Source organism: Rhinolophus ferrumequinum, chromosome 23, assembly GCF_004115265.2.
Source record: "Rhinolophus ferrumequinum isolate MPI-CBG mRhiFer1 chromosome 23, mRhiFer1_v1.p, whole genome shotgun sequence".
Lineage (NCBI taxonomy): Eukaryota > Metazoa > Chordata > Mammalia > Chiroptera > Rhinolophidae > Rhinolophus > Rhinolophus ferrumequinum.
In genome coordinates this window covers 21479628-21600126 of record NC_046306.1, presented here as the reverse complement: position 1 = coordinate 21600126, position 120499 = coordinate 21479628, and the positions used below count along the sequence as shown (strand labels likewise).

General features: G+C 45.1%; 3 protein-coding genes, 1 long non-coding RNA gene and 1 other non-coding gene across 6 annotated transcripts; 2 read left to right on the top strand and 3 right to left on the bottom strand.

The window, feature by feature from the left end:
* Nucleotides 1–5133: 5133 nt before the first annotated feature.
* Nucleotides 5134–21622, top strand: LOC117016113 (vomeromodulin-like). The gene is made up of 15 exons (XM_033095208.1): nt 5134–5196; nt 7267–7524; nt 10056–10518; nt 10841–10942; nt 12082–12237; nt 13175–13253; nt 13616–13673; nt 14419–14489; nt 15799–15936; nt 16803–16925; nt 17233–17300; nt 17589–17619; nt 19257–19317; nt 20079–20158; nt 21433–21622. The coding sequence occupies exons 2-15, from the start codon at nt 7281–7283 to the stop codon at nt 21454–21456; spliced, it is 1698 nt and encodes a 565-aa protein (XP_032951099.1). The 5' UTR covers nt 5134–5196; nt 7267–7280; the 3' UTR covers nt 21457–21622.
* A 14201-nt stretch (nt 21623–35823) lies between these two features.
* On the top strand, nt 35824–37669 carry LOC117016114 (uncharacterized). The gene is made up of 3 exons (XR_004421831.1): nt 35824–35968; nt 36291–36392; nt 37533–37669. It is a non-coding gene; the product is annotated as an uncharacterized LOC117016114 (long non-coding RNA).
* Nucleotides 37670–50690: 13021 nt separating this feature from the next.
* Nucleotides 50691–50794, bottom strand: LOC117016358 (U6 spliceosomal RNA). The gene has a single exon (XR_004421883.1). It is a non-coding gene; the product is annotated as a U6 spliceosomal RNA (small nuclear RNA).
* Nucleotides 50795–51461: 667 nt separating this feature from the next.
* CDK5RAP1 (CDK5 regulatory subunit associated protein 1) lies at nt 51462–79602 on the bottom strand. 2 transcript variants are annotated; one of them, XM_033095119.1, is made up of 15 exons: nt 79473–79597; nt 78358–78475; nt 76635–76965; nt 74540–74643; nt 74006–74040; nt 72864–72964; nt 70766–70976; nt 69201–69321; nt 65098–65328; nt 64761–64858; nt 63759–63814; nt 62552–62682; nt 60060–60209; nt 56669–56809; nt 51462–51720 (listed from the first exon to the last, which is right to left on the bottom strand). In XM_033095119.1, the coding sequence occupies exons 3-15, from the start codon at nt 76942–76944 to the stop codon at nt 51640–51642; spliced, it is 1770 nt and encodes a 589-aa protein (XP_032951010.1). In that variant the 5' UTR covers nt 76945–76965; nt 78358–78475; nt 79473–79597; the 3' UTR covers nt 51462–51639. The 2 variants fall into 2 exon arrangements, with proteins under 2 accessions (XP_032951010.1, XP_032951009.1); XM_033095118.1 differs by lacking the exon at nt 78358–78475 and having other exon boundaries at nt 79473–79602.
* A 5549-nt stretch (nt 79603–85151) lies between these two features.
* SNTA1 (syntrophin alpha 1) lies at nt 85152–108435 on the bottom strand. Its single transcript, XM_033095213.1, has 8 exons — nt 107986–108435; nt 104955–105140; nt 92320–92524; nt 89260–89467; nt 88978–89108; nt 86785–86981; nt 85858–86045; nt 85152–85774 (listed from the first exon to the last, which is right to left on the bottom strand). Exons 1-8 carry the CDS (start codon nt 108293–108295, stop codon nt 85682–85684), a joined length of 1518 nt encoding a protein of 505 aa, XP_032951104.1. The 5' UTR covers nt 108296–108435; the 3' UTR covers nt 85152–85681.
* Between the last annotated feature and the right edge of the window lie 12064 nt (nt 108436–120499).

Below are 120499 nucleotides of genomic sequence, written 5' to 3'. Positions count from 1 at the left end.
AGCCTCCAGGATGTTGGGGCCTTATCACTGAAGGCCCTTCCTGTTTGGACACTGCCATGACTGCCATTGTCTCTCTGGCCTCCCTGATGCCAGCAGGTTCAGGACAGATAATAGGCCCCTGTTTCCAGACTCCAGGCCTGGCCCAGCACACAGAGCCCTTCAGTTACACAAGGGACCTTGCGGGAAGGGATGCGGGGGCATTTCGGGAAAAGGCATTACCCAACTTCAGGGTCTAAACAGACATAAGAACAGCTTACAGCCTGGACAGGCAGCCCAGAAGGAGCTTCTATCTACAAGACACGGGCTAGGCCAAGAGAGACACGGAGGGACCAGGATGAGACCCTGCACGAGACATTTACACCACGGTCAGCGAACACTTACTGGGCAGCTCCTGAGCTCTAGGCCCTGTGCTGCAGCTCCCCAGGCATCTCCGACACCCAGCCATACGTGGTCTGAGTCCCCACTCACCACATTCCATCACTTTTCTAAATCTTGTTCAATTTGGGTGTGAACCCCCACTCACAAGGAAGATGAGAAAGTCGATCACCATCTTGTCTGGGGTAGGGTCATACAAGAATCTTTTGGGGGGCTCCTGAGGAGCCTGGAAGATGGGCAGAACTTATGATCTTGGGTCCCATCTGGTGCCAATGAAGGGATCTCTGTCCCAGCCCACATGATCCTGTCAGAGGGGAGCGGCTCCACGAGCAGCCCCCATACCGGCCAAGTGGGAGCACTTCCCCAAATAGCCACGACCATGGCTCCTGGCTTCTAACTACCCACAACCTCTGGGACTTCCTGGAGGTCAGTGAATAAATAATCACAGAGAGCCTCACAGGCCAGGATGAAAACAGAAACGTGTTATTCTGTGTGCAATGGGGACTCTTGAGTATAAGCGAGAGAGTGACGGGATCTGAATTATGTAATAAAATTTTAAGAGAAAAGAGACTGTGCCAGAGCTACAAAGCTATAGACCCCCAGAGATTTGGGGGATGGGCAGGATCCAACATCTGCTTTATCAGGGGAAGTCAGGGAATTTATCCCTGAGGTATCCAAACTGACCAGTCCGAGGGAGCCAAACCTCTGCCCAATGCCATTCTGAAAAGGGGTAGAGACAGGAGAAAAAAGGCCTAAACATGGAGGGAACTCCCTGCCTCACGTGTGGTTGTCACCTTACACACTCAGACCGCTGTCTTATAGATTCTCATAACCCCCATAAGAAGAAGCAGGCAAGAAACTGTTAGCCTATATCACAGACAGAGAAACTGAGACGCAGAGGAATTGGCCTTTCCGTTATGCATTCATTCACTTGTTCAACGTTTATGGCGCAGTAAGTGGAGACAAGGAAGTATGTGCCCTAGCCCTTGACATTCTCCCCGACAAGTCGAAGAAGAAGACAAATAGCACGTCCCAGGTCACGGCTTCAGGCACATCTGGGCTAGAACCCCAGCCCGGCCACTTTTGTACGGGAGCAACTTAACCGCTCTGAGCCACAGTTTCTTCACCGCTACGTGGGGATGTGGGTGGTGATGCTTATGCTGCCGCTGACGACGATGATGGTGGCTGTCGTGAGGGTGAAAGGCATTTTCTGGGTACTTATTAGCAGGGGTTTGGTAGTTGTGGCCACAGCCGTATGACTCAAGGTTCAGTATGATTTCCATGACATGACCCTTCTCTCCATCTCAGGCAAAGTGAGTTCTCCTCCATGTGAAACTCAAGCTGCCTGAATCAATACGCAAATGCCTCCACGGTCACACTGGCAGCAACACACGGAGCCCTTTGTTGTAGTTCCAGAAGACGACACCCACCGGCAGCTACTGGAGGAAAAAGTAGGCAAAGGGGCTCCAAGGGAAAGTAGCAAAAACAGGTGCCCACCAGCCACCTGCCACTCTGGGAGTGAGTGAAAAGCTCCTCTTGGCACAGACATGCTCCACGTTGATGTACAAAGCAGAGACCACAGGCCAAACAAACACTGGACGTTGACACCCGTGGGCCAATGGGGTGGAAAAAGGAACAGAGCCGAAACACACAAATATGCAAACGTTGTTAAACACTTAGCCTTTGAAAGCTCTTATGCATTTGTGACAAGGCCTGTTCGTATGTATAGTTATAGGAAAATGTGTCAAAATTCTATCTCCCCCGTGGAAAATAAAAACTTCAGAGTGAGGTTAAAATGTCTCTATATCTGCTTTCCTTCTGGTACAAGCCAAGGTAAAGGATCGTTTAGGGTAAAGAAACATAACCCAAAACTCCATATTGTCCTGTTGTAAACCAGGTGTAAATGATTGCCAAAATATAGGTGCACAGTATTGATAGGGAAATGGCACAATCTGAGAGAGAGGTGGAAAACGCTGAAGCACCTGATGAAATAGGAAGTAATGGTGATGGTGATGATGATAGTAAATGATGGACAACTCACATATGCCAAAAATATGCTGATGGCTTGACACATTCCATCCCATTGAATCGTCATGTAACCCTATGACACGTACAATATGATCCCCACTGTATGGCTGAGGAAACTAAGCCACGAAAAACTTGGGTAATGTCACATGGCCACACACTGAATGAACCAGGATTCACACCCACGTCTGTCTGGACCAAAACCCCGAGCTCAGAAACTATCCCTTCTTCTAAAACACTGATTCTTCACTTTTGATAAAACACAAGGTTCACTGGAATTTTGTGAAAGATATGCACCCTCAGTAATGAAAATTAACCCATATTTTACACACAACTCCAGAGCATGAAGGCACAGATTTCCTGCAGGAGGTCCATGTGAACTCCCATTACTGGCCAAGATCTGAGATTGGTTACACCAGAGAAGGAAACTGAGGCAGGAGTGCTGAACATGACAGCTGAGTTCCAGAAAACTAGATAGACACAAACAAGCATATACACAAATAAAAGTACAAATGTGTACACGCATGTGTGTATGTCACTAAAGAAACACCTATGAAAGGGCAAAATCCTGGTGTTTCCGTCACCAGGATACCCACAACTCACTCACGGGGGCTCATGTGACATCTTCACACAGAGGCCATTAGGAATCACGACCTGCCTTATCACCTGCAACTGTGATCCCAGCTGAGCCTTGGCCAGCATTCAAAGGGCCCTCTCTTTCAAGAGTCGGCAGGTCAAATCACATAGGGCATGAGAACAAGCTAGCCATATTGCTCAGCCTGCTAAGCCACCCTCTGAGAAACCACCTGAGTGGGTCCTGGATTAACAGAATTCAATGGCTGCCCCACCTCCTGAAGTTGAAGGAAAGAGACAGACAAAAACCCGGAAGCTGGAAGGGGCCATCAAAGTCTGCATCCCGGATATGGACCTTCCCTACTTTTCCAGTTAGGTTCATTCTTTGGGTCCAGAGAAACCATTAGCGGCACTTAAATCAAGGTCCACACCCACTAATGGGTGTTACAATTTCACCTAAATAATGACTTAATTTTCTTCAAATGTCCAAGAAAAACAAAGCCCAAGAAAACTGGGTTTGTCTTCGACTTATCACCAGGTGTAAAAATCTCAGTTCAGCCCTCAGAGAAAAGGTCAACTGTCATTTATTCCATGCATCCGACATGGCAGCAAAGCCCTTTGGCAGCTGGAACTGTACTTGAGTTCACAGCAGGAGAACCGCACTGGGTTGGAGAGAGCTAGGCAGCTTACATGCTGAGCCTCCTGAAGGCGGGGTCCCACCATATCTCCCTCACGTCGGGTGAGCAGAAGCAGCATGACCACCCTCTTAGTAAAAACCATCTCCTTCTCCCACACTCCTGCTTTGTAAAGCTGTGAGAACACCACACAGCAAGATCATGACAGGCGTATAAAATCATAAAACTTCCAGCGCTAGGAACTGAACAGATGACTTCGGAATATCCTGGTCTTAAATAGGGGAAAGCCTGAGGCCCAGAGAATAGGCTCTAGAATTTGGGGAGCCATTCAATAAGTGACAGCTGAGAGAAAGTCTGGTATAGAGATTGAAATTTCTAAAATACAAATTAAAAAGATGGCACACATGTGAAACCAAGTCTCATTCCACAGGCAATCAGGAATAAGAAAGAGGGCTGAGCACACTTTCTAACAACCATGATTAAAACACCCAGGCATGGGGCTGGCCCGGTGGCTCAGACTGTTAGAGCTTCATGCTCCAAACTCCAAAGGCTGCCAGTTCGATTCCCACATGGGCCAGTAGGCTCTCAACCACAAGGTTGCCAGTTCGATTCCTCGACTCCCGCAAGGGATGGTGGGCTGTGCCCCTTGCAACTAGCAAGGCAAATGGACCTGGAGCTGAGCTGCGCCCTCCACAAGTAAGACTGAAAGTTCAACAACTTGAAGCTGAAGGGCATCCTACACAACTAAGATTGAAAGGACAACAACTTGACTTGGAAAAAAGTCCTGGAAGTACACACTGTTCCTCAATAATGTCCTGTTCCCATTCCCCAATAATCCCCAATAAAGTCTTTAAAAAAACAAAACAAAAAAACCCAGACCTGCATTCGTGCTCTCGCCCATTTGACACTGTACTTTCCAATCCTCCTGCACTTCCCTCTATCACTTGACTCCTGAATCTGTGCATGTTTGGATACTTCATATCACACGCATCTGATATAAAATGTCACTTCAAAGAGAGGACATCCCTAAACACCTGTCCAAAGGGACTCCATGCTTCTCTCTCACCCCACCTTAGTGTTACTCATCAGTGCAGAATGCCCACTATGAACAGGGCACAGCGCTGGCACCTTAAAAGGCTCTCAGAGGCTTGGCACCTGCAGCCTCACAGTGGCACCTGCAGCCTCACAGTGGCACCTGCAGCCTCACAGATTCTGCTCCTCTGCCATTCACAGCACTCACATGGCTCAAAGATAACAGGCCTGTACAGGTTTAAGATACGGAGAGGACAGACACGTGCCCTGGCTTCCCCCCTATGGAAAATTCCAGGCACCCTGAACGTCTCTCAGAAAGACACTGAACAAATGTCACAGCCATTAGCAGGTGCTGACCTTGGAAACCAGCCTGTGTCACACCACCTTTATCAGCACACTTGAATGCGTCCCTTCAGGTCTGATCACTTTCCTTAGAGACACTGGTCTATAAAAGTGGGACGCAGCTTGCACTCTGACAGTTCCGAGGAAGAGCAGGAAGAGAGGCAGCTTCCAAAAAGATTCGCCCGTCAACACAGACCCATCGACACTGCACAAGGTAAGAACTCGCTGAAGCAAACTCACAAAAGAACAGGTCGAAATGCGGAGCTCAAAACAAGCATAGGACAGTTCATCAAGGGACGGAAAATTAGGGTTTTGCCTTTAGAATCGCTTCACACATGCACCTCCCCTGTTGAAACGCACAGCACGCTGCCAGAGCACAATAAGTGTTACAATTGCCAGTTACGCAACTGCTTTTATAAATAGAAAACGAACATTTGTAGCTTGGATTCTCCAAGGGCCCCAACAAGATAATGTCTAACGATATTGCCATCAAATCAGTCACAGGCACAGAGGCAGAGAGAGCACATTAGTTTTCCTCACAGGACACTTACATGTCATCTGAGACACTAAATGCAATTTCTCACAGATGAGGGTAACAGAAGAAAAATAATAGAAATGTGATGATTTTCTTTTCATAAAGCCTAATATATTCAGTTTATTCAGTGTGAAGAATTGTCATTGGTTTCCGATTTTGTTCTTCCCAACATTTCTGCAATGGTGGCTCCTCTCATGGTCTTGGTAAATGGCAGGCAGCTGATCTGGACAGTGCCCACCGACCCATGGCAAGAACAAAGGCCGACAAGCCTGCTTTTATAAAACTCGTCTGGGGAAGATGGGCAAACAGAGAGGAACTCCAGAGTTCACTTGCTTCACTGAGGGAAAATGCTCTAAGACACAACGCTCCATGTTACCCAAAATGTTAGAGACAGAAAGACTTAGAGAATCGTGAAAAGGGAGGAACCTGACAGCAGAAAAGGAAGTGCTCTCCACTGAGTCACACAGCTGAGCTCAGAGTCAAAGGGGGCCTTCCTGCCTGGGTATGAACCCAGCTCTCTGCCTGCTTGCTGGGGCTGAGGCTCCTCAGCTGCAAAGGGGCTAATGATATTATGTAGGGCTTGGGTCTGCCGGGAGGAGTGTATGAGAGGTCGCACAGGGAAGTACACTAACCAGTACGAACACTGACCAGCGCTCCAGAAGTAGCCATGTGTGGAAACTTCCCGACTCACAGAATAGAGCTGAGACTTACACAATTTACACAATCACATCAGCTATGGCTTCTCGGCCGCAGCCAACAGGAAGAGGCCATGTGGCCTCTGGTCAGGTGGACCATCCAGTGCACTGCATACAGACAGGGCCACAGAACGGGGTGACCTGGTCAATTCAATCATTGACTCCACACACAGGGTGTCCGCTTTGCACCGACTATTAATACAGTAGTGGAAACGATTGATGCCGGTCGGACCAGGCCAGCGCTCCCCCGGAATCTGAGAACGGGCCTAAAAGGACAGAGTAGCCCTGAGACGGTCATGCCCACAGGGAAATTACTCTGACCTCTGCACACTGACTTAAAATGCCAGGCAGCCCAATGACCAAAGGGGTGGAGGATGCCAGGCCTGAGCCTGGGTGATCAGATGGTAGCCCCGACCAGGCAAAACTACCAGCGGGGGGCTCAACAACGGGCACAGATGAGCACCACTGCAGCTCTGTACCCCGAGTTTCACCACCTCAACGTGAGGACCCATAGGCCATTCCTCCCAGGGTTGTGCAGAACTTAAAGCAGCTGATATACTCCACAAAGGGACTGGCACGGGGTAAGCTCACGCCAACAAGGGCACTGCTATATATGAGCTGGCCAGAAGCAGGCAGAGACCTTGACCACCACAGGACACCTAACAATGGTAGTTGGATCGTTCAAATCTCTCCAATTCCCCAGATGGTGACTCACACCGCTCCAAGGATGTTGAGTCAGGAATTCTGGCAGGCAGATGGGACCCTACAGGTAAGGCCTACAGTCAGCGCATGGCCTGCACTCAAAGGGTGCCACCAGCCCACAGACACCTTTATGCAAAGGTGAAAAAGAGGTGAAACACAGGTCCTTCCTCCAGACTTTGACTACCATGCTCTGTAACCTTGTCTCATGAATACGCTATGCAGGCCAGAATATCTGCAATGAGAATGGCACCCTCCTTCAAACCTAGGATCTTGTATGTACATCCAATAGAGACCTACTGGCAGCCCTACAGTCCATTTGAAATGTGGTGTCTGACGAAGCCCTCCTTTGCAGATATCGGTGCCGAGATGCGAACCTTCTGGGCCCTGGCCACCATACTGGCCCTCCAGGTGGAAGCACTTGACCTGCTGAACACTCCTCCAGTGCTGGAACAACTTCCTGTTGGTAAACTACCAGTCAGACGCAGAAATGTCTACAACCACCCAGTAGTTCGAAGAGCCCCCCGTGCCACAGAAAACCTACCTCAGCCTCAAAAGAGCGGTTGTTACCCTATGGCAAGATACTTCATGTCTGGTGACAAACTCCGTGACTGTAAGTAAGAACTGTTTCCCCTGTACACCTTTGACTTCCCACCTCCTCACACTTGCTTCTCATTGCCAAAGTCAAGGCTAGATCTGCTTTCTGAACAAGTGGTTCTCAAAGAGGAGTTGGTATTGGAATCACCTCGGGAGCTAGTTAACAAACCAGCTGCCTGGGCCCCACTCCCACACATTCCGGTGCAGCAGGACCACAAAGCACCAGAAAACCCGGTCTCTAGTAATAGCCAAGACGATGCTGAGGCTGCTTGTCCACGGACCACACATTGGGTACGCTGGTCAAAGCAACCCCGCAGAAGGGAGCTCGCGGGTCCAGCAACCTCTCTGCTTACTTGCCTTTCATGTGTCTCTTATCACCGGTCCACTGTGCCAGGAGACCGCACGGCGTCTCACTTTAGGCACCTGTGAGTGTCTGGGCCCCGAGCTCATCCCAGACACCCACGGGTGCTTAAAGCATCAACCTGGTGGACCAGGAGCCACAGAATAATAAATCCAAGTCCACCTCTAACCCTCTTGATCAGATTCGTGCTGTCCAAGCTCCCTTCTCAGTCCTTCCCTGAGTCTCAGCTTCCTCCTCAAGGAGATCTGGAATTCTGTCCTCCACCATCTCCCAGGCCTAAGGGCAGAGGAGTTAGGTCTTGTAAGTCTTGGCAGAGAAGTGACTCCCTATGGGCAACAAAAAGGGAACAGACCCATCAGCAAACAAAGGCCAGCAGGAAAGGCCTCAGAGCTCCCCTTAAAGTCATTCTGCAGCCATGGCCTAGGTCTGCCTCCAGGATGACAGGACAGGTGACAGAGGGTCACTCGGCGCCTGCCTAGTGACCACACTGCCCAGCCCCACAGCACACCCACCACGTTTAACCTCTTCTGGAACATGTGTTCCACTCTTCTATCCATCCCGCCTATTACAAAACACTTCAAATATACAGAGAAGTTCAGACACTGGTACTACAGACAGCTGTGTACCCATCAAGCAGTGATTTGGTGGTGGTGGCAGTTTATTTCATCGTCAGACATAAAAACCGAAAACATATCTACAGCAAACACCTTTGTACCGAACATCTAGAATAAAAACTAATACCCAGCCATGGGGCTGAAGGCCCCTAGACTCCTACAGCGCTGCATATCCCTTCCCCTTCCTCTCTGCCTCGCCTCCAGAGGACGCCTCTGGCCTGAGTGTTTCTCCCTTGCCATTTATTTCTATTTTATGACATGGCCACTCCTTTCTAAAAGGTGGCCTGTTTACATTCTCTCTCATACTTTTATGTTTCATCCACATTGTAATGAGAAGTGTGTGTCCATTTGTTTTCACTGTGATAGTCAACCTGATGAATCCTGCATGATTTCCACATCTATCAGTGTTCTGCCTGCCCAGCTGCGTGCTACTCTGAGCAGTGCTGACTCAACACTCTTGTGCGGGTCTCCAGGTTCACATGTGCAACAGATTCCCTGGGGCATAAGCCAGGGAGGGGGGTGCGTCCTCACCGCCCTCCACAGCAAAGGCTCCCAGCGCACAGAGTCCTGCATGGGGAGAAGCAGCAAGGCTCCAAAAGTGGTGACTCAACAGCTCAACAGGGGCTGGAACTAGCGGACTTTTCCTCCTGCTGCTCTCCTGGGCCAGGGATGTTGTCCACGGTCCAATTCACTTCTCGGCTGAGGCAGCCAAGGTGGACCACCATCCACAGGTGACAGCTCTTCTTCTGAGCTCCTCCCTCAGGACGTCAAGAGCGCCATGATAGGCTAGGACCCTGTGACGGCACAGCTCTGCTACCTGGCCTTCAGCCTCCTTCCCGCCCCCATCCCCATCTTCTGGGGTTCCACTTCTCTGGACTTGCTTCTCTCCAGTGTGGGGTAAAGCCCTGCTGAGCACCTTCTGTACCCGGATGATAACACTGCTGCAGGAACACAAGAGCTGATGTAGTTCTAGTAGAGGCCACTTGTCAAAGGTGACCAGTCCTCCCAAGGACCCACGAGGGGAAAATGAGGCCAGAGAAGGGAAGGGACTGGCACAGAATCAAACGGACAGAGAACACGAAAGCCCAGATATGTCAGCTCCTCCACCATATCCAGCAGCTGCCTTCTGCCCTGCTCTGCACTTAAAACGCCAATCGCTCTCTTCCTCCTGACCAATGAGCTATGCTGCAGGGCCTGTCACACACCCCTGGACAGGTGCAGAGGCTCAGACTCACCCTTCAAAGGGCACGGTCTAGACTATATTATATTCTCAGCTACTGGGCTCAAAAGCTAACCGAGGTCCTTTCATTCCATGCCCAAGTCACATACTCAACACCAGGCTGGTCAGGGAGATGTAAATAAGGGTTAACTCTTAACAGGGGACAGGTATGTTTCTGTAAAGCCAGGCTGTCTTCAGCGTTGACAAAAGCAGGGATTCCTATTTTCAGGAGGCACGATATACAGTGCCTATTGGCTCCACAATTCCACGGTGCCGGCTCTCCAGCTGGGAAGGTTCCTCTGGCTGGACCAGCTGGGCAGCTACCCAAGGAACGTGTCTCTTGTACTTTTCAGATCTAAATGCCACCGTGCCCCCACAGATCGAGAAGATGCTAATGTGTGCAGAGGTGGATCTGGCCGGTCTGCTTGGGACAGTGCTGGAGACAGTGACCGACTTGGACCTGCTGTCTTTGTTAGACATCACTTCCTCCCTCGATATCCTCGGCGATGGTGGCCTTGGTGGTGTCCTGAGCAAGGGGAGTAGCAGCAAGTCCTCAAAGGAAGCCACTGGTGTCAGTAACCTGCTACCCCAGGGCCAAGGGATCCTGAACAGCATAACATCCAATGGTGGACAGGGCCCTGACGACAACGCTTCTCGTGGCTCCAGTCTCCTCCAGCCCCTGAGCGCCGTGGGCAAGAAAGTCGGCGAGCTCGTAGAGTCCACCAAGGGCGTGCTGGAGAGTGTGGTGCCAGCTGGCACCACGGATGGGCTCTTAGGCGGGCTGGGAAATATTGATCTGAACGATCTCCTGATAGGGTAAGTGCTTCCTGACCCTAAGGTTTGGCATCAGAGAAAGCTGTTGCTGGGGAGCGCCAAAGTTCAACCGCCCACAATCGCATGCAAAGGGACCACCGTGTTTTCACAAAGTAGTATTCCAGCTCTGTGCTGAAACGCTGCCCTTTCGGGGGAAATGGGAACAAGACTTCTTGAGTTTAAAGAACTGGGCGGGTAAAGGGACTGGGGAGTCCAGGAGATGGATGGGTTGGGAGGTTGGTAATTGGCTGCTTCAGAGGCATTTCTCTGCTGCCCAGGCTGTTTCCTTGAGCCAGGACTGACCCTGGATGCTGTCACTTTGCAGATTAGAGGTTCAAAAAGCAACTGTGCAGAACATGAAGTTGACCATGACCGGTGATGGGATCCTCATCCACGCCACGACTACCGCCTTCGTAGCTGGAAAAGGGTGAGCCTGTCTCCAAATCAGTCACCTGTGTGGGCCTGGACCAGGCCCTTAATATCCAGTGACCCGTGCCAGGCAGAGACAAGACAGAGTAAGGCAGGATGTGTCAGGATGGCCAAATTAGGCAGCAGGCACAGATGCCCTTCTCCTCCAGCCCAGAGGAACAGGCGGGACAATGACTCATCCACAAACCGTGTAAGCAAAGCCAGAAAGCCAGATTCCATGAAATATGCACATTATACACATGGCCCGTGGAGAGAGAAACCACACAGAATGCATCTTGTACTGTGGGCACTGGTGTTACGGGAAATGAACCTTCCCAATAATCTGGACCCTCCGAGGAGAATCAGCCCACTCTTTACAAACACTGTCCTGGGCAGTGGAGGGAGGCAGAGATGAGTAACTGCCCTCAGGAAGCCACAAATTTAAGCACGCATGCATGCACACGTTCATTCATCCACCTAACAGGTAGTTAGTGAAAACCACCCATGGCCGAGCTCCACCAGGGGCTTCCCTCAGACAGTCTGAACGCCCTGAAGCCTCCTGACAGCCTCCTCAGGAGAGCAGTCCTGTCTCAAGACTGAGAACTCAGATGAGACTAGCAAACCGGTTAGAAGCCTTACTCAGAGTCACACAGCTGAAATACAGCAGGGATAGGACTTGAATCCAGGCATTTTGCCTCCAGAGCCCATGTTTGTGACCAGTACAATCAGCAGCGTCACAAAGAGACTTTGTCCTCTGCAGAACATCCAACCTTAACAAGGCCATGCTCTGGCAAACGGGGGGTTTTCTTATGCTATCACACCCACAACAGACAGCTGGAGGTCCTGGGCACAAAGGTGAACCTGTAATGGGCATGTAGTTCTCGTCGACCTGGTGCCACCAACAAAAGACAACTTCCTCTGAAGCCTGGTCAGGAGAGTGAGTTTCCAATGTGTATGGAATTCCTCCCTCCCATGAGCCAGGCTCTGAATCCACCAGGGCACCATCAACCTTGGGGCACGCTCACTGGAAAGCACCACGCTTTCCCTCTCTCCAATAACCTGGACAGATACCTGAGGCTGACTCACAAAGTACCTATCGCACTGGCGAGCAACCTCTTGCAGCCAGGTCTGGTTTCACCTGTATCTTGCTCTCCACAGCCTGCTAGGAGCTGTACTCAGCATACTGGGATTTCAAGTGAATTCGGATGTGACTCTGAAAATTGGAATTTCCACAAACAACGCCCAATGCGTCAACCTCCAAGTCCAGGACAAGGACATCAGGGTCAAGGAAGTGAACCTCCAACTGGTGAAGGCGTACGTGAGACCATTCTTCTCGTTTTCTGCATCAGCTTGCCTGTGTGCCAGAATGTCCCCACTGGTACACAGGGATACCCTCCGAGATGAGCGCAGCCAACCCAGTGGTCTGAATGATCAAGAAACTGAGGCCCAGGGAGGGGTCTCTGCTTGGGAACGGCCCAGTGTGTTTCAGAACAGCCTTCCTTCGCCTGTCTGCATGCTGCTCGCTAAGCATACTTTTGTATTTTGTTCTAGGTTTTTGCATAAGCAATATGCATTCCCCAGGATCAAAATTCAAAAGATACAAAAAGCCGTAGACTGAGTCTCCCTCCCACCCATGTACACCAGCTGGCTTATTATTCTCCCTGGAAGTAACCAATGAATCTAGTCCCTTCGGTTGGTTTCTAGAGATATTACTTGCATATGCATATGCAAATTTGCATGTACGAATACACATACAGAAACGGGCGGATATATGTACTCTTGTCTGCAGTCCTATTATTTCACATAGAAAAAATTGCTTGGTATCTGTTGCATCAGTATGTAAATAGCTTCTTCTTATTTTAAAGCTGCCCAATACTGCATTATGAAGAAGTAGTACAAGTTATTTAATAGTCCTTATCAAAGAATAGTATTTTGTCCAATTATTGACTTTTGTGCCCTACTTCGATTAGGAAGGTCCCAGACAAGTCTGATGACCAAAGTGCATGGTATCTGAAGGGTAAATTCCTCCGTGTGGGGTTGCTGGGTCAGATGCCTGCGTTAGTCATTTTCCCAGGTATCCTTGCATCTTCCTTAATGACTAAAACTGAAGGTGAAAGGCGTCAGGTGTTTAAAAAATTTAAGCAGCAGGACATCACTGAAGCTGTATCATCAATGGATGGGTTATTGTCAATGTCTGGGCAAAATCCGGAAATGCAAGAATAACACGGCTCTCCACACGATTCTTCCCCAGGGTCACAGATGCTTTGCCTCTCTCTCTGCCCTTAGATGACATCGTTTCTGAAGTGTTGACGGTTGACATGAATGAGAATGTAAGTCACAGGACGGGCGGGGGCGGGGGGTGCACCACCACAGAAGTCGACATATCTTTGGGGGGAGGAGAGGAAGAAGCCCTTTCCTCAGATAGGGCCTGACGCTGGGAGAGACCTGGGAAGGAGACTTCAGCCTTCAGAAGTCCGGAAACTAGGGGAAGCAGCAGCCCCTCTGAGCCGAAAGACACCAGCAGCAGGATAGCAGAATGCCTCAGGCTGGCGGGAGGGAGGAGAGGAGTTCTGCTAAAATGAAGGCCGGGAAATAGGACGGGGAGAAGGGAAGGAGCACAGGGAAGGAGAAGAGGAGGTGGATGGGCCCGCTGCCATTTCCTCCGCAAAGCTAACTCGTGCTTAATTCACAGATAAAAAAATCAAAATCATGTGACATTGATCTCAGTGATTTCAACGAATGCAAGAGCTGTGAGTACAAACACCGCGCCCTCGGGGGCTGCCCAGGTCAATGGAGGGAGATAGTTACGCCTCCTTTGGGACCCGTTGGGTGACACACAGAAGAGGATGGGGCTTGAGCTGCAACACTGTGCACCTCCAAGTGCCCAACAAACTCCCCTCGCCACACTCAGGGCAGAAAATGTGCCAACTCACCTGCCTCTCCAAATCACTGTGACTCATTATGCAGGACCTCACAGGACAAAGCCCCTTAGGAGTTCGGTGGTAACTCCCAGTGCCAACTGTTTTACAAAGTGCACACGTGCGTGGATCCTGAGCAAGGAGGAGTCCCAGGTCCTCTCACCAGGGAGGTGGAGAAGCAGAAATTCCCTCCAATGTCCCCAAACATATCCGGGAGACAGGGATGATAGGCCTTGGTGGGACAGCCACCGTGAGGGCCAGAGCAGGAGATTGGTGACATCTCCCAAGTCCCAGAGTAGAAGAAACAGAGCCTGGCCAGCAAGGCTTTTCCTACCCCTGGATGTTCTGGCACATCAGGGACAGAGCTGAGTCCTCATGTCACCCTCCTAGCAGCCTTCTCACAGATGCATGAAAAGAAGCCAGTGTGGCACCAGCTTTCTGCCTGGGATGGAGGGAAAGAGAGGGGGCCACACTGGTCCTCCCTTTGGAGGGCAGAGCGGGCAGAGAACCCAGGGCACAACACCCATCAGGAGTCTGTAGGGATCGCTTCATGCTCTCCCTCTCTTCTCACCTGCAGCTACTGGCTTGTTCAAGTACCACATTAAAAGTTTCCGGACATCTGCACAAGGTCTTTCAATCCTCTATTGCGTAAGTGCTCATTATTCTTATGACAAAATTCTGTCAGAAGCCAGAGAACCTCCCCGAACTCACAAAATAGAGTCAATTACATGACAAACCAGCCTTCCTCCCTTCTCAGATCCCAAGGCTGGGGTGACTCTCCCAGGCTTCCACCCCAACACCTGAGCACCTGCCATGTTTTCCCTTCCATTTAAGTCCAATTTACAATCCTGAGAAGCTTTCCAACAACGACAACCACTTTTTGACCAGTAGGATGTGGCCAACACAGGTCTAGACATTCGATGGAAAATACGCAAGAAAACAAACAGGACTACCTCACTCCTCCCATCCATCCCAGCCCCCAGGGAATGCAAAACGTAGGCCATGATGAGTACTGAAGAAATGGAAGGTTTTGGGACGCACTTAATAAGTCCCACTTGCGGGAATCCATCTGCACAAACATCCTAAGTGCACGTATATTTAAGGACAAAGAAACACAGGTGTTAACACTGAGAAAAGGGAGGGGAAAAAAGGAAGGAACAAAAAGAAAATAACTCACCCAAGCACGAGATCATTAGAAATTTTTCAAAAATTGCAATGGTATATAGAAATGCTTATGAAAGTGCTATTGACTTTTTTAAGTAAAATAAAAGTGATATTAGGTATGACAACAAAAAAGGAGAAATATCAGTGAGGATGAACGTGAAAAACAAATAGCAGGAGACCTCCCCAGCCTCTGTGGTGGGGGACTGTGGGTAGTCATGGGGTTTGTGGAGACCGGAGAGCAGAAGCCCCCTGTGAAGGAGGAAGCACTGCTCCTTCTTCCTCTGATTAGCCGCGATCCAGTGAGGCTCAGGTCCCCAGTCTGCTGACTTCTCAAGAGACGCCACAAATCCTCATTTTTCAGGGGAATCCCCCAACTTAAGTGTTGCTTCAAGTAAGGTGTGTATGTGTATGCATTTGTGTGTACAAATGAACTCATAGTTCCCACCTTTTTAAACAAGTTCTCCCAACCTGGAAGGACCTCCCGGTCAAGCTCAAGGGCCATCTTGTCCATGAAACCTTTTCATAGATATTCTGGCCTCCATTGAATAATTGTTCTTCCTTCCCATGCATTTTACCCTCTGCTTATAAAATTCAAACTCCACATGGCAGGAAATTTGAAAAGTTCAGAGAAGTGTGAATCCGTCTTCCCTTCTTCATAGACATAGACGCTCATCCACTGCAGCGCTCACACGGGGCCACCTCAGTGCGCAGCGTCTCAGCCGGGCCTCCAAAGGCACTGAACTCGATGTTAGCGTCACATGCTGACAGGATTTTTCTATTTTTCTCCCCCTAGGCCTTTTTTAAGGAAACAGTCCCGATGCCTGGAAGACCCCTTCCTCCAATTCCTAAAAATGCCAACGTCTCCATAACTCTATCCCGCACGATGGTCAGGGCAGTCGTCATTCACAGCGCCAAGCAGAGCTCCATCCAGGTAAGTGTCCTCCCGTGGGCCCTGGGACCACGCTCCTCCTTGCTTTAGCCTAGTCTGTCAACCTCGAAGAGTGACAAGCAGAAATGCAAGTGGGTCCCGGAACATTCTTCCAGAGACAAATGTGAGGAAACGGGATACACATTTTTGTTTACTGGCCATGTGTGTAGGTCCATGTTTCCATCGGGGAAAGCAGAGAACAAGGGCATCGGAGGACAAGTGTCTTCTGACTGCCTTCTAGGTGCCAGGTACAAGCCAGTTGTCTTTACATAATTAATGACATTTCATCCTCACAACAGATGTGGGAAGTAGGGATTCTTATTCCCATTTTACAGATGACCAAACGGAGACAAGCAACTTACCAACAGTCACACAGCATGAGCAAGGGACTGGGTTTTTCTACTGTGAGGTATTCATTTGTTCCCAGTAGTAGCAGGTATAGTAGCAGTAGTTATAACAACATAATAATCACTGAGTACTGTGTGCCAGGCTCTGTGTCGAGCAATGTACAATGTTTCCTTAACAGAGTGTCCCAAAATGGTTAATCAAGTACAGAGCTGTCTGCCACTAGAGGATAGAAAGAAACGGGCTTTAAATTGGATGAGAATAGAAAAGTAAAAGTTTACCTGTTATATGCACCACTGTCCTTCGGAGCAAGGAAATGAGATAAACAGCAAGGTCTGGAATTAGACCTTGTCTGTGTGGTTCTATCAGCCATGCCAGCACCCAGCTAGGGGAACAGCCCATACTGCAGGATCAAGAAATATTTGAATAAATGAATTGAATGATGTGTGGATATCTCATAATGCAACATTGTGCAGTCCTTCATCCTCTCCTCTCCACACTAAACGATGATTTCTTTATAACAGATGAATAACCTGGATGTACAATTCGCCAGAATAGTCTACTCCAGCCAGCCAGACAACAAAGTCCAAAACACTTATTGGGTTAACGTGACTAAGGATGGGGAGAGCTTTGCCACAGGAAAAACGGTGAGGTCTGAGTAACAAACAAATCAGGGTTTAGTTGGGAGGAGGAACTAGTAGGATCAAAGGTTACGTGGGGAAAAGTGTGTTCGATAAGGGGGAGCTACTACCACAACCCTGAGGGACGAAGTCCTGGGTGACCCTAAGACAAGGGACACCAACCAGGCTGGTGGACTCAGCCGCCAGGGGAGAAGAGATAAACAGGGTGTCTAGTTCTGATCTGTGACCTGTTGGTCATATCACACTGTGAGACATGCACCGAGTAGCCTGGTCAACGTGTTGTTTTTAACTCGTTTGTTTTCTATTACTGCAGAATATAATCATCTCCTATACGTGCAAGATTTTAAAAGGCAAACTGCAAACAGACATCAAGATTGAGAGGTACTGTCTGTACTACAAACTCCTCTTGACAGCTGTCAGTATAGAACCTGATTAAGTCACATGAGAAGATAATGAACAAAGGCCCTTGGGAAACACTTGGATAGTTACAGGGAACTCAGAACAAAGCTTTACGTACACACTGCACTCACCTTAACGTTGCTCTTTCTCTGTTTGACATTTTATAAGTGACTTTAATAAGTAACTGAGCTAATACCTAAACTCTATTTTAGAATCAGTTAACATTTTTCATTTGAAAATAATTTTTCCTTGTACTTTCCTTCCCGACAGCTTTGAACACAGCATGACACCCCCTGACGCTGTAAGTTGATTAGATTTTCAAAACTATTTATTTATGATACGCGAGAAGTTATTTTAAACCGAAACACTCAGCGACACAGTGCCTCTGGAAAGGAAAAGGTCACACAGACTAGACTAGATCACAGACGCAATGTGGCACAGACCTGCAAGCGCCAAACCTAGGCCCTCTCGGGGAACTCCTAAAAGCAGATCCCCAAGCCCATGGCTGCAGTCCCACATTCAGTCAATAACCTGAACGAAGGCCTGAAGTCTGTGTTTTCCTAATGCCATGGCTGATTCTGATGGACCAGGAAGTCTTGGGGACCAGAAAGGGTAAAAAGATGATCCAGACTCTAGTCTTGCCTCAGCTCATGGGAGTCGCTCACCTCCATACCCGTCTCCCACGGCCTCACCGTCCCCATCAGAGGTTTTCAACCCGCATTCTACGGAGCAAGCACATGGGTCACCAGAGGAGAACCTGGGAGATAGGGAAGTGGGGAGCGGGAGGGTAGCATGCAGGGACCTGACTCCAGGCACAGAGCTGGAAACTCACAGAAGGGTCACCAACCAGCCCCACATGGAACCTGTGACATTGCACATGCTCATACCTTCATCCTGCAAACATTTAGTGAGTACCCCTGTGTGCCTGGCTCTAAAAATATAACTCCCTGACTCCAGGAGTGACCCTCTAGTTTAAGTGGAGAGACAGAGATTAAAACAATAAATAAGCTAAATCGGTAAGAGATTGATTGACACGTTGGTGGGGGCAGACGGTGGGCAGCCAGAGGTGAACAACCTCATGACTGGATGAACTGTCTGTGTCCCGTTTGTCAGCCCGGAGATAAGGGAGAGTCAGTCAAGAGGCAGAATGTGGGAGTCACTGCAAACCGAGAGTTCCTTCACCTCATCTTTACCAGGGAGCTATGGGACATGCCAGGCTCTGTGCAGCGGAAGGAACACAGAAGGCCTGGTCTCTGACCTCCTGTAACTAACTACCCGACAGGGACACAGACACGTACGCAAACAGCTGTCAACTGAAGAAGACAGAGTAGAGGAGGACCACCTGGGAGGAAAAGTGGGTTCACTGAGAAAATGTTGCGTGCACTCAGCCTCGAAGGAGGCGCAGGAGTTTCCCGCAGACCCAAAGTGTGCACCAGGGGGAAGGGACAGATGTGAGAAGGGTAGTCGGCAGCATGGAATCAGAGGCCTGATGAGGGGAGGAATGCAAAGGAAGGAAGGAAACAGAGCACCGGCAGGGAGGACCACATCCAGGAGGAACGTGGATGGGACACCACGGAGGACGCATTCAGCAACATCAACCCCCCACCCGTTACTGAGTTCTGTGTTGTCCTGACAGTGTGCCGCTGTGTAGCTGTGCCGACAAGTGTCTGAAACGTAACCAGTACCCGATAAACCTCTGTTGGGAGCCACTTAAGGAACTCAAACCTGCTGAAGGCCCTTTGAAAATCTCCAAAGAATCAGAGGCCTGAGAGATAGGCTGAGATCCACCTCCCTATATAACCTTGTCCAGTAACAGACTTCTTCCACTAGAAAAAAACCCCCCGTATCCAAAGGCACCAAGTCTGCTTCCCCTGACGTGAGGACTAGCTGGGGGACTAGGAGATATACTGATGAAAATGTTCCTCCCATGTCTTCTAGATTGATGAGGTGCAAGAGGTGATGTCTGCAGTTGTGAAGAAATTCCTGTCTAACATTATTGGTATGTGGCATTAGTAATGTGAACGCCTAGAAGAGTCAGTGTCACAAGAAATGTACAGGGGTGTGAAGCCACACCGCAGAATGTGTCATGGCAGCGAGCACAGTATCATCTGATCACCGTCTGGATCAAGAAACCACTTCTTTGTTTTCAGATAGGGACGTCCATCTTGAGATGGCAAAACCTGAAAACCAAGTCAAAATGTCTGTTCTACAGGTCCAAATGAAATCCAGCCCCGTAGGTATTTTTAGAACAAGGGCATCATGCCACTTAGAGGAGAGGCGGACCACGGTCACCTAGTCATGCAGATACCTAGGGAAATTCAAAAGCCTGAGGTCATAACCCTTAGGACCATCAAGAGATGACAGTGCCAAATGCCATCTTTATCTATGATGACCTCTAATGGGGTTCCATATTGTGCAAATGGTACCAAAACAGCAGAGCCTACTTCTTCTGGTTTTAATGGAGTGAGGGCAGACACAAGCATATCTGTTGGCATCGATTCTTTGTGCACAGAATACCCACCAGGTTTCCAGTTAGTTCTGGGGTCTCTTCTGATCCTTGCAAACTCACCCTCACACACACACAAAAGACTGAGAGAGACAATGCCTTAATTCAAGTATCTCCACTGAATGGGCAGAGGGAGTCTCCCCTAGAGCTATACGCTGCCCCAGAGATCCCTCTGGTTGACTGTAGCTAACACAACCCAGCCCCGTCATTGTTTCCTTCAACTTATATCATAAGATGACTCTTTTTCATTTCAGAATTTTTCAATCAAGTGAATATTCCACCGGGAGTAACCTCAAGTTCTCTAAATAATGCCGAGGTTAAACTGCTTAAATCGGTAAGAGAGAAATACAAATATTTCCCTTTTGCACTAAAACCCACACTGCACTTCGATCTTCAGAATACTAAATGGGGCCAGCTCCCTGGCTCCCGGCGGCCCTAACAGCTCCACCCCATGTCCCTACTCTTTCCTGGGCAGACACACTACGTACTGTCCCTTTCAACACCATACAACTCCTAACACTGACACACTCTTGGTCATATATAACCAAATAATCTGTCTACTGTCTCCAGGAGAGCTCTCAGACTTCTTTAAATATGCCTCAATCATTTCTTTGGAAACATCTCCACTCTCTGGACTCCACCACTTTGGACTCATCCACAGTGTTGCTTTATGTCTGCTGGAACCTCTCGTTCTCTGCCACTCTGACACGAATATCCCCCTTCTTCCCATCTACCTAACCTATACCCAAAGGAAATGTGAAAGAGAACTTGCTTCCTGATAAACAGTTAAAAGGATGGGATTTTTATATTAATTTTTCACCAGGAAAATGATGAGGATGAAGCTAGGGATGATAAATAAGAGTAAAGAAGTTTAAAATCTCTATCACCCTTAAATGGCCCATTCTTGATAAACATGCTTAATGAGTACATTTGACCAGGCAAATATCAACTTCCTTCATGTTGGCTCAAACCTCAGAAGTGGTACATTCCCGTTTTTACTTAACCCCAAATCTATCTGTGGCCAGATCAAGTACTAGAGCGGAGACTGTGATAAAATCAGCGTTTCATTCAGTGTTGGTTTTCTACCTCCTGCTCTTACACTCCATAGCTCTGAGTGGCCTTGGACAGGTCACTTAGCCTCCCCAAGTCAGCCTGAGTCAAGAGATTGGATCAGATGAATGCCACCTGTCTTTCAGCTACAGGTGACAGAAAGTATAACACAACCGGATTAGGAAACAACAACAACATTGTATGGAGGTACTGAACATCCAGACAAGGTGTTAGGTTCGGCAGTGGCTTGATTCAAGGCCCAATGATGACACCAGAATCCGTCTCTTGCCTCTACACTTCTCGGTGGGATCTATTTTGGCTGTACATGGAGGCCCCAATCACTAGGGGCTTGACCATCCATTTCTTTCTGGAACTGCTCAAATGACAATCACCCAGGAGTAAACCCTGGGGCTCCCACTGGCCTGACTGGTTCCACGTCCCCATCCTTGATGCAAGCGCTCTGGTCAGGGAGATGGAGTGCACCGGCTGGCTCGGTCTGTGCCTGCAGCCAGCTTATGTGCTTAAGAGTGTAATTAGTTATGTTTTATCTCCCCACAGAATGAACTGCAGGCAGCAAAATAAACCCAGCACACGTGATGCCAGAGAACTTTCAGGATGACAGCACTCCGAAACTTCTCTGAAAAAATACTGAGCCAAGGACATCCTTATGATTAAGGAGCCAAGTAGAATAGTGCTCTGAACATGCCAACTGTCCTTTGGAATTTCACCAACGTTATTTTGAATTAACAAAGGCACGAAAAGCGAGACTAGGGACTTTTGGCATTCTGTAATCATCTCTTTAATAATGAACCTATTTTCATGCAGCAAATGACTCAGTTGTCTTCAATTCCTACAAATAAGAGTTTGGTCGTATGTTTATGATTAGTAAAAGCACTACATATTAGATATAAAAATTAGTAATATGAATGATGAGGCAACAAAACCCAAGATTAATTTATCTAGTGCACTAAGGGACAATCATGACAATGATTAAGACTTCCCTTCCCATATCTCTGCCCTCCCCTCTCCGACTCCAAATGATTTCTTTTCCTAATGGCCCAACATGAAAATCACAAGGGGCTAGAATCCAACATCCCCGTCATCACATTAAACATCGAGAGGCACTGGCCAGTGCTAAAAGCTGGATGGAACAGAGCGGGTCAGAGCCTGGTAGTACCATAAACGCTGTGCCCATGTCTCAGGATTCTGCTCAGTGCACGAAGCAATGCACAAAATAACACATATTGTACAATTCATCTTACATAAAATATCGAGAATAGCTAAATCCATAGAAACAGAATGCCATACAAAGTGGTGATTGTCAGGAGTAAGGAGGAGAAATTGCTTAATAGGTATGGGGTTTTATTCGGAGTGATGGAAGGAAATATTTTGGAACAAGGTAGATGTGGTGCTGGCACAATATTCTGGATGCACTAAATGCCTCTACATCATTCCGTTGACAATGGTTAAGGACAGTGGTTTATGTTATGTAAATTTCAACTTCACTTGAAAAACAAAACCCCTTCCAACCAACAGTAGCAACAAGTATAACTAGCACCTGGAAATTGGTTTCTGATACCACTCTTCATAAAAGTAATCAGAACACTGTGGGAAAATGGATAATTCTAAAGCTGGAGTGGAAATAGAAAAGATCCATAGAGCATCTCATAGTTACTGAAAATAACAGGTTCAGAGTTTGCTAAGGGGTTCTGGGAGGCGGCAAGGCAGTCTGGAAATATGTAGAGGAGGGGTTTTTCCTCTCTGGCAGTTCCCGTTTTCCCCTGGCCCCTCAGAGAGATATTGGGAATTCAGCGTTCAGTGACTCAGAGAAGGGAGGTTCCTCAGAACATGGAGAAAGAGCCTGAGTTTCAAAAGTCTAGGCCCTGAGAGGATGGGTGTAGAAAGGACACATGGAAAATCTGCACACATAGGAAAAGTTCCCTCATCGAGAGGGAGGAAGGAAGCAGGAAAAAGAAGTGTTGGGGTCCATAAGAAAGGGGGGACCACTGAGCCCAGAGATATTTGGGAGGCCCTGAATACAGAACAAAGGGGCCAAGGGAAGCAGAAAACCCCAAGAGGGGAGCTGGGCCCGGATGGGTGATTATAAGACAGACACACCTCAGAGCCGCCCTGGCCCTGAAAGGTGTGTGGCAGGCAACAGAGTGATTTTCGTGTGCATGAGCAGTGACACCAAGGAAAAGAGTCAGGAGACCCCTCCTCAACTATGTCCCTGTCCCATGTGGCCTGGACACAGCAGGGCAGTGAGCCGAAAAAGGCTGGGCACCAGAAGGCTTTGAAGTCAGAAATGTAAACAGCTCCACAGTTGCCAATCATGGAGAGATGGCAAAGCAGACAGATTCTCCCTCCTATACCAGGGCACCTGCCAAAGCCACTTAGGCCTGGCCCCAGAAAATGGCCAATGAGGAGAAACTTTGGATCGTAATAAAATCCCCACCACAGGCAGGATGGAGGCTCAGAATGCTTTCTGTCTTGGGAGTGTACTCGTGGTCGGCTCTCCCAATAAACCCCGCTGGCCTCTGGAAACCAGAGGAGTCGTGCGTGCGTGAGTCCCTCCTGGAGGCCAGTTCTCCACCGTGCAACACCAACCATGGAGGGACCCTCAGGGTCTGGTGCACCGTCCCTGTCCTGTAGTAGGAGGTTGAAGCCCAGAGCAAACCACGCTGTGGGTTCTTCACTTGACTCTGGATCTGTTTTACAAATACGAACCACAAGCCCAGCCTTGAAGGAAAAAAGTCCCTAATAGGCAGCCCCCAAGATGACTGGGCTAGAGGGCAAGACCGCCCTGCACTTTGGCCTTGCAAAATCTCCTGGTCCTAGGTGTATATATAAGATCACCTACGATAAGTGGAAGCTGGGAGACACTTTCGCAGGGGAGAGTTGAATCCTGCCCCAAGCCCAGAATCTCCCCACCTGTGTGGGAGCACAATGCCTGGCACACATGAGTACCAGATAGTGAAATGCAGTCTTCCTCAGGACCTTGAAGAAAGCTGAGCAGGCCTTGGCTTACTCCTCAGACCTGTCCAGGCATGAGAGAGCCTCTGTCTCCAGCCATGGAAGCCCCTCATTCTCCTTCCATGACTTTAACAGGTACAACTCCCTTTACAGTCTGAAGGCACCCACACTCATTATGCCAGTAGACCGTCGCAGTAACATTGGGTGGTGCCTGATAGGGTGTGCGATTACCCCCATTTGCCAGGTGGGGTAGCCATCACCAGCTTCTGATGCTGGAAGTCACTCTCCCTACCCTCCACCCAATGGGCTCTCAGGGCCCACATGCCACCCTCAGGCCTCTAAGCTCAGCTGGGGAGCAAACAGCCCAAAACAACTCTCCCACTCACCTGCTCTGGTGGCCTAAAGTCTTCCCCACTGGCGTCACTGCTGAAGGTGGTCTTAAGGAAATACACCTTTTAAGAAGCGGTTTTCAAATTTTTCAAGGCCAATGTTCCACTTCTTCAAATAAAAGCTTACAAACAAACCTGATACATAAAACAGATGACCAGAGAGCTGCTCTGAGTAGAATGAGGCTGGGAGCTGGAGTTCTACCTTCTGACCCCCAAAGCAAGCACCTCTGAGGAACCTCTGTGCTCCATGAACTTAAGGCATTGAGTTATCTAAGAGGGTACCCCAGCATGTGAGCCATCAGGAACCAAGGAGCAGTCAACATCACTCATCATCAGAGAAATGCAAATTAAAACCACATGAGAATGGCCATCATCAATAAATCAACAAACAACAAGTGCTGGGGAGGATGTAGAGAAAAGGGAGCCCTCTGTGCATTGTTCGTGGGATTGCAAATCCACGCAGCCACATGCTGTATGGAAAACAGCATAGAGATTCCTCAAAAAATTAAAACGAACTACATTACGACCCAGCAATTCCACTTCTGGGTATTTATCCAAGGAAAAACAAAACACTAATTGGAGGAAGATATATGCATCCCTATGTTCACTGCAACATTATTTACAATAGCCAAAATGGAGGCAACCTAAGCGTCCATCAATAGACAATTGGATAAAGAAGATGTAGTACATACCGCGGGTGCCAAAAAAATGTATACAAGTACAAATGGACGCTTTAGTCAATGTTGCTCAAGCAGTAGTTCGCTGTAATCAGAGTGTCTGGATGCTCATGGTAACCATTTTGAGCACCTTTTGTAATTGAAGAAGTCAAACATGACTTGTATTCATCTTTTGTTATTGGTATATATTATTACAATTTTAAGAGTTATAAGTTACAATCTTTAAGTTTTTAGTTAATAGTTAAAATTTTAAGGTTTCCTTGCTTAAAATGTATATACATTTATATATATATATATATATATATATAGTGGAATATTACTCAGCCATGAAAAAGAATGAAATATTACTATTTGCAACAACATGAATGGACCTACAGAGTATTATGCTAAATGCACTAAGTCAGACAAATGCCATATGATTTCACTTAGATGTACAATCTACGAAACAAAATAAACAAACAAAACAGATACAAACTCATAGATCCAGAGAATGAACTGATGGTTGCCAGATGGGAGAGGGGTTGGGGGCTGGGTGAAAAATGTGAAGGGATTAAGTACAAATTGGCAGTTACAAACAGTCATGGGGATGTAAAGTACAGTATAGAGAATATAGCCAATATTGTAATAAATATTTATAGTGCCAGGTGGATACTAGACTTACCGAGGGGAACACGTTGTAAGTTATATAAATTTCTAACCACTATGCTGTACACCTGAAACTAATATATGAGGTTGATCAAAAAATACGGTGAATGGTTAAATTTTAAAAATGTATTATAGTAAAAGATTGCCATGAATCCCTCTCAAAACACTCCCCATTGCTTCCAATACACTTATCTCATCGTTCTTGCCTCATGGCTGCCTCGATGTCCTGAATCGATTCAAAACCTTTCATGGTCATTTTGACTTTGGGGAAGAGCCAGAAGTCACATGGTGCCAGATCCGGTGAATAAGGTGGATGAGGACACACCGTAAAGTTTTTATTTGACAGAAATTGCCACACGAGAAGCAATGTGTGACATGGAGCATTGTCATGATGGAGGATGAAATAACGACGCTCAGGAAAGAGGACTTCCAGAACTGCTTCAGAATGTGGCAAGAACGATGGAATAAGTGTGTTTGAAACGCAGGGGAGTATTTTGAGAGGGGTTCATGGCAATGTGTCTTTTGCTGTAATAAATTTTTTTAATTTAAACATTCACCATACTTTTTAATCACACCTTGTAATATTGAATGTCAACTGTAATTGAAAAATTTTTAAAAAAAAAAAAAAAAAAGAACCAAGGAGCAGAGTGCTGAGGGAAGTGAACATTGGACGGATGTGTTTTGACAACTGCGATAATAACCTAAAGAATGGGGAGTAATTCATTAGAAGAAAGACAGGGGCCAGAAGGGAGAACATAGAAGGCTCTCACTCCTCCGACCCATGAAAAGGCACCACCATCCCTCAGCTAGTGGCCCGGCCCAAACCGTGGAAGGTGTCTGATTTCTCCACGCCTAGTCCAAAGCCTAGACTGATGTGTCGTCCTACTTTCTAAATCACTATCAAATCCACCAGTAAGTCTCTCTGCTTCCACTCTGCCCTCCACATCACAGCCAGAATGGGCTTTTCCAAACATAAATCAAATCAACACTTCCTGATTAAAACCCTCCAATGGCTTCCCATCCAACTCAGAAAGAAACCCATAGTCTTCGCCACAGCCCACAGGCTCTACCTGACCTGACCAGGGCCTGGGCCTCCAGCCTCCTCTCCCTCCCACCCTCATCCCTGCTCTCTCCCTCCCGCTCCCTGTTCAGTCACGCTGGCCTGACGAGTTATTCAAACACACCACAGCTTTTCCCTACTACAGACAGCAGGTGTGAACAAGCCTATCCCTCTCCATTTTCCCCTGACCATGTAGTTTCCTCTCATCCTTTAAGTTAACGTAGAGATCCCCTCATCTAAAAGGTGCTCCATTACTCCCATCTCAACTCTTCATTTCTTTCAAATCACATAGCACAACTTATTATTTTATTGAACAGACAGTTTACTCGTGTGTCTGTCTCTCTGACTACAAGTCATGAGGGAAGAGACCATGGCTCATTGATGCATTCTTGGTACATGGCACATTGTACGTGCTTAACAAATAAGTGAAGGATGGATGGATGGATGGATGGATGGATGGATGGATGGATGGATGGAAGGGTGGTCACATGTCACTCCTATTGTTGGACAAACCTCTTCTAGGGGATGCCTTAAAACAAACAAAACCTAGTTTGAGATGTTCCATGAAGTCAATCTGTTTTCTTTCTAAAGTAAATCTGTAATTCAGATATTTCACTAATGGACGCTTATATTCCCCTACAAAAAATACAAATGCCTGAGGTTAGCGAGAGCAAGCCAGATCTCACACAAATCAGGAACCTTGAAAATATTCATATTCTGTGAAATACATATGATAATTTCCTACTCTGGAGATTTCCCAAAGAAATAATCAGACTGCAGACAAAGACCGAAGGAAACACTGGTGGCCACAGCATTGGTTTTATGGTGAAAATCTGGGAACAAGCGAAATAGCCAACAATAGAGGATTTTTATTTTTTTATACAAATTCTTTCTGAGAAATATCACACAGCTATCAAAATCATGCTTTTACGGAGCATTTGGTGGAGGAAAAAAGCTCACAAAAAAATCAGGAAACAAAATTATTTAGAATATGATCACAGATACATGGGATAAGTTCATTCAAATGTTGGCTGTAATTGTCACAAGCACAGAAGTAGGATAATAAATGAGTTTTATTTTCTTCTTAATATCTTTCTGCTAAATATCTTTCCAAACTTGATGGTGAACATGATTGACTCCTACCATTAGGGGGGAAAATGTTCCCATTCATTCAAAAAAATATGTATCTAGCACCTACTGCGTGCCACGTGAGCAAAAGAAAGCAATAATGGTTTCTGCCCTCATTAAGCATCTGAGGGAAATGATATTAAACAAATCAGCCAACAAAATAATATGACTACAAATTCCACTAAAGGCCAAGAAAAAAATCAGAGAGAAGACTGGGAAAGAGCCAAATACAGAGGAAGCCTGATTTAGACGAGGTGCTAGGGAGGGCCTCTCAGAGGAGACGATAGTTGAGCTATGCTTTCTCCTAAAACATTGATTCTTCACGTTTGATAAAACACAAGGCTCATTGGAATTTCATGAAAGATGTCTACCCAAGAAATGAAAATTAACCCATATTTTACACACAGCTCCAGAGCATTAAGGCACAGATTTCCTGCAGGAAGTCCATGTGAACTCCCATTACTGCCAAAGATCTGAGATTGGTTACACCAGCCAAGGAAACTAAGGCAGGAGTGCTGAACATGACAGCTGAGTTCCAGAATACTACATAGACACAGACAAGCATATACACAAAAAAGTACAAATGTGTACACACGTGTGTGTATGTCACTAAAGAAACAGCTATGAAAGGGCAAAATCTTGGTGTTTCTGTCACCAGGATACCCACGACTCATGCATATGGGCCCATTGTGACATCTTCACACAGAGGCCATTAAGAATCACGACCTGTGGGCCAGCCCGGTAGCTAAGGCGGTTGGAGCTCCATGCTCCTAACTCCAAAGGCTGCAGGTTCAATTCCCACATGGGCCAGTGGGCTCTCCACCACAAGGTTGCCAGTTGAATTCCTCGAGTCCCCCAAGGGATGGTGGGCTCCGCCCCTTGCAACTAAGATTGAACATGGCACCTTGAGCTGAGCTGCCTCCCGGATGTCACAGTTGGTTGGAACGTGGGCTCTCAACCATAAGGTTGCCAGTTCGACTCCCTCAAGGGATGGTGGGCTGCACCCCCTGCAACTAGCAACGGCAACTGGACCTGGAGCTGAGCTGCGCCCTCCACAACTAAGACTGAAAGGACAACAACTGGACTTGGAAAAAAGTTCTGGAAGTACACACTGTTCCCCAAAAAAGTCTTGTTCCCCTTCCCCAATAAAAAAGAAAAAGAAAAAAGAATCACGACCTGCCTTATCACCTGCAACTGTGATCCCAGCCAAGCGTTGGCCAGCCTTCAAAGGGCCCTCTCTTTCAAGAGTCGGCAGGTCAAATCACTTAGGGCATGAGAACAAGCTAGCCATATTGCTCAGCCTGCTAAGCCACCCTCTGAGAAACTACCTGAGTGGGTCCTGGATTAACAGAATTCAATGGCTGCCCCACCTCCTGAAGTTGAAGGAAAGAGACAGACAAAAAAACCCGGAAGCTGGAAGGGGCCATCAAAGTCTGCATCCCGGATATGGACCTTCCCTACTTTTCCAGTTAGGTTCATTCTTTGGGCCCAGAGAAACCAATAGCGACACTTAAATCAAGGTCCACTCCCACTAATGAGTGGCACAATTTCACCTAAATAATGACTCAATTTTCCTCAAATGTCCAAGAAAAACAAGGCCCAAAAAAACTGGGTTTGTCTTCGACTTATCACCATTTGTAAAAATCTCAGTTCAGCCCTCAGAGAAAAGGTCAACTGTCATTTATTCCATGCATCCGACATGGCAGCAAAGCCCTTTGGCAGCTGGAACTGTACTTGAGTTCACAGCATGAGAACCGCACTGGGTTGGAGAGAGCCAGGCAGCTTACATGCTGAGCCTCCTGAAGGCAGGGTCCCACCATATCTCCCTCATGTCAGGTGAGCAGAAGCAGCATGACCACCCTCTTAGTAAAAATCATCTCCTTCTCCCACACTCCTGCTTTGTAAAGCTGTGAGAACACCACACAGCAAGATCATGACAGGCGTATAAAATCATAAAACTTCCAGCGCTAGGAACTGAACAGATGACTTCGGAATATCCTGGTCTTAAATAGGGGAAAGCCTGAGGCCCAGAGAATAGGCTCTAGAATTTGGGGAGCCATTCAATAAGTAACAGATGACAGGAGGTCTGGCTTAGAGATTGGTTTTCTAAAATATAAAAAAAACAGCACACATATGAAACTAAGTCGCGTTCCACAGGCAAGCAGGGATATGAAAGAGGGCTGAGCACACTTTCTAACAACCATGATAAAAACCCCCAGGCCTGCATTCGTGCTCTCACCCACTTGACACTGTACTTTCCAATCCTCCTGCACTTCCCTCCATCACTTGACTCCTGAATCTGTGCATGTTTGGATACTTCATATCACACGCATCTGATATAAAATGTCACTTCACAGAGAGGACATCCCTAAACACCTGTCCAAAGGGACTCCATGCTTCTCTCTCACCCCACCTTAGTGTTACTCATCAGTGCAGAATGCCCACTATGAACAGAGCACAGCGCTGGCACCTTAAAAGGCTCTCAGAGGCTTGGCACCTGCAGCCTCACAGATTCTGCTCCTCTGCCATTCACAGCACTCACATGGCTCAAAGATAACAGGCCTGTACAGGTTTAAGATACGGAGGGGACAGACACGTGCCCTGGCTGTCCCCCGTGGAAAATTCCAGGCACCCTGAACGTCTCTCAGAAAGACACTGAACAAATGTCACAGCCATTAGCAGGTGCTGACCTTGGAAACCAGCCTGTGTCACACCACCTTTATCAGCACACTTGAATGCGTCCCTTCAGGTCTGATCACTTTCCTTAGAGACACTGGTCTATAAAAGGGGGACGCAGCTTGCCCTCTGACAGTTCCGAGGAAGAGCAGGAAGAGAGGCAGCTTCCGAAAAGATTCGCCCGTCAACAGCGACCCATCGACACTGCACAAGGTAAGAACTCGCTGAAGCAAACTCACAAAAGAACAGGTCGAAATGCGGAGCTCAAAACAAGCATAGGACAGTTCATCAAGGGACGGAAAATTAGGGTTTTGCCTTTAGAATCGCTTCACACATGCACCTCCCCTGTTGAAACGCACAGCACGCTGCCGAGCACAATAAGTGTTACAATTGCCAGTTACGCAACTGCTTTTATAAATAGAAAACGAACATTTGTAGCTTGGATTCTCCAAGGGCCCCAACAAGATAATGTCTAACGATATTGCCATCAAATCAGTCACAGGCACAGAGGCAGAGAGAGCACTTTAGTTTTCCTCACAGGACACTTACATGTCATCTGAGACACTAAATGCAATTTCTCACAGATGAGGGTAACAGAAGAAAAATAATAGAAATGTGATGATTTTCTTTTCATAAAGCCTAATATATTCAGTTTATTCGATGTGAAGAATTGTCATTGGTTTCCGATTTTGTTCTTCCCAACATTTCTGCAATGGTGACTCCTCTCATGGTCTTGGTAAATGGCAGGCAGCTGATCTGGAGGTCAGTGCCCACCGACCCATGGCAAGAACAAAGGCCGACAAGCCTGCTTTTATAAAACTTGTCTGGGGAAGATGGGCAAACAGAGAGGAACTCCAGAGTCCACTTGCTTCACTGAGGGAAAATGCTCTAAGACACAACGCTCCATGTTACCCAAAACGTTAGAGACAGAAAGACTTAGAGAATCGTGAAAAGGGAGGAACCTGACAGCAGAAAAGGAAGTGCTCTCCACTGAGTCACACAGCTGAGCGCAGAGTCAAAGGGGGCCTTCCTGCCTGGGTATGAACCCAGCTCTCTGCCTGCTTGCTGGGGCTGAGGCTCCTCAGCTGCAAAGGGGCTAATGATATTATGTAGGGCTTGGGTCTGCCGGGAGGAGTGTATGAGAGGTCGCACAGGGAAGTACACTAACCAGTACGAACACTGACCAGCGCTCCAGAAGTAGCCATGTGTGGAAACTTCCCGACTCACAGAATAGAGCTGAGACTTACACAATTTACACAATCACATCAGCTATGGCTTCTCGGCCGCAGCCAACAGGAAGAGGCCATGTGGCCTCTGGTCAGGTGGACCATCCAGTGCACTGCACACAGAAAGGGCCACAGAACGGGGTGACCTGGTCAATTCAATCATTGACTCCACACACGGTGTCCGCTTTGCACCGACTATTAATACAGTAGTGAAAATGATCGATGCCGGTTGGACCAGGCCAGCGCTCTCCCGGAAACTGAGAACGGGCCTAAAAGGACAGAGTAGCCCTGAGACGGTCACGCCCACAGGGAAATTACTCTGACCTCTGCATACTGAATTAAAATGCCAGGCAGCCCAATGATCAAAGGGGTGGAGGATGCCAGGCCTGAGCCTGGGTGATCAGATGGTAGCCTTGACCAGGCAAAACTACCAGCGGGGGGCTCAACAACGGGCACAGATGAGCACCACTGCAGCTCTGTACCCTGAGTTTCACCACCTGAAACTGAGGACCCATAGACCTTTCCTCCCAGGGTTGTGCAGAACTTAAAGCAGCTGATATACTCCACAAAGGGACTGGCACGGGGTAAGCTCACGCCAACAAGGGCACTGCTATATATGAGCTGGCCAGAAGCAGGCAGAGACCATGACCACCACAGGACACCTAACAATGGTAGTTGGATCGTTCAAATCTCTCCGATTCCCCAGATGGTGACTCACACCGCTCCAAGGATGTTGAGTCAGGAATTCTGGCAGGCAGATGGGACCCTACAGGTAAGGCCTACAGCCAGCGCATGGCCTGCACTCAAAGGGTGCCACCAGCCCACAGACACCTTTATGCAAAGGTGAAAAAGAGGTGAAACACAGGTCCTTCCTCCAGACTTTGACTACCACGCTCTGTAACCTTGTCTCATGAATACGCTATGCAGACCAGAATATCTGCAATGAGAATGGCACCCTCCTTCAAACCTAGGATCTTGTATGTACATCCAATACAGACCTACTGGCAGCCCTACGGTCCATTTGAAATGTGGTGTCTGACAAAGCCCTCCTTTGCAGATATTGGTGCCGAGATGTGAACCCTCTGGGCCCTGGCCACCATACTGGCCCTCCAGGTGGAAGCGCTTGACCTGCTGAACCCTCCTCCGGTGATGGCTGGATATCTTCCTGTCTTACTACCCCCTCCAATACCCAAAAGAATTTCCACACATACACCGATTAGAAAATACTCCCCACCTTCAAAACGTACACCTGGGACTTCTCCCACGGCAAGATACTTCACGTCTGGTGACAAACTCCGTGACTGTAAGTAAGAACTGTTTCACCTGTGCACCTTTGACTTCCCACCTCCTCACACTTGCTTCTCATTGCCAAAGTCAAGGCTAGATCTGCTTTCTGAACAAGTGGTTCTCAAAGAGGAGTTGATATTGTAATCCCCTCGGGAGCTAGTTAACAAACCAGCTGCCTGGGCCCCACTCCCACACATTCCGGTGCAGCAGGACCACAAAGCACCAGAAAACCCGGTCTCTAATAATAGCCAAGACGATGCTGAGGCTGCTTGTCCACGGACCACACATTGGGTACGCTGGTCAAAGCAACCCCGCAGAAGGGAGCTCGCGGGTCCAGCAACCTCTCTGCTTACTTGCCTTTCATGTGTCTCTTATCACCGGTCCACTGTGCCAGGAGACCGCACGGCGTCTCACTTTAGGCACCTGTGAGTGTCTGGGCCCCGAGCTCATCCCAGACACCCACGGGTGCTTAAAGCATCAACCTGGTGGACCAGGAGCCACAGAATAATAAATCCAAGTCCACCTCTAACCCTCTTGATCAGATTCGTGCTGTCCAAGCTCCCTTCTCAGTCCTTCCCTGAGTCTCAGCTTCCTCCTCAAGGAGATCTGGAATTCTGTCCTCCACCATCTCCCAGGCCTAAGGGCAGAGGAGTCAGGTCTTGTAAGTCTTGGCAGAGAAGTGACTCCCTATGGGCAACAAAAAGGGAACAGACCCATCAGCAAACAAAGGCCAGCAGGAAAGGCCTCAGAGCTCCCCTTAAAGTCATTCTGCAGCCATGGCCTAGGTCTGCCTCCAGGATGACAGGACAGGTGACAGAGGGTCACTCGGCGCCTGCCTAGTGACCACACTGCCCAGCCCCACAGCACACCCACCACGTTTAACCTCTTCTGGAACATGTGTTCCACTTTTCTATCCATCCCGCCTATTACAAAACACTTCAAATATACAGAGAAGTTCAACACTGGTACTACAGACAGCTGTGTACCCATCAAGCAGTGATTTGGTGGTGGTGGCAGTTTATTTCATCGTCAGACATAAAAACAGAAAACATATCTACAGCAAACACCTTTGTACCGAACATCTAGAATAAAAACTAATACCCAGCCATGGGGCTGAAGGTCCCTAGATTCCTACAGCGCTGCAAATCCCTTCCCCTTCCTCTCTGCCTCGCCTCCAGAGGACGCCTCTGCCTGAGTATTTCTCCTTTGCCATTTATTTCTATTTTATGACATGGCCACTCCTTTCTAAAAGGTGGCCTGTTTACATTCTCTCTCATACTTTTATGTTTCACCCACATTGTAATGAGAAGTGTGTGTCCATTTGTTTTCACTGTGATAGTCAACCTGATGAATCCTGCATGATTTCCACATCTATCAGTGTTCTGCCTGCCCAGCTGCGTGCTACTCTGAGCAGTGCTGACTCAACACTCTTGTGCGGGTCTCCAGGTTCACATGTGCAACAGATTCCCTGGGGCATAAGCCAGGGAGGGGGGTGCGTCCTCACCGCCCTCCACAGCAAAGGCTCCCAGCGCACAGAATCCTGCATGGGAAGAAGCAGCAAGGCTCCAAAAGTGGTGACTCAACAGCTCAACAGGGGCTGGAACTAGCGGACTTTTCCTCCTGCTGCTCTACTGGGCCAGGGATGTTGTCCACGGTCCAATTCACTTCTCGGCTGAGGCAGCCAAGGTGGACCACCATCCACAGGTGACAGCTCTTCTTCTGAGCTCTTCCCTCAGGACATCAAGAGCACAATGACAGGATAGGACCCTGTGATGGCACAGCTCTGCTACCTGGCCTTCAGCCTCCTTCCTGCCCCCACGCCCATCTTCCGGGGTTCCACTTCTCTGGACTTGCTTCTCTCCAGTGTGGGGTAAAGCCCTGCTGAGCACCTTCTGTACCCGGATGATAACACTGCTGCAGGAGCACAAGAGCTGATGTAGTTCTAGTAGAGGCCATTTGTCAAAGGTGACCAGTCCTCCCAAGGACCCACGAGGGGAAAATGAGGCCACAGAAGGGAAGGGACTGGCCCAGAATCAAACGGACAGAGAACACGAAAGTCCAGATATGTCAGCTCCTCCACCATATCCAGCAGCTGCCTTCTGCCCTGCTCTGCACTTAAAACGCCAATCGCTCTCTTCCTCCTGACCAATGAGCTATGCTGCAGGGCCTGTCACACACCCCTGGACAGGTGCAGAGGCTCAGACTCACCCTTCAAAGGGCACGGTCTAGACTATATTATATTCTCAGCTACTGGGCTCAAAAGCTAACCGAGGTCCTTTCATTCCATGCCCAAGTCACATACTCAAAACCAGGCTGGTCAGGGAGGTGTAAATAAGGGTTAACTCTTAACAGGGGACAGGTATATTTCTGTAAAGCCAGCCAGGCTGTCTTCAGCGTTGACAAAAGCAGGGATTCCTATTTTCAGGAGGCACGATATACAGTGCCTATTGGCCCCACAATTCCACGGTGCCGGCTCTCCAGCTGGGAAGGTTCCTCTGGCTGGACCAGCTGGGCAGCTACCCAAGGAACGTGTCTCTTGTACTTTTCAGATCTAAATGCCACCGTGCCCCCGCAGATCGAGAAGATGCTAATGTGTGCAGAGGTGGATCTGGCCGGTCTGCTTGGGACAGTGCTGGAGACAGTGACTGACTTGGACCTGCTGTCTTTGTTAGACATCACTTCCTCCCTCGATATCCTCGGTGGTGGTGGCCTTGGCAGTGTCCTGGGCAAGGGGAGTAGCAGCAAGTCCTCAAAGTCCCCACTGTCACTACTCTCGGAAGCCACTGGTGTCAGTAACCTGCTACCCCAGGGCCAAGGGATCCTGAACAGCATAACATCCAACGGTGGACAGGGCCCTGACGACAATGCTTCTGGTGGCTCCAGTCTCCTCCAGCCCCTGAGCGCCGTGGGCAACAAAGTCGGCGAGCTCGTAGAGTCCACCAAGGGCGTGCTGGAGAGTGTGGTGCCAGCTGGCACCACGGATGGGCTCTTAGGCGGGCTGGGAAATATTGATCTGAACGATCTCCTGATAGGGTAAGTGCTTCCTGACCCTAAGGTTTGGCATCAGAGAAAGCTGCTGCTGGGGAGCGCCAAAGTTCAACCGCCCACAATCGCATGCAAAGGGACCACCGTGTTTTCACAAAGCAGTATTCCAGCTCTGTGCTGAAACGCTGCCCTTTCGGGGGAAATGGGAACAAGACTTCTTGAGTTTAAAGAACTGGGCGGGTAAAGGGACTGGGGAGTCCAGGAGATGGATGGGTTGGGAGGTTGGTAATTGGCTGCTTCAGAGGCATTTCTCTGCTGCCCAGGCTGTTTCCTTGAGCCAGGACTGACCCTGGATGCTGTCACTTTGCAGATTAGAGGTTCAAAAAGCAACTGTGCAGAACATGAAGTTGACCATGACCGGTGATGGGATCCTCATCCAAGCCACGACTACCGCCTTCGTAGCTGGAAAAGGGTGAGCCTGTCTCCAAATCAGTCACCTGTGTGGGCCTGGACCAGGCCCTTAATATCCAGTGACCCGTGCCAGGCAGAGACAAGACAGAGTAAGGCAGGATGTGTCAGGATGGCCAAATTAGGCAGCAGGCACAGATGCCCTTCTCCTCCAGCCCAGAGGAACAGGCGGGACAATGACTCATCCACAAACTGTGTAAGCAAAGCCAGAAAGCCAGATTCCATGAAATATGCACATTATACACATGGCCCGTGGAGAGAAAAACCACACAGAATGCATCTTGTACTGTGGGCACTGGTGTTACGGGAAATGAACCTTCCCAATAATCTGGACCCTCCGAGGAGAATCAGCCCACTCTTTACAAACACTGTCCTGGGCAGTGGAGGGAGGCAGAGATGAGTAACTGCCCTCAGGAAGCCACAAATTTAAGCACGCATGCATGCACACGTTCATTCATCCACCTAACAGGTAGTTAGTGAAAACCACCCATGGCCGAGCTCCACCAGGGGCTTCCCTCAGACAGTCTGAACGCCCTGAAGCCTCCTGACAGCCTCCTCAGGAGAGCAGTCCTGTCTCAAGACTGAGAACTCAGATGAGACTAGCAAACCGGTTAGAAGCCTTACTCAGAGTCACACAGCTGAAATACGGCAGGAATAGGACTTGAATCCAGGCATTTTGCCTCCAGAGCCCATGTTTGTGACCAGTACAATCAGCAGCGTCACAAAGAGACTTTGTCCTCTGCAGAACATCCAACCTTAACAAGGCCATGCTCTGGCAAACGGGGGGTTTTCTTATGCTATCACACCCACAACAGACAGCTGGAGGTCCTGGGCACAAAGGTGAACCTGTAATGGGCATGTAGTTCTCGTCGACCTGGTGCCACCAACAAAAGACAACTTCCTCTGAAGCCTGGTCAGGAGAGTGAGTTTCCAATGTGTATGGAATTCCTCCCTCCCATGAGCCAGGCTCTGAATCCAACCAGGGCACCATCAACCTTGGGGCACGCTCACTGGAAAGCACCCCGCTTTCCCTCTCTCCAATAACCTGGACAGATACCTGAGGCTGACTCACAAAGTACCTATCGCACTGGCGAGCAACCTCTTGCAGCCAGGTCTGGTTTCACCTGTATCTTGCTCTCCACAGCCTGCTAGGAGCTGTACTCAGCATACTGGGATTTCAAGTGAATTCGGATGTGACTCTGAAAATTGGAATTTCCACAAACAACGCCCAATGCGTCAACCTCCAAGTCCAGGACAAGGACATCAGGGTCAAGGAAGTGAACCTCCTTTTGGTGAAGACGTACGTGAGACCATTCTTCTCGCTTTCTGCATCAGCTTGCCTGTGTGCCAGAATGTCCCCACTGGTACACAGGGATACCCTCCGAGATGAGCGCAGCCAACCCAGTGGTCTGAATGATCAAGAAACTGAGGCCCAGAGAGGGGTCTCTGCTTGGGAACGGCCCAGTGTGTTTCAGAACAGCCTTCCTTCGCCTGTCTGCATGCTGCTCGCTAAGCATACTTTTGTACTTTGTCCTAGGTTGTTGCATAAGCAATATGCATTCCCCAGGATCAAAATTCAAAAGATACAAAAACCCATAGAGTGAGTCTCCCTCCCACCCATGTACACCAGCTGGCTAATTATCCCTGGAAGCAACCAATGAATCTAGGCCCTTTGGTTAGCTTCCAGAGATCTTGTTTGCATATGCAACAAATTTTCGTGTACATATACGCACACATAAATAGGCAGATATTATATAGACATATCTGCACTCTGATGGTTTCACATAAAAAAATTGCTTGGAATTTGTTGCATCAGTATGTAAATAGCTGCTTCTTATTTTAAATCTGCCCAATACTGCATTATGAAGATGTAGTACAAGTTATTTAATAGTCGTTATCAAAGAATAGTATTTTGTCCAATTATTAACTTTTGTGCCCCACTTCAATTAGGAAGGTCCCAGACAAGTCTGATGACCAAAGTGCACGGTATCTGAAGGGTAAATTCCTCCGTGTGGGGTTGCTGGGTCAGATGCCTGCGTTAGTCATTTTCCCAGGTATCCTTGCATCTTCCTTAATGACTAAAACTAAAAGTGAAAGGCGTCAGGTGTTTATAAAATTTAAGCAGCAGGACATCACTGAAGCTGTATCATCAATGGATCGGTTATTGTCAATGTCTGGGCAAAATCCGGAAATGCAAGAATAACACGGCTCTCCACACGATTCTTCCCCAGGGTCACAGATGCTTTGCCTCTCTCTCTGCGTTTAGATGACATCGTTTCTGAAGTGTTGACGGTTGACATGAATGAGAATGTAAGTCACGGGATGGGCGGGGGCGGGGGTGCACCACCACAGAAGTCGACAAATCTTTGGGGGGAGGAGAGGAAGAAGCCCGTTCTTCAGATAGGGCCTGACGCTGGGAGAGACCTGGGAAGGAGACTTCAGCCTTCAGAAGTCCGGAAACTAGGGGAAGCAGCAGCCCCTCTGAGCCTAAAGACACCAGCAGCAGGATAGCAGAATGCCTCAGGCTGGCGGGAGGGAGGAGAGGAGTTCTGCTAAAATGAAGGCCGGGAAATAGGACGGGGAGAAGGGAAGGAGCACAGGGAAGGAGAAGAGGAGGTGGATGGGCCCGCTGCCATTTCCTCCGCAAAGCTAACTCGTGCTTAATTCACAGATAAAACAATCAAAATCATGTGACATTGATCTCAGTGATTTCAACGAATGCAAGAGCTGTGAGTACAAACACCGCGCCCTCGGGGGCTGCCCAGGTCAATGGAGGGAGATAGTTACGCCTCCTTTGGGACCTGTTGGGTGACACACAGAAGAGGATGGGGCTTGAGCTGCAACACCGTGCACCTCCGCGCACCCAACAAACTCCCCTCGCCACACTCAGGGCAGAAAATGTGCCAACTCACCTGCCTCTCCAAATCACTGTGACTCATTATGCAGGACCTCACAGGACAGAGCCCCTTAGGAGTTCGGTGGTAACTCCCAGTGCCAACTGTTTTACAAAGTGCACACGTGCGTGGAGCCTGAGCAAGGAGCAGTCCCAGGTCCTCTCACCAGGGAGGTGGAGAAGCAGAAATTCCCTCCAATGTCCCCAAACATATCCGGGAGACAGGGATGATAGGCCTTGGTGGGACAGCCGCCGTGAGGGCCAGAGCAGGAGATTGGTGACATCTCCCAAGTCCCAGAGTAGAAGAAACAGAGCCCTGGCCAGCAAGCCTTTTCCTACCCCTGGAGGCTTTGATTATTGAAAAACCATTAAAAGAATGGGATTTTTATTTAAATTTGTCACCAGGAAAATAGTAAATGATGAGGGTAGAAATAGGGAAGATATATGAGAGAGTAAAGCAGTTTAAAATCTCTATCACCCTTAGATGTTTTATTCATGATAAACATGCTTAATTAGTGTATCTGATGAGGAAAATTTCAACATCCTCCATGTTGGCTCAAACCTCAGAAGCTGTACATTCCCATTCGCATTTAACCCCCAAACGTCCCTGTATCTGTGGCCAGATCAATTACTAGACTGGAGAGTGTGATAAAATCAGCATTTGATTCAGTGTTGGTTTTCTACCTCCTGCTCTTACACTCCATAGGTCTGAGTGGCCTTGGACAGGTCACTTAGCCTCCATAGTCAGACTTCAAGTGAAGAGACTGGCTCAGAGGAATGCCAACTGTCTTTCAGCTGCAAGTGACACAAAGCACAATACAAACTGGTTTAAGCAGGTACAATAAAATTGTATGTACTGAACTCCAGAGATGGCGTTAGCTTCAGTACAGGCTTGATTTAAGGCCTAAATGATGACACCAGAATCCGTCTCTTGCCTCTACACTTCTGGGTGGGATCTATTTTGGCTCTACATGGAGGCCCCAATCACTAGGAGCTTAACCATCCCTTTCTTTCTGGAACTGCTCAAATGACAATCACCCAGGAATAACCCCTGGGGCTCCCATTGGCCTGACTTGGTCCATGTCCCCATCCTTGATGCAAGCGCTCTGGTCAGGGAGATGGAGTGCACCGGCTGGCTCGGTCTGTGCCTGCAGCCAGCTTATGTGCTTAAGAGTGTAATTAGTTGGCTTTTCCTGTAATCAGCCTCACGTGACCTCTGAAAATGATTCTCCATTCACTTGATCCAGAAAAATCCCTCAAAATCATACAAACCAAGAGTTTCAAATCTTCACGTTCACTTTGAGAACACTCATGAAACTGCCCTGGCCATCAAGGGTAGGCAGATCCGAAAAGCCACCAAGTATCTGAAGGATGTCACTTTACAGAAGCATTGTGTGCCATTCCGTCGTTACAAAGGTGGAGTTGTTGGGTGTGCCCAGGACAACCAGTAGCGCTGGACGCAGGGTTGGTGGCCAAAAAAGAGTGCTGATTTTTGCTGTATATATTTAAAAATGCAGAGAGTGATGCTGAACTTAAGGGTTTACATGTAGACTTTGGTCATTGAGCAGAGCCAGGTGAACAAAGCTCCCAGGAAGTGGCACAGAAGTTACAGAGCTCACGGGCAGATTAACGCATGATGAGCTCTCCTGCCACAGGGAGACGAGCCTCACTGAAACACAGCCGATTGTTCCTAAAGCAGAAGAGGGGGTTGCACAGAAGAAAAAGATACCCCAGAACAAACAGAAGAAACAAAAACTTATGGCCCAAGAGGAAATTTAGCATAAAATAAATGCTAACAAAGGTAAAACCAGAAAAAAAGAGTATAATTAGTTGTTTTATCTCCCCACAGAATGACCTTCAGGCAGCAAATTAAACCCAGCACACGTGATGCCAGAGAACTTTCAGGATGAAAGCACTCCGAAGCTTCTCTAAAAAATAATGAGCCAAGGACATCCTTATGATTAAGGAGCCAAGTAGAATAGTGCTCTGAACATGCCAGCTGTCCTTTGGAATTTCACCTTTACTTTGAATTAACAAGTGCAAGAAAAGCAAGAATAGAGACTTTTGGTAAGCATCTTCTGTAAGCATCTCTAAAGAGATGCATCTTCTATAAGCATCTCTTTAATAATGAACCTGTTTTCATGCAGCAAATGATTCAGTTGTCTTCAATTCCTACCAAGAGGAGTTTGGTCGTATGTTTATGACTAGCAAAAGCACTACATATTAGGGACATAAAAATTAATAATATGAAAGATGAGGCAACAAACCCAGGATTAATTTATCTAGTGCACTAAGGGACAATCATGACGATAATTAAGACTTCCCTTCCCATATCTCTGCCCTCCCCTCTCCAACTCCAAATGATTTCTTTTCCCAATGGCCCAACATGAAAATCACACAAGGGCTAGAATCCAATGTCTCCATCATCATATGTTAAACATCAAGAGGCACCGCCAAATGCTAAAAGCTGGATGGGCAGAGCAGGTCAGAGGCTGGTGGTACCATAAACAGGGCAGCCAAGGATCTAGGTTACAGCTCAGTGACCACAGGCCATGCCAAGTGGCTGTTAGAGGACAGCCAAGTCAAGCAGTCAGGAGACCTATAAATGCAGAGAGCCCCAAAAGAGGTTACAAGAGGGGTGGCTGAGAAACACACCTGTGATCTCTGTAACAGGCAGAGACCCTCTATTCTGTGCCGTGTCTGCATAACATGTCTGCTCTGGAAACAAAGCTCAGATTGTGGACACAAAGACCAGACAGGCCAAGCAGGGCCAGAAACTGGGCTTGCCTCATAGCAAGGGCCAGCACCCTACAAAATAAAGACCAAATCACACTATTGCTTTCAACTCTCTGTCCAAAACTTAGGTCTTGATTTCTTCCCAGGCCAGGACCTCCCATAATCAATCCCATCATAGTAAGTGGCAGTACAACGCAACCAGCTTTCCCACCAAGACACATGGGAGTTGTTCTTCACTCCTCCCTCTCTCACCAACGCATTGAGTCCTGTTGATTCTGCCTCAAGAAGACCTCTCCCATCTACCTGCTTCTCTCCATCACCATCCTAATCCAAGTCACCACCATCAGTTAGCAGGGCAACTGGCCTCCCTGCCTCTGCCTTTGCCACCTACACTCCCTATTTAAAAACCTTCCAACCAGTGGAGAGAACGTGGAGAAATCTGAACCCTCGTGCACTGCTGGTGGGAATGTAAAACTGGTTCAATTTCTGTGGAAAACAGGTTGACTGTTCTTCAGACAGTTAAACAGAATTTACATATGACCCAGTAATTCCACTCCTAGGTATATGCCCAAAACAACTGAAAGCAGGTGTTCAAACAAACCCTGTGCATGAGTGTTCACAGCAATGCTGTTCATAATAGCCAAAAGGTGTAAACATCTCAAATGTTCATCTATGGATGAATGGATAAACAAATGTGGTATATACATACAATAGAATAATATTCTTTAGCCATAAAAAGGAATGAAGTACTGATACGTGCTGCAATGTGGTTCCACCTCAAAAAGATTATGCTCAGTGAACAAAGCCAGACACAAAACATCGCATATTGTACAATTCATCTTACATGAAATACTCAAAATAGTTAAATCCATATAAACAGGATACAAAGTTGTGGTTGTCAGGAGAACAGAGAGTAGGTAAGGAGGAATAACTGCTTAATAGTTATAGGGTTTTATTTTAGAGTGATGGAAATGTTTTGGAACTAGGTAAAGGTGGTGGTGGCACAACATTCTGAATGTACTAAATGCCACTAAATTGTTCCCTTGACAATGGTTAATTTTATGTGAATTTCACCTCTTTTTAAAAAACAAAACCCCTTCCATCCAACCCACAGTAGCAACAAATATCCCCACCCCCAGATGTTGGTTTCTGATACCATTCTTCATAAAAGCAATCAGCGCTCCTTGGAGAAAGGGCTAATCCTAAGACTGGAGAGGAAATAGAAAAGATGGCCCTAGAGCTTCTTAATAGTTACTGAAAGTAAGAAAGTGCTCACATATACACACACCAAAAAAACCCTACAATGATGGAGGCATGTCAAAGGGATACAGGGCCAACTGAAAGAGCTGCCAAGGCTGAAACAATCTGACAAAAGAAGTCAAGTAGTACTGGATTATAACCCAAAGTATAAAATAAATATCCAGCAGTCTATATTGATATAAATAAATGGTTCAATAAATAAATAGGGGAAGAACAGACAAATCTCCCCTGCCGAAGAGTCCTAAATGGGTTGCATAGCTACTCTACCCTTATGGAGGTACAGCTTAACTCCCCACTCCTTAAGTGTCAACTGCACAGAGTGACTTCCCTCCAAAAAGCACAGTATGGAAATAGGAAAACAAAGAAGAGCAACTTTATAGTGAAGAAATATGACAGACTCTACCTCAAGCCAGGTGATCGGGGTTAACATGAACAGTGATCAAGCACATTAGTAGTATGTACCCTTATGATGTGAGGAGAATGGCACTTTACCTCTGTGGCCGTCCTCCTAGAAACACACAATCCCAGTCTACTACTGAGAAAAACATGTGACAGATCCCAACTGAGGCACACTCTACAAACTACTGACCAGTTCTCCTCAAAACTATCAAGGTCATCAAAAACAAGGAAAGTCAGGGGAGGCCAGTTAACTCAGTTGGTTAGAGCGTGATGCTGATAACACCAAGGTTGCCAGTTCGATCCCCATATGGGCCCCTGTGAGCTGCGTTCTCCTTAAAAACAACAACAACGACCCAAAAAAAAAAAAAAAAACAAGTCTGAGAAATGGTCACAACCAAGGGGAGACTAAGGAGACATGACAACTAAAGGTACTAAGTAAAAGAGGCTATACTTAAAAACTTAAATACTTAAGTAAAGAGGCTATACTTAAATTAGACAAAATAAACTTTAAAATAAAAATTGTTACAAAAAGAAAACAAAACAAAACAGAAACAGACTCATAGATACAGACAACAAACTAATCGTTACCAGATGGGAGGGGGAATAGAGGGTTGGGTGGAAAAGGTGAAGTGTATTAAGAAGTACAAATTGATAGTTACAAAATAGTCACAGGGATGTAAAGTACAGCATAAGGAATATAGTCAATAATATTGTAATAGCTATGCATAGTGCCAAGTGGGAACTAGACTAATTGGGGGGATCACTTCATAAATTAATGTCTAACCACTATGCTGTACCCCTGAAACTAATACATAATAATGAATGTCAATTGTAATTGAAAAAAATGTTACAAGACACAAAGGACATTATATAAAAATAAAGCGGCAATCTACATCAAAATGATATAACAATTATAAACATATATGTACCTAACAATAGAGCCCCAACATTGATGGAGCGAACTCTGACAGAATTGAAGGGAGAAATAGTTCAACAATAATAGCTGGAGACTACAACACTCCACTTTCAGTAGTGGAAAGAACAATTAGACAAAAGATAAACAAGAAAATAGAAGATATGGACAACACTATAAAACAACTAAATATAGCAAACATATATAGAACGTTCTACCACCAACAGCAGAATAACACACTCTTCTCAAGTGCATGTGGAACGTTCTCTAGGATAGACCATATGTCAGATGACAAAACAATTTTCAATCATTTAAAAAGATTTAAATCATACAAGGTACCTTCCACTGACCACAGTGGAATGAAATTTGAAATCTGTAACAGAAAAAAATTTAGAAAATACAAATATATGTAGAAATTAAACAATAAACTCTTGAGCACTGGGTCAAAGAAATCAGAAGGAAAAATTAGAGAATACTTTGATGTGAATGAAAACAAAAATACAACATACCAAAACATAAGGGATACAGTAAAAACAGTGCGCAGGGGAAATTTATAGCTACAAACGCCTACATTAAAAAAGAAGAAAGAAATCTCAAAGATGAAATCTCAAGAGAAATTTTTAAATATTTGAACTTAATAAATATACTACTGATCAAAATTTTGGGGATGCAGCAAAAGCATCCTTAGAAGGAAATTTATGGTATTACATGAATTTATTAGGACAGATGAAAGACGCAGAATCAATAATCTAAGCTTCCATCTTAGGAAACTAGAAAAAGAAGAGCAAATTAGTCCAAAGTAATCCAAATTTTTTTTTCTCTTCCAAAATGAAAAGAATAAAAATTAGCGCAGAAATCAATAAAAAATAAAAACAGGAAACTAATAAAGAAAAATAATGAAACCAAAAGCTTGAAAAGATCAAAACCATTTAAAAGATCAATAACACTAATAAGCCTCTAGGCAGGCTAAGAAAAAAAGAGAGAAGGGGGCTGGCCCGATGGCTCCAGCGTTGGAGCTCCGTGCTCCTAACTCCAAAGGCTGCTGGTTCAATTCCCACATGGGCCAGTAGGCTCTCAACCACAAGTTTACCAGTTCAACTCCTCGAGTCCTGCAAGGGATGGTGAGCTCCGCCCCCTGCAACTAAGATTGAACATGGCACCTTGAGCTGAGCTGCCTCCCACATGGCTCAGTTGGTTGGAGTGCGTCCTCTCAACCACAAGGTTGCCAGTTCGACTCCCGCATGGGATGGTGGGCTGCCCTAGTAACGGCAACTGGACCTGGAGCTGAGCTGCGCCCTCCACAACTAAGACTGAAAGGACAACAACTTGACTTGTAATAAAGTCCTGGAAGTACACACTGTTCCCCAATAAAGTCCTGTTCACCTTCCCCAATAAAATCTTTAAAAAAAAAAAAAAAAAGAGAGAAGGTATAAGTTACTAATATCAAAAATAAACAGAGATACCACTACAGAGCCTATGAACATCAAAATAATAATAAATGAATATTATGAACAACTCTACGACCACAAATTTAATAGCCTAGATGAAAGGGACTAATTCCTTGAAAGACACAGTTTGTCAAAACTCACACAAGAAATACACAATTTGGATAGGCCTGTGTCTATTAAAGAAATTGAATCAATCAGTAATTAATAACCTTCCAAAACCAAAAGCAGCAGGCCCAACATCGTACTGGAAGCCCTATCAAATAAAACAAGAGAAGTGAGTAAAAGGTACAGAAATTGAGAAGAAATAAAACTGTATTTGTTCACAGATGACATGATTGTCTATGTAGAAAATCTGACAGAACTGACCAAAAAAACAACAACCCAGACATAATAAGTAATTATAGCAAGATTGCAGAATACAAAGCTAATATGTAAAAGTGAATTGCTTTCCTACATACCACCAATTAACTACGGGAATTTCAAATTACAAACAAATTTACATTAGCACCCCCAAAAAGGAATACTTAGGTATAAATCTAACAAAATATATACAAGATCTATAGGGTGAAAACTACAAAATTCACAGGAAGGAAATCAAAGAACTAAATAAATGGTGAGAGAGTCCAAGTTCACTGCATAGGAAGACTCAATATTGTCAACATATTGACAGTTCAACATATTGTCAGTTCTCCCCAACCTGATCTACAGAGTTAACAAAATCCCAACATTATCCCAGCAAGTTATTTTGTGAATACTGACAAATTGATTCTAAAGTTTACATGGAAACACATAGGACCTAGAATAGCCGACACGTACTGAAGGAGAACAAACACTGACACTAGTCAACATCTAAACTTACTTTAAGGCTACAATCATCAAGAAAGTGTAGTATTGGCAAAAAAAAAAAAAAAAAAAAATAGACAAACAGATGAATGGAACAGAACAGAGAGCCCCAAAATAGATCCACATAAATACAATCAACTGATCTTTGACAAAGAATCAAAGGCAATACAATGGGAAAAGATTATCTTTTCAACAAACGGTGCTGGAACAACTGCATATCCACATGCCAAAAAAAAATGAATCTAGAAACAGACCTTACACTCATCACAAAATTTAACTCAAAATGGATTGAATAGCTAAATATAAAACGTAAGGCTATAAAAATCCTAGAAGATAGCATAAGAGAAAAATCTAGATGATTTTGGCAATGATTTTTGAGGTAAAATACCAAAGGCACAATCCAAGAAAAAAAACCATTGGTAAGTTGAACTTCTTTAAAACCTTTGGCTCTTTGAAAGATGCAGTTAAGAGAATGAGAAGACAAGCTACAGTCTTTCAAATATTTTGAAAATATTTGCAAAACACTTATCTCATAAAGGACTGGTATTCAAAATACACAAAGAACTCTTAAAATCCAACAATAAGAAAATTAACAATCTGATTAAAAAGTGAACAAAAGATCAAAACAGACACCTCACCAAAGACACATAGACGACAAATAAATATATGAAAGTCAGCATTAGGAACTGTAAATAAAACAACGAGATACCACTAAACACCTATTAGAACGGCTAAATTCCAGAACACTGAAAAGACCGAATGCTGACGAGGATGTGGAGCGATAGGAACTCTTACTCACTGACGGTGGAAATGCAAAATGGTACAGCCACCTTGGAGAACAGTTTGGCAGTTTCTTCCAAAACTAAATATACTCTTACCATGATTCAACAATCATGTTCCTTGATATTTACCCAAATAAGTTGTAAACTTATGTTCACACAAATACTCATACACAGATGTTTACAGCAGCTTTACCCATAACTGCCCAAACTGGAAGCAACAAAGATGTCTTTCGTTAAGTGAATGGATAAATACATTCAGCTATTATGGTACATCCATACAATGGAATATTCAGCACTAAAAAGAAATGAGCTACAAAGCCATGAAGACATGGAGGAACTTTAAATGCATATTACTAAGTGGAAGAAGCCATTTTGAAAAAGCCTCATAATGTGTGATTCCAACTCTATGACATTCTGAAAAAGGTAAAAATATAAAGACAGTAAAAAATTCAGTGGTTGCCAGAGCTTGCGAGGAAGTGAAAAGACGAATAGGCAGAGCACAGAGGAATTTTAGGGCAATGAAACCACTCTATATGGTACTATAATGGTGGATACAAGTCACTATACATTTGTCCAAACCCACAGAGTATATAACACCAAGAAAGAACCCTAGTGTAAACTATGGACTTTGGGTAATAATAATGAGTCAAGCTAGGTTCAAATATAGCAAATGTGCCACTCGGGTGTGGGATGTTGATAGTGAGGGAATCTACATTTGTTGGGGAGAGAGGTGTACGGAATCCTCTGTGCTCCAGTCAATCTTGCTGTAAACCTGCTCTAAAAAAATAAAGCCCTGTTTTAAAAAGACAAAGAAGATCTCAAATCAATAATCTCCTTTCCATTGTAAGGATTAGAGAAAGAGCGAACTAAACCCAAAGCAAGCAGAAGGAATGAAATAGTAAAGATCAGAGCAGAGTCAAATGAAATAGAGAACGGAAAATCAAAACAATCAATGAAAACAAAAGTTGGTTCCTTGAAAAGATCAACAAAATTCACAAAATTTTCGCTAGACTGACAAAGAAAAGGAGAAGACTCAAGATACTAAATCAGAAATGAGAGTGAGGATATTACTACCAATCTTAGAGAAACAAAAGGGTTATAAAAGTATATTATGATCAATTGTATGCCAACAAATTAGATAACCTGCTTGAAACAAACACATTCCTCAAAACCCACAAACTACCAAATCTGACTCAAGAAATGAAAAATAAAAACAGACCTAGAATTAGTAAGGAGATTGAATTAGTAATCAGTCCATTCTATTAAGATTGAATATTACATTGATTGACATTATTCAACCATAAAAAAGGAATGACATTATGCAACATGGATGAATTTTGAAACCATCATGCTAAGTGAAAGAAGCCAGATACAAAGTCTACATGTTGTATGATTACATTTATATAAAATGTCCAAAATAGGCAAATCAAGAGACAGAAGGTTTAGAATGTTGGCCAATGGATAGGGGGAAGGAAAAATAAGGAGTGACCACTAATGGATATAGGGTTTCTTTTGGGAGAAAAGAAAATGTTCTAGAATTCAACAGTGGTGATAGTTGCACAGCCTTGTGCATATACTATAAACCACCGAATTGTGCACTTTAAAATGGTGAAATTAATGCTATGTGAATTATAATCTCAATAAAAAGGGAGGGAGTCAGCCAAAGTGGTTATAGTAACATTAGACAATGTAGATTTCAAAGCAAAAGATATTACCAGGTTTAAAGAAGGTCATTTCATAATAATAAAGAAATCAGTTAGTCAAGGGAACATAAAAATTCTAAATGTTTATTCACCTAGTAACAGAGCTTCAAAATACATGAAGCAAAACATGAGAGAACTGCGAAGAAACAAGAAACAAATCCATAATTATCAAAAATTTCAATACCCCTCTCTCAATATTTGATAGAAGAATTTGATAGATAGTAAGCAAGGGTATTATAGATTTGAACAACAATCTGAATTGACTGGCATTTATAGAATGCTACACCCAATAACAGCAGAATACATATTCTTTTCCAGTATGTACTGAATATTTGCCAAGATACATCATGTTCTGAGCCATTAAACAAGTCTCAATAAATTCAAATGATTAAAATCATACCAAGTATGTTCTCTGACCACAATGGAATTAAATTAGAAATCAATATCATAAAGACCTCTCAGCAAAATCCCCAAATATGTGGAAATTAAATAATTCAGTTCTAAATAACCCATGGGTCAAAGAAGAAATCAAAAGGGACATTAGAAAGTATTTTGAAATTAATGAAAATGAAAATACATTATGTCATGTGTGACAGGAAATTCCATGGTCGCTTGGGGATCAGGAATCAAAGAGGGATTACCAAGGGACATGAGAAAAATTTCAGGTGTGATGGGTATATTCACAGTCTTGATTTGGTGATGGTTTCATGGGTATATACGTATGTCAAAACATCAAATTGTACACTTTAAATATGTGCATGTCAGTTGTACATCAATTACACATACCTTAATAAAGCTATTAATAATGTGTATGGTATTTAACCATTTGTGTAAAACAAATATACATACTAATCACTGTACATACAGAAGGTTGTCTCTGAAAAGACATTAGAAAATGATAAAAGTGCTAGCTTTCGTAAGAGGGACTAGGAGAAAGCGGTAGGAAGGAACCTGACCAATTACAGATACCTATTGTATTGTTTGAAATTACCACAATATATTTTTTCATAAAAAGTAAAATAAATTTTAAAACTTGTTATAAAATGCCTTTTGAATAAAGAATGAAGGTGAAGAGCCGTAACAAATGTTTTCCTCAGAAGATGGATCTTGATAGCAGAAACCAGTCTTCCCAGGCCGGACCAGCACCTGAAGAAGAGGTTCCCAGCCTGGGGTTCCGAAAGGTGGTCCTGGAGGTCACTGGAAAGGGTCCAAAGGAGATCAAGGGCAGACACACAATAAAAGCCTCGGAGCATCCTAACACATGCTGTGTTTTAGAAGCAAAATCATTCAATGATTGCTCCCGTTTGCTAAGAACTTATTGTGTCACAGATAGTGTGAACCTCTTTTCTTTTTGGGTGTCCTCCTCGCACCGGGACCATGCTAATCTCTGTATTGTTCCAATTTTAGTATATGTGCTGCCGAAGCAAACATGATAGTGCTAAACTCTTTACAAGTATAATCTCACTGAACTCCATATGAGATAAACATTTTATTATCATTATCCCCATGTCACAGGAGAAAACCCAGGCATAGAAGACTAGAGTAACTACTCAAGACACACAACTCTTAAGCAATGGAGTGGGGACTTAAACAAAAGTCCTTCTGATTCTAAGCACTCCATGCTACCATCTTTTGGATTTTTTTTGCATGGTACCCACAGAATGACATAAACTTGGCAGGGAATGGGCCAAGAATGAGTGTTCAAAGCCTACCAGTAGGTAATGGTGTCTTCCAAAACTCCAAGTGTTATCAGACCTGAAGGCCAAGAATGATTGACAGGCTAAAAAAAAGTCCCTGAAGGAAAACCTCAGGTAAAATAAGAGAACAAAGTGAGGAGATAAGCAGCCGCGTCAATGTCATCATAACACAATGTTAAGACAGATCTAGAGCAGTTTTTCCCAAGCAAATGGTTCTCTCTACTTTCCCCTCCGCTTTAGTCTCTAATGCCCAGAGTCCAGGGGAGAAAAACCAGAGAGGTTAGCAGTGTCCACAGCAGAAATTACGTTGGGAAACACTTAATACAGGGAAAATAGGGGAAAATCTCAGAAACATTAACCAGGGTAAAAATGAAGTAAAAGTAGAGAGACCGAGGGACGACTTCAGTTTAAATCAATTTAATGATTATAAAGCCTGTTCATGTAGCAGCAAAGAGATGCATTTTCCATTTGACATAAAGTTGCTTCACCACTTGTGGTTTGTCTTCAAAGCTTCATTACCTCTTTCAGTAATGACGTGGGAAGGACTGCCCACGTCAGCTCGAGGCCATCCCTCAGGTCAGCAATATGCTGAAGAGTCCTTCAGAGTGGTCCTGCAGAGCACATGTCCTTTAAGGGTCTGAGAGCTGGCAGAGGTGATCTGAAAGACAACCAGTCGGGAGAAGGCAAGGTAACCAAGAAGGCACTACAGGGACTTAATAAGGAACCTCCAGAGAAGAGGCCACCAAAAGGGACCTGATGGAGATGACAGGCCAGCAGAGACTGCATGGTTCCTGTATGCCCCCAATCCTGAGAGGAAGAGACGTCCGATGCAATCGTAATACATATAATTTAAGAAGTCCAAAACAGGTCAATCCCAAATAGCCACTTCTTCCTTTTCTCTTGGAGTTGGCTCCTCCCCAGCACCAACCATAAGGTTCAGGCGTGCGCTGCCCATCACAGACCCTGCCCTCCCAACCCCAGGGATAAGTTGTGATCCAGGCTGAACCAGTCAAATCCTTCCTCCTTAGGATATTTACAGCCCAAATTTGCTGAGAAAGGCTCTCCTTCCTCTTTAATTGAGAGCTAAAAGTATGTGACACTGAAGGCACCAGTGGTCTCATTTCTTACCATGAGAATAAGTCAGCGCATTAGTCAATATTTACTGAGTGCTTACTATGTTCTAAGTATAGTCCTAGGTGCTGGAGATACCGAGATGAACAAAACAGATATTTTCTCTGACCTCAAAGGAGCTTTCAAGAGAAAACAGACAATAAATATGTAAAGAAACAAACAAGGAGATTTCACGTACTGAGAAGTGCTATGAAGATAAAATGGGCTGTGGTAAACAGTGGCAAGAACAAAGTGGAGGGAAGCTGCTTTAGCAGGACACTGGCCAGAGAAGGCCTCTCAAGGAGGTGATATTTTAGGAAGAACATGAAGGTTTTAAAGAAATCAGCCAGGCAAAGATCAAGAGTCTCCCAAGCAACACAGCATGTGCAAAGACCAGGTCTGAGGGATAAAAAGGATGCCACCAGGGCTGGAGGAGAGAAAATAAGAAGAGTGGAGGGAGTGTGAGGTTGGAAAGATAGCTGAGGCAGATCATATAAGGCCTTGGACACCTTGCATTTTATGCTGGCTCCAATGGGAAACCACTGGAGGGCTCAAGAAGAGGAGTGAGTGACCGGATTTAGAAACATCACACTGCTTGCTGTGGGGCAGACATTCTAGAGGAGGGCAAGAATGAAAGCAGGGAATCTGAAGCCTCTGGCATTCTCCTGCACAGTTGTAGGAGTGTAAAACAGTATGATCACTTCAGCTATTTGTATTACACACCCCCTATGACCCAGCAATTCCAAGTCATGTATCCACCAGAAATAAACACACATGTGCACTGAAACACATGTACAGGAATATTCATAGCAATTCCATTTGTAATAGCTCCAAACTAGAAACAACCAAACTGGCCAACAACAGTACAATGCATAAATAAATTGTGGTATAGTCATATAATATGAATAAATATAATCATGGATGAATTGCACGACATAAGTTAGAGGAAAAGAAGACAAGTACCAAAAATACACATTGTATGATTCAATTGTGTAACAATCAAAAACAGTCAAAACTAAACTATGGTATCAGAAACCAGGATGCAGGGCAACTGGTAGGAACATTGCGGGGGTTCTAGTGTTCTGAGAATATTCTATTTCTTGATCCAGGTGGTAGTTACAAGGTAGGTTCACTTTCATTCATCAAGTAGTACATTGATAATGTGGGCAATTTTCTACATTTATGATATATGTCAATAAAATAATTTATCTTCAAAATATAAAAGCAGAAGGCCAGTGAAGAAGATACTGCAATCTCCCAGTCAGAAATGACGGCGGCTTGGAAATGGAAAGAAATGGTCAGGTTCACGATACATTCCATAGGAAAAACCGAAAGAGGTGGACTGCTGATGGGGAGCACAGGAAAGCAAGTGTGTAAGATGATTCCTAGATTTTCGGCTTGAGCAATTGAGTGGTGCCATTTACGGAAATTGGGGAAGGCTTGAAAAGAAGAAAATTGCAGGAAAGTGGGAAGAATCCATTCTATTTTGGCCACATTAAGTTTAAGATGCAAGAGAGAAGGGAGATAAATACAAAACTCTGGAGAAGGTAGGAAGGGCCAGAAGTGAAGGTACAAGGGACCCTGATGACGGAAGATACAGACGCTTCCTACACTGTCTCATGTGAGCAGACAGCATGTACGGGTAGAGATGTGAGTGAGCCAGTGGAAATAATGAGACAATGAGGTTTCGTCTGACTTGATCTATTTTCTCTATGAATATAAGTCAGACATTCGCTGAGACTAGGATTTGGAGAGGCAGATGAAGATTTAAGAAGAAAGAATGGGAAAGTCAGTGTACTAGGGAGATCGTAGCATCAGGACTTCAAGGCTCAATACTCATTTGAGTTTCACGGTCATGAATTTGAACTGAGTACAGATGGTTTATATAGAAGGGACTGTTACTTATCCCCCAACATTTCTCCTCTTCTTCCTCATTAACTCCCAATTTTTAACTGGGCACATGTTCATTCAGAATGAAGACCACGCTTCTCAGATTCTTTGCAGTCTGGTGTGGTATGTTACTATGGTGGAAAGAGTGTGTGGAACTTCTGCAAAGTGTCTTGAAAGGAAGAGGGCATGCCCTTCCCATCTTTCCTTCCTTCTTCCTCCTACCTAGAATATGGACATAGTAGCTGGAGCAACCATCTTGGATCATGAGGGTACCTTGAGAATGGAGGCCACACACCGAGAATAAAAACAGAAGAAGCCTGGACCCTTGATGACCATGGAGACATCACAATCACCAGTCCTGGACCTCACATATCTAGATTTTTATGAGAACTCCTACCTGTCTTTTGAGTTTTCAATCACCATCATCTGACCTAATCTATCTAATACAGATTAACTGTATGCTTTTCCCCAGCAATGTTCAGATGACACGGCACAGATGCAGAGGAAGCAGATAACCACTTTTACCAGAGCTGGGGTTCAGCCAAATAAGCACCACAGAAGGGAGGGAGACAAGAAAGCGAAATTTATGACGGAGTGGTTCTAGCACAGCCCAGAGACTCTAATTGGAGAGAAATGAAACAGCAGTGATGAGCAACACAGAAAAACAGCCAACAGATCCCTGGCTCCACAGCTCTTCCTTCATTTTCATCCTTCCACTAAATCTTACTTGTGGGATTTATGTCACTTGAGAACAAAAGAGAGTACCAAGTAATGATGCAGCATAACCTTTCTAACTTTCTTAACTGGAATTTTTTCATTTTACAAAAGATATCATACTAACACTACAACCCAACCCACCAACGTCTTTCCTTTTTTTGAAGTAACACTTAGCTAGAGTGGAAAGAGAGTAGGAGGAGGTATGGGAAAGAAACTAAAAATCAAAGAAACAAACATTCAGAAGAGAGAGAAATAAGAAAACAAGATAGAGTCAAAAAACTTTTAAAAAAGAACAAATGGCGAAAGCTATGCCAGGTTGTTTCTAAATCAATCACACTGCTGCCTGGTAGGAATTACTCTACCTAGGAAATTCCTAGGTAATGTTTAAGTAAGACAATTCCCAGTCACGACAAGGACAGAAGGGAATGACATCATAAAGTCACCAACCAGCAAACTGATTGTGTTGTAAGTTTTTGTCAGATGGACAGAAAAGTTCTAAGTGTTGGTAAAATTTCTAGGCCAATCCAAAGAAGTTATGTGCCAGGGGAATGAGCCTCACTCAGCTACAAGCCATGGACCATGGCTCCCATGACTCAAGATGGAGGTGACAGTAAGAGCAAGTAGGGACAGTAAGGAAGCAGAGTAGAGGGTAAGACACTGAGAAATAGGTAAGAGGACAAAACACTGATCAACAACAGCAGAAAAACAATTACTCTCTCTTTTGTAGATGCTCCAGAACTCATTGTCGGAGAAGCAGCTTTGCTCCTGCCTACCTCATCAGTATGTGTCCCGCCTGCCTCTGGTTCTGGGGCAAAATAGACATTAGGACCAGAAAGAAAGGGACGTGGCAATAGCAGTAGTGTAAGGAGAAAAGGAGGAAAAAGGAAAGGAAAGGAAAGAGGGAAGAAAGGAGGACTAGCCCCAGTGAAAGAGGGAAAAGAAAGAGGAAAATTTCCCACAGCCATTCAACTAGATCTGCTAGTCCAGGGAGGGACCCAGAAAACGGGAGCACATGTCAGTTAGGGATGCTGGGGCATCAGAGACTTCAAAGGGCATGCCGCTCTCTGACAGAGAGAACTATCAACTCACTCCAAATCACTTGTACTTCCTGGCCTCTCTGCAGCAAGAAACTACTGTGTACTCCAACCTCACCAAATTCCCGAAAAGAACCGTTCCAGGGCAAGAGAGAAGAAAAACAATAAGGCAATAGTCAGAAATAGTCTAAAATTCAATTCAAGATGCCCTTCCATTGCTCAAGTTGAGAAGAGATTTTCATTGTATTAAAAAATTTCTCGGGCCGGCCCGGTGGCTCAGGCGGTTAGAGCTCCGTGCTTCTAACTCCGAAGGCTGCCAGTTTGATTCCCACATGGGCCAGTGGGCTCTCAACCACAAGGTTGCTAGTTCAACTCCTCGAGTTCCGCAAGCGATGGTGGGCTCTGCCCCCTGCAACTAAGATTGAATACGGCACCTTGAGCTGAGCTGCCTCCCGGATGGCTCAGTTGGTTGGAGCACGTCCTCTCAACCACATGGTTGCCAATTCGATTCCTCGAGTCCCAAAAGGGATGGTGGGCTGCGCCCCCTGCAACTAGCAACGGCAACTGGACCTGGAGCTGAGCTGCACCCTCCACAACTAAGACTGAAAGGACAACAACTTGAAGCTGAACGGCACCCTCCACAACTAAGATTGAAAGGACAACAACTTGACTTGGAAAAAAAAAAATCCTGGAAGTACACACTGTTCCCCAATAAAGTCCTGTTCCCCTTCCCCAATAAAATCTTAAAAAAAAAAAAAAAAAATTTTCTCCAGGAAAAAAATTCATTTCCCCCAATTATCCAATCCAACAGCCATTTCACGGTGCAAAGCAGAAAAACCCAAAAGGACACCTTACCTTCACCAGCACGTAGTCCCCAGGCTGAGCTCTGACTCTGAACCCAGAGTTAGTGACATCCTCCATCTCTACATCAGGGAATATCACCTTCAGGTTTCCATCATTCCGGCCACACAGGTCAGTGGCAGAGCGTTTACTGAGCTGCAGAAGGAACAGAGGAGACTCTATGAGTCTGTCAGTCATCAGTTCCTGGAAGACAGGAATTACGCCTTCTCTTGTCTCAGATCCCCAAGGGTCTTACTCGTAGCGCATTCCTTAACCAAAGAATCACTGAAGAAGACAAAGTGTTTATCGCTGCTCAACCAACAAGGGCAGGACATGGCACAGAACAGAAACTCAATAAAGTTTTGCTGACTCTACACTAATGAATGACTCAAAGAGTCTTGGATTACAGAATTACCTTCAAAAGGAATGGACCTCCAACAGGCCTAAAGCCAAAGACATATGGGTGATGCACCTGGCAAATCCACTTTCACTTTACCCCGTCTCATAGTAATCACTTAAGAATGTTCTGGAGTTGTGCGGCTGAGTTACTTTCCCATAATGAATAGGCAGGCTCATGGCCAGAGTTTCCATCACAACATGCAGAAGACAAGGCCAGGAGAATAATAAAACTAGAATGATGGAATTAACTTCTAGAATATACACAAGTCTTTCCCTTCCAGCCATGATGAAGAATCAAGTTTATCCTCCAGCCTTAAATAACTAAGAAACTGGACAAAATGTCTAAAACAGCTATTTCCAGGTATTAGACAACAGAGGTTGTGTAAGAGAAGGAAAACAGATGAGATGAGCCTTCCAACCACCCCTGAGTTTTTGCCAGAAGGCACAAGCCAGACCAGGATGCAAAGAAAGCAGGAAGGGAAATCTCAAAGCAGAGGATGGTGATTCTCTCTGAAATGAGGAAAGAGGGATCAGAATTTAAGGAGCCTGCAACAACTGGAAATCACGGAACAAGTTCTAAACAGGAGGGAGCTAAGCAGAAAAAGAGCTATAGAAATGTGCAGTCTTTGCTGACTACTACTATGTGCTTCCATAGAGTGAAACTCCATGAAGTCAGGCAAAGAAAGTAAACTTGGAACTGTCAGCTGATGAGTTCCCAGAGCTCACATGGGGCTGGGAATCATTTCATCTACCACCAAACAGTCCTCACTGATTCCTTGGGACATGCAGTAGCAACTGCAGAAGAGCCATACCTTAGTAATGAGGCTAACCTATCCCTAGGATAGAAAACTCTTCTAACAACACTTAAAAACAAGCCTTGAAAGGATTAAAATGAACTGTAAGTAACATCACTGCCTATCAGAACAAAGCCCAACACAAAATCCAAACACTCAAAAATGTACATCATGGTATCCAACATCCAATCAAACATCACTACATATGCCCAGAAGCAGAAAAATGTGACCCATAATCAGGAGAAAAATCAGGAAATAGAAACAGACCAAAGGAGTTCCAGTCCAGATGGTGGAGTAGGTAAATGCTGTGCTCGCCTCCTCCCACAACCACATCAAAATTACAGCTACATTATAGAACAACCACTCTTGAGAACCACTTGAAGACTAGCTGTAGATAACTCCTATAACTAAAGACATAAAGACAAAGCCATATCGAGACTAGTAGGAGAGGTGGAGATGCAAAACGGGCTGGTCCCACACCCAAATGATGTGATACACCACATAATTAAAATGAAGTATAAAAATCCTATGATCATATCAATAGATGCAGAGAAAACATTCGACAAAACCCAGAATCCATTTATAATAAAAACTCTCAGCAAAATGGGAATAGAGGAAATATACCTCAACATAATAGAGGCCATATGATAAACCCACAGCTAACATCACACTCAATGGTTCCTTAAGATCAGGAACAAGACGAGGATGTCCACTTTCACTACTTTTATTCCACATAGCACTGGGAGTCCTGGCCACAGCAATCAGACAAGAAAAAGACATGTAAATGTACAGATCTCCAGAATCACAGCTGACACCCTAAATTATAAAGCATTTAGTGAGGCAAACACTTTTTGGAGTATTTCACCAGCTCAGCATCACCACCCAACATCCACTGCTGGATCAGACCACAGGAAAATTCCTAACCCAAGCTGAATTGATCAGGTTCCCTCTCTTAGAAATTTCAATTGGGGCTGGGAGACAAAATTTTGGTCTGTGAACAGCTGGAACTATAGCATGTAAACAGAAGAACTATAAGACTGCCATATTCTGCCACACAGATGAAGAAGCAGGAAAGGCTAGTCTGAGGAGAGACCAGCACGTCTGAGCCTCAAGGGCTTCCCAGGCTGCGCAGAGTCCCTTCTAGACACCTGGCAATATCCTGCCCTTGGGATCCATAAGATACCCCTAGAGGTTTATACACACACACAAAAAACACCTCTTTTTTGGCTTAGGCTGAATGGCTTGAACCCATTTCCCACTATTACTCAGTACCAGACAGTCCTAACAAACACAAATACCAGGCAATTGGTGGCTTTGATGCTGCCATATCCTACAGTATGGAGCAGGACTCTCCTTTCCCAAACCAGGACTTGGAAGAAGTCACAGAAAGGGCCCTGTCTCTCTCTTTCCCCTCCTCTCCACAGGCTGCAGCATGCAGCCTCACAAAAGGTTAGGTTCCCAAACTCACCCTTATCCCATCCATTTAGTGCTCTCTCTAAATGATGGTTAGGTTCCCAGACTTGACCACGGAAGCCTACAGGAACCACAAACTTCCAGAAATGCAGTAAATTTCTAAGAAAGTGTGATTTTAAAAAGGATTAAATACAAACGATAAAATTGATTCTAAAAATATACATATGATACTGCTTCCAGAAAGATGGAGCAGACATATTTTTCCCTAATTCTTTCACTAAGTACAGAAATATCCTTCAGGAGTAAACAGGGAAATCAAAACATTCTAATATGAAGGAAGACAAAGAGAATCTACTGCCAGAGTGTCTAAAGAAAGTTCTCTAAACAGAAAGGAAACAATAAAAGAAGGAACCCTGGAACATGAGAAGGGGGAAAAAACACGAAGATATGATTATCTACATAGAAAATTCCAAGGAAATTGCCAAAAAAAACTCCTAGAGCTATTAAATGAATTCAGCAAGGTCACAGGATACAAGATAAACATACAAAACTCAATTATTTCTATGTAATAACAATGAACACATGGACACCCGAAATTAGAAACACAACAGCAATTACAACACCTATTAAAAAAAAACCTCAGAATACTTAGGTGTAAATCTAACAAAACTTGTACTGGATCTGTATGCTGAAAACTACAAAAACTAATAAAAGAAATCAAAGATCTAAATAAAAGGAGATATATTTTGTTGTAAAAAACAAAAAGCATACACAATATATGTATAAACATATGGTCTCACCCCCTCCACAAGCACCAGCTGGGTACGACCCACAAAGGTCTTATTGGCTTTTGTCGCTTCTTCTCGGAAGACGGTGATAAGTTCCTCCAAACGCCTTAATTTTACCTCTTGTGGGACATCATCCTTCAGCCTGTGGTATGCCCGTGTCTTCTATTAAAAAAAAGAGAGAGCGAGATAGAGGTCACCAAGGCCTTGTAGAATCCATTCTTGAGGCACAGAGCAGGACCATGGTCATTGCCCCCTGCAAGTTGTAGATATGTACAGCAAACCCAAACCATGCCATGAGGGTTCTCTAGCTCTGGAAACCTTCTAAGAGAAAAAGGTAACTCTGCAGTTGAGTCACTGTTTTTTTGCAAGGGTTAAATTCTAAATTTAGCATATAAAAATCATAGACTCAAAATTGTTGTTAAGATTTTTATAGGGTACGAATGTGACCTTTATCCTTAGGGTACCCTAAGACTACAGCCTTTATCTTAAGGATAAAGGTTCCATTTGTACATATACTAAATAACTCATGTACTAAATTATTCAGCCACACAGTTTATAAAATCACAAGATGCAAAGCAACCTAAATGTTTATCAATAGGTAACTAGTAAAACAAATTATGGTTTATTTACATAACGAAAAATTACACAGCTGTTCAAAAGAATGAGATAGTTTTATATATACTGATATGATCGCTCTCCCAAATATACTTTTAACAGAAATAAGGTACACATGAACATGTATAATTTTGGTATAGAAAGAATACATATAAATATGTTTATAAATACATGAACTATCTCTGGAACGTTGCAGAAGAAATTTGTAAGAGTGGATACCGTCAAGGAAGGAGCTGAAAAACTAAGCAACCTGGGAAGAAGGAAGAACTACTTCTCACTGCATATGATTTTGACCTTTTGAACTTTATACCATGAGCATGTATCATCTAGTCCAAAAAAAAAAGAAAACTAAAACTAATCCTTGAAAAGCCTTTACATCATCCAAAACCACAGTATGCATATATACCTATATATATATCTTTACCTATGTACATGAGCTCATAATACAGTTGGAGGCCCACTACACTAGACAGAAGTATGGAATAAGAGAAAAACCAATACACCAAAGTCTGGATATTCAAATCATTCTGCCTTTGAGAGAATGACCAAATCCACAGAGGAAAATGAGAATGGGTAGAGAATCCTAAAACATAATTCTCTCACAGGGTTTACTCTCTTCTGTCTTATTATAAACAACAACTTACCTCTATTGTACACTTACATCATGAAGCACTGTTCTAAACGCTTTACACATATTATCTTATTTAATCATCAAAACAACCTGAGGTTGGTACAAATCTTATCCCCCATTTCACAGATGAAGAAACAAAGGACACTTTCCAAGGTCACATAGTTATTAAGTGAGAGGAGCAATTTAAGTGCTTGCTCTCATCCACTAAACTACTTGATAAGTCTCTATAAACTTAATTCTAACCAAGTAATTAAATCCCAAAGTAAAGACTTATATTCAATGCCCATAGGATATGCTTCCACAACACACTGAAAACCCATTTCCCAAATCTAGCACTATAAAGAATTTCTCTTGCATGTTTGTGATGTCCATGGAAAAGAAGCAAAATGGAACCCAACAGCTCCTCTGAAACTTCATCCCTGAAAATAATTCTGTAAGAGACATGAACATACACACTCGCCCACTTACACTGCAATGGGCTACACTGCAGAACACTAGGCAGTGGGCTTTAAAGACATGAATTGCTTGGTTGATAGCTGCTGAGTTAGCAGTGGCTAAAGTCACGGGTTCATTCATTCATCAGTCAGCTTTCCTGAGTCCATGGCCAGAGAGGCTCCTCAGCCTCCAGCCCAAACACAAGGCAAGCTGCCCCAACGTGACTGCAGGGATGAGAAATGACCCATGCAATTCATCCCTACCACCAAGAAAATGGCAGCAGACTATGACTATCCCCTCTCTGCAGGAAACACATGTGAATTGCTCTCCCTTTCCTTGCTCATCTCCTTCTGCACCTTCCACCTGGGAATCTGTATTATAGGAGAAACTCTAAAGTGAGTATCAGTGAGTTCACCTGGCCTAGAAAAATAGAAACTAAAAATGGCTGAGGATGGCTGGGAGAGTGACAAGGGGTGTCTGTAAGACAAATCACTCTGCATGTTGAGAAACAATTTCAGGTTTTTTGTAAAGACAATAATGTCCCTCCCTCCACATTCAAATTCTAAACAACCTAATTTAAAATATTCTAATAAAGAGAAAATATTGGCATAGTTAATTATTTTTCATCTCCAATAGCTGAACTGTGTAAAATAATAGACAAGTTGATCAGAAAAAATAAAGAAACAAATGGTAAGATCCTTGTGGCTTCCCAAAGACTGCCTTGCTGCCACTTTTTCTTCCCAGTTATCTTCGGTCGATAAACCGGTCAGGAATGATGTCATTCTCAGCACAGAAGTAGCTCCTCCCCCATTCCAGAACTCACCTGTCTCATACTGTAGGAAAAGAGGAAGCCCATGTTGTACTGAACTTCCTGAAGCAAAGACACCGTCTGGAGGTGATCTTCCTCCGTCTCACCACAAAAGCCAGCAATGAAATCACTGCTGAGGCTGACACCTATGACACACAATAAGGACAAAGAATAGTAGTCATTGCTGCTTACTTTCAAGAGAAGCCTTTGCCACTTGTGGGCTACAGAAGTAGGGACAGCAATTAAGGCCTTTTCTGTAGCTATTCAGCCTATGTGCAAGTGTGACAGAACTGTCACAGCAGAGCAAAGGAGGATGCACCTGCTTTTCTACAGTGTTCCCACACCAGAGCCTGGCTTCTCAGTCTACATTCCCCTCAGCACTAGAAAAGGTATTTTCACTGCAAATGTGAGATTTAGGGACACAGAAGGAGTCCACATGTTCCAAACGGTCCTATTTTCACTGGTGAAAATCTTGCAGTGTCCCATACAAATATACTTTTGAAGTTAGTTTAACACAATGTTCCTTTAAGATAGTAACAATAACTATTAGTTACTGAATACTTACTAAGTGCTACACTTTACTATCTAACTTATTTAATTATCCCAATAATCCAACAAGGTGAGTACTATTAGCTGTATTTTATGGATGAGGAAACTACAGCCCAGAGAACCCCACACTGTCCTGCTCCATCAAAATGAAAGTATTTGTGCACAATACAAGTTATGATTAGAAATTTGGAAAATGTGTAGACTTCGTCAACCAACTATAAACTAAAAGACTACAGAGTAATTTTATTAGGAGAAAAGGAAAAAAAAGAGAGCATAGGTTATAATAAATAAGAAACAAATTACCTCTAAGTACACATTTTTAAAGATACCAATTGCCCCCAAATGAGAACTAATTTAGACTATCTAAAACTTTGCCAGCTAATGAAAAAATACAAGGTCTCTCCCATATGTTCACAAACACAAAAACTGTTGAAAAAGAATCTCTTTAGCCTTGAGGCCTCAAGCTGATCCACACCTCTGAGTATTTCTAGCAAGACCAAGACATTAAAAAATCAGGAAAAAATGAAAAGAAAGAAAGAGACAGAAATGAAGAGAAGCAACAGAAGTATAAAGGTGTCACACGGTACTGCCACAGGTGTTGCCTGTATCTGACCAAGAAGACTGTGGTCACTGGTAGAGTAACGTACTCAGTGAATACATTTCTTTAATGTACCTGGAATAAACTCTCTGATATGATGAATTAACTCCACATAAGCTTCTCTTGAATAGCTACAATAAAGAACAAAAAGAAAAGGCTTAGGTGAGCTAATCTTCTTTAAACGAATGATATTAAAAGATAACACTATGAATTACCACGTCATTGCTTCTCACCCACACAAGACAGTACAAGAGCAGGTTAAAATATCTGAAAGATCACTTATGATTCAAATCCTGTACTGTAACCTAATCTACGGCCTATAAATTTTTAGTTCAAGGACATAAACTATTTTAAATAGCCTTCTGTATTTAACTAATATATCAACACAGATTAAGCATTTAAGAGGATCTCTAAAACTCTTGCCAATGCCAAAAACAAGGCAAAACACTAGGTCCATACAGCTTGCCATCTGTCACATTCTCCTTCCAGTCTTATCTCTACAATATTTATTATTCCCAAAGTAAGTGAACACATAGAGCTACACTTAAATTCCAAGACCTAAAAATCTTTAATGTTAAAAGCTAAAGGACTGGGGCGGCTGGATGGCTCAGCTGGTTAGAGTGCGAGCTCTTAACAAGGTTGCCGGTTCAATTCCCACATGGGATGATGGGCTGCGCCCCCAGCAACTAAGATTGAAAACGGCGACTGAACTTGGAGCTGAACTGCACCCTCCACAACTAGATTGAAGGACAACAACTTGGAGTGGATGGGCCCTGGAAAAACACACTGTTCCCCTAATATCCCCCCTCCAAAAAAAAAAGCTAAAGGATTAATATCTCAGAATATGCCACACAATAGATGCTTAATAAAAAATATGCTAAACAAATAAAATCCAGTCCTTAGTCTATACTTATAGAGTGAACAAAAGGAAATTACAATGTCCAGGGGTTCAATCCCACAATAAATATTTACTGAGCAGCTACTATGTGCCACACACATGCTAGGTTCTTAGACACTGTTTGGTCCTTAAGGAAATATGGAAAGGTGCAGGAAACCCCCTCCCCAACCAAGTCTGACCCCCTCCGCATGGCCTCCAATACACGGCTGCTTCCACTCTGGGCTGGTAGATGGATCTGTTTACAGATATTGTCTCTCTCATGAATCAGCTGCAGAACCTGATCAAAAAGAATACCTTGAATGTCATCAAAGTCTCACCAAAGAATCTTGCATCAAGGAATACCACCCCCACTGTTCTCCACCAAGGTTAATTTTCAAGTAATTACGAGGTTAATTAAACCAAATACATGAATTAACCAAATCCTTCACTTTTGCCCAAACCATGCTCTGTCTATCCCAGACAGACATGCTTGAGTATACTGTTATCAGTTTGGCACAGTTGACTAGTAATACTCACCTCATCAGGAAAGTCCTTGGGGTGGGGAGAGGTGAAACGGATCCTCATTTCAGGATCTATTCTGGAGACCTGATCCAAAAGGTGAGCAAAACGAAGGCCCCCCCGCTTGGTTTTATAGTTGGTGGAGAAGCCACGGCTGAGGTTGGTGGACACTGCATTGTTGAACTGGACTTCTGAATTGTCCCGAAAACTATTAACATTCTGACCAAGTAGTGTCACTTCTTTCAGCCCCTGAAAAGAGGAAAACATATTGGAAGCAATTTAAACACTAGTTTGGTAGCTTCATACCAAATCACTAATTAAAATTAGCCTGAACCTACCAAGAACCATCTATAAACGTGTTGTCTTTACCTAATAATTTCACGCTTGGGCATCTTGTTGTAAAGAACTTCAAAATAAAAGCTACGTAAACGTTAATCTTCAAAACATTATTTAGAGCAGCAAAAAACTGGATGCAAACTCCGTGTTCAATAATGGTTAATTTATAACACCATCAATCAAATTAGGAAAACATTCTATCAAGTGATTGTTATATAATCATCACCTATGAAGTATTCTTGCCAAAAATATTTAGCCTAAATCAAATGAAGCTTTTACACCTAACTTCCAGTTTACCAGAATTCAGGGGAACAGTTTAAATGAGGAAGCAATCAAACAACTCTAGACATGTCTGATCTCTTCAAAATGTAAATGCATCATTTCAAGCAAACAACAACAAAAAAAGTAAAGAGCTGTTTTAGATTAAGAGATTGAAGAAATATAACAACCAAGTGAAACTACACAAATCTTGACTGGATCTTGGTTTGAAAATAGTCGGTGTGAGCAGCCGACCAATGACCAGCGACCGACTGCCTCAGCCAGGTGAAACGCAAGGCTGATAATACCAGCATGGGCCAGGGAGCTGTGTCCTACACAGCCAGACTGAAAAACAGTGGCTTGAACCAGGAGGGTGGGGGGGGTGAAGGGCATGAAGGAAAAAAAAAAAAAAAGATATTTGGGAACAATAAATTTTGAATATGGATTGCATATTAGATAATATTAATTAATTGTTAAGTTTCCTACATGTGATTATGTACAATATATTATAGTTAAGAAAGGAAAATTTCTTATTCTGAGAAGATGCATACTGAAGTATCCAGGGTTAAGTGGCCTGATGTCTACAAGTTACTTTCAGAAGGTTCAGAAAAAATGAAGATAGAGATAGGCATATAAAACATGACAAAATGTTAATAAACATGTTTATTGTACCATTGTTTTAACTTGTATTGTTTGAAAATTTACAATACAAATTTTCAGAAAGAAAAAGAATGGTTACTATAAAGACTATTTTTTGTAACTTTACTTTGACATCAGAGAAATTGTAATAGTACAAAGAATTCCCATATAGTCTTTGCCCAGATTCACTGATCATTAACATTGTGCCCCATTTATCTATCATTCACACTCACACATTTATATATGCACACTCTCTCCACACACACATGCAGCACATATTTTTATGAGCCATCTGAGAATAAGCTGCAAACATCATACTCTTTACCCCTAAATATGTCAGTATATATTTCCTAAAAATAAGAACGTTGTCCTGTATAATCACAGGACAATTATCAAAATCAGAAATATTGATACAGTACTGTTATCTAATCCAACATTCCATAAATCAAATTTTTACCAATTGTCCAAATAATGTCCTTTATAACTTTTTTTAATCTTTTTCATTAATGGCATGTCTAGGAATTTATCTTATGGATATAACCATGAACATGGACAAATATGAATGAAGAGACTGGTTTATTCAAACACAGCACTGTTTTAACAGGGGAGGAATTAAAAGCAATCTGAAAGCTGTTGTCCTGTCAGTAAATCACAGTGCATCCATGGCAAGAAAAGCCTCACAGCTACAAAAACAAAGCTAAAAGCTGTTAATGACATGGCAAAATGCTCAACGATTATTAAAGACAGGATACAAAATTGCTTAGACAGTGAGATCACAACTACATAAACTTTTTCTGTAACTTCTTTTTTGCCTGATCAGAATCCCATTCCAGGACATTGTTAAACATTTAATCGGCATGGCTCTAATCTCCATAAAGACTATTTTTACAAGTTGTGATATAATGTTAATTTTAAAAAAGAGAGGGTACACCAAATACAATGTGGATCCTGGATTGGATCCTGAAAAAGAAAAAAAGACATTAGTGGGGAAATTGGTAAAATCAGAATAAAGTCTGAAGTTAGTAAATAGTAATGTACCAATGTTATCTTTTAGTTTTGACAAACGCACCAAAGTTAACATGCTAATTATTTAGAGGCAACTCTATCTTTGCAACTTTTGTGTAAGTTTAAAGTTATTCCAAAACAGAAAGTTTATTTTAAAAAAAAAAGGCAGGATATAAAACTAAGTAATACACACACACATATAAAAGACATAACAACCAAATGCAGAAGAGTTACCAGATAACCGGAAAAATTTGAATATGGGTAGACTAGGATTGAGATATTTAGCAATTTTTGTTAATCTTGTTAGAAATAATTTTTGAAAGGATAATTATTGAAAATATCCTTATTTTTCTAGAGATGCATAATTACTTACGGGTGAAATGTCCTACTATACTTTGAAATACTTTATCAACAAAAATAGATAAAGCAAATATAGCAAAAATTTAACAATTATCAAATTTAAGTGATTATTAGCTGGGGAAGAAAGGTCATAGTACTATTCTCTTTTCAGTGCATTTAAATTTTTTTCGTATAAAAAGATAATAAAGAGGCTTAAAAAAAGGCTGCTTACTTAAACAACTTCCAATCATTCAATTGTTTGAATGAATAAACAATATTCTGATAATGAATAAACAATATTCTGTTAAAGGACCAAAACTGTGTATTCTTTGCAACTGTAGTCTAAAAATCTAAATGAAAGAAACATCTTTTAAAAAGTTATTTTATAAGCAAAATAAATATGTCACTAACAGATACGTTAAAACAGTGTAGAATCTTAATTTTTCAAAAGTCAACACTTTGAATTCATGAAGATTCACTTTAATGTTATTAAGTTCCTTCTTTTATATGCAAATACCTTAGAAAGGTTAGGGAGTTTTTTGTCATCACCTCAGTTTACTTAAACAGAATGTCTCCATGCTGAAGGAGTGAGTTTTGGTACTGTGGGGGAGCTGGCAGGGGAGAGGAAGGAGACAACTTTAGACCAGGAAGCTCTTGGAGAGGTAGGGTGTGGGGAATACTTCACAGTTTCTGTGAGCAGCCAGAGACCAAATCAGAAAACTAAGAATCTGGGGATGGGAGGAGAAAAAAGGCAAACTGCTGGTTTAGAACTACAGCAAGGGCTAGCTAGCCTCTTATGGTTCCTGAGCCAAGCAAGAACAGGAAGACGCTAGTGGAAGAAAAGTTCCATATTCCCACATACTGTCCTATTCTGCAGGGCTGGAAGATTCAGGCCGAGGGTTAGGGAGAGACTTCCCAAAGGGTTGAGAGACCAGCTCCCAATAGGAGGAAGACAGCAGATATCTCCGCTCTGGCCTCTGATCTGTTTCACTGCCCTCATCTGTTCTCTGTCCCTCAACTAGTGAGCTGCCCAGTGGTAAAATGAGCAAGAGATGTGGGAGATTCTCCTAGAATGGACAGAGTAATAAGTAACTCGCTGAAAAATTACTGCGGGCCAGGTAGTTTAAAAACATTTAAACTACCATATCCTTCCAACAGCAATCCTTCCATTAACCTGGCAAGGTAGATATTATTTTACCCTCTTCCATAGGTGGGGAAACTGTGTTTTAAAGAAGGTAGTTAAATGGCCGGTGCCAAACCGGGCACCAAACCAGAGAGAATGGTGGAGCCAGAATTCATACTCAATCATCTGATTCTAAACTCATGCTCTCTCCATTCTACGGTGCTTCCTCCTACGCAAACTTCGCAGTGCATCTGCCTATAATTTGTGAGCTGCAAACCAAAGATGTACACCCAGGTATTTCTTTCTGGCCAGGGATGGTTCTAAGCTTGTACAGTTAGAGATAGCAAAGGATGCAAAACCAGAAAATATCCTCATCCTCCCACAAACACAGTCTCAGTAAGAAAGCTGGAGGACTTTTCACCTGCTCAGAAAGCTTCCTCACTTCCTCTAGAATGGAGGCAACAGGCCGACTCCTCTCCCGGCCACGTGTGAAAGGAACAATGCAGTAGCTGCACATATTGTCACAGCCTCGCATAATAGACCTGGGGAGGAAAGCACCAGAACTTAGTAACAGCAGCAGGATGTCTTGGTCCAACCCAAAGAGCAGATCACAGTTCCCTTGGCATTATCCTTTGATTCTGAATTCTCTTGGCAACATGCTAACACTGGACCAGTCTGAGATCTAAGAAGCGTGAAGGCAGACATTTTTTTATCTTTAAAAACTAGTATCTAACCCCAGCATATAAACCAAACCGTAACTGGTGGATAACAGTGGTTACCCTGAGGGACCAGTGCTGAAGGAATGGGGTGTAGACATACCACACCTGGGCTTTCTATTGTTTATATTTATATATTGTTTTAACTTTTCACATCTAGACCAGAAAAAGAAATAAATATTGTAAAGTATGTATAAAGAGCTAAGATCTTGGATTTAAAACACAGGGGTCTGCATTTCTCACTTCTGGTCCAAATACTAGGTATCCAAGTTAAATCACTTTCTTTCATTTGCATCCTGTATATGAAAGCTTCAATTTATCTTAAGGAAATAATTATGAATAGAGATGTATCAAAGATATTCACTGAAGAATTGTTAAATAAAAGTTGTCTATTATCTTAATTAAGCATTCTAACAACAGAGTATTGGCTAGCCATTAAAATGATAGAGGTTGGCAAACTTTTTCTGTAAAATACCAGAAAGTAAGTATTTTAAGCTTTGCAGACCATGCCATCTCTGTCACAACTACTCAACTCTCCTATTTTAGTGGTGAAAGCAGACACAGACAATACGTATATAAAGAAATGGACATGGCTGTATTTTAATAAAACTTTATTTACTAAAAAAGGCTGTACGCCAATTTGCCAATCGAAAATTTAATGCCATAAGAAACAGTCACCATTTTAAATAAGAAAAGGTATTAAAAAAATACACCAAGAGCCAATTTTTATGAACACAAACACAAAGCATACACACATAAGCACAAAGCAAAGGACAGCAATGATATACATCAAAATGATAACAGTGGTAATTATTAGGTGGTGGGGGTTAGGTAAGTAATACTTTCTTCTTTACGTATTTTTATCTTTTCCACATATTCTTCAATAAATGCAAACTATTTTGTCACCAGATCTTTACTTCTTTTTTTAACTTAAAAGATCAGGGGAGGGAAAAAAAGAACCAGGAAAGCCCAAGATATTCTCTTAAGTGAAAAAATAAGAGTGTGGAAGGGAAGGTAGGAAAGACCCCATTTTATGTATATGAATGTATATGCACAAAACACTTCTCAAAGGATTGTACAAGAAACTACTAACACAGCTGCCTCTGAGAGGTGGCTTAGGAGACTGCGGATGACAGGTGTGAGGGAGTCTTAAATATCATTTTTGTCTTTTGTACTATATGCATGAATTAATTTTTTAATGTAATAAAATTAACGTGTTATTTTAAAAGTGAGAAAAAAGAAGTTTACTGTCTCTTGATCAGTGACTCACACGAAAGCAGAAGTAGCACTGGGGTTCATCTGGACTGGCATGACATCTGCATAGGTCTCATCCAAAGACAGCAGCACGTTGGCAGCTTGCTGGCCTGACTCGGCAACAGCCAGCAGGCGAGGGAGGTCCCGATAGGCATCTGGACCAGCCAAAATATCCACCGTTTTCTCCCTATTGAGGATCTCTTCCTTCAGTCTCTCAGCCATACAACCTGGGAGGGAAATGAAATAAGCACCGGTTCCCAAATTCGTTTGGTCTCATGGCTTCTCAGTACACATTGTCTGCAGCTGGATCAAAGACCAAGACATAGAAACTTCTCTAGGAGTTTAGCATCATCCCTCCAATTTGCCCAACACTTCCATAGCACTGGAACACGCATCTTCCTATACAAGAAAACCACTGGAAAAGGGCTCAAGAGCAATTCAATTAAATGCCCGGAAAAATTAAACCATCCAAAAACCTCTCTAGACATAAACCACCTCTTTTTTCAACTGAAAATTACTCGTTACTACAAATAAAAAATATTTTACCTCAGGAACCTGTTTTTAAAAATAAAACTTACTTATACATAACTGCACTTATACTCTTTATCCCTCTTCTTGCCCGTAATACTTGGTAAAACCTATTAGAAATGAGTTTACCATCCATGCTGGCATTTCCTATATCCTAAAAAACCACTGTTATTAATAAGGCTATCAAATTAATAAGAAGTCCATTTTATTACAAACACCCTTTGAAAACGTCTGTTTAAGAACTATTCTTGGTTGTACACCCATGTTCATAGCAGCATCATTCACAACAGCCAAAAGGTGGAAGCCACCCAAGTGTCCGTCAATGGATGTGGTATATACATACAATGGAATATTATTCAGCCTTAAGGAGGAAGGAAATTCTGACACAAGCTCCAACATGCACGAACCTGAGGACACTATGCCAAATGAAATAAGCCAGACACAAAAGGACACATACTGTATGACTCCACTTACACGAGGTGCCAGACAGTCAAATTCATACTGAGAAGGTAGAGTGGTGGCTGCCCAGGGGTACAGGGAAGAGAATAGGGAGTTACTGTGTAATGGGTACAGAATTTCAGCTGGGAAGGATGGAAAGGTTCTGGAGATGGATGGTGGTGATGTTGCACAACAATGTAAATGTCCTTAATGCCACTGAGCTTTACGCTTGAAAAGGGTTAAAAGGGGGCAGGGTGACAGGGGTTAAAATGGTTAATTTTATATTATATATTTTACCATTTAAAAAAACTATTTTGGAGATTTCTGAAAATCCTAACCAATATATACCCAGGGACTTCTATAATGAAGGAACTGAAATGGAACAAAACATTTCAGCTAATCCTTCCATCTCCTGTATCACTTAGTAAATTAATCTGTGTAACAGGATATGTTTCAACTGTGTTTTGACCCATCATCAAGAGGAATTAATTTATTCTATACTGGATGCAGTCTGTTTTAAGGTTAAATACAGTAATCAAATTCTGGAAACAAGAGGGTACAGAATATTTGTTTTTGAAATGATTTCTAGTTATCTAGATCAGAGCTGTCCAATAAACCTTTCTATGATGATGGAAATGCTCTTTATCTGTGTTGTTCAAACTGGTAACCACTAGTCAAGTGTGACTACTGAGCAGTCACTATGCAGCTAGTGAGATTGAAGAAGTAAATTTTCAATATTATTTAATTAAACTGAAATGACCACGTGAGGCTACTGGCTGCCATCCTGGTCAGTGCAGATCTAGACTGTCACTTGGGCATGCTTCAGGAGACAAGGTGAAACATGCCTGCACTGTAAATGTATGCTGTGCCCTCAGACCCCAAACTCTCTGCTACCCATAACTCTGCGCCCCCAAGAGCCACATAAGACTCCAGCCAGGATGGACGACTTTCTGTACTTATTACTTCAAGGCACTATGAAAAGCCCTTTTACGAGCTTTATCTCATTTAATCCTACAGCCTCTAACATTAAGTATAAAATGTAAGATTTCTTCACAACTGGGAATCCAGCCTTGAAGGGACTCCCTAGCACATAAAGCTACATGGAGCCTAAGTCTCAAAACTGCCCAAGTCTGCAAATTACCGGATACCTAGAATTCCAATCTTCAGAGGCCCTCGGGAGCGGGGCCGTTTTGTCTTCAGGACTTTAAGCTGATGTAAACGATTCCAGATGGTCTGTTCAGCCTTTTCCCTACAGAAAACAAAAAGAGATTGCCCTGAACCTGCAAATAAATTACAAAGCAATCTAAAAAAGCAGGACAATGAAGAAAATAAAAAGACCCTTCAACCCTTTAAATGAATATCCACCCTTTGGGCTTAGGGAAGGCAGGCAGGAGTGACCTGCAGAAGCACCACTCGCTGTAGGTCCTCATTCCTAGAACGACGCCCTTCCTGCATCTCCAAGTCCTAACAAGGCTTTACGCCAAACGGACACAACGTCCTCCACACGCCTCCCCAGCTCCACTCTGTTGGCCTGGACTCTGCTTCCATTAACTGCCCGGTCACTTTACCTGTTCTTCTCCCCGTACTTGGCAATTTCCCCTTTCCATTGTTTCTTTTTTTTTTTTACCTAGTGCCTTCCACCAGATGTTAGGGCTATTTGTGCATCTATCTTAGTTCCCATATCACATGAGGCTCCCTGAAGCCAGGCTCCATGAAGGGTTCATTTCTGAATCTCCCAAAGCACCTAGTTCAGTGTCTGGCAGCAGAGACCCTCAGAACAAAAATGTTGGATTAATTCATTGGTTGTATAGCCAGCTGAGAAAACAGACATTAATATGACTTATACATAGAAACAAAGTGACAAACGGTACATTGACCTCTGATGAATGCCACCGATCTCTGTTCAGAAGAACTCTGTCCCCCAACCACTGACTGTACTCTAGCCCTTACGATGTGAACTGCGTCATAAAAATGTGCCATGAGCTACAAGAAAAACCTTAGGAAAAGTTGGGTGACTCAGCACACTCTCAGTTTCCTCATCTATAAAATGGGTTTGATAACAGCATCTGCCTCATAGAGCTGTTGTGAGAGTTACTTAGTATAGTGCCCAGCAGGACCTGACAAACAGTATGTGCTCAGAAAATGTCCACCAGTTCTCTCATTATTGTCTCCGCTGCTGGAAAATTGCCAATCCACTGGCTCATCTCCAGAGGTCGGCCAGCCTGGCACTGTTAACTCTGGCATTATTATATAAGATACATTCACTCTCTAGACAAGAACAAGTTCCCACCTGATAGAACAAGTGACAAGGAGAATCACATCAGCCTGAGTGGAGAGCAAGGGAAAAAAAGAAAATTATGATCTTTGAAATTAGCCTTGTAAATCACTGCCACGCCCCTCCCCTTTTTTTCATTGTGGAAAAACATACATAACATTTACCATTTTACCGAATTTTAAGTGTACAGTTCAGTAGCATTAAATATATTCACATTGTTGTGCAACCATCACCACCATCAATCTTCCCAGTACTATTCCATCTTCTCCGACTAAAACTCTGTACCCATTAAACACTAACCCCCATTCTCCCTCTCCTCGCAGTCCATTTTTAACTCAGTTCCTTGCCTGAAGGTGAGCAAGCACCACCATAAAAATTTCAAAAATAACTGGAACAAATGTACACTTCAGTCCTGTGCTACACACTTTACTCAAAGGAACTCACTCTCACCAGGCCATACCCTGTTCCTGAAACTGCATCTGAGAACTGGCACAAATGCAGAGGCTCGCCCAGGCTCAGGAAACATGGGGAAACAGGAAATATGTGTACCTCTTGGAGGCTATTGGTCCGTAAGTAGCCACTTTTCTGTAAGATGGACCAGGCTATCTCTGTGTCATTCACATTCATCTGGCAGCCGTAGGTCTCAAGGTACACTGCAAAGAGAGGAGAATTCCACATAGGCAGGAAAAAAGGAACCACATGTCTCCAAAGGTCTCCTTCCAAATGCCCCAGAAACACTTGACCCCAGTGGTTATCCACTAAGTCCCCTGTTGCCTCAATTCTCAGACACCATTACTTGTCAGATGTACCACAAAATTAATGAGAGCCTTTCAAAACAAAAGGAATACTACATTATATACACACATCAATTATAAGCTGTATCACTAAAAATATGGAGAAAATATACACCTAAGAAATCAAGGAAATATGGCTGTAAAAACAATTAGAAAAGAGGAGACTAGCTGACAGCACTGATTATCAATCCAGGGGAAAAATAAATTTAAAGCAATATGTTATATTCCTTCTCAAAATGAGGTTCTCCAGCCTCTGGAGGTAGTGCAGTGACCAGAAGGTACATAAAGCCACAAAATAAAAACAGTAATTTCAAACATCTTAAGTGAAAGCAAGCTTGGTTATAATGACGTAAAACATACTTCACAAAGTTTTAAGAATATCAATTTCACATCTGGGAAGCTCCTTCAAACTAAATTCCTGTATCAACTCCTGTTCCCACCAGCACACTTTAATTCACAAATAGAGTTAAAAATTGAATGACAAAGAATCATATGAAAACCAATAGAAAATAGCAGTAGTTTGGAGGGGAGGGGTAGGGAGGTCAGGATTTTTTTTAAACCTTCCTTGACTCACTTTCCTTGTCTAAAAAAAAAAAGCAGCAATATTTATGTCAGAGAGGGACTGAATGACATGAATTATAAAGGACTGCAAAATATCTAGCAGGAGTCACAAGGTGTACATACTCCATGATTTACTAATTCAACGCCTAGAAATTTATTCTGAAAAAGAAATTTAACAGAAGCAATATATATCTATCTATATCTATATCCCTCTCTATACATAGAGATAGAGTTGAGACATTTATAGTATTTTTTATAACAAAAATTTTTGAAACAACCTAATGTCCAACTATAGGGAACAGATTGGAAAACATCATGGTACAGCACAACCTGATATTTTGTACCTATTTTTAAAACTGTAATTACAGGATGTGAAGGCGATCTGACCACGACATGTTACCCCACGGATCACCAGGACTGACTGAGCTGATTTGGCTGGCTAGGTGGGTGTCCCCTTCCTCCCTCACAGCGCCATGCGCGTCCTTCCCAAAGCTGCACGCTGGGTAGAAGAGGACAACTTTCCCCAAGGGAGGGGAGGACCAGAGGACCATTCTTCGGTCAAGGGTATACGAGTAGCTGCATATAACCTCCTGCTAGAACTTCCCAAGAAGAATTTAAGTCCCATTTGTAGAAGAACAAAGGGTAGTCAAGCTTCCAAGACCTCAGACACATCCAAATGAGGTGCTGCATGTGGCAGTCTCCCTTTCTTTTGACAATGCAATAAAAAAAATAAAAAAAATTTTAAATTTTAATTATAAAGACTGTAGTATTTGGAAAAATCTTAAATGAAAATAGCAAGCTACAAATAATTTTCACCATATGATTGCAACCAAATCTTTAAGAATTCCAAAGGAAATAGTTTTTGAAACATGGCAAAGGGGGAAATGTCTGATTATCCTTTAATGTCTCTTCGAACATTTTCTTAAGGCATTTAACTGATCACATAATGTTTCTAAGAACACCTCTGCCTAAACATACAGAGTGAATTTCTACATCACCAATTGTGAAAGCTGTCTTATAACTTAAGACAATCTAAAAATCAGAACAGAAATTATAGGGTTTCCAAAGGTAACCAAAGGCTTCTATCCCGTCACGTGTACCAACACTCTTAAGTTTCTTTATACGAATGTTAGTTGGTAAAGTTTGCTGATTCCATAACTTAGCAGCCTTCCCACACTGTTAACCCTCCAAAGCCAGGTCTGTCATAAAAAAACAGTGAAGAGTCAGGCCATGGATGCTGGAAAAGAGCAAAGCAGAATGCCCAAAAAGAGGAAAAAAGGAAAACCAACCTTTTTTCTGCCTTCCTAAAAGTTCATCCACTGTGAGATAGGGGGGTGAGTCCTCCACATCTGGAGAAGACAGCTTCTCTTGAGGAACTGCAGCACTTCTTAAAAAATGCTGAAAAGTCGGGCCAGTGGCCAGCCTGGAACTGAAATCCTTCTGAACTCCATCCTCCTGCTGTCCCTTTGCACTGGGACATGTAGCGCCGGAGAAACTGCTGTGTGTCCTGCAGGTCCTGAGCAGCAGCCAGGACACAGAGGCCAAGGGCCCCCACCTCAGACTCCTCTGTGCTTGGAGGATACATTGTAAATGATTCATGGTACTAACACAGCCCAAAGTCTGCAAAAGAATGAGACATCACCAGCATTTATTGAACGCTATGTATGGGGCACTGTTCTAAGCCCTTCAAGTGTATTAATACATTTAATTCTCACAAAAACCCAAGAAAGAGATACTTTTAATAATATTATCCCTGTTTTACAGGTGAAAAAACTGAGGCAACGTGCCCAAGTCCACAAAAAGGAGTGCCAGAGATGAGATGCAAATTTAGGCAGTCTGTTTCCAAAATACAGGCATGGCAGAGATAAGAAGCCCTCACAAAATAAAGCAGCATCTTGTGCCAGAAACGGTTCCAAGGTCTTTAAGTATATTAACTAATTAATCTTCACAGCAATCCTGAGTAACATAGGCAACAGACACTATTATTATCCCATTCAGAAATGAGGAAATAGACACAGAGCAGCCGAGGAACTCACCTAATCCCCCACAGCTAGTAAGCAGCAGAGCTTGCCAGCTTGCTACACTGCCTCCCAAAACTATGAAAACCACTTACTATCTGAGGGCATCGTCCTTTGAATTCCTTCAAAAGGAAAGTATCTAACACAGGACGTCATATACCTGATCAGTGACTCCCTTCAAGAATCTCAAATTAGTGCCTTCAAACTTCCCACCCATGGCTGGGTGAATGGAAAATGACTTAACTTTTACAGAGGGCAATTTGCCACTTTTCATCAAAATTACACACACACATACACATCCTTTGACCAAGCAGTTCCATTCCTAGGTATTTATCCTACAGATATACTCTTACATGTGAAAAGTGACGTATGTGTAAGAATATTTTTTGCAGCAGTGTTTCCAATAGCAAAGGAATGAAAGAGATATATCATCAATGGGGCACTCGTTACGTAAGTCATGGTACAATGGAACAAGATGCAACTATCAGAAAGTGAGACTGAATCTATACGATACCAGTAAAAACAAAGCAGCAAAGGGCTAGATACTACCCATATATACGTGAATCCGTGAAGGAAGGCGGAAATATTAATGTACATATTGATTTGTAAGAGCACATAATATCTCTAGAATGCATAAGAAACAGTGGTCGCCTCCGGGAAGGAACCGAGGTGACTCAAAGTAGAAGAGATAGAGACCTACTTTCCACCACATATGCTTCTTAACAGACCTCACACCTCCGTCCGAACTGCCTCACTCCAGCCGTACAAGACATCTTTGTACTGATCTTCACTAGTTTTCCAGGCTTTTGCTCATGCTGTTTTCTCTACTGATTTGGCCAACTCCTAAGCTACTTTTTAGATCTCTGCTTCCTCCTGGAAGCCTGTCCAAGCCACCAACTCCCAAGTCTAGGCTGGGGTCCTCCTCTGGGTTCTCAAAGTCTCCTTGTAACTCTATCACAAGAGTCATTATACTTTGCTGTTACTTACTACTTACACTTTTGCCATCCCTTATTATAAGCTAGGAGGTCGCTGAAAGCAGGAGACAAATCTCATTCATATCCACCTCCTGAACATCTCCCATTCTAGTAACTGGCTCATGGCAGGTGCGGTACCTGTAAAATGAGCAGAGGCGGCCTGTTACCCCTCTAAGCTGATTACCTCCTGTATATGTCACTAGCACTTTAGACAGGAGCAATGCTAACCTACTGTCAAGTGTCAGAGAACAGCAGACTTTTAGTGTGAGTTTTAAAGTCACCCATTTCTGCCCCTTACTTGTGTGACATTGGGCAAGTCAAATTCCTGCCTCTGAGCTGCCAATTCCACATCTGCAAAACAAGAATAAAAGTAGTACCTACCTCCCAGAGATGTGAGAATTAAAGAAGATATTAAAAACCCCAATTGGTATACAGCAAGTTTTCAGTTAACTTCACATCCGCAGCTCCCCTCCCACACCCCCCCCCCCCCCCCCCCCCCCCCCCCCGTCTCATGGTGGGTACAGAACATTGTGGTTAAAACCCTAGAGTTAGAATCTGACACCGCTGCTCAGTAGCCAGGCACCTACCTTTGGGCACCAAAGCTTTGGGAGTTTCTGTTTCTCCTTGTGTAAAACAGGGATAATAGTACCTACCTCTAGGTCTGTTGTGAGGATCAAATGTGACAATACAAATATTTGCACAGCACAACGTATGGGCCCCTTGGGAGACCAGAAAGTGGTAGTTGTTGGCAATAACCATGAGAGACAACAGCCTCTTCTCAATATAAATAAACATAAACAGTGAAGCACCCCAAACATTTTATTGGGTGTTACAATGGATTACCGTATTTAATTGTCACAGCAACTCGGTAAGGCAGGTTCTACTATCATCCCCACTTCACAGGTGATAAAGCTAAGCCTCGGGGTGAAGAAAGGTGACTTGCCCAAGGTCACAAGCGAGTAGGCAGAGGGGCAGAGGGATGCGAACTCCACCAGTCTGACTCCAGGGTGCGCCGGGTAACCAGCGCGCCATCCTCCCCGTGAACACCGTGCATTTCCGGGCCTCCGCCGCCCCTCCGGCCTCCGGCGCGCGCCTGGGCAGGTGCGCAGGCACCTGCACCCCGCGCGCGGCTCACCTTCCGAAACCCGAGTGTCCAGCATCCCGCAGCGACAGCTCCGCTCAACCGACCCAGCTCTCCTCTCGGCAGTCCGCAGCTGCGACCGCGCACATACGGGACTTCCGTTCCGCCGCTACTTCTGTCCGGGTGGATCCAACGGAAGTGCCTCCTCTGTATGGTTCCGGGGAGTCCAGCTTCCTGGCTTTGGAAAACCTCCAACCGCTCAATGAACCGACACTCTGTGGCCTGCATGTGACAAGTGAGCGCTTGAAATGTGGTGGGTGAGTGCGAGTGAAATGTGAAATACACACTGGATGTCGAAGAAACGATGCAAAATGGCTCATCAATAATTTTTATATTAATTACTTATTGAAGTAATATTTGGGATATATTGAATTAAGTAAATATATTATTTAAATTAATTTCACCTGTTTCTTGTTACTTTTTAACGTGGCTACTGGGAAGTTTTAAATTACATCCGTGGCTCACATTCGATTTCACATTCTATTGGACAGCGCTGCGCTATGGGTTAAAGACTTCGGGATTCACATCTCCAGCCTGGACTCCCTCTGGAGTTACAGATCCATACATAGTTCAGCTGCCTATGTGGCACCTCCGCTTAGGTGTCTAATGACCATCTCTAACTTAATACAGAACTCTTCATTTCCACACACACACATCCTCACCCAAAACCTGTTCCTGCCCAGTCTGACCCGTCTCAGTAAATGACCCAAGCATCCTCTCAGGTGCACTTTGAGAAACTGGGAGTCATTTTTGTTCCCTTCCCCTCAATTTCCACACTCGATCTGTCAGCGAGTCCTGTCATCTCTATCTCCAAAATGTCTCAAATCTGTCCACTTCCCATTTTTCCATTCTTCCCATGCCACTGGTCTCCTTACTTCTGTCCTTGCCCTTTTCTCCTACAGATTATTTCCCACACAGCTGAGTGTGTTTGTCTTTTTAACTCAGATCACATCTCTCCTCTGCTGAAAACTCCCAGTGCCTTACCATTGCCTTTGCAATAAAATCCAGATTTCTTACTACGTCCTAGGACCTGCATAATCTGGCCTATGCTTACTTGTACTTCTCCAATCACTTACTTCTTACTACGTACTTCTAGCATGTGCTCTCTACTCAACTACACTGCAACTACGTCATTTTATTTTACTCCTTCAATACCCCAACCATGTTTATCTCGGAGCCTTTGTACTTACTATTCTCTCTCTGGAATGTTCTCCCAAATTGTTCCATGGCTGGCCCCTTCTCATTCCTCATGTCTTAGCTTAAATATCATCTCTGCAGGGAGGCCTCTCTGACCATCCCATATAAACTGCTCCCATCACTGTCACATCGTTTTCTTCACAATACTTGTCACTATGTAGAATAATAGCATGGGGTTTTTTTTGGTTTTCTTTTGTTTTTTGGGGTTTTTTTTGCCATTGCCTGTTCCCAGACTGTTAGCTCCTTGCAAGCAGGGACACATTCTGTCTTGTTCACTGCAATATCCCCAGGCTCTAGCCCAGAGTCTGGCTCATAGAAGGGCTTCATAAATATTTGTTGAATGAATAAATGATGGCTTTAAGTCTTCATTTGGGTTCCACAGAAGCAGAGCCTGAGATACAGATTTGAGTGCACATAGTCGATCTCAGGAAGCACTGATGGAGTAGTCAGGGAATGAGACAGGGAAGGGGAGACTGCCAGTAAAGAGTATGTTATCAAGCCAGTTACCATGATGGACATCTGGGTCTTAAGTCTGTTGGGGAGCTCTGGGAAACAATGTAAAACACATACCTCAGGATTATTTCACCCAAGGGGAGAAGAAGCTGGGCTAGTTATATACTAGCAGTCGTGGTGGAAAGATGCCCCTACCTGTGTGGACTCCTCAGTGCTTCCGTTCCACCTGTGCGTGGAGGTCGGTGGCTGGGAGAAAGCCCTCTGTCAATAAGATGCAGACACTGGCCCGCACTCTGAATTAGTAAGGCTATGGGGTCCCTGACAGCCCCTGCTGCAACTGACCTCTTCGGCTCCTCATTAAAACTCTGTGACGTTATTATTGGCCCATTTTACAGGCAGGAAAACTGAAAATACAAAAGGTAGTCATGTGCTGAAGCTTACACTAGTGCATGGCAGAACTGGTATCTACCCACAGGCCAGTTCGATCCCAAAGCACTGTTCTTACCAGTGACTGACTAATTCAAGGTCAGACTGGTTGGGTTCCCATCGAGGCTCTGATGCTTACCATGATAGCCATGGCCAAGTTAGTTACCCCTGCTGACTCCCAGTTTCTTTGCCTAAAAAGTGGCTGCTGTGTGGAGAATACACTGCATTGGAGGTAGGAGGGCATGGAAAGAAATCAGGAGAGCATTTAGGAGGCTGTGGCAGTTGTCCAGAGATTGTGGAGTCCTGGACCTTTGTGGTGTCTTGGGGCAGTGAGGACGATGGAAACAAACCCAGATTTCAGGAGTTTGAGCATACCGCAATACATTCCCCTTAGATAACTGCTAGGTGCCAATTCAGTTGAATATACAAAGGCAAACACAAGCCAAGAATTGTATTATGGTTCTTGTTTTTTACTGTGGTTTTCCAGATAACTTAGGATGTGATCTGATCATTTGGGGTAATTAACACAATGAAAGTACAAAATTTCAGAATTCCTGGAAAACTCTTAGAATCTAGCAAAAAGTTCCTGGATACTCTGGGATCTAAAGATTCCATTTGGAGAAATATTCAGGTTTAGTGTCAAATTTTTAACGTCACAGGGAAGAGGTCCTGTCCTAATCTCACCATGGGAAAGCCCAATAATGGTGGCTGCACCTACATCCCAATAGAAGTTACATTGAGGGGGCGAAGCCTCCCACCCACCACACTAAGGGAAGAAAATGCTCCTTCTCCTTCCTGGTGATCCCTAAGCACAGACTCTGTCCTTTCAGGCACAGCAATTCCCTGTTTCAGGTCCTACTTATTGTTTCACCATGGCCCTTTCCTCTTTATTCTCAGTCTTGTCCTCTTAGAATCACAGGACACAGAAATTCTAGAGCTGGAAGGAAGCCCAGGTCACTCAGCTTTTCAGAACTGTGCTCTTCCAATCCGGACCTTCCCCTAACAGCCCTCAGGGAGGCGTCACCTCCTTTTGTGGCCAGAGCAGGAGGCAGCAGGTCAGAGCTACCCCTTGCCAGTTCAGGCATAGCTAGCATGAGGGGTGTTCTCTGGTGCCTGTTATGCTGCCCCTGCCTACCTACCTACACACACACACACATGCACGCATGCACACACAAACACACACACTCAGCCGTCCCCAATATCCCTATTATCCTGCTCCCCACACATACCAGTCCACATGGGGCCCAGGGACCATTTCCCAATCCCAACCCCCCACCCATTACCCACCACTTTCCAACCACAAGGGTCCACTTTCAGTTGCAACTCCAGTGACTTGCCATGAGAAGAGCCTGCCCTCGGAGCTGATACCCTTCATCCTGGGCTCCAGAAGGAACAAACCGAGTAGACCTGAGCCCAACCCACAGCCTGGACTAAAAAGCAACCCAGCCAAGCCCAGCTTCTACCTAATAATCAAACATACAGCCGCCCCAGAAGCATAATAAATGCTTGTTGCCATGGCCACTGGGATTTGGGTTGTTTTTTTCTTTTTTGCACAACATTATCGCAGCAGTAGCTGATCTTTAGAATGTTCCTTCAGGTGGACATCATGTCAGGTCTCCTGAAACCTTCCCTAATCCCCCAGAGCAGGTCAGATCCCTACTGGCCTCTCTGCTCTATCCATGTGTCTGCCCAATCTGAATCACACATTTGATTGTGAGAACTTCCATCTTCCCATGCGTGGGGACCTGTCAGTCTTGCTCCCAGCACATCAGCTCCTGGCCCCAAGGACTACCACAGAGTAAGTATGCACTAGATATTTCTCGAATGAACAGTGGATTAACAGATGGGTAGGTAGATGGATGGATGAGTGTGCAAGGATGGAATATCTCTGCTTACCTGTGTTTCCCCAGGTTTCTAGAACCAGCTCCAGCTCTGGCTTGTTAGATGACTTCTTGCGGGCCTCAGTTTCCACATGTGGAGGCTCAATTAGAACTGCTTAGTCTAATACAATAGCCTCGAGCTACATGTGGCTACTGAGCACTTGATATGCAGCTAGTGTGAATGAGAAACTGAATTTAACTTAATTTAATTTTAATTTAAAAACTGATACTCAATTTAGTGATTGGAAAAATTCAGTACATTTGGAACAACTTCGGTATGTGAATCTACTTTTCTAAACTATAAATTTTAAGAAATCTACTTTTTTTTATGAAATCTAAATACCAATCAAGTATTTCCAGTGAAAATTTGGCATCTAAATAGATGTGTTTTAGGTATAAAATATATACCAGATTTCGAAGATTTAATAAGAGAAAAAGAATGCAAAATATTTCATTACTAAATTTTTATTATATTATGTGTTAAAGTGATAATATTTCAGATCTATTGGGTTAAATAAAATATATTATTAAAATATTTTCATCTATTTTTTTTTTACTTTTTTTAATGTGGCTACTAGAAAATTTGTCATCACATATGTGGCTCACATATTAGGTTGGTGCAAAAATAATTGCACTTTTTGCAATTATTTTTAACGTTTTAAACCATAATTACTTTTGCACCAACCTAATAATATTCCTAATGGATAGTTCAGGGCCAGAAACTCTCTAAGGTGAACAAGGGCTCTGAAGTCAGAAAGACCTATTTGGAAAATTCAAGCTCAGACATTCCATAGCTGTGTGACTTTAGGCAAGTCACTCTCCCCCTCTGAGCCCCATTGTGTAATGGAGATCACTGTGCCTACCACAAAGCCGTGTGGTGAGGATCCAATGAGAAAATGTGTGCACAGTGCTGGCGGACAGCAAGCACTCTCTCAATGTAAGCTATCATTACTTTTGTCACTGTGATTTTCTGGACAACGCAAGCAAGTAGGGAGTTATAAATATGGCAAACTCATATCCAGCCAGTACAGTACAGCTTCCAAAGAACATTCCACAAAGCAGCTCTGAGTATCCTCCCTTCTGCAGGAGGTTTTAAAACAGGTCCAAAAGTTCCTTGACATTCTTTTCTTCAAGAGGTGGAGCCTAATTCCCCTACCCTTGAATGTGGGCTGGGCTTACTGACACTTCTAATGAATAGAATACAGCACAAGTGACAGGATGTGACATCTGAGACTGGGTCATAAGAGACATTGTGGATTCCTCTTGGCTCTCTCTTCTCCGGGGGAAGCCAGCTGCCTTGTCATGACCACACGCTAGCAGCCCTATGCTTAGGCCCCTGTGGTGAGGATCTGGGGCTTCCCCGCAACAGACATGAGTGAGCCATACTGGAAACAAATCCTCTAACCCCAGACAAGCCTCCAGATGAGTACAGCCCCAGCCAACAGTTTGACTGTAACCTCAGGAAAGAGCCTGAGACAGGAACAACCCAGCTTAGCCCCTCTCAAATTCCTAATCCACAGAACTTGAAAGATAATAAATGTTCGTTGTTTCAAGCTGCTAAACTTGGGGGTAGTTTGTTTTGCAATAATAGATAACCAACACACTCTGTCTTTGGCCCTATGGTTAAAGGCCTGCTTTTTTCCATCTTTGGTCCATCTTGGGACTCCGGGGGCCACCACAGGTCCCCACGGCCAAAGCACAAAGCACAGACACTGGGCCAGGCTGCCTATGTGCTCACAGGCTGTTTATTTATCCAAGGGTAAGGAGGAAAGAGAGAGGATGAAGGGAAAGACCAGATGCCCCAGGGTGGTAGAGCTGAGGGAGAAATGAACGGAAGGCTCCTCTTCTTTCTCTTGTCTCGGGGAACTCCAGCTTCAGGGCCTCTGGGGGGGGCTCAGGGGCCGTTAGGAGGCCTGGCAGTTGTTGGCTGGGGTCAGGATCCCCACAGGGGCAGGTCCCAAGCTTGGAATGGCTTCTGTGTATACAAAATATCTCTCTGCAAAAGGCACTGTTGGGGAGATGGGGGGGCAGCAGGGAGCTACCCCATTACAGGCAGGATCCACTGTGTCCTGAGTCTGGGCCCCAGTCCCCAAGACTATCCCAGCCTCCCGCAGGCGCTGGGTCTCTGCACTCTTGTTCATTTCCTCTCCCTTCTCTCAGCCCAGTGGTGAGCAGGCAGTCGGCGGAGGGCCAGGTCAGGCCATGTGGTAGACACCCCCGCCTCGGGGCTAATGCATCTGGCGATCTCTAGGCCAAAAGTCCCAGGCGGGTGACCTTGGCAGAGAGGAAGGAGTGGATGATGAAGACCATGGTTTTGGGGCACGAATGCAGGTCCAGCTGCTGCAGGGTAGATGGAGAGAAAGGTCAGGAGACCCGTCTAGCCTCGCCTCTAGGAGAGCATAGCCCCCTCCCTCTCCACTCACAATCTCTCCTTCAGCTCCCCCGAAGTCCAGGAAAAGGAGACTGGCACCATCATCCGAGGACATCTGCAGCTTCTCGAAGGGCTGTCGGAGCAGCACAGCTCGGGCCGCACCTGGCTCAGCTGCCCACAGTGTGAAGCCCTTGTCAATGTGCACAGAGAGGCTGCAGGGCCGACCGTTCCACGTGCAGGCTGCAGGGAGGGCGCATGGGCATGGGGAGAGTATGTGGGCACGGGCACAGCTGGCACCTCGAAGACCACAAGCCCAACCTCCAACCCCCACCATCAGCTCCAAAAGTGGGGCCAGAATGCTACTGGGATGGGGCTCAGTGTCTGTCACGCCATCTGTACACCCACACCGCACAGCATCACCCCACACTAAAATAAGAAAGAGGGGCCCACAGGAAAATCACGCCCCACTTCTAGTCCAACTTCCAGCAGCACCAAAAGTGGAAAGGGGGAGCTTAAATTCTGCGTGGACAGGGGGCCCACTCCCTGTCGAGGCGTCAGCAGATCCCCTGAGCATGGCCCCCGGAGACCTCAGAGACCTGTAGAATTGCCCAGGTACATGTGAATTGCAGATAAACAATGGATAATTTGGATACACTTATACTAAAAAGTTTTTGTTGTTTATCTGAAATTCAAATTTAAGTGGGTGTCCTGTATTTTTTTCTGGCAACCCTACTCCACAGTAGGGTTGCTATCTTTCACATCTCCTCCTCAGCAGAATCACAAGACCGGAGCAAGAAAATCCCCAGGAAAAAGTCTCCCTACCTACCAGGGCACCTGCATGTCCAAAACAGAGGGCCCTCAGAGACCCCAAATCCCACTTTCTACGCCCCTCCTGAAGCACCCTAAAGAAGGAAGCTTGAATGTCTCTGGGGATAAGAGGCTTATTATCAGACAGGCACTCCCAGACCTACCAACCCACCTGTAGACACCTCCTGTACACCCTCAGCGGCCCGGTGACAGCCATCCACCAGCTGGCGGGTCCAGGCAGCCAGCTCCTGTGGTGACTCCACACTGAACAGGTGAGTGTCCACGCCATGGCGAGTGCCCGTACGCAGGGCAAAGGAGAGCTCTGCATCGTAGGGCACCGAGCCCTTGGAGGGGCCTGAGTGCACCAGCCTGGGGGCGAGGGTTAGGGAGTGGGAGCAGAGAGCTAAGCACGAGGCCTTAGGCAGCAGAGAAAGAGCTCTTGGCCAAGGTGAAAGTAACCTGGGAAGGGACCCTCTGACCCTTTTACCACCTAATTGGGGGAAGCAACTTCCAGAGCAGGACTGATTGACTTACAAGAGACTATCACCTGCTACCCTCCTCCTCATTCCCACAGCTTCAGCTGTGCCTGTGTCTTCAAATACACCAAGCACATTCCTGCCTCAGGACCTTTGCACATGCTGTTCCCTTTGCTGAGTCCACTCTTCCCTGATTATCTACATTGCTCACTCCCTCACTTACTTCAGCTCTTTGCTCAAATGTCATCTCCTCTGAGAAGCCTTTCCTGACCTCCCCATCTAAAACAGTACCCCTGCCACTCACTAGCCTTACTTTAAAACATCACGGTACCAGAAATTATACTTATTCCTTATTTGGTTCAGTTGGTTGTGATTGTTTTTTTCACTAGAACATCATCTTGGGTACAAATTTTTATCTAACATGTTCACCACTATATTCCCAGCAACTAAAACAATGCCTGGCATATAGTAGGTGCTCACTAAACATTTGTGGCCTGAATTAGGTCAGCAATCCATGACCTGCTTATTCCTAGTAGGCAGCAGGCTCCCGACACATGGGCCAGACCCCAGCCCAGAGTGAGGAGACATGGATGACAAGGGCCCCAGACCCTGCAGCTTAACTCCCACTTGCTTTGTAATCTTGGGCAGCACACCGCCCTCCCTAGACAACAAACCTCAGACTTCTGGCCCTTAGACCTCTTTGCTTCTCACTCCATACCCTCTCTCTTTTGTAGCCTCAGTTTCCCCTTGGAGCTGCTAGTGATACCCAGTCCCCCACTTTCTAGCCCTGAGCTACAGACCCACAAGTCCCCACGCTTCCTATCCAAGGTCCCCACGCATGCCCCACACACTTTGGACTCAACTTAGCGTCTTGCTCCAACCTCTTCCCTCTGCACTCCCACCCCAGTCCCACTGCCTGCCCAGACACAAGCTCCAAGCCTCCCCTTCATCCATTCATCTGGACGCCTCCCTTACCCTTTCCATCTGGCAAGTACTAAATTGGGTTAATTTTACCACCCATGTGTTTTTCAATGCAAATGAGGCCTTTCTTCTCCATCTGCTGCCTCCACCCACCTCCACCATCTCTCCTGCTTGACTGCAACAGCCTCTCAGCTTCCATCCTGCCCCTCAGGAGCATTTTCCACCTGGCAACCACAGGGACTCTTGTAAAACACAACCCACGTCATCTCACTCTCAGGCTAAAACTCTTTAACTCTTTATCTTAAGATAAAGATCATGGTCCTTAACCAGGGAACAGAGGCTCTGCAAAATCAGGCCCTGCCAACTCCCTGACTCATTTCTCTCCATTTCCTGCAGAGATTCCTCACATTGGTTATAACGCACTCAGAGCTCCATGAACACAGGACAGCCCTTCATGCCTCTCTACCTTTGACTATGTTGTGCTCTCTGTGTAAGATGCTATTCTACCCAATCTTCCAATGCAAACTTCTACTCATCTGTCAGTCTAGCTCCAATGTCACGCTCTGCCTGAAACCTTCTCCCACCAGGCCAGGTTAAGTGGTCCCTGCAACTCTGCATTGTAAAAGTTGCTCCTGGGTCAGTCTCCCCAACCAGACTGGGTGTTCTCTGATGGCAGAGACTATTGGGGTCAGCTCCCTGTCCCCCAAACCATGCAGCACAATATTGGGCAGAGTGGGTGTCAATGAATGACTGGTGCGACTTCACATCCTTCTGTTCCAAGCCCTCATTTTACAGATAAGGAAACCAAGGCCCAGACAGGGTAGAGACTTGCTTCAGTTCACCTGGGGAATAACTCAGAGCAAAATGGGGCTGGAGTTCCAGGCTTGTAAGGCCCATCCCGAGCATCACTGCCCCCCGCCCCCAAGCTCTGGGTGAGACACACACTCTTGCCTGCACATGGGTAATACCTGGTAGTGATGAGTGGGGCAGTCCGGGCTGGCCGGCTCAGGGCCTCACGGGTCTGGGGAAGACAGGAGTAGAGAAGCAGCTCCTTTTCGGTCAGCAGGGCCAAGGTGGGTGCTGTGCCCCCACTGGACAGCTGCAGGGGGCAAGTCAGCAGTAAGGTAGGGTGGGGAGGGGAAAAGTCAGAGAGCCAGGGTGGGAAGGCAGTGAGGGCCAATGAGAATGGGGTCAGCTCAAGGGGAGGGGAAGAGAGGGAAGAATAGGTCCCGCCTGGGCCCAGCAGGTACCTGCTCAGTTAGCCAGCCGATCTGCTTGATGTCCTGGCTCCCAGCTGTGCTGGTGGCTGCCAGCAGTGCCTGCAGCTCGTCCTTGACCCAGGGCATCAGAGTGTGAATTTGGGCTTGGAGGGCAGCTGCCCACGACTTGGCGCTAGCCTCATCTTTGGCCCTCAGGAAGAGGGTGTCTTGGCCATCTGCTGAACAGATCTCCAGATACCTGCAGGCACAAGTAAGGTAGAGGTATGCCTGTCCACTGGGTTGCAGCTGCTCAACTCTGAAATGTGGCCCACGAAACCCCATCTACCGCAAAACCAGAAGAAATCACAGGGGATGTCCATGAGAGAATCAGGAGCGACAATTGCTGCTGGGGCTCTAGCCACAGTTGTTGGAGCCTCACGAGGGTCTAGGAACAAGAGACTATGACATACACACACATAGGCATGTACACACAAATACACACATACTCAAACACATGTGACAGGGACCAAAATTATCACTGCATGAAGTCATAATCTTGCCCTTTTCTCATGGTTTCTAAGGAGAAAAACTGTCTTCCTGAGCCAGCTCCCAGGTTCTCCTTTGTAGTGCAGAACCAAAGTAATACACTAAGTAGGGGGGAAAAAATACAGAAACTGAAGAGACTGGATAGGCCAAATTGGTCTACATAAAAAGAGCGAGAGGAATGGAGTAGGGAAAAGGGAGAGAGATGAAAAGCCATGCAGGCAAGTGTGGGGGAAGGGTTTAGGGAAGTACCCAGAGGAGTAGTGACGGGGAGAGAATTTTAAAATGTTTTGTGGGGCATTAAAGATGGAGTGGGGAAGAAATTGAAGGATGGCTAACACAACACCCACTCCAAACCCCTTCACTTTGCCCTTCTCTAGGACAGAGTTAGAAAGCAAAATACTTGAGTTCCCAGACTCCCTAGCAGTTAGGGCTGACCATGTGACCCAGTTCTGACCAATGAGATATAGATTGAAGTCCCTTTCTGAATGAAAGGTAAAGCTTTCTTAGATGCAGTAGTTAGTCTCCAAAGATGTCCTCTAACAAATCCATCCCTCCCTGTAGACACAACTCCACTTCTCTCCTTGTGCCTTGTTTTGACAAAATGTAGCAGAAGTGACATTTTGGCATTCCCAAGTCACCATGAAATCCAACTACCCTGAGGCCAACTACCCTGAGAGGAAGAACAAGCTAGGCCCTGGAAAGACCATACTGAAAGAGGAATGCTTAGCCAGCCCCTAGCTGTTCCAACCATCCTAGCTGAGGCAGTAGATATGTGGGTGAAGCAGCCATCCTGGACTTCCAGCCCCAGCAGATACCACACAGAGCAGAAGGACTGGCCACCTGAACAAGCCCACATGACAGAATTGAGAGAAATGATAAACTGTCATCTTCTAAGACATTACATTTTAGGATGGTTTGTCATGCAGCAAGAGAACAAAATACCAGGAGAAGAAATCCTTTCCCTTTTGCCTTCACCCTGTCAGGAATATGGACACGTACTTGGATGGTGCAGCCACCATCCTGCCTCCAAGAAGAAGAAAATCTACACTACAGATGGCAGAGAAAAAAAGCTGGAAGCCTGCTTCCTTAAGGGCATTTTCGAGCAGCGAGAGCAGCCAAAATAAACAGCTGACCCCTGGACTTCTTTTTAAACATGTAGCAAAATACACCCCTCATTTATTTAAGTCATTGCTTATTGGGGTTTCTGATACTTGCAGCCCAATGTAACACAAAGAAAAGTGAAAATGAAATATTGTTCATTATATTTTAGTTACCAGATCGTGTTCCTTTGACTGGGATATTGTGCTGCTGTATTTCTCTCCATTTCCTGTTATTCTTGTTATACATGTAGTTACAGATGTGTGCACATGGTCAAGCACATGTACATACATGCTCACACACACGTGACTATTAACATAAACACACAGACACATATGCACAAATCTACACCCATACCATACCCTTGCAAATGCTCACTTATACACACAAATAGTTGCATTTACATGCCATCTACACATGCACATACATAGAAATACATGTACACACATGCTTCAGGTGATGTCCGGGATCAGGCTGGGAACCACGATTAACGTAAGGTTCTATTAGTCAGAAAGGACTAATACCCCCTCACCTTCATCCAACACAAAAGGCTCCTTTGGCAGAGCACGTGAGTGACGTGAATTACCACTTTTTGCCTCATGGGGGCAGGTTGTGGCTGGGGCATCAAGTAGAGACAGGCGATGTGGATGCTGAATATTAATTGGCCCTTCAGGCCAATGTTGGACATTTGCCTGGCATTGAACTTCGGCTGTAACTAGGACACACAGCTTTTTATTCCCATGCCATATATATATACACCACCCCCAAAACTGCATACCCCACTTGATCACCATATACTCCATTCAACCACCAGCATCACTCAGGCACCTACAGCTTCTAAAGCAGAGAGGGCTACCTGGAATGAGGCAAGTTCCATCCCTTCCTGGTTGTGTGATCTTGGGCAGGTTACTTCCTCTCTCTGTCCTCATCTATAAAATGGGAGTGAAATAATAGGACTTTGCTCACAGGGTCGCTTTGAGAGTTAAATGAAATTGTGCATGGTAAACACTCAATAATGTCGGCTGGTATCAATCTCATCATCAATGAACTGCTAAGAGCTGCTCAGATGTGGAGAATGGTAACCTTCCGTGGCCCTTACACAAATGTTACCAGACATCTCAGAAGCTCAGCAGAGTTGGAAGAGACTTGAGGGGATCACTAAGTCCAAGAACCTTATTTCACAATGGGGAATCTAAAGGTCATTGAGGAAAAGGGAATCAGAACCGGAATCCAGGGCGCCTCCATAGACCAAGTTCCTCCTCAGATGTGAACTACCCAGAGGAAAAAGAGGGAAGCAAAGCACACCATCATCCCCATAATTTCACTCTTGCATCCATTCAAAAACATTTCTTAAGCACCTACTGTGTTCAGGCATTGTGCTTATTTCAACACAGGGTAGCTTTCCTTTGGCCCCACCACCTTACACCTGGGCATGCCTATCTGAGGTGACCCCCACCCCAGGCTTACCTGGGCTCCGGGTCATTGGGGGTACACCTCCTCGACACATATGCCATCTTCAAGGACACGTGTTTGATACCGTTGAGGTCCCGGGGTGGGGGGCCAGGGGAGGAAGGCTGCCGCTGAAGGGGCGAGGCAGGAGGCGAGTCCCAGCCAACCGAGGTCCCTCCGGCAGAGTTCTTGAAATATGGTGAGACCTCCTTCATGTACTTGACTGGTCAGGGGATAGGTCAGCAGTTAACACTGTGACATGGGCTCCCAAGTAGCGCACATCACGAATTCATTAAGAGTTGAATTTATGTCCAATACCACTATCCTCCTCTAGGCTATAGTCTCTAACAGGGCAGAGTGGTAGAAAATACTGGATGCATTCCAACATCCATTCTCTCATTTTTCCCCTGGTTTATAGACACATGGCCACCTGGAAAAAAGACTACATTACCCAGCCTCCTTTGCAGTTAGGTGTGACCATGTGACAACGCTCTAACCCAGTAAATAGAAGTGTCTGGACCTTCTGGATGGCTGCTTAAAGGAAATGGACAATAGCTGCAGTAAGGCAGTAAAAGAGCACCTAGACAGGAGTCAAAAGACGTGACTGCTCTGCCACTGTCCCACTGTCTGTCTCTCCAGTCTTCTCATCTGCAAAAAGGAGGGATTGAATAAGATAGTCCTGTGACAGAGGCTGCTAATTGTCCTCCAATATAGTGATAGCCTCCCAACTTAGGACTTCATTTCCATGATCCCTTGCAGTTATACATGCCCGTGTGACCCAGTCTGGCCAATAGGATGACAGCAGAAGGGATGTATGCAACTACTAAGTTCTATCTATTAAAGAAAGGGGCATAGTCTTCCTTCTCCCTCTTTTCCCCTGACAGATTGAGCTGGCTGGAACACAGACTGGTGGGGCACCATCTTGACCATAAGGACATCAGTCACACTCCAAGGAAAGCTGACCAACAAAAGAGAAACAAACAGATGCTGATACTTTAGAGATACCATGTCAAACTTGGACTGCTACCTAAGAAAGCAAAAAGCTCCTATTATATCTAAGCCACAGTATGTTATGGGTCTCCTGTTACAGCAGCATAGCTTGTACCCTAATCAATATAGGTGCCTAGGGGTCCTCTTAGCTCTGACCGATCATCACTAAGTATAGTGGACACCTTCTAAAATAGCACCGTCCAACAGAGCTTTCTGCGACAATGTACATGTTCTATATAAACACGGCTCAATACAGTCGCCACCATTTAGTCGCCACGTGGCTATTGAACATTTGAAATGTGACTTGTACAAATGTGACTTGAACTGAATTTTTTATTTTATGGTCAGACGAGGTCCCTGCCCTTATGGTGTTCCCAGTTTAGTGGGGGATACAGACCTCCACACAGATACAGGGGAGTGGGCTTTTTATTTAATTGTAATTAATTTAAAATTAAATTCAAATAGTAACATAGATCTCGTGGTGACCATATTGGACAGTACAGTTCTAGAATAGCACCCCAGACCTACTTCTCTTCCCAACTGACCCATACAGTTATATTCTGATAACTTTATGGAAAGTGATCCTGTTTTCCTGGCTATGCTAGCTGGACCAGGGCTGAACAACTGACCCACATTAGGCTACCCAACTTGAGAACGGGAAACGTACTAGCCTAGTGTCTTGAACAAACTTGCTATGGGGGGCAACTACCATCTGCTGTGGGGACAAAGAAGAGGAGAAAGCTGATTTGTAGAGAAAGAAAACTGGTGGAGATGTAAGTCGAGAGACAGGGAAAGCCCTGCCAGGCACCTGCTAATGTTCCAGTTTCTTATACTCATCCTTGAGAAAGTCAGGCTGCCATCCCAAAAGTATTTATGGTATTTGCAACCAAAACTGGGGCCTGGATACCATGCCTTTCTAGAAAAGAAAAATCGCACTAACAAAGGCAGCTAAATGTAAAAGGCAACATGATAACAGAGTTGATCTGAGAAGAGCTTTGTAGGAATAGAGATTAAGGGACAAGTCAGTTTTCTTGAGCATTTGCCCTGTGCCCAGTATTGGACTGCAGCCCTAAGTAGGACTGGGATGGTAAACGTATGACATTCGCGCTACCACTTCTTTATCCCTTGCTCATGGAAGACATCTTTAATCAATCACAGTGTTCTGTGGCAGCCAGTATTATTCAATTAAGGCTGGTTGGTAATAAAACATTTTGGTCATTCTTGCTGTATCCATTAGATGAGTCTGGCAGCAAACAATAGAATACTATATGGTAACAGTGCCTTAAACAATAAAGATATTTATGATTTCACATAACAAGAAGTCTAGAGGAAGGCAATTTCAGGATTGGTTCAGTGGCTCCGTGACACTGGATTCAGGGTAAGCCTCTCTGCCATTTTCTTGGCCTTGCCCTCATGACCACGAGATGATTGCACAGCTCAAGCCAGTCATTCCTTACATGACAAAACCCAAAGCAGGAAGGGAGGAGACAGGCAGAAAAAGGGCTAGCTCCTAAAACGCTCTTAACAAAGAGGTAACTATTTCCATGAAGCCTTATATCTCATTGGCCCAGCTGGGCTGCATGCCTACTTCTAGCACAATCATTAGTAAGAGAGAATAGTCATGACTTAGACCAATCACAATTCAGCCTCTGGGACTGAGCAAATTTCCACCCAGTAAAATCAGGCTTCTGTTACCAAGGAAGAAGTGGAAATGGCTGATATACAAGCAACCAACAGTGTCTGCCACATGTGCCCTGGCATCTGGACTATTCCCAATTCTGATGCGCAGGAGTCTTCTCACCTCTGAAATGAGCTACTAGGAAACAGCATGTATTATCAAGGTGGTTACAAGACTTGCCCAAACACTAGTCTCTTCCTCCAGCCAGGTTGTCCCCTCTGCTGCCCTATTGAAGGGTGCCTATGCCTGTTGGCCCTTAGGCAGTCTCCCTTCCTCTCCCCTCAGCCACCCCTGCCCCATTGGCCATCTAGCTTGCTAACCATCTGACGTCTGCAGTCAAAGCCCAACCAGTATGCCCTGCCTGTGAGCAGACAGGCCAGGATGGGGTGAAAAAGCAGTTCTTGGCCCAGCTCCCTGGAAGAATCAGATAAGAAGTTATTTCTGTTGCAGGAGACTGCCCTTCGAGGCTCAGATAGGATCCAAGGAAAACAGGGGTGAATGTGAGAGGGCATTAGAAATCCTACTGGGGTTAGAAGAGAAGTTATGTTGAAAACGAGAGCAGGTTTTTTGAAAGAAATAAGCCTATGCCTAAAGTTTTGGGGACAAGGACTAAAAATGACTCATCCTCATCATTACAGCAATGACTTACCCCAGGACTGACTGTTAGCTTATGTCTCAAGGTACGATGGAGGTGGGAAACATCACAGCCTATCTGACACTCAAACCATCCCCACCTCCCATTCTTTTTCTCCTGCTAACAGAGCCCTGAGCCCTACAAGCTGGGCTTCCCTGCAACCCAAGGGGAGAATCGTGATTGGTCAAAGCTAATCATGATAGTAATTCCATCCCTCTTGCTTGTGATTATTTAGAAAGGGGCAGGTGATACAATTCTGGCCAGTGAAATGTGAGAGAAAGTACACTCCCTTCCTTCCTCTCCTCTAGCCTTTAGAAGTTGTTGGGAGGGGAGTTGGTCCTAAAGCAATGATATCCACTTTTTGACCACAGGGTTCGGATCCACAAACTGAGGATGGCGAGGCCTTAAATTAATCTACCCTGGAGTCATGTTGCCTTTAGGTACTCTGAAAGAGAATACATTTTCTTCCATATTTAAATCCCTTTGAATTGGGTTCCTGTGATTTGCAGACAAAAGCATCCTGACTAATACAAACCCCACTCCCGCCCAGGGGTGCAAATGATCTCCCTGCTGTAATATAACTAGGCACGTCCCTCTCCTGCTCAAAGCCCAGCTCTGGCTCCCCTGCACACTTCATCCAACTGCAAGGCTCTCCAGGACGTGGGCCCTGCCTACCTCTCTGGCTTCACCCCCTGCCACATTCCTAATTTCACCCTCTAGTCCAATCATTCTGACTTCAGAGCTCTCAGAAATGATATGAGCTTCCAAACTTCTACATGTTTGAAAATGCAGTTCCTTCTACACTGAATGCCCTTAAGTACATAGTTTGGATACAGGCACTCTTGGATTTGAATTCCAGCTCCAGCACGGTCTAGCTATGTGACCATGGACAAGATAATTCATCAATCTGGGCCACAAGCTGATAGTTGATAAAAGAGGAATAACAATATCTACCTCAGAGAGATGTTAGAAGTTAACAAGATGATGGCACAGGTTAGGGACTCAAGAAATATGAGTTTCTTACCTATCAGCCACCCCTGCCTATACTTCTTAGAACTCTCTTGTGAGTTTGTATATTAGAGTTGTTTCTCCCACCAAAATGGGAGCTCCCAGAGGACAGAAACTGGGCTTGATTCAAACCCAGAGTCAGTGTTCTGACTTGAGAAATGAATGCCAGTGCAGGACAGGGTCATTCAGCAGAAGGGAGAAGGTGCCACAGCAGAAGGGAGGAGGTCCCAGCTCAACTCAGACCTCACCCCTCTAGGAACCCTTCCCAGATGCCCACACTGTATCCACCAAAGCCATCCCTTCTGCAGTCCCCTAGAGCCCACTCCCTGTGTCTGGGTGGAGATCTATGTCCCCTACCAGGCTGGGTGCACTATGGGGTGGGGACCTCGTCTGACTCATCTCTGTGTCTTCAGAATGCAGCAGGGATCTCCTATGCTACATGTTCAGCAAATGAACATTTGTCAACTTTGAAGCCAGAAAAACTACTAGAGCCCCTGCTCACCAGGGCTGTCCCAGAACTGGGTCCTCCTTCTCCTTTCCCACAAGAACATGCTATAAATGGACAGCACACCAGCTGGTGCCCGAAACAGAGCTTGGATTACACAAACCAATTGGCCTGTACCACAGTGGGGGTGGGGTCCTGGGGGCCCAGAGTGTGGCCATAAATAGCCCAGCTCTGAAGCCTCCTCCCTGCTCTGATTTCAGCCTGAGTCACCCTACAAGGGAGGGCAGGGTTGCCCAAAGGCAGTGGCCTGGAGAGCTGTGGGCAAGAACATGGCCCGGTGACCAGCATTCTTGAGACTCCAAGGATATACTCACTTGGTAGCCACACTCTCACCAGCCAAGACCCTGGCCCAGGAATCTGGTAAACCAGTGGCCCATAGGCCCTTCCTCCTCAGGGAAGCTCAGACAGATACAAACACTGTCCCTTCCAGAGGCCCCAAGTCCCAGCTCTGCCAAGGAGAGAAGCCAGGACCTAGCCCTGGCCCCAAGGAGCTAGGAATAGATTTCACTAAAAACACAAAGAACAGACAAGTCAGGGCCATTTGCCTGGCCCAGTACAATTGGGAGGAAACAGATGTGTTGCAGAAAGAAGGGGCTACATCTGTTTTGGCTCAACACAGCAGCCCCAGTACTTATTCCAGTGCTCAATAAATGTTTGTGACTAAATGTCTTGGCTTTGAGTCTTGGCTGAAGCCTGTCCTCTAAGCTCAAGCTGTTCCTTGTCTGTTCAGTGGGGGATCACTTACTAGCCCCCGCCTGACATGATATGATCTACCCATTTGTTTACTAGCCTTTTTCCTCCAACCAAAATGTCAGTTCTGTAAGGGCCAAGACCTGTTTTCTTGTTTATTAGGGTATCCCCAGCACCTAGAATAGTACCTGACATATACCAGGTAATCAGTAAATAAGAAATTTGTTAAATGAATGAATAATAACAGGTCTGGGGCTTGTCACCCTGGAGAGACAACGTTGACTTGGGCTCTGGAGTGAGGCAGGCTTGGGTTTAACTTCCTTGCTCTGTGACCTTGGACAAGTGACTTGACTTCTCTGAGCCTCTATTTTCTCATCTTTATAATGGGAATAAAATATATTTACCTCCCGGCGTATTGAGATTTAATACCGGTAAGGCACTTTGCCCTGCCTAGCATAGAATGGTCTTCAATAAATCGTAGTCTGATTATTCTCTCTGCTGCTGTTCTCAGTGTGACAGTATAAGGGGATGGGCACAGAATGTGGTGACAGACAAAGATTTCAATCCAGGCTCTGTCACTTGCTATTTGACCTTGGCAAATCCCAAGGTCTCTCTGAGCTGTTTCTTTGCCTATATAACGGGCACTGATATACCAGCTCTCTGAGTAAAGCACTATAAAGATTCAAGTCCAGGCTGCCCACCCACCCACCCAAGATGGTATGGAGTAGATGTGGGATTCCAATGGGCTCTGGAAGGGATGACCTTTAAGGTCCTGCTGGTCTAGCAAAGCTGGACTATAAATAGTTCCCAGCCCCTGGCAGGTGCTGTGGCAGGGCTGACCAACAGAGTATGGGTTGCCATACTCTGGGGCAAAAAAAAATCTCACCTCACCATACCCTTGTGCAGTATAGGAGGTACCATCTCTCAAGATCCTAAACATAAACTCTTTGACCTAATAATACCTACCTTGCAGGAACCCCGCTTTTGCTAAATGCTCACAGGTGCACGGAGGGATCACGGCACCATTGTCTATGGTAAGGAGGCTAGGAACAACTTGCCTGTCCATGAGTAGCGGCTGCTAAACACAATGTGAGCTTCCTGACCAGCAGGCCATTCAGTCTTGTTCATGGCTATTATCCCTGGTTCCTACATTGAGTCCTGGCCCAGAGCTGGGGCTCTGTAAATATTTGTTAAGTGAATGTATGAATCCCAATCATGGGATATTATACAATTATTAAAAACAATGACACAAAACTATACTTACTGAGTTGGAAATATGTCCTCAAATTGTTAAATGATAAAAACAAATCTGGAAACTTTCTGAAAGTATGTGAAAACATCAACAATAGTTATCCCTGTGAAAAGAGAATCGCTCTACACTGTCCTGGGTTTTTTTATAGGCATACATTACTTTTTATATGTATTTTTAAATCTAGTTTATTTTTTAAAAAATATACTACCACCTTCAAAATCATCTACGCCAGGATTCAGAGATGAGGCCCTCGGCAACTCAGGAAGCAAGGGTTCTAAGACCTTGTAATGGGAGGAAGAAGTACTTACTGAGCACCTACCAAGCACCAAGCTCAACACTCACAAACACATCTTCATCTAATCACACCAACTCAATAAAATGGATCCACGCCCTTATTTAATAGTTGAATAAACTCAATAAACTGAGTCTCACAAGGGTGATATGACTTGCAGTGCAGTATAAATATTTAAGAACATGGTTTTTTGCATCTAATTCAAATTCCATCTTTGCTACTGTGTGATCTTGGGCAAGTAGCTTCACTTCTCTGAGTCTCAGTATTCTCATCTGCACAGTGGGATGAATATTGCACCTAATGCACAGGGGTGGTTTTGAAGATTCAGTGAGCTAACACGTGAAAGGCACAGCGCCTAGGACACTGTAGGAACGCCAGGAACAGCACACTCCCGTCACGATTCTTATCGTCATTACCATTATTATTTCTTCCACCACTATCATCGACCAGGCTCATACAAATAATAAAGGCCAGAACCTGCCTCCAGAGCCCCACAGGCATTTTAATCAAGATCCAGGGAACAGGCCAAGGCTGATTTAAGCCAAGTTTTTTCTGTGGAGAGTCATACGGCTTTGGGCCATGTGTGTGTGTGTGTGTGTGTGTGTGTGTGTGTGTAGCCAAACAAATGTCCCCTTGAAAACAATGATTAGAACAACAGTGGCCATGGGAGGACTGGATGGGGGTTCCATTCATGACTCTGTTCCCAGGACAAGAGTCCCACAGGCACATCAGGAACATGGCATCACTCAGCTAAGCCGAGTAGGGTGGCCTCAAATTAGCTGTGTCTGTTAATAATATCCTACTTTTGGCAGTGGTGATGCACTAAGCCAAATTTCAGGCAGGACACCTGGCAGCGTCCATCCCCAAGGGGAGAAGTTGTCAGGGGCCTGGCCTTGAAGTTCCGAGGACTCATAATGGACATTCCCAGAAGTCAGCCAAGTCCAACTTGAGCCTTGAGCCTTATCTTAAACATTTAGGAAAGTCAACTGCAACTGGCGAGGTTAAAGATGAAGTGGAAAGGGTCAGAGAGGTACCCTGGTAATCATTTCCCATTTCCCTAAATCTAATGTGTGCTGGGCTGGGTGCCAGGCCTGGAGCTCTGAGACAAACTACACAGATTCCCGGCCTCGGAGACTCTGAGTTTGCCGAAGAAAACAGTAATCCTGCTGATGCTCATGCGATGATGATAAAGGTTGACTTTGACTGAATGTTTACCACGTGGAAGACATTGTGCTATGTCCTTCAAATGCACATCTCATCCTTACAAACAGCAAATAAAATAGAGAACTGAGTACCTACTCACCCTGGGCACTGGCCTCCGCATGTTTGGTGCATTATTTTTTAATCTTGTAAATAACCCTGGGAGGTGGGTATTATTCAAGGCTGAGGCAATAATGGCCTCTCCAACCAAACAAACCTCAGTTTGAATTCTGAGCCTGCCAGTTTATTGGTTGTGTGACTTGAAGAAAGTTATTTATTCTCAACAAACCTTGCTGACTTTGTCTGCAAAACAGGGATTCTAGCAATTCCTATCACTGCATGTGCCTTTTATATACATATTTCTCTGTTCCTGTATTTTTTCAAAGATTGATCTTCATGTGGGATGTACTTCCCCTTTGTACAAAGTACTAAAACTGACTGTATTAATCTTTACTATCCTTTAGTATTGTTTTTAATGCATCATGGGTTCACTGTTGCCTCTGTCTTGCCAGCCACACTGTGGGTGGAGGGAGGGAAGGCATTTAGCAGTCCCCTCTTTTCCTCCAGTCCTGGTCTCCAAGGGCCCAGGCCCGCCCAGGCTCCAGGTCTGCACACAAATTGGGCCTTTCTAAGCAGCAGACAGAGGCGTGTTGGCTGCCAGCTTGGGCCTAGACTCCAGTCACAAACACATCCATCCCTGTGACTGAGAACAGGCTCAAGACATTAGTGCAAACCCCTGATCCCGCAGAGGAAAAGGTGAGAAGGCAGGCTGGGGTGGCTGAGACCCAGCAGAGCCCTTGACTTAAGGCCAGAGAAGTAGGGATCTGGCTGGCACTCACAGTTTGCCAGTGACTCTGTCCTAGGATGTTCTCAGGGAGCTCTGTACCCATCAAGGCCCAGGCCTCAGGAAAGATGTCCAGCTGCCTAGCCAAGTTCTCATCCAAAGGACAGACCACCCTTCTATGACCCTTTGGAGGTGGCCTTAGGAGAGAACTGGGGCAGGGAAGTTCTGAACAATGTGGTCAGTGATTGGGTTCTAGGGGGGAACCTAGGCCCATAGCAGCTCCCAAGAGCACTGGCCCCAGACGGGGGCTACTGCCCCATCCTTACCTTCTCCACAAAATCCCAAATCTCAAGGAACAGCCACAACCCAGTATCCTAGCTTCCACACATCCTCCAAACTTCTCAGATCACTCCTGCAATTCAAAGATTCTTGACCCTGGTGCCCACCCCCACCCCTTTGTTGCCTTGGGTGAAATTACCCTCTTCCACAAGCCTGCTGGGCCAGGAGGACAGCTCAAAAGAGACTTAAACTAAGGAAAAGCTGAGGAAAACTAACCAGAAGGCCACAACCTCTAGACTCTTCCTCTTATCCAAGCCTACTTAGGTCAAACCACCAGCCTCTCTCTCCTATTCATGGCCCCAGCCTCCTTGCTGCCATTCAGCATCTATTTGTGCCTCCCTCCAAACGAGGCTGATGCTGCTAAAGCCCAGAGCCGACCATGTAAGCCCCCGCTGAAAGGAAATGGCTTTTCCTTTCTCTCCAGAGAAAGTTCAATTCCTTTAACTTGGCATCAAGGCTCTGCAGGAGCAGGATCTCACAGTCGGCTTAGTCTCCTTTTTCTCCACTCCCTTCCCCATAGTCCAGGCTCAGATAAAACTGAATTACTTCCCAGGCAATTCCCCAGGTAAGTCAAGTCACTTCATCCCTCTACGGTTTTGCTCATACAGCTCCCCTGCCTGTAATGCCCTTCCTCCACCTCATACCCACCTCTGCTTATTGCTCACAAAGTGCCAGCATCCCCTCCTCCAGGAAGTCTTCCCTGACCACCCAGAGAGAGGTGACCGCGGCCTCTTCCAATCCCCGGATAGAACCTGTCTCAGCACCTATGACACATTGGGGATCTGGTAGGTTTGCTCAGCTGTCTCCCCTATGAGACGAGAGTACGCTTGAAACCACTGAGTAGAGCAGTACAAAGTGAGAGGAAAGAAAGAGAAAACAGAAGAAGGCTGTCATCCAAAACGGAGGAATAATACAGGAAGATTATAAATGACTTGATGCCGATAAATTTGACATGTTGGATGAAATGGACAAATTCCTTGAAAGACATAAACCACCAAAGCTCATTCAATAAAAACATAGATCACGTCTAAATTGTCCTATTAAAGACATTAAAATCACAGTTAAAAACCTTTCTGTGAAGGTGGCTTCCCTGGAGAATGCTACCGAACATTTAAGGAAGAAATAATACCAATCCTACATAAATGCAATGGGAGAGGAGGGGAGTTACTAACATTCAGAGATTGCCTACTATGTGCCAAATCCCATCCTGGGCAAGAAATAGGCCAGGCTCCACCTGGAGAGCTGGGGCAGGGTTTGCTAAGGAAAGATCTTGCCCTGTGAAAAGTCTCAGAAAACATCCCTCAGTCCCGGGATGGTACATGTTTCTTCTCTTCCCTGCTGTATCTCTGGTAGACCTTGTTCATCAATTCCAGCTGAATTCAGATAAGACCTCCCAATCCTTCCAAATATGGAATTCCAGTAGGCACCAGGGAAGCTGATACTCAAAATGAAAGCTATTGGTTATCTCTGATCTAGTCTAATCCCAACCTATATGGAAACGGAGGCGCCAAGAAGGCAAGGATCTTACCCAAGGCCAGAGATTCACCACAGAGTGGACAGGATTTTAGAAACTGATTTTTGAGTAGTCTGTGTGGAGGAGACAGTGTTTATATTTTATCTCCCCCACCAGATGGTGAGCTCCTCCAGGAGACGGCCTGGGTCTGGTTTAGCTTCTGACTCAGTGCTCTACGCACCAGCTATACAATAGGTGTCTGCAAATGTTTCTTGGCTTAGTGAGGAAGGAATGGAGTGAATGAGTTAGACGGAAGGATTGGGTATCAGCTCCTAAGCCAGGAGATGCTTCAAGCATCTAACACTCAGAGATGCTACCTTCTCACAATGATCTACACTGAGAACCCAGATAGAGACATTCTCAACCTAAAGATGAGGGGCTCAGAGGGATGTCAGTATGGATTAAAAATGTGCCTACAGTAGACATTTTGCCATCTATAGACTAAACTTTCAAACAACAGAAACTAAAAGAGCTCTTAAAGTCAACCAAAATATGACATTTTGATGAATTTCAATTATTTCAAACTGCGTTACTGGCTATAAATATCAAGTAATGAGGCATCTGGGAGGAAAAGTCTCTTATATCCATATCATTTATGTGTGATCTTGTTATTTAACTTTGCTGTTAAAGTACGATTGATGTACTTAAACTTTTAGGGACCAATACTGTAGAATCAGCTTTTTAAAAATATACACTGTATATATAAAAAGTGCACCAGTAGCATTTAAGTAGATACACCTAAAATGTAAAAACAAAACAAAACTGGGAGAGAACTGAGGTTGGGACCCCAGAATGACAAAGATCACACAGAGACCCAGAGCCTGTTTGATTCTGTGGCCTCTTAGAGACCTCTTTGGGGAAACAAAGGCAACCTGTCAGGATCTGGGCCTGGGGCTCAGCTCAGCAGCTTTGCAGGCCATGGCATTCTCTATCAGCCCCCGCCACCTCCCTGTGCCTGCTCTGGGCCAGGAGCCAGACACATTCCTCAGGCCCCCACAACTTCCGGAACTGACAGAGTGGCGTTTGAGGAAAGGGCTGAGCAAAGCAGAAACCTCCTGAGAGACATGGCAAAAAGCAGATATGGGACAAGCACAGCAAGAGACCTATCAACAACCAATGGGGAAACTGAGGCCCAGAGAAGGCAAAGATCTCATCCAAGACCACACAGTGAGACGATAATGGAAAGGAACCACCAAAGTTCCCATACCAAAAAAAAAAAAACCTCCTCTCCTGTCCTTGCTGGAAGGATTCGATATTCTACTACATAAAGGTGACACCCTCTCCCAAAGGAAGATGAGTCTCAAGGTTTTAGGGCCCGTGGGTGCTAGAAGAACCTAGAGTTGAGAGTTCTCCTGGTTCCTTAGGAAAGACTCTTAGCCACCCCCTCCCCAGTCCCAACCCCTGTCCCTTCCTCTCTCTTCCCCAGAGTCACTCGCTGGGTGGCAAGACCCTGCCATGGATCTTTTGTCCTGTTCACACAACCCAGCAAGGCAGAAGTTACAACCCTGATTTACAGATGAGGAAACTATGGCTCAGAGAAATGAAGCGACTTGTCCAAGGTTACAGAGCTAGGGAGTGGGAGAGAGGAAGTGAAAACCAGGTCTGTCTGGCTCTGTGCCTGTTCTCCCTCCTCCCATCTCACACGTCTCAAGGCAGGTCCCCAAGTTCTGTTTCTGTTTTCTACCCTGCCCACCTCTCGGCCCCCACTACCTGAGGCTTGGGGGAGGTAGGGAAAAACCTGAACCCCCCAGGGGTCCCCAGTGCTTACCCTCCAGCACCACCTCTTTGCCTGTCTTCTTCAGAACCTGCACTGCCTCATCATGGGTGGCAGTGGAAAGGTCTTCCCCATTCACGGACAGGATGGCATCCCCGACAAAGAGGGCCTCCGTCTGGTCAGCTGCCAGGCCCTTGAAGATCTTGGAAATGAGAATAGGCATCTTGTTCTCCCGGCCCCCTGCGAAGGCACAGAAAGAGAAAAGAACTGAGGCGGACACTCCAATACTTAGGAGTCACATCAAGGCAAAGTTATTTTTGAAGGCCTCCCTCGGTACCCAGCCCAGTGCTGAGAAAGAGGGAATGGGAAGATAAAGAGAATCTCAGCAGTCTTAGAAGCTTGGGACACTAATAATACTAATAAGTCATTTTCTAAATTCATACTGTTATAGTTTGGTCACTGGATCTTTTGGTTCAATGCTTTGGATGTTTACCAGTGTTTGAGTTATTTACAAGGTGCTTCACTAGCTTTTTCTTAAATATTTTGGACTTGAAGCAATTTTGCCATAGTGGGGATACCTCCCTAATCCGGCATTACAATAAAAGTCAGCTCTTGATATGGCTCCAAGGGATCTCATTAGCAATCAGAAAATTTTATAATCCAGGATCCAGGCTGGAAACCAAGCCTTAAAAGTCTAGAGATTTCAAAAGCCTGCCTGAATTTCATCTCTGATGCATAAAAATCTAATACATTTTACCCAATTGCTTTATTGCTAAACTCTTGAATAACCTTTTAAAATAAGAAATAGTAATAACAGTTCACATTAGTTCCATGTACCAAGTGCCAAGCAATGTGTTAAATGTTGTCAGTGGTGTCTCATCGCATCTTCACAACACCCCAATCACACAGGCAGGCTCAGTTTCCCATCAGGAAAATTGAAGTATGGATAGAAGCCCCTTGTCCAAGGTCATCCAGCTATTTAAGTGGCAAAGCCAGTATGTATGTGAACTGAGGTTTCCTGGCTTCAGAACCAGTACTCTTCACCCTATGGAAGACGGCAAGTTGGACCCTCAGATATCACACTACTTGTCCATTCCCAAAATATTAAAGATGAAGTACTACTGGCCCAGAAAAAGTAGATCATTATTTCAAGGTCACATAACAAATTGGTGGCAGAGGTAGGACTGGAAAGAAACCTCTTGTGACCCCCACACAGGACCAACAATTTGCTTCTTGCACTGCAGAGCTTACGGACTAGGAAAGGAAGGGATTTCTATTTATATCTGCCTTGTTCTGCCTGAAACTGGGGACTTTAGTGCATTCCTAGCTGCCTGGACTGGGCTGGACCCTAGAGGGGGAGGTCATCATGGTAACAAGAGCCTGGTTTCCATACATGAAGAATTGAATGGAGCTGGTACCTCCCTTGACGCCTCCTAAAAGTACCTTCACCCCCACCTGGAAGTATGGAGCTAGGGTATAACTTTATATGACCTTGGAAAGTCTCTGCTCCTCTCCAAGTCTCAGTTTGTCCATCTGCAAAATGGAGCTCTGTATGAACTCTAAGTTCCTTCCTGCTTTGACACATTGAGTGTACAATTTCCAGATTTGATCTGTTGCCCTATCCTACGCTGGAGTTTTGGGGCAAGACTGGTGCCCACTCCCTGGCTTACCCATTTCCCTCTTTTAGATCCCTTTCGTTGGCTGCATGGAGATTTGCCCTTCCACGGGGAAGAATTGACTTCCCTAGGCACTCTCCAGTGGCCTGATAATTGAGGTTCAAATCCCAGCTCTGCCATTCACTAACTGTGTGATCCTTGGAAAATCATTTTTTTTCTGAGTCTCAGTACGTTCAGCTGTAAAACAAGGTTTATGTTCCCTACCTTTTACCACTTGTTGCCAGGATAAAGTGAATCGTGAGCCCAGAGTACTGAGCATAACACATGGCACACAGTGGTAGCCAAGTCATCACTATCCCCACCCCCTCGCCCAAGTCAAAGGGTCTGGAGGTACCAAAAACAGAACCAGCACCAGGAAGAGAGAACAGTGCATATCCAGGAAGATACAAGGGCTGACACCCCCTCCCAAGGCAGATAGCACTCGGCTGGGGGCTGAGACACTGAGAGAAGTAAATGGGTAGGAATGGTGAACTCAACAGCCGTTGGGGGGAATGGGGGCAGAGATTTTAAGCAATATGGTTAGTTGCTTTCCTGGCCTCCATTTTCCCTCTCATCTAACAGCAATAATTAACTAGGCACTTACTATGTGATGGCAGGGTGAGTACTTTAGACTCCTGTTCTCATAAAAACATCACAACTCTATCATTAGCTTCACAATATAGTAGTTAAGAAATCTGAGGTCCAGTGATGGGAAATGACTTGTCTACATTCACACAGTTGATCCTGGACTCAAGCACAGTCTGGTTGCACCCTAAAAAAAGCTGTCAATATTGGGGGCTGAGAGCTCTCAAAAAGGAGTAACAACTCTATGTCCACCCCTCTCAATCCTGGGCAAGGTGGTCAGTAAACTGAAACGCGGCTCTGCCTAAGTACACAGCTTTCCTGAGTCCTCAGATTTCTAGATCCTTTCTGGACCCCTGTACATGAGCACAGCAGACGCCTCATCTCCAATCCCTCCCTGCGCTTTGAACTCCAGGCCCTATCCCCTACCTTGGTCGTCTCAGAGACTTCCCCCTCCTTGCCCTAGTGGCGCCCCAGGCCTCAATCGCCTTTCGCCACCCTTTGCTTTCCTGGGGTTCCCCTTTTCCTTGATGCCCACGCAGCCCCTCTCAGATCTCTATGCCTCTACACAGAACTCCCTACCCACGTGTCCTTGGTGCGCCCCTCAAACCCTTCCACACCTGTGCCTTTCGACGGAGACCTCCGACTCTCGAACCCATCTCCGACCTTGGTGCTCCGGGTGCCCTCGGTTCCCTCTGTCCCCTTAAACCACCTTTCCCCCAGACAGAAGTCCTCCAATTCTGTGTCCTTGGTATGCTGCCAGACGCCGCGAGCCCTGGTCCCTCGGAGGCCCACAGACACCAAGACACCAAGACCCTATGCCCTCAGTGCCTCCTCGCTCACCTCACCTTTGATACTGATGCCCAGCCCGCCGGCGTCGGCCTTGCGCACAGTCACACGGCGCCGCTGGAGCAGCAGCGTCTCCGGCAGCTGCGGGGGCGCGGTGCCTGATTCCGCGGAGCCGTTGAGCTGCGCGGGCTCCGGGTCCCGCTGGGCGCCGGGCTCCGGGCCGGCATCGCCGTCGGCGGGGCTCACGGTCAGCGCGTCCTCCGCCAGACTGAGCAGCACCCTCTGCCACCGCTCGCCGCCGGCCCCGGAGTTCGCCGCGGTGCGCAGTTCCAGCAGCCCGGTGCGCGGGGCGCGCCTGCCTGACGCCATCTTCGCCTTGGAGCCCCCGGGCCGCCGCGTTCGCCCTGCTCCGCAGTGTCTGGCCCGCTTCGAGCCAGCACCCAGGGCAGAGGGCGCAGGGGGCCCGGCTGGGACAGCCGCCACCCTACCCCGGGCGACTGGGGGGGTGGAGCCTCGAGGGGCGGGGCTATCTAGGAGGTGTGGCCGAAGGCAAGATAGCGGGACTCTGGGGCGGAGTCCAGGAGCCGAAAGATGTGTAGTGCGGGACTACTTTGCGGGTGGGACCATACCGGCGTCCGGGCCAGGCCGCTAAGTAAGGATAGGGATCAGTGAGGTGCGGGAGCTGGCGGGGAGAGGAGGGGCGAGGGCAGAGGCCTTAGTGCCTGGGGCAGAGCCCTAGCATCCAATCGTGGAGACTGCTGAGCAAGGCCGTCGAGGGCCTGGACCGTAACTCACGCTTTTAGGAGCATAAGAAAAAGAGACATGGATCTTGGTGCAAGGCTTTGAACCTCGGGGCGGGGCTACGTATAGAGGACCACTGGACTCCAAGGACAGGCCTTGAGTTTAAGTCAATAACCAGAGATGAATCCAAGTGTCCAACAAGAGGGAAATGGTTCTATACTACTAAAATCCCCCTGAGGCCACCTACATAACATATATGTATTATATGTGCACATGCACATATAATACATAGATGCCTTTTATTCAGTCTGCTGTATGTTGACACATGAACTGGCTGGTTTACATACATTGTCATTTAAATCTCACATAAATCCTGCATAGCCTGTATATTGTCCCCATTTTATAGATGAGGAAATTGAGGCACACCACTAGTAAGAAGAGACCTCTAGTTTAACCTTGGTTTGTCTGGCTTCCAAGCCCATATCCCTCCTGCTTCTCCTTTCTGCAGGCCACATAGCAGCAAAAGCTGAGTTTACAATCCATTCATTCATTCAACAATATTTATTGAACAACTTCTATGTGCCAGACACAGTGCTGGATGTAGGGATTCAGTTGTAAACAAGATAGTTAGTATCTTGCCTCATAGAACATACAGTCCACTGAGAGGCAGGATCCCTTGGTGGTTAAGAGCATGGGCTTTGGTTTCTGATTTTCTGTATTCAAATTCTCACTGTGCCACTTTCTATCTATGTGGTTCTGGGTGACTTATTTAACCCCTAACGTTCCATTTCATAATCTATAAAATGAGAATACTATATTAAAATTACTATCCCCAAGATTATTATGAGAAATAAATAATACTGGCTAACTGCTTAGCCTAATTCCTGCACATAGTAAGCATTAAAAAAATATGAGTTGTGAGAGACAACAAAGATGGTGCAATATAAACGCTGTGCTTACCTTCTCTCACAACCACATCAAAATTACAACTAATCTACAAAACTACCATTATTGAGAATCACCTAAAATCAAGCTGAACTGAAGGCTTTCAACTAAAGATGTGCAGAAGAAGCCACCTCCAGATGGGTAGGAAGGGCAGAGATGTGGAATGGGCTGGTCCCACATCCGTGTGTGACCATTAAAGATCAGGGGGGTTATTTCAGCTGTGGGGGTCCCCCCAGCCCCCAGAGGAGCAAGAGGTCCCAGCCCCACCCCAGCCCAGGGTTCCAGTGCTGGGGAGAGAAGTCCCCATAATTTTTGGTTGTGAAAACCAGCGGAGATTGTGACTGAGTGAGATGGAGAGCGGCTGCACTCTCAGGTGCTCCTCTTAAACGGACCATGTACAGACTTACCCACTAATGAATCACTCCTTCTGAGCTCCAGTGCTAGGGCAGCAGCTGGAGAGGTCTCAGGGACATTTGGTGGGGAACTGAGTTGTCTGGCTTGGGAGAGGGGCTAGAGAGGCAGTTTTCTCCTGCACGGGGGAACTGGTGGAGACCGTTGTGTCTTTGCTGAGCCCTCCCCCTTCCCCGAGTGCAGATGCAGGCGGCCACCATATCTGAGTCTGCTGTTGTTTGCCACTCACGGGCAATTCGAGACCCAACCCTGCCCAACTTTTGGGCACACCCAGGCTGCTTCCAGTGGCTTTTTTGTGTAGACCACCTGTCTTGGCTCAAGCTGCAGACTTTCCTAGGGTCTCTCAAAGGACCATGGAACCCAGACAAGAAGCATCTGGCTTGAGCGTATCCTGTACCTCTGGCTGAGCAGCCCTAAGTGCGGCACTAGCGGCAGCTGGCCTTGGATTGTGGCTTGGCTTCTCAAGGCGCTTCCAAGCACAGCATGGGTAGCAGCCATCTGTGGATTTCTTTGTGGCTCCTGCCAGGTGGCCCTGGGTGGGGCACAGGCTTTGGCTGAACTTGACCTACAGCAGATCCCCTCCAAAATGGCCCTGGGTCTGGTGCCCCCAGTGGGCAGCTTCAAAACAAGCTGGGGCATTACCCATCCGCCTCTGAGTATGACACACCCAAGTGCCGGATTTGGTAGGCACCAGAGTCCTGCTGAGGCAGATCCTGCTCCATAGGATCAGCCCCTACACAACAACTCTTCCACTGTAGTCAAGGCCAGTCCTCACAACCAGTGAGCCCAAGGGTCAGTCCCTCCCATTGATACACAATTATCAACCAAGACTCAACTACAAGAGGAGGGCACACACAACCCACACAAGGGACACACCTGGAGTGCACGGCTCAGGTGACCAGAAAGACTGCGCCACTGAACCCCACAGCACACCTACTACATAAGGCCACTCTACTAAGACTGGAAGACATAGCAGCCCTACCTAATACTTAGAAATAAACACAGGGAGGCAGCCAAAATGGGGAGGGAAAAAAAAAAAACATGTCCCAAATAAAAGAACAGAACAAAGCTCCAGGAAAAGAACTAAGTGAAACAGAGATAAGCAATCTATCAGATGCAGAATTCCAAACACTGGTTATAAGAATGCTCAATGATCTCAGGAAGAACTTCAACAGAAAAATAGGAAGCATAAAAATACAGATGGAAACCATGAAAAAGAACCAGTCAGAAATAAAGGATGCAATAATGGTAATGAAGAGTATATTACGGGGAACCAACAGTAGCTTAGATGAAGCAGAGGATCCAACCAGTCATGTAGAAGATGAGATAGTAGAGAACACCCAACCAAAACAGCAAAAAGAAAAAAGAATCCAAAAAATTGAGGAGAGTTTAAGGGGACTCCGGGACAGTATCAAGCATACCAACATTCATATTATAGGGGTACCAGAAGGAGAAGACAGAGAGCAAGGAATTGAAAACCTATTTGAAAAAATAATGACAGAAAACTTCCCTAACCTGGTGAAGGAAATAGACGTATGAGCCCAGACAGCACAGAGAGTCCCAAAGATAAACCCAAAGAGGCCAACACCAAGACACATCATAATTAAAATGCCAAAAGATAAAGACAAAGAGAGAATCTTAAAAGCAGCAAGAAAAAAGCAGTTAGTTACATACAAGGGAGCCCCCATAAGACTGGCAGCTGATTTCTCAACAGAAACTTTGCAGGCAAAAAGGGAATGGCAGGAAATATTCCAAGTGATGAAAAGCAAGGACCTACAACCAAAATTACTCTACCCAGCAAAGTTATCATTTAGAATTGAAGGACAAATAAGGAGCTTCCCAGACAAGAAAAAGCTGAAGGAGCTCATCACCACCAAACCAGTATTACAAGGAATCTTAGAGGGACTTCTTTAAGATGGGAGTGGGGGTTAAGGACGGGTGAAAGGGGAAGGGATTAAGAAGTACAAATTGGTTGTTACACAGTAGTCATGGGGATGTAGGGTATAGCATAAAGAATATAGTCAATAATATTGTAATAACAGGTATGGTGCCAGATAGGTACTAGATCTATGAGGGTGATAGAAGGGAATAGGGTTGGGGGCAGGGTGAAAAAGGTGAAGGTATTAAGAAATACAAATTTGTAGTTAATACAGTATGGGGAATATAATCAACAATGTTGTAAAAATCATGTAAGATGTCAGATGGGCATTGGACTTATCAGGGGATCATTTCATAGACTGTGTCCAATGTGCTGTACACCTGAAGCTGAAGTAGAATAATATTGAATGTCAACTATAACTAAATATATAGGTATATATATATATAGTCACGGGATGTAGAATACAACATAGGGAAGATAGTCAATGGTATTGAACAGCTATATAAGATGTCAGAGGGGTCGTACCTTGGGGGAGGGACATCACTTTATGAGAGGTTTAAATGTCTAACTATTATGTTGCTTTGTACACCTGAAACTAATTTAAAAAATCAAAAGAAAAAAATGTGAGTTGTGCTTTTCCTGGAAAACAAGGTTGTAAGTTCCGAAATAAGGGAGACACAAATGAAAAGAAAAAGAACCCAGGGTCAGACATGCATATGATACTCAATTAGTATATGAAAGAGAGAGAGGTGTGAGAGAGAGAAAGAGAGGGAGAAAAAAGGATGGGAGGAAGAAGGAAGAAAATATAGCACTACATATGCATTGATATTTTAAAAGTGTAACTGTGCTTATGGGGTGACCAGATGGTTCAGTTGGTTAGAACATGAGCTCTGAACAACAGGGTTGCCAGTTCGATTCCCACATGGGCCAGTGAGCTGCACCTTCCACCACTAGATTAAAGACAACGAGCTGCCTCTGAGCTTCCAGAGGGATAGCCGGATGGCTCAGTTGGTTAGAGCACAAGCTCTTAACAAGGTTGCCGGTTCAATTCCCGCGTGGGATGGTGGGCTGCACCCCCTGCAACTAAAAATTGAAAATGGCGACTGGATTTGGAGCTGAGCTGCGCCCTCCACAACTAGACCGAAGGACAGCGACTTGGAGCTGATGGGCCCTGGAGAAATTCACTGTTCCCCAATATTCCCCAATAAAATTAAATAAATAAAAGTTTTTTAAAAAAATAAAAGTAACAATTGTGCTTGAAGACTGTAGAACAAAAGAAAAAAATTGTAGAGCAGCCTGAGAAATATGGGGGTGAGCACTTGTGATAAATGAGAACTACCATCTACTTGACTTTTGGAAACTTCTTTCTGATAGTAAGAAGAGAGGGGAGGAGGGATCTGGCAAGAGACAAGGGACCAGGGGGAAGTGAGACTCCTTTCCCGGGACCAAAGACTGGAGCCAGATCTTTAAAAATCCCCCCACGTACTGCCCTGCTTAAAAAAGACTTAATGAGCCCCAGACAAACTTGGTGAGAAAGAGCCCTGATACAGAGTTCCTCCTCTGGGGAACTGTTTTCTGTGGTTATAACCAGAAGGGAGGAAGGAAAGGGGTGATGAGTGCAGAGTAAGAGGAGGCTAGCAGAGAAGTAACAAGGGTGTAGAGGAAGAGAAAACAGCGATGTGTATGTATATATGTGTGTGTGAGTATGTGTATGAGTAGTTGTGTGTGTGTGTGTGTGCATGTGTGCGCACACACAATCACACAATATGAGCAATCAGCTTTGCTCCTGTCCAGGACATCCCCAGGAACCCTGTAGCAGGAGGAAAGCTTTACATCTCCCTCCACTGTGGTCAGCTGATGCTTCTCTGCTGTGGCTTAGAAATTGTCCTCCCAGACACACACACAAAGTCCTGGCTCCCCACCAAACCCCAGAGCAGAGCTTCCAGAGGAAACCAGTTCACTCCCAAGGGATAAGAGAGAGAAGGGGGAAGGAAGGAAAGAAGTGGGGGAGCTGCCTAGCTCACTAGTCTCGAATTCCCCACTGAAGGCCCCACAGGCTCAAGCTCTTGGACCAAGAGTCCGGGACCCTGGTCAGACAGAGGCCTCTATGCATGGACTCCAAGGTGGGGAGCAGAGATTCCAACACTCCTGCCTCCCAAATCCAATGATGGCAGCAATAGAGTTAACAGAACCAACTGCTTAACATAATAACTGCTTGCCATGGATCACTTCATTTAACCTTCAAGACAGTCCTGGGAAGCAGGTTGTGTTATTAACTCCACTAGGCAGATGAGGACACTGAGGCTCAGAGACATGACGGAATAAGTCAAAGGCAGTCTGGCACCAGAGTTCACTGCGACACCATACTGCACCCCGGGAGAGGTTCAGATCTTAGTGGAGAGTGAGAGGCTTCCAAAGTCTATGACCCCATGGTGTCTTAGGGATGGAAACCAAACAAGGTAATTCCCTTATAGGTTGCTTTTTAATCTTCATTGCAGCCATGTAAGGTGGGCACTATAATCTCCATTTTGCAGAGGAGGAAACCAAGGTTCAGAGAGGGAAAGTGACTTGTCCGAAGTCATACAGCTAATAAATGACAGGGCCTGAATATTAAACAGGTTATTTCTGATTCCTTAGTTTTGGCCCTTTCTACTGGATTACTCAGGATCTTGGTTAAAAACAGACTCTCAGAATGTCAGAGAATTCAAATCATAGGCTTCTTAGAATTTAGAGTGAAGCAATGTTAACATCCTAAAATCTTGGTGTTTAGGAGAGGACCCACCAAATATCACCAAGTCCAATTCTCCCCACCCCACCCCAACAACAAGCCCCATTATAGTATCTCCAAGAGGACCCCTGCTAGCCTAGGCTTACATGCCTCCAGTAACAGGGCCCTCATCTCTCCACAGGGCAGCCCATTCCAGTTAAGAAGCCACTCCCCACCACCCAAGCCAAGGCAGGGAGAGAGAACTCACTCACACTTTTTAATTTCTCTATCTAGGTGCTGGGGACTCAAGGCTGCCTCCCTAAAATGCCTGCTCAAATCAAGGCTGAGAGAAAGTTTAACAGTTCTACAACCGTCCTATTCATTTTCTTCACAGGACCCATCACAGTTTGTACTTCATGCTTTATATGTTCGTTTACTTGATTATCACTGTCTCCCCACTATATCGCAATAAAACTATGTACGAGGAATATATAGTTCCGGTTTTATTACAAGTAAAGAAAGGTTTAAAATTTCCAAAACCAAAGATTCCACTGTCATACTTGACTCATGTCCCTAAATACAATAGAATGGATGATACAATTACACTTGTCTAGTCATATTTGAAATTTGTATGTAGCAAGCCTTAACAAATTGATAATCTCCTTTATTTACATATCATGAGTTGAATGATTCAGATATTGCAGAAATACTTGTGTATCAAAATAGGTTTTGCTATATCTCCTTCATTCTTAGCAGCTCAGTAATGTATTTTTAGATTTTTTATTTTTTATTTTTAGCAAGAGAGTTGTTCAAAGTGCCTAATCCTCTATCTAAACTGTTGGCTGATTTATGTTTCTAAAAGATCCCTCTGGCCACTAAACAGACTATGGACAAATGTGAGGGGGTATGAACTGGAAGCAAGGAGACCATTTAGGTGAGTATTCAGGTTCTATATTACTATGGAAAAAAACAACCACACTCGGAGGCTTAAAACAATGACAGTCAATTATGTTACTCACTATCTACTTATCTCTGTTCCACATAGTATCAGATGGAGTAGGTTGACTGGAGGATGGACGATCCACTTTCAGGATGGCTCACTCACATAGCTAGCATGTTGATGTGAAGTGAACTCTTGTCTGGGAGCTCAGGTAGGACTGGGTACTGGAGATTTCTGCTCTTCTCCATGATCTGCTGGGCTTCCCCACAGCATGGTAGTTGGGTTGCAAGATCAAGTGTCTTAAGAATCAAGATGAGGGATGGCCAGGTGGCTCAGGTGGAACACCAAGGTCACCGGTTCAATTCCCACATGGGTCAGTGAGCTGCGCCCTCTACAGCTAAGATTGTGAACAACAGCTCTCCCCGGACCTGTGCTGCCATGAGCGGCCGGCCGGTGGCCAGCGTGAGCAGCCGACAGCCGGCGAGAGCTGCTGGGAGCGGCCAACGGACAACTGGTGACCGAATCCCTCAGAAGAGGGGAGCACAAGGCTCCTAATACCAGCATGGGCCAGGGAGCTGTGTCCTACACAACTAGACTGAGAAACAACGGCTTGAACCGGAGCCGGGGACGGGGTGGGGGCGGAAATCAAGATGAAAGAACATGGTGTTTTTATGATCTAGGCTGAGAAGTCACATAATATCATTTCTGTTGTATTCTATTGGTCAAGACAGTCACAAAGATCTGCCCAGATTCAAGAGGAAGGGAACGGAAGAAGGACAGGATTCTAGAAGAGTATATGGGATAGGAGCGATTGTTGAGGCCTTCTTTGGAAAATACAATCTGCACAGAGGCTGTTGAAGTTTTCCATTTGGCAGATGGTGGTGACCTGGACAAGGGAGGTGGCTACAAGGGGTACGGAGAGGAGTACATATAATTAAGAGGTGTTGAGGATGTTAAGATTTGCTGATGGCTTGGGTGAAGGAGATGTTTAAAGTGTGTGACAGTTTAAGATAACCTAGGAAAAAATAAATAAACACCATTTTTTTTTTTTTTAAAGATTTTATTGGGGAAGGGGAACAGGACTTTATTGGGGAACAGTGTGTACTTCCAGGATGTTTTCCAAGTCAAGTTGTTGTTCTTTCAATCTTAGTTGTGGAGAGTACAGCTCAGCTCCAGGTCCAGTTGCCGTTTTCTAGTTGCAGGGGGCACAGCCCACCATCCCTTGCGGGAGTCGAACCGGCAGCCTTGTGGTTGAGAGCCCCCTGGCCCATGTGGGAATCGAACCGGCAGCCTTCGGAGTTAGGAGCAGGAGCTCTAACCGCCTGAGCCACCGGGCCCGGCCCCAATAAACACCATTTTTTAAAAAAAATAAAAAACACACCATTTGCTGGGTGTGTGTTTTGTTGGTTTGGGCAGGGCGGGGGATGTTGATTAAAAGAGGGTTTTTCTCTTAAACCAGTCCCTCTAATAATCCTGTCCCTCTAATTCTGGACCCAGGACAAGCAAATAAACTTTGTGGGGTGATGGTAATGGTTCAGTCTGGGCTTCAGTGATGCTCAGGCGAGGAGCAAGAGACTTCCAGAGAATGGAGGTTCAGGGGACAGGAGCCAGGGCAAAAGGTTTGACTTTTTTCCTAAAAATAATGAGGACTTTGGCAGAAACAGATTCAGAGTCATGGTCTAAGAACTTTTAGTCCCAATCCAGCATTTCATGAGGGAGGAACCAGAGGCCTTACAGAGACTCACCAGCCCTGTCCCTTTTGGTGACTCAAACAGACATTGTCAATGAGCTAGAGGAGACATCTCAAGCGGGCGCTGGGGCTGGAGACTCTGCATCCTAGCGCCACATCTGATAAATGCCAGCAGAGGGCAGCAGAGAGCTAGGCTTCAGGGTCGTAGGCAGGCTGGCCTTCCAGACCTGGAAATAGAAAGATGGGAGTCTAGAAAGAGATGGGAAGCGGGGATCCTTGAGACTGCCACTTCTGAAGCACTTTCTTCCCTTCCTCATGTGAGGATTACATATCCATCTTACAGATAGGATAATAATAATAGTTAGTGTTATTATTATACCAGCCACCGCCATTTATTGAGCCTATCCCATCTCAGCAACCCCACCTTCTAGTCACAGACCCAGCCAATAGAAAGAGAACTAGTTTTATGATTAGGCTGACTTGACCTCAAACCCTGGCTCTTCCACTGACTCACTGTGTGACCTCAAATAAGTTGCTTCCCCTGTGAGTCTCACTTTCCTCATCCGTAAAATGGGGACTAGAAAACAAGGCTGGAGAGAGCTCTGAAAGAATTTTAAAATCAAATTTATTGGGGCAACATTGATTAATAACATTATATAAATTTCAGGTGTACAACTTTATAATACAATCTAAGAGAATTAACTGGTCCCAGGATAAGGTGTCTGGCACATGGAAGAGACTCCATAAATTTTAATTCTTTCCTCTGGCTTTTGTAGACTGCTTTATTTAGACAAGTGTTATTCATGTCACTTACTGGACATTCAATGTGGGCATACTCTGTGCCTGGACCTATCCTGGTTGGTTTGGGACACAGGGTGGGCATCCCAGATCGGCAGGAATCAGTAGACCTGTGTAAGGGTGGGCCCCGCCAAGTCTAGGGTCTGCCTATCTGGATTAAAAGCCAGGATTCCAAATTCCTGCTGCTTTGCTTTAAAGTTTTATTGTGCCAGTCACTATATGACCTTGGGCAGGTGACACTATCTCTCTGAGCCTTAATTACATCATCTGTAAAATGGGCATAATTGTTGTACCTTGGGGATCAGAGTGGCATTTAAATGGGACAATGCACAGCAAATGCATATAGTAAGTCCTCAGTAAATTCAAAAGCAAAACAGTGTTAATCTCCCTTCAAGTTACTTCTCCCTTGAGCAGTCCTTATTGCTCACTCAAGTCACCAACCACCTCCTCGGATTTACCAAAGCAACCTGGTATCAGAGAGGAAGCAAAAACCCAGCATCTGAAGACTGGCTTTACCACCTACCAGCTGTGTGGCCTTTGGCATTCAGCCTCTCTGTTCTTCAGTTTCCTATCTGAAGAATTGGGATCATAATAGTACCTACTTATTAGGCTTGTTGTGAGGATTAAAGGAGATAATACCTAGAAAATGCTTACTTAGCACAGTTACTGAAGAGTAAATGTACAATACATGTTGGTTATTATTGTTATTATTACTACCATGTGATCTTTCATATCACCCTGGCATCAATTCCTATTGATTCGACCTCCTAAAGGCGTCTCGAAGCAATCTCCGTCCTTCACTTCCCAGGCCTGGCCCTGCCTATCATTTCCCACCTCTATTAGGGCCTAAAACACAGATTGCTGGGCCCTATTCCAGAGTTTCTGATTCAGTGGGTCTGTTGGTAGCCTGAGAATCTGCAATTTTTAGCAGGTTCCCAGATAATAACGATGTTGTGGTCCAAGAATCACATTTTGACAACTTCTACTTTTCAGCTCTTCCCAGCCTCTCTGATTCAGGAGTCTTCCATCTATCCCTTCTCCAGGCAGGTGTCCTCAGAACTGGGGTGGCTCTGGGGATGGAAAGGCTGCAGGCTGGGGTAGGTAAAGGAGATTGGGCTCTGGTTCCAGGGTTTGTCCTTCACCCTGGAATCTACTTAGGTAATCCTAGGGCCTGAAAATCCCACCCCCTGGTTCCTCTCCCAACCCCCACTCCATACACACCAAGTGCTGGGAGCTCTCCCCACTCCTTTCTTGATCACTTACTCCAAGAGAAGTCTCAAGCTGTGGAGGGAGCACCCCAGGGCCCAGAGCTCACCCACCTTCATGCTGCATCCAGAACGACCCTCATCCCTTTCCTCACAGATGTTTCATTCACCCTCCTCTCTGCTCTGAATTTCCCTCAAAAGCATTCACTAGTAATTTTTCCAAATCACAGTAATTATCTCATTATTTTGATATTAATAGACTTCACTTGGCATCAAGGAGCCAACTGAAACGTTCCCAGGCCCTGTGTGCAGGGACGGACTCCTGGAGGCCGCCCTGCATGAGAGCTGGCCTGGCTGCAGCTCTGTGGCTCACCCCAGCTCTCCTCCCTCCCTACCTGCTGTCACTCATTCATGCTCTTGCCCATGTGAGAGAGAAGCCTAACTCCTGAGAAATGGTGGAGACTAACAGTCCACTCTCCAGAGGCCGAGAGTCACACAACAAAATAGACACAGCACCCAGGAGGGAACTCAGGGCTCCTGGCCACCCAAGGGCAGCCTTTTCCCTTCCTCTCCTCAGCCATACCCCAAGGCAGATCAGACTTGGAGACCCTCCAAAACCTAGCCTGGATGAGGAGATTACCAGATGACAGGAGACAGGACCATCTGGGGCCCACCCCAGGGACTTCTTGGCAGGAAACTTCCCCAAGCTCCTCCCCTCGCTTCCCAATAACTAACACTTATCGAGTATGGTTCATAAACTTTCCAGGAGATAACTTACTTAATGTTCATAGCATCCTATTAGGTAACTACTGTCGTTGAACCCATTTTACAGATAAAGAAACTGAATCACAGCCAAGAAGAGGGTTACACAATTATAACTGGGGAAGCCCTTGGAGAGGACTCCAAGCCTAAACCAATCAACTACTGATGCCCTGGGATCCTACCCTCCCCACCATGAGGCTTTCTTGTCTCTAACAGGGCCTACAAGCTCTTTTGAGATTTCAGGATAATAATAAGATTAGCTCATATGTATTGAGGGCTAACTCTGTACCAGATGCTTTCCTTGCATTATCTTACCTCTCCCTCAGGACTTTTCTATGATAATGATTTAATTAGCCCCATTTCAGATGATGAATGAGAGTTTAGGTGATCTACCCAAGGACTCACTCTCAGTAGCAGATCTGGAATTAACTCAGGTGGGCCTGACTCCCAAGCCTATTCTAACCATGAGACTCTTTTGTAAGAACCCTCCCCTGT

What these genes read in the sequence shown, in the direction of transcription:
- SNTA1 (XM_033095213.1), bottom strand. Translation starts at nt 108,295, where the DNA reads ATGGCGTCAGGCAGGCGCGCCCCGCGCACCGGGCTGCTGGAACTGCGC. An exon ending in CCCAATGACCCGGAGCCCAG is followed by an intron (nt 89,468 to 92,319) that starts GTAAGCCTGGGG and finishes TTGTGCCTGCAG; the next exon opens with GTATCTGGAGATCTGTTCAG. An exon ending in TGTACAGGAGGTGTCTACAG is followed by an intron (nt 86,046 to 86,784) that starts GTGGGTTGGTAG and finishes CCCTCCCTGCAG; the next exon opens with CCTGCACGTGGAACGGTCGG.
- CDK5RAP1 (XM_033095118.1), bottom strand. Translation starts at nt 76,944, where the DNA reads ATGAATCATTTACAATGTATCCTCCAAGCACAGAGGAGTCTGAGGTGG. An exon ending in CCAAGGACTTTCCTGATGAG is followed by an intron (nt 64,859 to 65,097) that starts GTGAGTATTACT and finishes CTTTTTGATCAG; the next exon opens with GTTCTGCAGCTGATTCATGA. An exon ending in AGCTGGTGCTTGTGGAGGGG is followed by an intron (nt 56,810 to 60,059) that starts GTGAGACCATAT and finishes TTCCTTCTGCAG; the next exon opens with CTCAGTAAACGCTCTGCCAC.
- LOC117016113 (XM_033095208.1), top strand. Translation starts at nt 7,281, where the DNA reads ATGCGAACCTTCTGGGCCCTGGCCACCATACTGGCCCTCCAGGTGGAA. An exon ending in TTTCAACGAATGCAAGAGCT is followed by an intron (nt 13,674 to 14,418) that starts GTGAGTACAAAC and finishes TCTCACCTGCAG; the next exon opens with CTACTGGCTTGTTCAAGTAC. An exon ending in GCATGACACCCCCTGACGCT is followed by an intron (nt 17,620 to 19,256) that starts GTAAGTTGATTA and finishes CATGTCTTCTAG; the next exon opens with ATTGATGAGGTGCAAGAGGT.